This window comes from Dendropsophus ebraccatus, chromosome 11 (assembly GCF_027789765.1).
Source record: "Dendropsophus ebraccatus isolate aDenEbr1 chromosome 11, aDenEbr1.pat, whole genome shotgun sequence".
In the NCBI taxonomy this organism is placed as follows: domain Eukaryota; kingdom Metazoa; phylum Chordata; class Amphibia; order Anura; family Hylidae; genus Dendropsophus; species Dendropsophus ebraccatus.
Genome location: NC_091464.1, coordinates 58,792,732 through 58,919,663, shown reverse-complemented (window position 1 = coordinate 58,919,663; position 126,932 = coordinate 58,792,732). Strand labels below are relative to the sequence as shown.

The following is a 126,932-nucleotide window of genomic DNA, read 5'->3' as shown; positions in this document are numbered from 1 at the left end:
GATTTTCTGAATTGTGCTGGTTGAAAAACAACAGAGTAAACATACAGTCACAGCTTAATATGTCTATCAATCACATGACTACCTTCTCTCTGTGAGCGCTCAGATGGACTACATGTTTTCTGAAAGGGAGTGCTGTGTTTCCCATGACAACTAAAAAAAAAATAATGAATGTAAATTGCAAATTTGCTTTATATCACATCTACTGTTGATTTAGATTTTGAAAGTTATACCGAATCACTCGGAAATTAGTTTTGCAAAGTTCGTGAACATTTGTGAATCGCATAGAAACAAATTTTGATTAACCCTTTGAGGACCAGGCCCAAAATGACCCAGTGGACCGCGCAAATTTTGATCTTAGTGTTTTCGTTTTTCCCTCCTCCCCTTCTAAGAGCTCTAGCACTTTCAGTTTTCTATCTACAAGCCATGTAAGTGCTTGTTTTTTACAGGAATAGTTGTACTTTGTAATGGCGTCTTTCATTTTACCATAACATGTATGACGGAATCCCAAATATATTATTTATGAAGATATAAATAGGTGAAATCGTAAAAAAGAATGCAATATGGTAACGTTTGGGGGGTTCCTGTGTCTACGTAATACACTATATGGTAAAAGCGACATGATACAATTATTCTATAGGTCAGTCCGAACACAACCATATGCAGGTTACACAGATTCTCTAATGTTATATATTTTTTTTAAATGAAATCCTTTTTTTTTGGCAATTAAATATTAATAAAATGGCCCTATTGTGATGCTTATAACAGTTTTATTTTTTCACCTATGAGGCTGTATGGGGTGTCATTTTTTCCGCCATGATCTCTAGTTTTTATTAATACCATATTTGTGAAGATCGGACGTTTTGATCACTTTTTATTCATTTTTTTAAATATATAATGTAACATTAAATCGGTAATCCGCGCACTTTTTCCCCTCTTTTCGTCTATGCCGTTCTCCGTTGGCAATGATGCTTGTAATATTTTAATAGATTGGACAATTACGCACGCTACGGTATATAATATGTTTATTTGTTTATTTTTATATGTTTTATTTACATAATGGGAAAGGGGGGTGATTTCAACTTTTATTGGGGGAGGGGTTTTGGGGTTGTGTGTTAGTGTTTTTAACTTTTTTTACACATTTGAAGTCCCTTTGGGGGACTTGTACATACATTAGTTTGATTTTACACCATAGGCATAGCATTGATCAGTGTTATCGGCGATCTGCTCATTGAGCCTGCCTGTGTAGGCTCAGTGCAGCAGATCGCCGATCGGACCGCACGGAGGAAGGTGAGAGACCTTCGGCGGTCCGTTTTAACGATCAGGACCCCCGCAGTCACACTGCGGGGGTCCCGATCGGTAAGTGACAAGGGACTCCCTCGGTGGCGTTTAAGGAGTTAATGACACGCGGCAGCGCGATTGCTGCAGCGTGTCATTACCGGTGAGGTCCCGGCTGCTGATTGCAGCCGGCCCCTACCTCCTATGAAGCGCGCTCCGCTCCGGAGCGCGCTTCATAGCGGGAGAACCACCCAGGACGCATAGTTACGCCCTAGGTCGTCTGGGGACAGACTTCCATGGCGTAACTATATGCCCTGGGTCGTCTAAGGGTTAAAACAGGCAAACTATAGTAGCTATAATTGGTGGGACTATTAAAAAGTTATTTTTTTTAACAGCTGTTGCTGTGACATAGTTAAAATTTCCACCATGAACAGTAGTGGACATTGGGAGGATCAGCGGAGTAATACCAATGTACTCCCAGGACAGCAGTGGACATTGGTAAATGAGCACCCGATGAGGTATTAAGATGGACACTGTGTTCACTGTGACTTCGTATAATGCACACCCAGCACCCAGTGACTTGGTATAATAGACACCCAACATTCAGTGACTTTGTATAATACACACCCAACATACAGTGACTTTGTATAATACACACCCAACATACAGTGACTTTGTATAATACACACCCAACATACAGTGACTTTTTTATAATGCACACCCAGTGACTTGGTATAATGAACAACAATCACCCAGTTACTTGATATACTGGACAATGGCCTCACTGCTCCCACAGAAAACCACCCACTATCCACCCTCCTTTCCTCTCTGTCCCTATCTCTGTGTATTTCTCTCCCTGCTCTTACTGCCTGCTGCAACCTGCTCTCCACTAAACACAGCCGACTGGCCGCCTCCAGGAAGCCAATTACCCTATATAGGGGGGTTGCTGACATCACAGGGGAGCTTCCAGATGATTGGACGGGCACAATGGATTATAGATAATCCCTTGCTCCCGCCAAAAGCCGGTTCTGTAAGCTAACGTTCGATTGGCATGTTTAGCAAATCTGGCGAATTTGCAAATCACTACAAAGCGAATTTAGTGCCTGATGCGCTGCGAATCAGAATTCATCAGATTAGATTTGCTCATCTCTACAACTGAACTCTCAGCAAAGCTCAGTTCTGATTGGATTTTTTTTTTGTGCTTGGCTTAGTTGAGTGTTCAGCAGAAGGCCTGAAGACTTAGCTGTCAGGAAGATGGCTGTCAGATTAAGCACATATCAGAATAAGGCTATGTTCACACTATGTAAGTACCATAGTAATCATGGCGCTTGTTGCCGATTTGCATAATCTGGGTCTGTAGCATGGAGAAAGTGTTACTTTACCTGTGGCTTTCAAAGAAGGTCTTTTCACTTTATAAAGCATTCTCCTGGACAAATAATTTTCTACCTCTAGCTGACAATCACATAACCATTACTAAGGGTGTAAACACATTTATGGGCTACTTTTACAATGACACATTCTGTTCCTTTGTCCACGAGGTCTGGCATGGTCAGGACCCCTGCATGAAAATTTGAATAATCTGATTAACATAAAGTTATTTATACAGTAGATAAATTCCCATATTGGCCAGTGTCTGCCTTTTGGGGTGCCAACCTCCCTAGTAGGGTGGCCCCAACAATGCCTAATGGAACTTTTCTGTTGTCTTGATTGGCATTAACCATTTTGGTTCCACAACACTGTACAGTATTCTTTATCCATACTAATTCATTATATGCAATATAGATAATAAAAAACATATATTTGCACAATACTATCTAGCATAGTAACGCCCTCCAGTAGAGAGTTGTCAAAATACTGTTATGTTTTACCTACCTGTTTGTTATGATAGATAGATAGATAGATAGATAGATAGCACACAAGCAAGAGATGAAAAAAGTGCTATTTATTAGGGGGGGGGGGGGGGGGAGTGCAAAAACAAATGCAACATTTTGATTTTCTCACAAAATCATTATCAAGCACAATCGGAGACTCCTGAGTGCATATGTATAGGACTGGCACATTAGCATAAAAATCCAGCATCAACAGAAGTGCATAAAGATGAATATAAAGTGCACAAAATCCATCATTATCATCAGATATCTAAGTGCATACAAATTATGTAAAGTGCAATATACACAGAAAAAGGTGCCTGGTGCAATAAATCAATTCATAAAATCCAAGACATCAATCCATACATATGTAGTGTCCCAGCACAAGTGTGTCACTAACTTTTTATTGCACCTGGGTAAAGTAACTAGGTTCAGGCTCTCACAGTGGGACATGGCCAGAGGTGTTCTGTGTTTTCCCCACTAGGTGCCACTACTGTGTTTTTGTATGCCGTGTTCTGTGCACAGCTGAAGGAAACACTTGTTAAATAGAGATGAGAGAACCTTGAGCATGCTCGAGTCGATCCGAACCCGATCATTCGGCATTTGATTAGCGGTGGCTGCTGAACTTGGATAAAGCCCTAAGGCTATGGGGAAATCATGGATATAGTCATTGGCTGTATCCATGTTTTCCAGACAACCTTAGAGCTTTATCCAAGTTCAGCAGCCCCAGCTAATCAAATACCGAACGTTAGGGTTCGGATCGACTCGAACCCGGTTCGCTCATCTCTATTGTTAAACTGTTTATGTCACATGTTTGTTTTCCTCCTGTTACAGTTGCAGATCTGTTTTCCCTCTTTTTTTATCCTATCCTCACGCTTCTTTCTGTTGCACACACAGCCCCACCAGTCACAGGCTAGCTAAGTAAATCCTATAAAAGGGGGGCAGTTCCTGGTGGGAGGGGGTTCTGTATTCAGTTCTGTAAGAGAGACACACAGACAGAGTATTTCAAGTCAGCATGTAGTCCCCCCTAGCATGCTGTGCTAGACCTCTTAAGAAGTACAATTACAATTAGGAGTACAATTACACTATCCCCCTCCAATTATAACCCATGTGCTACCTCAAGAGTGACCCACTGTACCCCTAATATCCACCTTGCTTCCTATCACCGAGTTACTTAGCCATGTACACACATTTACCCCAGCCCAAGCATTCTTATTCTATGTACCAATGGTGTTACAACAGACAATACTTTCATTCCAGTCTTTGTGCATTGTTCATATAATGCTCTGTATGTTTCTTGTACCTCAGTACAGTCATCAGGGGAAGTGAAGTCAAGAGCTAATAGAAGGCTGATAGAAGTATTTATTACATATACAGTGAAACGGATATGGAATTATACAATTATTTTCATTGAGATTCTCCAATATAGCATCTCTTAGATTAGAAAATGTCCAAATAATTTACATACACTGATCAGCCTATAGTTCCCAGGGTCATTTCTTTACCCCTTTTTTGAATATTGACACCAGATTTGCTATGTGCCAGTCCCGGGGACTTAAATGGGTAATTTTAACATTATTAAAGAAGATGTAAAAATAAATGTATATGGCTATACCTATTGCTGATGCAACTATTGTTCTCAGCTTTGTGCTACAGGTTTTTAGAGGTTTTTAAAGCCTTAATAAAGATTGATCACATTTATTATTTCATCAGGGCTCATGAGGTTTTGTAGTTTTTTTTCTTTCTTAAAAGTTAAGTTTCTATTCTGGCTCGGTACTTCATCATTCCTGGCATTGCTTTCCTTTCTACTTCAGGAACATTTGTTAATATACTGTACACTTACTACTTCCTCGTACCACAGCCTCTGTGATAGCTAAACACTGGGGCTGGAATTTCCACTGTTCTTGTGACCTTAGGGCTATGTTCACACATAGGTATAAACTGGTATAAAGCAGAAATGTCTTAGTTGCCCCTAGCAACCAATCAGATTCCACCTTTCTTTCCTCACAGATTCTTTGAAAAATTAAAGATGGAATCTGATTGGTTGCTAGGGGCAACTAAGACAATTCTGCTTTACACCAGTTTGATAAATCTCCCCCATACTATTTTAGTCAGTATTTGCAGCCAGAACCAGGAGTGTAAAAACTATAATGGAAAGATTAGCAAAGTTTGGCCTTGAGGAAAACATTTCCAGGTTTTTTCAAAATATACCTCCTGGCGGAAGTCACTCTTCTTCATTGATGAATTTTTATAGTCGACCCCCGTTATCTTTGTCCGGGGGCAGTGTTGGGGGCGTGTCATAGTGATGTAGCAACTGGACACGTAGGGAGAGACGTAGTTAGGCCCGTGATGGGTGTACTTCTCAGTAAAATGAGGGCTGTGATTAGACCTGGAGGACATGACAAGAAGGACATGTTACACGCAAGGAGAGATGGGAGATTGAACCCAGAACTGGGGCGATATGGAGAGGGTGATACTGGGCAATACAGAGTGAGAAAACTGGGCAGCATGGGCCGCACAACTGCTCCCTGTAATGGTCTGTACACCCTCAAATGTTTTGGAAGTTCTTGTTTTTTTTATCAAATGCTTGATAACACCTTTAAGAGGGAAGGAAGGAAAGAAGATTGGCAAGCAGCTCGGTGATAAGGCATCAACTGTTGGTGCAATTATAAGAGATTGGAAGAAACACAAGATGACCGCCACTTCTCCTTGGTCTGGGTCTCTATGCAAGATCTCGTCATGTGGATAGTTGTGAAAAAGGACATGGTCAATGTGTGGTGTACACCCCCGGTGTGGAGGTACGGCCAGTCACTTGCCAGATGGATAAGGGTGACGCCAGTTTCATGGTGGTTGGCCGAGATATAGCCTTGCCCGGTGGTATTGTGTTGTGACGCCAGTGTCGGTTGAGCACACAAGTATGGTGGCACACCTGCTTTTATTTTAATGGGCCGGCTATACCTTATTCTCCTTGGGTCAGTGACCTGCCGGGCTGTTGCGGGATCCCTTGGGTACTTATCACGGTGGTCCAGAGTGGAGTATGGACCCACCCGGACTATTGCCACTGCCACACACAGAAAGGGGAGATGACCCCAGGAGTGTGTGTGCTGTGTCAGTGCTTGTTTACTCTGAAGATACTTGAGAGAGGCAACAGATAATACAGCTTTGCCTTGATACAATACTTTACATTTGATAAGTTACTTAATACTTCAAAGTTCAGATCTGCACTGAGAATAGGACGAATGGTTCAGTCATGCTGACTGATTTGCGTGATGAAAAGTAGAAGGGGAGATCAGAAGAGTAGAGAGGAGAATGTTGAGAGAGTCCCAACCCAAGTAGTACTGTGCTCTGCCGGAACTTCAGAGGTAGAAAAAGAAAAAAACTTGAGAGTAGAGAGAATACTTGTGACTGTTTTGACTCTTTTGTCTTTGCACCACCTATTGTCTACCAGTGTCGGGGACCCATCTTAGAGGGTAACACAAGCCCCAGACCTTGTTACCTGGGATGAGCGGAATGCTGAGGATTCCCTGCTAACACCCGCGCTGCGGGATAGAGTTCAGAGGCTTTTAGCAAGTTTGCTCTATCTAGATTAGTTCCTGACTTCTTTGTGGATACTGTCCTGCACTGTGTCTCTCCTTGTCCACGGCGTGGGTTAGGGGGACCCCTGACTTGTCCTCTCTAGTGGAAGCTTAACACCGCATAATGTGTAGTGAGTTGCTTGAGAAGAAACTGTAGGGAGCATTCTGGCTTGTTTCCTTCCTCTACAGAGCCCAAAGGCAAAAGACCCTACACTTCCTCTACCCATGTGACTTCCTTCCTACAGCGCATATAAGGTGTGCTGTAAGTGGGTGAGGAGTGTATGTCTTAGAAGTAAAAAGAGATAGGATAGGAGAGGAGAAGAAAGAACTCTCATTGGCATGCAGATCTCTGTGGTACACAAACAAACAATAACCCTTTGAGTACTAAAGCTGTGCAATAGCTAGGTATACAAACTTGCAACAACGACATCTTGTGGTAAAACTCTGGTACTATTACATTACCACTTAACCTTAAAAGTACAGGCTTTTACGAAGGGTGTAACCAATAGCAACACCCGTGGTGGGACACCACAGATGATCCAAGGAGAGCTGAGACTACAGTCTCAAAAGTTTCTGTCAGTAACACAGTACGCCGTCATTAAAATACTGCAGGGCACATAAGGTCCCCCTGCTGACACCAGCACATGTCCAGGCCCCTTTGAGGTTCCCCAATGACCATCTGGATGATCCAGAGGAGGCATGGGAGAAGGTCATGTGATCAGATGAAACCATAATAGAACTTTTTGGTATAATCTTCGCTCACCATGTTTGGAGGAAGAAGAAAGATGAGTACAACTCCAACAACACAGTCCCAACTGTAAAGCATGGGGTTGGAAACATCATGAGGGTGCTTTTCTGCAAATGGGACAGGACGAGATTCTAGTTGCAGCCCTCATCCTATGGAGCATATGTTCTACTGACCATATGGTCAACCACGTTTTTGTGTAAGCTAAAAAAAAAGGATATGCTTTAATCCATTTTTTGATCTGCTTTTTTTTTTATAATGGAAGTCAGTGCAAAAATGGATCAAAATGTATGCACACAAATGCATTTGTTTTTGTTTTTTGCATAAAACGAATTGCAAAAATGTAGTGTGAACCCAGCCTTAGGTTACTGTGACCCAGTTGCAGGAAGCAGGGTAAGGCCTTATTCACACATCCCGCAAAGTTGCCCCCTAAATACAGAACCCAGACCAGAGCCAAATCTAGAGTCCAGGCCCCCTTTAACATATACAGATCTCACACTAGGCTTCCCAAATAAATACAGAAGCCATCCCTGACCTTAAACCATACAGAGACCCCCCAAAGATAGATACAGACTGTAGGTGGGGGTTCCAGTGGTCAGACCTCCCTCATGGAGCTGGGGGCTTGTCTGTCCTGATAAAACTTTGATATGGGGATTTCATAAGTCAGGACACATATGTTACATAGTGGGGGTGGGGGGGGGGGGGGTGTAACAATGTCAGTGTGTGTAATGGTGTGAATTAGTCAGGCCATGGTTCTGGCAGTGAGGAGGTTAAGGAAGATGCAGTTAGTTTCAGTTTCATTTCTTATGAAGTGAAAACTGAGGATGGAGAGGAGTATATAAGGGGAAACCTACTGGTCTGTTCTCCAGTCTCCTCCAGACACTGAGCTCCTCACACTGGTAAGTGCTGAAACCTCCTCTACTACACACCCAGGACATCCTATACAGGGGGCAGATATCCTGATACTGTATGTATATGTATTACTATCTCCTGCTTAAGCTTTATTGCATTTATATAATGGCTATGTAATCCTCTGTGGACTCCAGGCTGATACATTTTACCTGCTCTGATACATTGTAACAAACTATCAGGAAAGGAGAGAGATTTTGAGGAAACGATGTATTTGCTTCTCAGGGAATGGTCTGGACTGGTTGCAATTGTAAAAAAAGTGCTGCCCTAGCCCTGTATCTCCGCTCTCAACAGGTGCGATAGGTGCATGGTTATAATGGACATCTATAGGACAATGCCCCACTAGTAGAGATGAGCGAACCGGGTTCGGGTTCGAGTCGATCCGAACCCAAACAATTGGCATTTGATTAGCTGGGGCTGCTGAACTTGGATAAAGCTCTAAGGTTTTCTGGAAAACATGGATACAGCCAGTGACTATATCCATGTTTTCCACATAGCCTTAGGGCTTTATCCAAGTTCAGTAGCCACCGCTAATCAAATGCCAAAAGTTCGGATTCGGATCGACTCGAGCATGTTCGAGGTTCGCTCATCTCTACCCACTAGCTATTGCGATTTAGAGCAGAGATGAAGGGGCACAGTGCTTCTGCCCCTTCATTCTAATGATCAGGGGGTCTCAGCATCAGAACTCCCACCGGACTCACTAAGAAACTTCAAAGGTTTGTCCAAATAATAGGCTCACTTTAAAGGGAATCTGTCAGATGCAATTCAGGTCCTGAACTGATGACTGTGTTAGAGAGATGTTAGGTCAAGGGGACACATTGTACCTTTCAATGCTGATCACCTGTCCACATGTCCAAGCACTGGGACCCCTCTGATCATGGATTCTGCCACTCCACTTTACTTGTCTGCTAACCCAACAAAGCTAACCATGTCCAGTGCTCGTCTGTCTTTGTCACAGCTGAGTTGAGGGGCAAGGGTATGTTTACACAGAAAGATTTATCTGACATATATGTGAAGCCAAAGGCAGGAAGAGAGTATAAGCAGAGAACAGATCATAAAGGAAAGACTGAGATTTCTCCTCTTTTCAAATCCATTCCTGGCCTTGGCTTGAAAAATCTGTCAGATAAATCTCTCTGTGTAAACACACCATTAGACCAGATCTATGATAAACAAGTAATATCATTCTAAAAACCTATTGATATACCATTAACGCTTTTGCACATTGATGGTCTAGAAAAAGATAGGACATCACTTCCATATGTTGGTGTGTGGGTTGCTGAGGGACAGGAGGCAAAGCTGACAATGTATAGAAGGTCTTCTATTTCTCATAGATGTTTACTTTGGTTGCTTGGATGGCAACAGATCCAAACTATAATAAAATACATGAAAAGAGATGGACACAATATAAAATAAATACATAAGTGAAAACAATAAAACAATAAATATATATGGGATAAATGTATACAAAAACATACTAAATACAGATATAAAAGAAATACATGAAATGAAGTGATACCAGAAAGCCGTTATGGCAGGGATCCAAGCTGGTGAAGGACAGGTTGTGCTGTTGTTCTCGGAGGCAGTTAACAATGACTGATCACAATAGTCCTACCATGTAACCTGACCCACAGTAAACATTCTTACATCATGTCCTTATTCCACCTGATACACATGAATTACACTACTGACATCTATAATAAGCTCCTGTTTTGTACATTAGGGTTGTGAGCCCTGGGTGTTTTTTTGTTGTGTGTTTTATACACCTGTCTATGGGTTGTGTCTAGACTTGCAGCACAACCCCAGTCAAGTGCAATAACAAACACATCTTAGGCCTCATGCACACATACTGTATATACTGGGGTCCTGGGTTCAATTCCCACCAGGGACAACATCTTCTCTCTTTGTTTGTGTGTGTGGGGGGGTCCTTCCGCTACCCCAAAAAAGCATACATATAGGTGAATTGTGAGCCCTAATGGGGACAGGGACCATTGACAAATCTATCTACTTTGGAATCAGTTGGCGCTATACAAATAAAAGCATTATTATTATGTATCATTATGATGCTGGGAGCTCTGAAACTGTTTCAATGTTTGTGTTACCTAAATCTAACCTGCTGATACCTCATCATAGTGCAGGGGGCTGAGGACGAAGGTACATTTCTCAACCCCAACCGCATCCCCCCCCGCGATGCGATCGTAGAGGGGCGATCCTTGCTTCTCACCTGGGCTGCGGTCTGCGCCAATAGTTTTCGGCTGCAGCAGACGAAAGCAATCAAATGCCAATCTCATGGATCCATGGATCATGGATCTCTCAGTGAGAGATCAGTATACTTATACTAGAAGTCTCCCAGGGGGAATAACCCCAACCCCAGGGGGGCTTCTAGTATAAGTGTAAAAAAAAAAAAGTGTTATTATTAATAAAAAAAAAACTCACCTAATAAAAGTTTGAATCACCCCCTTTTCCCATGTTGTAAATAAAAATAAATAAATAAACAACATGTTTGCTATCGCCGCGTGCGTAATCGCCCAACATATTAATTAATCACATTCCTGATCTCGCACGGTAAACGGCGTCAGCGCAAAAAAAAAACAAAGTGCAAAATTGCACATTTTTGGTCGCATCAAATCCAGAAAAAATTGTAATAAAAAGCGATCAATAAATCGCATATGCGAAATCAAGGTACCGATAGAAAGAAAACATTATGGTGCAAAAAATGACACCTCACACAGCCCCATAGACCAAAGGATAAAAGCGTTATAAGCCTGGGAATGGAGCGATTTTAAGAAACATATATTTGTTAACAATGGTTTGAATTTTTTACAGGCCATCACATAATATAAAAGTTATACATGTTATATATCATTGTAATCGTAACTACTTGAGAAACATATATAACATGTCAGTTTTAAAAACGGCGTAAAAAAAAAAAAAAAAAAATAGAAAAAATGTGTTTGTTTTTTTTAATTTCACCACACATTGAATTTTTTTCTGGTTTTGCAGTGACTTAATGAAAAAATTCAGCCTGTCATTGCAAAGTACAATTAGTGGCGCAAAAAAAAAAAAAAGGGCTCATGTGGGTTTCTAGGTGAAAAAATGCAAGTGCTATGGCCTTTTAAGCACAAAGAGCAAAAAACGCCAAAATTAAAATTGGCCCGATCCTCTAAGGGTTAATAGGAGTAAATTACAAATCTCTGGCACTTTGTCGAACCAGTTTATTTGAAAGGATTTTTCTTCTTCGCTGGAGTACCCCAGAAACAGTGCCAAGGATGAAAGTAAAAAACTAACCTTCCTCCTCAGGGCCCTGTGCCCTATAGGGGCATATCAGTAGATTAGATTCCCTTCAAAAATTAATCTGTCAACTGTACTTGCTTACAAAGATAGCTGTTAGAGCAAGAATGGGAACCTTCGGCCCTCCAGCTGTTGCAAAACTACAATTCCCATAATTCCTGGCATCATGGGAATTGTAGTTTTGCAACAGCTGGAGGCAGGGCCAGAATCAGCACAGGGCTTTCCCAGGCAAGTGCTGGTGCCTACAGCGCCTCTAGAATTCCAGAGCTCTTTTGTTCCGCCCACTTACTGTAGTCCAGGGTGAGCACTGAACATCAGACAACTCAGGAGAAAGGAGCAGGATCTGCACAGAGAGAAAGGGTGAAGGACCTGATCACATGACTGCAGGTCCTCAACCTAACAGTGTGGAAGGTATCCTGACAGAGAGGAAGAGGGAAAAGACTGAGCTGTGTGTGTGTCTTTTTGTGTCAGTCATACAGTCAGTAATGTGTGTCAGTCAGCCAGTGAGTAATGTGTGTCTGTCAGTCATTCATTCATTCAGTAATGTGTGTCTGTTAGTCAACAATGTGTGTCAGTCAGTCAGTAATGTGTTCTTGTCAATGTGTGTCAGTCAGTAATCTCTGTCAGTCAGTTCCCAGCGACCATGTCTGATAAAAAAAAACTACTATTACAGGGTATAACATTCAGCATCCAGGAGAGAAAAATCCCATTAAAATCTTGAATTTATTCAGACAATAAAATCCATTGTGTTTGTCAAGGGTACCAAAACAAGTTATTAGAAAGAAAAAAAGGTCACGGCAATGACACATTATGAATGTTCTTATTCATAGCACAAGATTATGTAGAAGATTATATAGGAACAGGTTAGACCAGGTTACTCACCCCTGTGATGTTGGCATATACTGTACATCACTAAGCCCAACCCCCATGATAGAAAAACACACAAGGATACATGATAGGCAAAATAAATTATTTGTAGTAAAATAGTAGAAAGATCAGCAGCATGTTCATGTGGAGGTTGCATATGACCACTATGGGCGTCCTGCTGCTATCATGTGGAGGTTGTATGCTGCATGACTACTAGGGGCACCCTGCTGCTATCATGTGGAAGTTGTATGCTGCATGACTACTAGGGGCACCCGGCTGCTATCATGTGGAGGTGGTTGTATGCTGCATGACTACTAGGGGCACCCTGCTGCTATCATGTGGAAGTTGTATGCTGCATGACTACTAGGGGCACCCTGCTGCTATCATGTGGAGGTTGTATGCTGCATGACTACTAGGGGCACCCTGCTGCTATCATGTGGAAGTTGTATGCTGCCTGACTACTAGGGGCACCCTGCTGCTATCATGTGGAAGTTGTATGCTGCATAACTACTAGGGGCACCCTGCTGCTATCATGTGGAGGTGGTTGTATGCTGCCTGACTACTAGGGGCACCCTGCTGCTATCATGTGGAGGTTGTATGCTACATGACTACTAGGGGCACCCTGCTGCTATCATGTGGAGGTTGTATGCTGCATGACTACTAGGGGCACCCTGCTGCTATCATGTGGAGGTTGTATGCTGCATGACTACTAGGGGCACCCTGCTGCTATCATGTGGAGGTTGTATGCTACATGACTACTAGGGGCACCCTGCTGCTATCATGTGGAGGTGGTTGTATGCTGCATGACTACTAGGGGCACCCTGCTGCTATCATGTGGAGGTGGTTGTATGCTACATGACTACTAGGGGCACCCTGCTGCTATCATGTGGAGGTTGTATGCTGCATGACTACTAGGGGCACCCTGCTGCTATCATGTGGAGGTGGTTGTATGCTGCCTGACTACTAGGGGCACCCTGCTGCTATCATGTGGAGGTTGTATGCTACATGACTACTAGGGGCACCCTGCTGCTATCATGTGGAGGTTGTATGCTGCATGACTACTAGGGACACCCTGCTGCTATCATTGTGAGGGTTGTAGCTGACTACTTGCGGTCACAGAGTTTGACTGCGGTCTCAGTCTCAGATAAAGTGTTTTCCCATAAATCTTTTCGGTACAGCACAGACCTGGTGTAAATATTGCATAACAAATGTTAGCAATCTGAGCTGGTGCCAGTATTCTCTTTGAACCAAAGATTGTTTTTTTATTCTTTGTCCAATAAGGTTGTCTTTATGTTTGCTTTTAGGTGCCAAAATGCAGACTAGTGGTCAAGCGCCTACATTTTCCTTTAGTGTCGCTCCGGCTATTCAAACACCAGCACTTACATCCTCTGGCCCAACACCAGCTTTTCAGCTCCCCAATGGATTCTCATTTTCACCACAGAAGTCAAACGGAGAGGTTCAGTCTTCTTCGGTCTCCACTACAGCAGCCACTTTCCAGCAATTTAGCGGCTCTACATTTCCCCCTCAGATATCAAATGCAGCCGCTCAGCCTTCGTCGGTCCCGACCACAACACCAGCGATTCAAACATTTTCACCGCAGAAATCAAAAGGCTTCCTTCAGCCGGCAACATTTTCCTTACCAGCTTTAGGCCAAATCACTCCAGCCCAGGTACCTACTACATCAGCGAACATGTTACCAGTGACCATCGGCACAACATCACAGCAGCTGACAGCTAATGGAGGTAGATGCCTTTACTGGTTGCCCCCATTTTATTACATTATTTGTATTGTACACTTTAATGAATTTTGACCTTTGCATGCTTTTCTAGGTTTTCCCGAGTCATTCGTCTTTCAAGGCGCATCGGTGAGTAAAGATCTGCTTCATTGTGTAAATTTCTAGGGAAAAATAAATGCATAGTGTCACTCATATCACGGCGGTTGTGCTAAAATTATAGATGCATGCCACCCAAGGGTCTCAGATTCAATTGTATTCAAACGCATTTCAGTCTTCAAGGCATGAATAAGATTTGATCTATGGGGGAGATTTATCAACAGGGGATTTTTCTAGATGTGGTCTATTTCTGCTTTGGCATGAATAGACTGGTCTATTTAAAGTGCAATTTACTATCAGGGATAAGCCTGGTCTATTTTCTGTGGTGCTGATTTGTTTGACTCAGAATTGTCTCAGAAATGTCTCTAAATCGTCTCATTGGCCCTGGTTTGCCTCCTAGGTAATGAGCATTTTCTTCTCCCTTTCTTTTCCAGATACCGGCATGCAGAGGATTACGTCGGATTCGATTGGACTACGTCGATGACCAGCGGACTTTACTGTGCAATAAAATGGTCAATGAGGGGTGTGGGGTGTTTTTATTTGAATAAAAAAAATTTCTAGGTGTGTTGTGTTTTCTCTCATTACTTTACAGACTTAGTAGTGGAAGCTGACTGATAGACAGAATCCATTACTCGGGACTTAGTGTTAGCATAAAATGGCTAACACTAACCCCCCTATTATTACCCCAGTACCCAATGCCACCAGGGTTACTGGGAAGAGCTGGGTGCCAGTGGTCCCGGAGCCTCAAAATTGGCGCTCCTGGACTGGGCGGCATCAGGCTGGTAATATTAAGGCTGGGGAGGGCCTAAACCAATGGCTCTTCCCACCCTGGTGTTACCAGGCTGCTGTTGCTTGGTTTTTAACCCGTCTGGTTATGGAAAAGGGCGGAATCCTATGCGTTTCTTCCTTTAATTAAATAAATAATAATAAAAAATAAAAAAAACACATAGGGTCCCACCTATTTTCATAACCAGCCGGGTTAAAAACCAAGCAACAGCAGCCTGGTAACACCAGGGTGGGAAGAGCCATTGGTTTAGGCCCTCCCCAGCCTTAATATTACCAGCCTGCTGCCGCCGAGTCCAGGAGCGCCAATTTTGATGCTCAGGGACCACTGGCACCCAGCTCTTCCCAGTACCCCTGGTGGCATTGGGTACTGGGGTAATAATGGGGGGGTTAGTGTTAGCCATTTTATACCGGCTAACACTAGGCCCTGACTTAGTAATGGATTCCGTCTATCAGACAGCTTCCACTACTAAGTCTATAAAGTAATAAAAGAAAACACAACACACCTAGAAAAAATTTTTTTATTCAAATAAAAACACCCCCACATCCCTCGTTGACCATTTTATTGAACATTAAGCTTCGCCGATCATTGACGTAGTCCAAACGAATCCGACATAATCCTCTGCATGCTGGTATCTGGAGAAAAAAAGAAAAAACACAAGCAAAAACAAACAGCAAGTAAGGGGTTAACCCCCTGGGAGCCAGACTGTAACTCCCATGCCCATGCTGGAGGTCACCCAACTTTCCCAGCATCCTGTAAGGGTTAACCTTACAGGATGCTGGGAAAACTGGGTGACCTCCAGCATGGGCATGGGAGTTACAGTCTGGCTCCCAAGGGCCAGACTTTAACTTCTGTGCCAGGATTTTAAATTTACCGCCCAGAAGCAGACTGCTTTCTGCTTTTGAGTGTGAAACCCTGTAGGCAGGGAATCCAGGCTTAATTAAGCACCCCTCCTTACTGTACAGCCCCAGGCGGTTAGTAGTGATGCTGCTGCATCACTACTTAACCCTTTACACTCCGTTGCACTGCACCCGACCCACAGAGCATACCGGCTCCACATTATAGGTGGTGAAATAGACCACCTCTAGTGTGGAGTGAGTTTGCGACACATGTATGACTATTTTAGATAGTCGTACATGATAAATCATGCCTACTTTCAGCGTAAGCTGAAGTAGGCACGATCAGTCTAAGTCAGTGAAATGTCGCAAAATTTTGCGCAGCTATGCGGGTGAGCAAAATTTTGCAACATTTTCACGTCTGGAAAACTGTCTAAAACATTGATAAATCTCCCCCTATACGTATAAAAATATAAAAGAAATCTCATGTGTCTCAAACTCAAAGAGTTCATATCCATGGCTGAAAGTTTGAAATGCGTTGGAGTTTCATTTGTAATTTTATGCATTGTTTTTACATGAACACATATAGATTGAGCTTTAACTACTACTGGAGAACTACTCCACGCTTGCACCTTGTGTTGAACTGGGAGTCATCCTGGCCTGATGTCACATGTGCTCCAGGACCCAACCAGGCAGGGGTGCTTCTGCCACAAGGCAACTTGAAGTAACTGCCTCTGATGGTGCCACGTGCTGATGAAAGCAGACAGGGCCGGCCTTAGCATTAGAGCCCACCCGACCACCAGGTGCTGTGTAAGGCCTTTAATTGTGAGCGATCAGAGTCAAATGATGTGGTGCTGTTAATTACATCCTTATGCCTCCGGCCATAGGGGGGCGCCCCTGCCTTCAGCGCTGCTTGCAGAGCGGGAGGACTACAGCACTAGAGGGTGAGTAAGGGTTTTTTTTAAGTCACAGAGGGAGGGGTGTCCTCTTTATTTACCAGAAGAGATTACCTATAAGGGGATGCCTTAATTGTGGATACTATCTATTGGGGGACAGCTAACTACCAGGGGGATTACCTACATAATGGGAGTTGCCTACTGGGGAATTACCTACAGGAGGACTGTCTACAATAGGGGATGCCTACTGGTGGATTACTTACTTGAGTGATATCATATATGGGGGCAGGGAACTGCCAGGGGGAGTGCCTGCATAGGAGGAGGGGCTACCTACTAGGGGATTACCTATGGGAGGAATACCTACATCAAGGGGGCTACCTACAGGACACTTACTTTTTTGGAGGATATTATTTACTGGAGGGGGGGTAACTGCCAAAAGGACTATCTACAGGAGCATGCCTACATGGGGAGGCTACCTACAGGGGGATTAACTACATTGGGCATACGCATTACTGTGTGTGTGTGTGGGGGGGGGTAACTACTAAGGGGAAGCTACCTACTGGAGGCCTACATGCACAGAGGCCTAAGAATCACCTAAGAATCAACAATTTGATAGATCCAGACCAGCATGGCTTTACTGCGGGCTAATCATGCCAGACTAATCTCACTGATTTATTTGACATTGTCACAAAAGTGCTCGAAGAAGGGTGTGCCGTGGATATTGCCTAGGTAAGAATAGGGACATAGGAGAAGGTTTGGTAGGTAAGAATAGTGACATAGGAGAAGGTTTGGTATGTAAGAATAGTGACATAGGAGAAGGTTTGGTATATAAGAATAGTGACAAAGGAGAAGGTTTGGTAGGTAAAGAAAGTGACAAACTGTAGGAGAAGGTTTGGTAGGTAAGGATAGTGACATAGGAAAAGGTCTGGTAGGTAAGGATAGTGACAAAGGAGAAGGTTTGGTAGGTAAGGATAGTAATATAGGAGAAGGTTTGGTAGGTAAAGTTAGTGACGTAGGAGAAGGTTTGGTAGGTAAGGTAAGTGACGTAGGAGAAGGTTTGGTAGGTAAGGTTAGTGACATAGGAGAAGGTTTTGTAGGTAAGGATAGTGACATAGGAGAAGGTTTGGTAGGTAAGGATAGTGACATAGGAGAAGATCTGGTAGGTAAGATTAGTGACAGGAGGAAGATTGTTAGGTAAGGTAAGTGACATAGGAGAAGGTTTGGTAGGTAAGGATAGTGACATAGGAGAAGGTTTAGTAGGTAAAGTTAGTGACATAAGAGAAGGTTTGGTAAGTAAGGTTAGTGACATAGGAGAAGGTTTGGTAGGTAAGGATAGTGACATAGGAGAAGGTTTAGTAGGTAAGAATAGGGACATTGGTGAAGGTTTGATAGGTAAGGTTAGTGACATAGGAGAAGGTTTGGTAGGTAAGGATAGTGACATAGGAGAAGATCTGGTAGGTAAGGTTAGTGACAGGAGGAGGATTTTTAGGTAAGTTAAGTGACATAGGATAAGGTTTGGTAGGTAAGGATAGTGACATAGGAGAAGGTTTGGTAGGTAAGGATAGTGACATAGGAGAAGGTTTGGTAGATCAGGTTAGTAACATATGAGAAGGTTTGGTATGTAAGGATAGTGACATAGGAGAAGGTTCGGTAGGTAAGGATAGTGACATAGGAGAAGGTTTGGTAGGTAAGGATAGTAATATAGGAGAAGGTTTGGTAGGTAAGGATAGTGACATAGGAAAAGGTCTGGTAGGTAAGGATAGTGACAAAGGAGAAGGTTTGGTAGGTAAGGATAGTGACAAAGGAGAAGGTTTGGTAGGTAAGGATAGTAATATAGGAGAAGGTTTGGTAGGTAAAGTTAGTGACGTAGGAGAAGGTTTGGTAGGTAAGGTTAGTGACGTAGGAGAAGGTTTGGTAGGTAAGGTTAGTGACATAGGAGAAGGTTTTGTAGGTAAGGATAGTGACATAGGAGAAGGTTTGGTAGGTAAGGATAGTGACATAGGAGAAGATCTGGTAGGTAAGATTAGTGACAGGAGGAAGATTGTTAGGTAAGGTAAGTGACATAGGAGAAGGTTTGGTAGGTAAGGATAGTGACATAAGAGAAGGTTTGGTAAGTAAGGTTAGTGACATAGGAGAAGGTTTGGTAGGTAAGGATAGTGACATAGGAGAAGGTTTGGTAGGTAAGGATAGTGACATAGGAGAAGGTTTGGTAGGTAAGGTTAGTGACACAGGAGAAGGTTTGGTAGGTAAGGATAGTGACATAGGAGAAGGTTTGGTAGGTAAGGTTAGTGACACAGGAGAAGGTTTGGTAGGTAAGGTTAGTGACATAGGAGAAGGTTTGGTAGGTAAAGTTAGTGACATAAGAGAAGATTTGGTAAGTAAGGTTAGTGACATAGGAGAAGGTTTGGTAGGTAAGGATAGTGACATAGGAGAAGGTTTAGTAGGTAAGAATAGGGACATTGGTGAAGGTTTGATAGGTAAGGTTAGTGACATAGGAGAAGGTTTGGTAGGTAAGGATAGTGACATAGGAGAAGATCTGGTAGGTAAGGTTAGTGACAGGAGGAGGATTTTTAGGTAAGTTAAGTGACATAGGATAAGGTTTGGTAGGTAAGGATAGTGACATAGGAGAAGGTTTGGTAGGTAAGGATAGTGACATAGGAGAAGGTTTGGTAGATAAAGATACTGATATAGGAGAAGGTTTGGTAGATAAGGTTAGTGACATAGGAGAATGTTAAGGTTACACTTTGATGTTGATCTGACTCTATGGAGCCAGATCCTCCCAGGATGGATGGTTCCCAATTGATGGCTAGAGCTGTAACCTGCAGTATTACCAACTCGTCACTTATAAGTCAGACACATAAGACAATGTATAAGGATTATAAGCCTGGATAATGGCCACGTTTTATTATGGTAATCACCTTTTATAGTCAGAATTTGGGGCGGTACTACTCTCAACACAGGACACATACATGTCACACTCTCATAGGTCAAAACCATAGATGGTCAGCTGCTTCCTGTTCTGCGCAGTCAAGGTGGTATAACGTGTGAAAAGGTTACAACAATGCATTCTTTGCACTGATAATAAAGGATGATTCCCAGAGCCCAAATGTAACAAACAGTCCGGTTTGTTCAGAGAATGTCCTTAACCCTTTAAGGACATGGCCCATTTTCGTTTTTACGTTTTCGGTTTTTCCTCCTTGTGTTTAAAAGGTCATAGCACTTGCATTTTTCCACCTAGAAACCCACATGACCCCTTATTTCTTGCGTCACTAATTGTACTTTGCAATGACAGGCTGAATTTTTGCATAAAGTACACTGCGAAACCAGAAAAAAATTCAAAGTGTGGTGAAATTGAAAAAAAAAACGCATTTCTTTTATTTGGGGGAAATGTGTTTTTACGCCATTCGCCCTGGGGTAAAACTGACTTGTTATGCATGTTCCTCAAGTTGTTACGATTAAAACGATATATAACATGTATAACTTATATTGTATCTGATGGCCTGTAAAAAATTCAAACCGTTGTTAACCAATATACATTCCTTAAAATCGCTCCATTCCCAGGCTTATAGCGCTTTTATCCTTTGGTCTATGGGGCTGTGCGAGGTGTCATTTTTTGCGCCATGATGTGATCTTTCTATCGGTACCTTGATTGCGCATATACGACTTTTTGATCGCTTTTTATTACATTTTTTCTGGATTTGATGCGACCAAAAATGCGCAATTTTGCACTTTGGGATTTTTTTGCGCTGACGCCGTTTACCGTACGAGATCAGGAATGTGATTAATTAATAGTTCGGGCGATTACGCACGCGACGATACCAAACATGTTTATTTATTTATTTATTTGTTTACTTTTATTTAAAACCTGGGGAAAGGGGGGTGATTCAGACTTTTATTAGGGGAGGGGGCTTTTTACTATTAACAACACTTTTTTTTTTTTTTTTACACATATACTAGAAGCCCCCCTAGGGGACTTCTAGTATATACACTTGGATCTCTCATTGAGATCTCTGCAGCATAGATATGCTGCAGAGATCCATGAGATCGGCACTCGTTTGCTTTCGGCTGCTGCAGCCGGAAACAAACGAGTGCCGAGCCGAGGACGGCGCCATCTTGGACGCGTCCCCGGCCGGCATCAGTAACGGAGATCGCTCCTCCGGGACAAGGTCCCGGAGGAGCGATCTCCCCCACTAGACACCAGGGAAACGTTGCCTCCGGTAATCGGAGGCAGCTGTCAACTTTGACAGCTGCATCCGATTAGCTAATTAGCGGGCACGGCGATCGGACCGTGCCCGCTAATAGCGGCGGTCCCGGGCTACACGCGGCCCCCGGGATCGCGGCACTTCAAAGCGGGGCCGCCGCGCGGCCCCGCTTTGAAGTGCTAATGAGGACATAGGACGTACCGGTACGTCCTATGTCCTTAAGAGGTTAAGGGTACAAACCCACTTGACGTATTTGCTGCGTGAATGAGTCTTAAAAATAAGCAGGCAAAACGCAGGTTGGCTTTATTCAATTGTTCTGCGTTAAAATACGCAATTGCGTATTTTTGAAGCGTGAAGCTTGTTGTTAGCAAAGCATCAGTTGTTAACAACCTGTGCGAAAAACGCATGTAGCTTCATGCATTAAAAATACGCAATTGCGTATTTTATTGCAGAACAATCGTATAAAGCCAACCTGCGTTTTGCCTGCTTATTTTTAAGACTGATTCACGCAGCAAATACGTCAAGTGGGTTTGTACCCTGAAACTGATTAGGAGTCTCTGAGTGAAATGAGAAAATTCCTTATTGTCTCCATGTATCAGAAGTCTCAAGGTAAAGGAATTTCCCAGACATTAGAATCATAAAATTAACCCTATCAGGGACTCTGTACTTTTATGTGCTGATGCTTCTAATTCAAAGGCCTGTATATATATTAAAAAAAAAAAATATATATATATATATATATATATATATATATATACTAAAAAATGTACCCGGCGCTGCCCGGGTATAAAGTGTCAGTGTGTTAATTAGATTTGTTCTAAGGTGCCCAGGAGGCCAAGCTAAAGGTATTGTTTCATCTGAGTTAATCAGTGGAATTAGTGTATACCTGTAGTGCATAGTTGGAGGGGTTCTGTATACCCACAATGTATAGTTTTTAGGGGTCTCGCATATCTGTAGTGCATAGTTGGGGGGTCTGTATACCTATAGTGTATAGTTGGGGGGGGTCCTGTATACCTGTAGTGTGTATTTGGGGGGGGGGGGCTGTATACCTGTAGTGTATAGTTGGTTAAGGTCCTGTATACCTGTACTGTATAGTTTGGGGGTCCTGTATACCTGTAGTATATAGTTGGTGCTGTATACCTGTAATGTATAGTTTGTGGAGGTCTTGTATACCTGTAGTTTATAGTTTGAGGGTCCTGGATACCTGTAGTGTATAATTGGTGGAGGTCTTGTATACCTGTAGTATATAGTTCGGGGGTCCTGTATACCTGTAGTAAATAGTTTGAGGGTCCTGTATAACTATAGTATAGAGTTGGTGGAGGTCATGTATACCTGTAGTGTATAGTTTGGGGTCCTATATACCTGTAGTATATAGCTGGTGGAGTTCCTGTATACCTGTAGTATATTTGGGGTCCTGTATACTTGTAGTATAGAGTTGGTGAAGGTGCTGTATACCTGTATTATAGAGTTGGTGTAGGTCCTGTATACCTGTAGTGTATAGTTTTGAGGTCCTGTATACCTGTAGTGTATAGTTTGGGGTCCTATATACCTGTAGTATATAGTTGGTGGGGTCCTGTATACCTGTAGTATATAGTTGGTGGAGGTCCTGTATACCTGTAGTATATAGTTTTGGGGTCCTGTATACCTGTAGTGTAAAGTTTGGGGTCCTGTATACCTGTAGTATATAGTTTTGTGGAGGTCCTGTGCACCTGTAGTGTATAGTTTTGGGGTCCTGTATACCTGTAGTGTCCTGTATACCTGCAGGGTTGTATTTACCCGTATGGCAGTGTTATTCAGTCACAGTGTGTCGGTATTGGTCATGTCTGGTATGGCGGTGTTATCCAGTCACAGTATGGCGGTATTGGTCAGGTCTGGTGTGGCGGTGTTATCCAGTCATGGTATGGTGGTATTGGTCAGGTCTGGTGTGGCGGTGTTACCCAGTCACAGTTTGCCGGTATTGGTCAGGTCTGGTATGGCAGTGTTATCCAGTCACAGTATGGCGGTATTGGTCAGGTCTGGTATGACAGTGTTATCCAGCACAGTATGGTGGTATTGGTCAGGTCTGGTAATGGCAGTGTTATCCAGTCACAGTATGGTGTTATTGGTTAGGTCTGGTATGACAGTGTTATCCAGCATAGTATAGCGGTATTGATCAGGTCTGGTGTGGCGGTGTTATCCATTCACAGTATGGCGGTATTGGTCAGGTCTTATATGACAGTGTTATCCAGTCACAGTATGGCGGTATTGGTCAGGTCTTGTATGACAGTGTTATCCAGTCACAGTATGGTGGTATTGGTCAGGTCTGGTATGGCAGTGTTATCCAGTCACAGTATGGTGGTATTGGTCAGGTCTGGTATAGCGGTGTTATCCAGTCACAGTATGGCGGTATTGGTCAGGTCTGGTGTGGCAGTGTTATCCAGTCACAGTATGGCAGTATTGGTCAGGTCTGGTATGGCAGTGTTATCCAGTCACAGTATGGCGGTATTGGTCAGGTCTGGTATGGAGGTGTTATCCAGTCACAGTATGGCGGTATTGGTCAGGTCTGGTCTGGCAGTGTTACCCAGTCACAGTTTGGAATACCTGTTGTGCCCTGTATATACATGTACTGTATAGTTGGAGTAGGGGGTCCTGTATATACCTGTACTGTATAGATGGAGTAGGGGGTCCTGTATATATGTACTGTATAGATGGAGTAGGGGGTCCTGTATATACATGTACTGTATAGATGGAGTAGGGGGTCCTGTATATACATGTACTGTATAGATGGAGTAGGGGTCCTGTATATACATGTACTGTATAGATGGAGTAGGGGATCCTGTATATACATGTACTGTATAGATGGAGTAGGGGGTCCTGTATATACATGTACTGTATAGATGGAGTAGGGGGTCCTGTATATACATGCCCTGTATAGATGGAGTAGGGGGTCCTGTATATACATGTACTGTATAGATGGAGTAGGGGGTCCTGTATATACATGTACTGTATGGATGGAGTAGGGGGTCCTGTATATACATGTACTGTATAGATGGAGTAGGGGGTCCTGTATATACATGTACTGTATGGATGGAGTAGGGGTAGGGATCTACCAGTTATTACTGTGGATGTTGTGAGGCAGCTTCCCTAGCAACCATTGCTCCCTGTGAAAATGAAAGCAGTAATCCTATTGGTTGCTAAGGCTCCAACTGCCGTGTCTGCTGCAGCTAATTATATCACCTGTGTGTGCAGTGAGGAGATTTTCCCATTCATCTCTATGGGGTGCCGCTCTCCCCCCTCCCCCTCCCCCTCCCCTCCTGTACATCTGGCGGGGAAAGGACCTTCGCAATAACCTTCCCGGGCACCCAATGTATCTGTGTGCCAAATTTGGGGTCAAGCGGTTCAGGCGTTTGGAAGTCTATAGAGGACAGACAGACAGACAGACTTTGATTTTTATTATATACTAGAAAATGTACCCGGCGCTGCCCGGGTATAAATTGTCAGTGTGTTAATTAGATTTGTTCTAAGGTGCCCAGGAGGCCAAGCTAAAGGTATTGTTTTATCTGAGTTAATCAGTGGAATTAGTGTATACCTGTAGTGCATAGTTGGAGGGGTTCTTTATACCCACAATGTATAGTTTTTAGGGGTCTCGCATATCTGTAGTGCATAGTTGGGGGGGCTGTATACCTATAGTGTATAGTTGAGGGAGGTCCTGTATACCTGCAGTGTACAGTTGGTGAAGGTCCTGTATACCTGTACTGTATAGTTCGGGGGTCCTGTATACCTGTAGTATATAGTTGGTGCTGTATACCTGTAATGTATAGTTGGTGGAGGTCTTGTATACCTGTAGTTTATAGTTTGAGGGTCCTGGATACCTGTAGTGTATAATTGGTGGAGGTCTTGTATACCTGTAGTATATAGTTCGGGGGTCCTGTATACCTGTAGTAAATAGTTTGAGGGTCCTGTATAACTATAGTATAGAGTTGGTGGAGGTCCTGTATACCTGTAGTGTATAGTTTGGGGTCCTATATACCTGTAGTATATAGCTGGTGGAGTTCCTGTATACCTGTAGTATATTTGGGGTCCTGTATACTTTTAGTATAGAGTTGGTGAAGGTGCTGTATACCTGTATTATAGAGTTGGTGTAGGTCCTGTATACCTGTAGTGTATGGTTTTGAGGTCCTGTATACCTGTAGTGTATAGTTTGGGGTCCTATATACCTGTAGTATATAGTTGGTGGAGTTCCTGTATACCTGTAGTGTATAGTTTTGGGGTCCTGTATACCTGTAGTGTATAGTTTGGGGTCCTGTATACCTGTAGTATATAGTTGGTGGAGGTCCTGTATACCTGAAGTATATAGTTGGTGGAGGTCCTGTATACCTGTAGTATATAGTTTTGGGGTCCTGTATACCTGTAGTGTATAGTTTGGGGTCCTGTATACCTGTAGTATATAGTTTTGTGGAGGTCCTGTATACCTGTAGTATATAGTTTTGGGGTCCTGTATACCTGTAGTGTCCTGTATACCTGCAGGGTTGTATTTACCCGTATGGCAGTGTTATTCAGTCACAGTGTGTCGGTATTGGTCAGGTCTGGTGTGGCGGTGTTATCCAGTCACAGTATGGCGGTATTGGTCAGGTCTGGTGTGGCGGTGTTATCCAGTCACGGTATGGTGGTATTGGTGAGGTCTGGTATAGCGGTGTTATCCAGTCACAGTATGGCAGTATTGGTCAGGTCTGATATGATGGTGTTATCCAGTCACAGTATGGTGGTATTGGTCAGGACTGGTGTGGCGGTGTTACCCAGTCACAGTTTGCCGGTATTGGTCAGGTCTGGTATGGCAGTGTTATCCAGTCACAGTATGGCGGTATTGGTCAGGTCTGGTATGACAGTGTTATCCAGCACAGTATGGCGGTATTGGTCAGGTCTGGTATGGCAGTGTTATCCAGTGACAGTATGGCGGTATTGGTCAGGTCTGGTATGGCAGTGTTATCCAGTCACAGTATGGCGGTATTGGTCAGGTCTGGTATGACAGTGTTATCCAGCACAGTATAGCGGTATTGGTCAGGTCTGGTGTGGCGGTGTTATCCATTCACAGTATGGCGGTATTGGTCAGGTCTTATATGACAGTGTTATCCAGTCACAGTATGGCGGTATTGGTCAGGTCTGGTATGACAGTGTTATCCAGTCACAGTATGGCGGTATTGGTCAGGTCTGGTGTGGCAGTGTTATCCAGTCACAGTATGGCGGTATTGGTCAGGTCTGGTGTGGCACTGTTATCCAGTCACAGTATGGCGGTATTGGTCAGGTCTGGTGTGGCGGTGTTACCCAGTCACAGTATGGCGGTATTGGTCAGGTCTGGTATGGAGGTGTTATCCAGTCACAGTATGGCGGTATTGGTCAGGTCTGGTATGGAGTTGTTATCCAGTCACAGTATGGCAGTATTGGTCTGGTATGGCAGTGTTATCAAGTCACAGTATGGCGGTATTGGTCAGGTCTGGTATGACAGTGTTATCCAGCACAGTATGGCGGTATTGGTCAGGTCTGGTGTAGCAGTGTTACCCAGTCACAGTTTGGTATACCTGTTGTGCCCTGTATATACATGTACTGTATGGATGGAGTAGGGGGCCCTGTATATACATGTACTGTATGGATGGAGTAGGGGGGTCCTGTATATACATGTACTGTATAGATGGAGTAGGGGGTCCTGTATATACATGTACTGTATAGAAGGAGTAGGGGGTCCTGTATATACATGTACTGTATAGATGGAGTAGGGGGTCCTGTATATACATGTACTGTATAGATGGAGTAGGGGGCCCTGTATATACATGTACTGTATAGATGGAGTAGGGGGTCCTGTATATACATGTACTGTATAGATGGAGTAGGGGGTCCTGTATATACATGTACTGTATAGATGGAGTAGGGGACCCTGTATATACATGTACTGTATAGATGGAGTAGGGGGTCCTGTATACATGTACTGTATAGATGGAGTAGGGGGTCCTGTATATACATGTACTGTATAGATGGAGTAGGGGGTCCTGTATATACATGTACTGTATAGATGGGTAGGGGGTCCTGTATATACATGTACTGTATAGTTGGAGTAGGGGCCCTGTATATACATGTACTGTATAGATGGAGTAGGGGGTCCTGTATACATGTACTGTATAGATGGAGTAGGGGGTCCTGTATATACATGTACTGTATAGATGGAGTAGGGGGCCCTGTATATACATGTACTGTATAGATGGAGTAGGGGGTCCTGTATATACATGTACTGTATAGATGGAGTAGGGGGTCCTGTATATACATGTACTGTATAGATGGAGTAGGGGGTCCTGTATATACATATACTGTATAGATGGAGTAGGGGCTCCTCTATATACATGTACTGTATAGATGGAGTAGGGGGTCCTGTATATACATGTACTGTATAGATGGAGTAGGGGGCCCTGTATATACATGTCCTGTATAGATGGAGTAGGGGGTCCTGTATATACATGTACTGTATAGATGGAGTAGGGGGCCCTGTATATACATGTCCTGTATAGATGGAGTAGGGGGTCCTGTATATACATGTACTGTATAGATGGAGTAGGGGGCCCTGTATATACATGTACTGTATAGATGGAGTAGGGGGCCCTGTATATACATGTACTGTATAGATGGAGTAGGGGGTCCTGTATATACATGTACTGTATAGATGGAGCAGGGGGTCCTGTATATACATGTACTGTATAGATGGAGTAGGGGGTCTACCAGTTATTACTGTGGATGTTGTGAGGCAGCTTCCCTAGCAACCATTGCTCCCTGTGAAAATGAAAGCAGTAATCCTATTGGTTGCTAAGGCTCCAACTGCCGTGTCTGCTGCAGCTAATTATATCACCTGTGTGTGCAGTGAGGAGATTTTCCAATTCATCTCTATGGGGCGCCTCTTTTTCCCCTCCCCCTCCCCTCCTGTACATCTGGCGGGGACGGGACCTTCGCAATAACCTTCCCGGGCACCCAATGTATCTGTGTGCCAAATTTGGGGTCAAACGGTTCAGGCGTTTGGAAGTCTATAGAGGACAGACAGACAGAAGGACAGACAGACAGACAGACAGACTTTGATTTTTATGATATAGATTATATATAGTCATACAGGTACAGTGTAAAGAGGTAAAATCACACCCCCTAGCCTTATATTAGGTAAGGATAGTGACATAGGAGAATGTTTGGTAGGTAAGGATAGTGACATAGGAGAAGGTTTGGTAGGTAAGGATAGTGATATAGGAGAAGGTTTGGTAGGTAAGGTCAGTGACATAGTAGAATATTTGGTAGGTAAGGATAGTGACATAGGAGAAGGTTTGGTAGGTAAGGATAGTGATATAGGAGAAGGTTTGGTAGGTAAGGTCAGTGACATAGTAGAATATTTGGTAGGTAAGGTTAGTGATATAGGAGAAGGTTTGGTAGGTAAGGATAGTGATATAGGAGAAGGATTGGTAGGTAAGGTCAGTGACATAGTAGAATATTTGGTAGGTAAGGTTAGTGATATAGGAGAAGGATTGGTAGGTAATGTTAGTGACATAGGAGAAGGTTTGGTAGGTAAGGATAGTGACATAGAAGGAGGTTTGGTAGGTAAGGTTAGTGACATAGGAGAAGGTTTGGTAGGTAAGGTTAGTGACATAGGAGAAGGTTTGGTGGGTAAGGATAGTGACATAGGAGAAGGTTTGGTAGGTAAGGATAGTGATATAGGAGAAGGTTTGGTAGGTAAGGTTAGTGATATAGGAGAAGGTTTGGTAGGTAAGGTTAGTGATATAGGAGAAGGTTTGGTAGGTAAGGATAGTGATATAGGAGAAGGTTTGGTAGGTAAGGTTAGTGATATAGGAGAAGGTTTGGTAGGTAAGGTTAGTGATATAGGAGAAGGGTTGGTAGGTAAGGATAGTGACACAGGAGAAGGTTAGGGGTAGGTAAGGATAGAGACATAGGAGAAGGTTTGGTAGGTAAGGATAGTGATATAGGAGAAGGTTTGGTAGGTAAGGTTTGTCTTTTTCCTGATGACACAGTGTGCAATAGGGTTGATATTCCTTGAGGTGTCAGTAATATTTAGCTTTTCAAAACAATGGAAACCACAGCTCAGTGTTTGCAAAGACTGTATTAGCAAAGACTTCTGAAGAAAAGAATTTAGGGCTAGTGATTTCTTAAAGCCTTAAAATGAGTCACTGTGCAAGCAGGGAAAGCTTATCTTATGCTGGGCTGTATAGCTAGAGGTATAACCAGTAGGAAGAGTAGATCCCACTGTATAGAGCTCTAGTGACATCACATAAGGAGAGACCTATAGATCTAAATCTGTATGAAGGAAATCTGAAGGAAAGAAGGGAACATGATGGAAACCTTTAAGTATATTAAAGGACTAAATAAGGTGCAGGAGGGAAGTGTTTTTTATAATTAGCCCCTGAAAATACCCCTAAGGGGAAATTGTTTGTACCCCCCAAACCTATGTCTGAGAGTCTTGGAAGAGACTCATTGCTCTGTTCTAGCCAGACACCCTGTCATTGCTGGCATAAAATACTTGCTTCCTCAGAGCCTTTGTGGTCTAGAGATGTCCAGGAGTTTGTTAAAGCTTGTGAGGTCTGTCCCATGTCTCAGGTTCCCTGGAGACTCCCTGAGGGTCGTCTTCATCCTCTCCCCTTACCTGAAAGACCATGGGCTCCTATATCCATGGATTTTATTACTGATCTACCTGTCTCCAAGGAGAAGACCACTATTTGGGTAGTGGTGGACAGATTTTCTAAAATGTGTCATTTGGTCCCTTAAAAAAACTACTGAGCGCACTCCTGGTATTCTCCAGATTACATTTTTGTATCTTTGCTGCCCTCCTGTTGTTACCTTGGCTTGCTGACCACTCCTTTTCTGTTTGTCTGTTTTGTCCATGTTAATGTTGCCACAGTCAGCAACTGTTGCCGGCAGCTGCCTAGGGCTGATACAGCAAGTAGGTAGGGCAGGTGAGCAAGGACAGGTACAGGGTCTACTGTCTTTGTCTGCCCATTTCCCTCTATGAATCGTCTGTTGCAACTGATTCCTGACAGTAGTCTGACAATAGGGGGCATTTTTACTATGGGGTGTACAGCAGCAAGGCATTAGTACTATATAGGGGTAAAGAGGACATTATTACCATATAGGGGTACAGAGGAAATTATTACTATATAGGGGTACAGAGGACATTATTACTATATAGGGGTACAGAGGACATTATTACCATATAGGGGTACAGAGGACATTTTTACTATATATGTAGGGGCACAGCAGGAGCATTATTACTAAATTGGAGTATAGGGGACAGAGAGAGGCACAGTAAATGTGTTATTAGTGAGGACACTATTATCGTATTGTGCACTAATGGGGTGCCATACTCTGCAGGGACGAGTTGCATTAGGCAAAAGTCTTAATGGCGGTCTGAGTCAGAAGGAGAAGAAAAAAGAAAGAGAACGACTCCGTTCAAAGAAGACAACATCTGTGAGTCACTGGATGTACAGTAACTATAATTCGGGCTGCAGAGCTCCTGTATAATACTAGTATCTACCACCTTAAAGTGGCCCTGTCGTTATAACTTTCAAAATCTAAACCAAAAGTAGATGTGATATAAAGCAAGTTTGCAATATACATTCATTACGGCACTTCCTGTTTTCTGACTTTTTTTTTTCTGAAAGAGTTAGAAAACAGGAAGCCAAGTGTTCCCAGGTCATTCGAGCGCTCACAGAGAAGGCAGTCATGTGACTGATGGACACATTGAGCCGTGACTCTCTGTACTGGCTGGAATTCCTGTGTTTAGTCTTTTTTTTTTTTCAACCAACACAAGTCAGAAAAACTGCCTTCAAGAGACTGGCCCTGGATTCCTTGTAAGTTCAGCTTTGTTTAACAGCATGATGTCAAAAATGAATGTATATTGCAAACTTGCAATTTAACATCTACTGTTTTACTGTTACTTATTTAGATTTTGAAAGTTATAACAACAGGCTCACTTTAAGGGCACTGTTCAGGGGAAATATTGGTTAGACTGGAAAAACTTGTTAAAGGGGTTGGCCACTTTATAGTAAAATAGGTCAGTACAAAGTATTAGTACATGTACTCACTGTATATACTGACAGCAGCTCTCTGTGTACCTCATAGAGCTAATATCAGACTCCCCTTCACCAGACTGGGATGCCCTGCTCTGTTTTGTTTCAGTCCATAAAATGGCCGACATGGAGGAGCATGTGACCATGCCCTGTCCCCTGTGTCCTCCATAGACATATACAGGCTCAGTGGTGGACACTGGGGGGGCGGGGCCTGGTCACATGCTTCTCTATGTCAGCAATCTTATGGACCCAAACACCACAGGTCAGGGCAGCCCAGCCTGGAGGAACCGAGTCTAATTTTAGCTTTATGAGGTACACAGGGAGCTGCTGTCAGTATATACAGTGAGCACACTTACTAATACTGTACAATGAGCTATTTTACTATAAAGGGGCCAACCCCTTTAAGGAGGGTAATGAAACCTTCTTCAGATATATTAGTGAAAGGAAGAAGAAGAAAAACTGCAGCAGTACTAAAATGAATTATGGGGGCAATACATTTATTGATGGAGATAAAGCGGTCGCTGACCATTTGAATCGCTACTTCTGCTCAGGATTTTAAGAAGGAGGCCTTCACAAATAACAGTATAGTTAGACACAGCATTGGCTCCAGTTGTATAGGTTCCGCCCCGGTGTTCTCAGAGGCCGATGTTTCAGAGAAACTTACCCGTTTAAAGTGACATAGGAGAAGGTTTGGTAGGTAAGGATAGTGACATAGGAGAAGGTTTGGTAGGTAAGGTTAGTGACATAGGAGAAGGTTTGGTAGGTAAGGATAGTGACATAGGAGAAGGTTTGGTAGGTAAGGATAGTGACATAGGAGAAGGTTTGGTAGGTAAGGTTAGTGACATAGGAGAAGGTTTGGTAGGTAAGGTTAGTGACATAGGAGAAGGTTTGGTAGGTAAGGATAGTGACATAGGAGAAGGTTTGGTAGGTAAGGATAGTGACATAGGAGAAGGTTTGGTGGGTAAGAATAGTGACATAGGAGAAGGTTTGGTAGGTAAGGATAGTGATAAGAGAAGGTTTGGTAGGTAAGGTTAGTGACATAGGAGAAGGTTTGGTAGGTATGGATAGTGATAAGAGAAGGTTTGGTAGGTATGGTTTGTCTATTTGCTGATGACACAAAAGTGTGCAGTAGGGTTGATATTCCTGGAGGTGTCAGTAATATGGAAAATGATTTAGCTTTGCTAGATATGTGGTCAAAACAATGGAAACTACTGTTCATTGTTTCAAAATGTAAAATAATGCAATTGGGGAGGAGAAATCCTCTGTCCAAATATCATATAGGCAGTTCTGTATTAGCAAAGACTTCAGAAGAGAAGGATTTAGGGGTAGTGTTTTTTGATACCAGTGCAGCTAGGTGGTAAGTAAAGTTATTCATATGCTGGGCTGTATAGCTAGAGGTATAACCAGTGACATCACATACTGTGTACTGTACTGAATACTGTGTCCAGTTCTGGAGATAATATTGATATCATTAAAATAGAACGGGTCCAAAGACAAGTCTGGGTGGATGGCCTGAAGTATATTAGGAAAGACCTAGGGATCGAAATCTGTTTAGTCTGAAGCAGAGAAGGGAAGGGGGGGCATGATTAAAACGTATATATATATATATATATATATATATATATTAAAGGACAAAAAAGGTTTTATTTAATTAAAAAAAAAACTGAACACAAGAACAAGAGGACACAGTCAGAGTTTAATTGGGGGAAAGATCAGAAGCAACACAAGAAAATGTTACTTTACTGAAACAGTAGTAGATTCTTGGAAGAAACTTCCAGCAGATGTGGTTGGTAAATCTACAATAACTGAATGTAAACCTGAATGGGATAAACATACTGTATATCTATCCTAAGATAATAAGGGAAATACTTAGAAGGGCAGACTAGATGGACCCGGTGGTCCTGCTGACAATCTTTTATCTTTCTATACTGGTGTTTTTGGTAAATACAGTGCTTGTAGACCTGGTGTGGAGGGATTATTTAGGCCTTGTATAGTGCAGTTAGTGCAGTTAATGCTATGTTACTATGTTAGCTTTTAAACTGATGTGCTGATGTTATGATACAGACTAGGGATGGTCCGAAGAGGCCAAGGTTCGGGTTCGTACGAACCCGAACTCTCGGCAATAATTCACGCTGTCTGTCCGTTCCGTGGAGAGGGTGGATACAGCGGGAGGACCGTCTGGAATACTGGGATACAGCCATAGCCATAGGCTGTATCCCAGTTTTCCAGGCGGTCCTCCCGCTGTATCCGCCCGCTGCACGGAGCGGGCAGACAGCAGGAATCTGATGACGAGTGTTCGGCTTCATACGAACCCGAACCTCGGCAGGTTCAGACCCTCCTTAATACAGACTAACCTGTATAAAATTATTATACTGAAACAATTAAGGTTAAAAACAAGAGAGTAGGTGTAGGTGACAGTACTGAAATAGGTGTGGAGATACAGCTGCTCGCGGGGCAGTTGAGTTGCTGAGGCCACTGGCTTTGGGGCCTGTATCTCATTAATTAGACCTAGATCCACACATAATACCCAGAATACAGCAGGTGTCATATAGTGGCCTTCAGTCCCGTGTGTAGTGGCAGCTATCAACACTGAGCACTGTGGAATGTGCAAATTTTCACAGGTTTTCGTGATTGGGCAGAAAATTCATTGTTTCAAATAAGAATGTAGCACTTATACATTTCACAGCTTAATCTAATGTGATTTCATTTTCATTTTAAGTTAAAGGTCCAACCAGACAACGTCCTAGGACAACAATATGATTACAAAATCCGTCCGTGTATTGACCTTATTGACTCTCTGAGATCACTCGGGGTGGAGAAGGATCTGGCTTTACCAGTGATCGCTGTCATTGGGGATCAAAGTTCTGGGAAAAGTTCTGTTCTGGAGGCTCTGTCTGGAGTCAATCTTCCCCGAGGCAGCGGTGAGAGCCTAGTCACTGTCTGTCTTACGTCTGTCTTTGATGTGAATCATGTATCAGCTACAGTCAGTACCATCTCTGCCAATCATGGTTTACCTACCTAAAGGGACTGGACAACCCTTGCACATACCTGGGTCGCCCACCTGGACTTCTAGTGGACTCTTGTTAATGTTGAAATGTCTCTGATGGGACAACTCTCAAAATGTACCTTGGTTGCCAGTATTGCACTATGCCAGAGTTAAGGGCCTATTCCACGGGAGCAATAATCGGCCAAATCGGCCCCATTTGACCTGATTCGGCCGATTATCTCTCGGTGGAATAGAGAGAATGATCAGCCGATGATCGTGTCATCGGCTGATCGTTTATTTAGGGCCAGACCTAAAATCATCGGTCCCCCACCGCGCATCGCTACGGTGGAATAGCGGTGTGCAGCGGGCGACCGACGATTTGAGAAGCGCAGCATACATTACCTGACAGGACGTCTCCTCCGCTCCGTCTTCCTCCCCGGGTCCCGCGCGCTCTAGCTTCAGAATGGCCTGTCAGCTGTCAGAGCGCTCAGCCAATCACAGGCCGGGACCGCCGCGGCCTGTGATTGGCTGAGTGGCCTGTCAGCTGACTAGCTTCAGAATGACCTGTCAGCTGACAGGCCACTCAGCCAATCACAGGCCGCGGTGGTCCCAGTCTGTGATTGGCTGAGCGCTCTTACAGCTCACAGGCCATTCTGAAGCTAGAGCGCGTGGGACCCGGGGAGGAAGACGGACCGGAGGAGAAGTCCTGCCAGGTAATGTATGGTGCAAGGGCTGCAAGGACATCGGTAACAGTGTCCCGGCAGGCCTTGCTCAACGATCATCGGGGCCGTGGAATAGGCCCAGTAAACGAGCGCCGATCTAGCAGATCGGCGCTCATTTACATTGTTGATCGGGACCTGTTTGGCCCATAGAGCTACAGTTCAATGGCAGTACCTCCAAGTAAAGAGAAGGATAGGTACAACTCTGTCCCAGGCTGCCACCTTCCCTAGATATTACAGTTAATAGAACAAAATACATACCAACGGCTTTGAGAAAGTCATATTGGGATCGACTAGTCAACTATCTGCTTCTAAAGAGTCTAAGACCCAGGAGACACTTTCACATCTTGGTCTTCTTGATAAGTCTAGAGGAGTCTTTGAGAATTAGGACACTCCAAGGAGCCTCTTGTGTAGTCTAATATGGCCTAACTATGATTTTGGCGTTAATTGTTTAGCTGCTTTAGTGCAGTTTTGGTGCAGTTTTTACCTGTCTGCACTCTCCTGTTGTCCTTTTCTGTGTCCCCATGCCTTCGGTCCACTCAGCCAATTACTGACTCTTGTCAGGGAGAGTGACAGCCTGCTTAGTCAATCACTGGCCGCAGAGCTGTCCTGTCTCAGTGAGTAATTGGCTGAGCAGGCTGGAGGCATGGGGACAGTGCAGACTAGTAAGCATATGATTTTTTTAAACAAATAATTAAACAAAGCATGCAAACATTCAATTAGTCAGCTAAGCAAACTTCAAAGAGAATCCAGCTTCACTTATCCCTTATTAGTTGTATCGATTAACTGAGGTCAACTTTTTGCTTCTAAGAAGTCTAAAGGCCCTATTACACAAAACGATTATCGTCCGTATTTACGGCTGATAATCGTTTTGTGTAATAGAAGACAACGATTATCCAACAGTGGCAACAGTGGCGACAGTAGATCGCTGCTATCAGTAGACCAAGTGGTGACAGTAGACCGCTGTTATCTGCTATGGGCTGCCAGGACGATCTAGGGGTCAGCCGGGCAGCCTCCCGCAGCTCCCCGTGGCCCCCCTGCACTCACCCGCTCTCTGCCAACGCATGTAATAGCGCCGGCAGTGAACGGAGAACGGAAAACAAGCGAACGCTGAAACCGTCGCCCCGTGTAATAGGGGCTTAAGGGTCTAAGGAACTCTTCTTATCCCGCCTGAAACTGTTTGCTCCTGCCCCGCTCTCTGGCCGCCTGTGCCTCCTCCAAGAATGATTGACATCTGGCTCATGTGCTGGATATCAACATAGTTGAAGATGAGTCAGCTGTCAATCATCCTCTGACAAGGTGGGTGCAGCCTGCAGACAGCAGTGGCCAGAGAGCAGAGCGGGCACAGTGTCACAGATGGTTTTTTTCCCAAACACACAGGATCACAGAGCCACGCTAACAATACCTACAGGATGACCACTTAATAGATAAATGGATCTGTGCTGTCAATTTTAAGAATTGGTACATTTCAAGGAGCCTTTTATTGGACATTCCAATTCCAGATATTGTTAACTTACAGGGTAACTTTAATTTTGGAAAAAGGACAATATGGATGGGGTTTATGCCGGACAACCCTTTCACTTCCCCCACACCAATGTTTAGGTTCACAAATAACTGTTCTATTACAATGCCCCTAGACCATAAGACTTGAGGAAAGATCTAGCAACAATGCACCCACCACACAATTGCCTATTTCAGCTGTGGGACACAGTAGTGATATGAGAAACACTTTTTATGTAGGCTTTCTGCCAGATACAGTTGTGTTCAATACATGTCACAGAGAACATTTTTATCTATATGTTTTACAGGTATTGTGACAAGATGCCCTTTGGTACTCAGGCTGAAAAAATCCAAGATAGGTTCTCCATGGAAAGGAAAAATAAGTTATCGAGATCAAGAAGTTCTACTAAAAACTCCAGGAGATGTGGAGAAGGGAGTTCGGCAAGGTAACTACAGACCGATGGCAGCCACAAAGTACTGCATGCATCTCTAGATCTCACAGACATTAAACACGACTGTAGAAGGAGCAGGGGTGGTACCTCCAGTAGACGTGGAACCTATTACAGAGCTTCAGGTTACCCCTTTGATAAAGAATTCCATATTAGCACTGAAGACTGAACCCTAAATCCCCAATCCTCTTTCTCCCAATAATAAGCTGGTTAGCAAGTTCTTTATGTACTGTCATGGCTGCCATTTTGGTTGTTAATCAGCATCTATTACAGGCTTCTTAAGGAGAAATGATTTGCAAGCTGTACCCATATTCTACAAAGATGTTATTTTCTTCTAGCGCAAGACCATATGGCCGGAGTTGGAAATAGAGTCAGTGAAGAGCTTATCACACTCGAAGTGGAATCTCCAAATGTCCCGGACTTGACACTTCTCGATCTTCCTGGAATAACACGAGTTGCTTTAGCCAACCAACCGAAAGATATTGGAGAACAGGTACGCCTAATATCCTCTATTCATATATGTCCAAAAAGACCACATATCCAATTCTGGGCTTGACGGTGGTAAAAAAAAGAGATGTAACCTGATAATATAGTCCATTGCTGTAGACATGGTATAGCGTAAACATCCCGTGAAAGGGTTAAAGCAAATCTGTTACTAGACTATGCCGTCCTATTTAAAAGGATAGTTCCATGTGGATAAGTTTGCCCTATCCAAAGTATCCACAGAATAGGGCATAACTAAGAGACCTTAGCAGTCAGACCCCTTGTGATCTTGAATATGGGGACCTTGAAATCCCCATTGAATGGAGCTGTGGGTTACACATGTGTGCTGCTGCTCTCTTCATGCTCTCAGGAGCCGCCATAGGAACATGAATGCAGTTTTTTGTTACCTGTAGGGAATGAATAAAGTGGCCCTTCTCTCGTATTTCAGGGTTCTCATTCTCGATATAGCAGGGGACCCTAGCAGTCGCCCCCATCCGCACCCCACACCCAATCTCTGTTATGTCTTATCTTGTGGATGCTGTGGATAGGGCAAGACTTGTCCAGATGGGAATACCCCTTTAAGAGTGGAATATTAAATATGCAGTTCTGTAGCCAAAAAGGCTAATAGGAATTGTACAAGAATGCAGTATACGTTTGCTGTCTTCATAAGGGTAGAACTCCCTCACCTCTTCTGTTACTCTCACCATTGACTGATGCAAAGTGTTGCGAATGACAGAACGAGGAGGGCTCCCCTCCCTGCTAGTCACCCTTGTGGCCACAAGAGGATGTTGCTCCCGGGGTGGGGGTAGGGGGTGCTGCCAAGGGATGCTATTGGCTTGGGGGGGGGGATCTGGAGCTAAAAGAAAAAGAGGATTACTTATAAGGGGACACCTAAATTGTAGGATACTATCTACTGGGGTGGGTGTCTACTTCAGAATTCCTACAGGGAGGATGCCTGCATGTGGAGGGGGTCCCTACTAAGGGGGATTAACTACATGGTAGATAAGCTTAACCGAGGAGCTAGCTCCACGGGGGACACTACCTACCTGCTGGGACTAAATACTGTGGGGGGGGGGGGGAGAAAGTTGCTCTGTGAGGAATACTATGTACTGGGGGCCTACCTTCACAGGGAGGACTAGCTACTGTATGGATGCACAGAGGGGACCTAACTACTATAAGGGAGCACAGAGGGGATCTGACTACAATATGTGAGCACAGAGAGGGGGCCTAGCTACTATATGGGAGCAGAGGGGGGACCCAACAACTTCTTAAAGGCACAGAGGGGGAATAAATACTAAATGAGGGCACAGAGGGGGCATAATTACTATATAAGAGCCCAGAGGGGGTCTAACCACTATGTGGGGGCACAGAGAGGATCTACTTGCTGGAGCAAGGAACCTAAAATGTTCTTCTGGCTGAATTGTCTATATGAGTCTGTGTATATACAAACCCCCTGGAGGGGGGGGGGGGCTTTCTGCATTTTACCTCAGGTAGCAAAGTGGCTTGATTCACCCTTAGTATGGCCCTATGCCACCTTTTGTTGTAGTGCCCCAAGGTCACACGCAAGGCACGCTTACAGATTATGGAGGAACTAGTTGCGGCTAAGATCCAATTGATGAGAAAAGAGAAGACGTCAGCTGTGAGTTACTAGATATTAGGGTCCATTTACACAGAAAGATTATCTGACAGATTATCTGCCAAAGATTTGAAGCCAAAGCCAGGAATGGATTTGAAAAGAGGAGAAATCTCAGTCTTTCCTTTATGACCTGATCTCTGTTTATAGTCTGTTTCTGGCTTTGGCTTCAAATCTTTGGCAGATAATCTTTCTGTGTAACTGGACCCTAAGTCACTGCCATCATTTATACAGTTTGCACAGAATGTGTAATGCTGGTATCTACCAATGGTGTGGTAACCAGAAGTTGCTAGGTGTATCTTGCAAGGACAGGTGTTGGTGTACCGACTAAGTGCTATATGCCCTCCCCAGGTCCCAAACATGCACTCTTTAAGGGTTGTAAGAGACAGTACATAGTTACTTGCAAACCAAGTTAGAATACAGCAGCTTGTGCTCGAATATGATTAAAGGGGTTGTCCAGCAAAAATCTTTTTCTTTCAAATTATCTGGTTTCAGAAAGTTATATAGATTTGTAATTTACTTCCTATCTTCCCATACTGATCAGCTGCTGAATGTCCTGCAGGAAATATTTTGTATCATTCTGACACAGTGCTCTCTGCTGTCATCTCTGTCAAAGACAGGAACTGTCCAGAGCAGGAGAGGTTTTCTGGTTCAATATTTTTATTAGGTTTTTAAGAACAAATTAGAAAGTCTATAAGCACTGACTTTAGTGTCAACAGTATAGTTAACATGTCTAGAAACAACAGTAATAACATTCGGTATATTATATAGATATAAAATTGAGGTTTTCTATAGAGATTTGCTACTGCTCTGGACAGTTCCTTTCTCGGTCAGAGATGACAGCAGAGAACACTGTGTCAGAGTGAAAAGAAAATATTTCCTGCTGGACATACAGCAGCTGATAAGTATGGGAAGACTTGTGGTTTTTAAATGGAAGTTATACTCAGTGGCATCTTGTGGCCAAACAGTAGGACTACATCAGAAAATGTAATACAGGATACATCAGTGTGTGTGTGTGTGTGTGTGTGTGTGTGGGGGGGTGTATGGGGCAGTGTGGGCATGGGGGGAGGGGGCATTTCAGGTTTCACATCAAGCAGCAGAAACCCTAGAATCGGCCCTGCAAACAAAGAAAAGCAAACAACGTCTGTAGGCCTATGGAGTTAGCAGATGCTATGGAATTAGCAGATATAACTTACCTGAGGTTGAAGGACTGAGAATGCTGATATGCAGTCTATCACTCATGTGGCTGAGGCTACCTCTGAACATGTCTCTATAGATGTACTCACCAGACTCTTGTGTTATAAACAAACATGGGTTTGTAGCAGTCTACATTGTGCCCAATATTTTATTCGGTGAGCTTGACCTATACATGTTTCTCCTATCCATTATAAACAAAAATAACAATAATAATTTCTAAATTATAAATGTTACAGATCAAGAAGATGATCAGGAAGTACATACAAAAACAGGAGACCATCAATTTGGCTGTGGTTCCCAGTAATGTGGACATTGCCACCACTGAAGCTCTAGAAATGGCTCGAGAGGTGGATCCCAGTGGAGAGAGGACACTAGGTAAGTTGTAGAGTTAAGGCGTTAAAAACTTGTAGAGTTAAGGCGTTAAAAACTAATCTTAAAAGCGGAACAGTTTCTATTTGCGAAACAGCTACCTTCCATGGTTGTTTTCAAGATGGTCCATCTTGATTCAACCCTATTGGCTTTCCTTGCATGATTGTGGCAAACTTACTGTATATAGTGGACAATCGTACAAAGTTTATCATACATAAAAGGAACATTACTGCAGGTACTATCCTGTGGATTCAGAGGTTTTCCTATGTGTGGCCACTTGAAAAGGGTTCTCCACTTTGGAAAATACTATCTTGTTCTTTGACAATTAGCTCATCATAAAGTCTTCTCCTGTTGTAATATGTAGGGATACCTTGCAATAAGTGTTCCATTTGCCTACAGCACCCCCACAGGGGAAATGAAGTATTACACAGTGCTTATTCACACTAATAGGCTGTCTGTGTATACTGGAGAGGATAGTCCTCCAGAAAGAGAGACACTCTTTGTAACCACTGTCAACTCTGGCCAAGAAATGGGGATGCCGACCAGCGGGACCCCCATTATTAACTAACAGTATATAAAAATGTTTTTTCTAAACTAGACAACCCCTTTAAGTGTTGCTTTTGAGGCCTTATATAGATGTAAATCACCATTTACAACTATGATACCATAATTGTCATCCCGCTTCACGCCTGATATTAATTGATATTGATATAGATGGTGATTTGACTCCCCATCTTCACCATTACTCTCCTGTACATGACTATCAAATAATGATTATTAAATCTAATTTCCTCCACAGGGATCCTGACTAAGCCGGATTTAGTTGACAAGGGATCTGAACTAGACGTTGTAAGCGTTGTCCGAAATCTGGTGTACAACCTTAAAAAAGGCTTCATGATTGTCAAGTGTCGTGGGCAGAGTGAGATCCAGAACAACATCCCCCTGGAGACAGCCCTTGTAAATGAGAAAGCTTTCTTCCAGAACCATGACCATTTCGGGTAATACGCAATGATACCATCTTCACAAAACTGAATGCCATAATGATAGATGAAGACTGAGGCTTTGTTAGGGGCCCTTACAGAGATGGAACAATAGCAGCATTGCAGCATTGCAGTTCCTAGTGCCATTCTTACGGATGCCTAAACTGCACCAGTATGTGCTGTGGCGCAGGTTACTGGGACTGGTATTGAACTAGCTGGCGGGCTCTGGTGTTTTGAGGGCTACTTGTCATGTTGGCCAGGAGTGGTAACACCCTCCCCCGTACACCCGGCAACTGGACCTTGGTTAGGACTAATGTGAGGTGCGGAGTGTATGTGCAAGTGTGCTGATAGAGATTACAGAGTCCCACTTTAAACAATGTTCTACTTTACTTAGAAAAGGTATCGGTAGTGCAAGAGTAGTAACAAACAGTGCTCAAAAAAACAACTAACAGCAAATAGCAACTGATAGAAGTTGATAGATGAGTTGATAGAAGAAGATAACAGTACCAGGCGTCAGGGACTGGATAGGAGGGCCCCTTGCCTAATTAGTGAGTACTCTGCCGGGATGTGGTGAAGCTAAATAGTATCTTGAGAAAGTCCTCATACTCAGGTATAGATGAATCTCAACTATTTCATCTAACCTCCTTCTATCCCTCAGTGTCACGTTTCAGTCCTAATGGGGGAGTACGAGTCCCAGGTCTTTAGTCACTGGATGGAGCTAGCTAATAGTATCCTTCTTACTCAGCCAACATAAGTCTGTAGAGTGGCTAACTTACACTGTGCTCTAGTGTGGTACAGCCTTAGTGGTTCTCTTGTTTCTTTAGTGGTTGACTGTCCAGGTTGAGTCACTAGCTCTGGTACAGGTCTGCTCTCCTCCTTATCTGGAACTAGACTGGAGGACAGGTATAGCACATCCTGCCTGGCCTGTAGCCAGGCACTAGCTAACTAAACTAAAGGAAGTGCATACTATAGAGGGAAGGGGTGTGTGTAGCTAAACCAGTGTTGTCTGCAGCTGTGCTGTGAAAGAGTCTGACTAGTGTTTGGAGTAAGATACAGCAGCTCACTGTCCTAACTGTGACATTGAATAGATACACTTTTGCCTAGTTGTCAGAAAGAAGAAAAACACATAGTGGGATACTACATATGTGGTGAGGGGTCTTATGGACCTCCTAGCTATGGGGCCCAGTCTCCTACTGCAGACAAAGCGGTGGGGGACAGGCTCCGCTGCAGCCGGTTGCCTCTCAGCCAGAGACAGGTCTGATCTGTTAAGGGAAATAAATCACAGGAGTTAATGTAATGGAAGACAGAATAGATTCAAAGGAGAGCCCAATATTTATACAAACCATTTAACACAGATCATGCTTTTTTTTTTTAGGGTTCTCCTGGAAGAGGGACGCGCCACTATTTCCTTACTGGCAGAAAAACTCACCACCGAGCTTGTGGAACATATTTCTGTAAGTTATCTTTCGAGAATTAGCCATAGATGGCTAGTAGATGTGCACACCCTTAGGCCCCTTGCTTATGAGGATAACCATGGTCTGTCAATTCCTTGTGACCAGCAGCAGCTGCTTTGAGAAAGATGCCAGCGCTCTGGAGAAGGATGTGCAGCTCCATATGGGGCCTGGGGTACATAAATGCAGTGAACTCTGACTCCTGGTGGGTAAAGCCAGAAACAGGCCATTGAACATATATTATATTTTATTATATTTTGAATTAGTTATGACATTTTGTACCTATTTAGATTACAGAAAATGGTATTATATGGGTGTTTTCCTGCCTAATACCATTGCAGATTAGTGCATAAACCCCTTCATTCATTCAAATGGTCAGGAATATTGAGTAAAAACTCAAGACCAGTGGTGCCCAACCTGTGGCCCTTCAGCTGTTGCAAAACTACAACTTTCAGCATGTATAGTATATTTGCATTTGTAGGTTTGCAATAGTTGGAGAGCCACAGGTTGGGGATTGCTGCTCTGGAGAACAGGGAATATTAGATATAAACCGATAAACACCCTTGGATCACTAGGGATTTTAAATATCAAGGACTTGAGACTATTTCAAAATCCCCAGTCTTTCAGTACTTATCAGCTGCTGTATGTCCTGCAGGAAATGGTGTAGTCTGACACAGTGCACTCTGCTGCCACCTCTGTCCATGTCAGGAATTGTCCAGAGCAGGAGAGGTTTTTTATGGAGATTTGCTACTGCTCAGGACAGTTCCTGTTATGAACAGAGGTGGCAGCTGAGAGCACTGTGTAAGACTGAAACGAATACACCACCTCATGCAGGACATACAGCAGCTGATAAGTACTGGAATACTTGAGATTTGTTAATAGAAATAAATAACAAATTTCTGGCACTTTCTGGCACTCGTTGATTTAAAAGATTTTTTTTTTTTGCTGGAGTACCCCTTTAAAGTGATAATTTCACCCCCTTTCTGGATGAGGACTTCTCTACACAGCTGTAAAGCCTACATTCTGCAGTTTTCATAGCTTAGATTTCTTGGTGCTTGGTCCAGTAAAGATGCCTTTTATTGTTGGTGGATTGTGCCACCTGGGCGGGGCTTCATGGGCGCAGCGCCACTTTGCCCCTGCCCCATCGGCTCCATGCCCCGCCTCTATGACGTCATCAGTGTATAGGCCTAGGGGGTGGGGCCTACACCTTTTAGGTTAGCCCATTTCAATGGCAAATGAGGGGGCGGAGCCGAGACATTGATGACTTCTTGGAGGGGCATACAGAGCCAATGTTGGTGGGCTAAGAGGAGCTGCCCCTGTGAAGCCCCACCCAGGTGGCACAATCCACCAACAATAAAAAGCATCTTTTACTTGACCAAGCACCAAGAAATCTATTAGGTATGGAAGGCAGAATTCAGGCTTTACAGCTGTGTAGAGAAGTCCTCATACAGAAAGGAGGTAAAGTGTCACTTTAAGGCCATTTCTGGTCCGATCCTGAAAGGGTTAAACACCACAGACCTCTAACGATGTTAGATAAATAACCTAGAAACACTATAAAACACCAGGGATATCCGCTATTGGAGTCCATGGATAGTACTCTTACCCTGTAGCTACAAGACTACGGTCTTAGGGGTTAGTAATAGAATTCCTAGTAATTTTTCTATTTACAAATGTGGGCTGCACAGAAGTACATACAGAAAATTGGATATTTGTATTATATTTATGTATTTCTTTGTGTGTTTTAGAAAACTATACCTACCCTGGAGAGACAAATCACAACCAAACTTCATGACGCCGAGAAGCATTTGAAGATGATCGGTGCAGGCGTCCCGGAGGAGGAGTCAGAGAAGCTATTATTTCTCATAGACGTAAGAACGTGTATACAGACTAGAATGTAGCATACGGCTGCCCAATAATTCCATATATTATATATTCCACCCCTCATTGGAGATTTACAGTTTGCATCATTTGACTTAATTTATATTGTCTGGACAGAGAGTCAGACATTTTGTCGATGGAATCACTGAGGTCACACAAGGAGAAGAAGAAGTCTCAAGCATGGATTTTAAACTTTTTACTAACATCCGAAAAAAATTCTATGCCTGGGAATCGGCCCTGAAGAAATCGGCGGATAAATGTAGGTGTAAATCACACATGCAGAACAAGGCAACATACTGTATCTAAACATGCTGCAGGCAGTGATAACTGTTGAGAGTGCATTTTAATACTAGATGCTTATGTGGTCACTTATCCTGGGGGGATATGGATCCAAGAGGTGGTTTGAGGGTCTCAACCAAATATTCTGCCTTGGGAGCCCCACCAACTTGTAAGGCCTCTCTTCAGATCAACTGACTGCTCTCATTTCTGGCTCATAGAGGGTGTCCTGAGTGGCTGACCCCCTTTTATATGCATGCCAAAATGGATAGCCACTGGCAAGCATTCAGACACATTGGATTGATACATGATCATTTACTTTTCAGTCCCAAAGGAATTAAGAGCTGACATAAATCATTATGAGAACCAACATCGTGGTCGGGAACTCACAGGATTTGTCAACTACAAAACATTTGAGAAAATAGCAAGGAATCATATCCAGACATTTGAGGAGCCGGCCATTAACAAGCTAAATGAGATCACAGGTAGGAATGAACCATGGACATGGGGGGGATTGTCAAATACTTTCTGGATATTGGGTCAAACAAATAATTTGAAGATATTATGTCAGGTTTATAAAGTATCATAGCAACAGGTAGTGCTGTGACCTTATCTTCGTCTTTTGTCTTGGGAAAGTTAAGGCCATAATGCTTGGGGTAAGCGAGTGCCGTTCTGCTAGCTTGGCAATCTCTAATCAAGCCTACTACATGGCTCAACAGGACTTTACTAAAACTTTTTGTGCAAATGCACTCTTTACAGCACAAGATAAAGTTAGACTTTTAGAGTGGATGAGTATTTGGTCACTGTCCCTTTAAGATTCACCTTACGAACAGGTAAACTGAAGGGAAAGTCTCTAAAGCATTTGGTATACATTTTGCTAGTGGGAACACAGGATACGGGTGGGATACACATAGTCCTATCTGCTGATGAGCTTCTTCACAGATTGGCTTTACATGTAGCCATCAAGCACTAACTCCAACCATAGGCCTCAGAAGAGATGTGTAGGCGTGTAGGCAAAGGGGCCCTTTTCCAGCATTTTTCTCTCCTTAAAGTAGAAGACTGGTAGAAATTTATCCTCATGGTTTGGACTGGAACAAGGCAGTGAGTTACTTGTAGCAGACTTGACTTGCACTGGGTTCAGAGGCATTGAGGAGGCTGGAACTTCTCTTTCTCTTTACCCTTTCTGATCCTAGAAGGAACACTTTCAAATTAAAGGGAATGTGACATCAGAAAATGACTTATTGCTTAAATTATGTTTTTATGTTAAACATATTTTAAAAAATTATTTGTGATCTTATTTTCTAAATTTCCATTTTTCTATCTATATTATAAAATAATCCTGATATCTTGCAGTTTTCTTTCTCACAATGGGTTTGAAATTAAGCTTCTGTTTTGTCTGTGGTGATGAGAGGAGGCTGCTGTAAATTGATCTGTACAGCATTGCAGTGACATGTGACAAAAGTAGATAGAGCAGACAATAGCAGCTCCCTGTGGAACGCCCTCTTCAAAGGTCACAGAGCATGCAGTAATTTTTTACATTCATCTCAAAGGGTAAGACTCTGTTGTCATTGATGTCCAAGAGTCTTGCTGTAAAGCATATCCCTAAATGGCAAGATAGAAACAGATTAGAAAAAAGAAGGCCTTTAGTATCTGCCTTTTATCAGTAAAAGAAAATGTAGGTGACACATTCCATTTAAAGTGACTCTGTACCCACAATCTCACCCCCCCCCCAAACTTCTTGTACCCTCAGATAGCTGCTTTTAATCCAAGATCTGTCCTGTTGTCCATTTGGCAGGTGATGCAGTTATTGTCCTAAAAACAACTTTTAAACTTGTTCAGTGCAGTGTTCAGATAGCTGATGAATAGGAAAAATTGGCCACACCAATTTGACACAGGGCTGCATATTTTAAAAGTTGTTTTTTAGGACAATAACTGCATCACCTGCCAAACGGATCCCAGGACAGATCTTGAATTAAAAGCAGCTATCCAAAGGTACAAGCGGTTTGAGGGGGGGGGGGGGCGCGGGGGGGGGGGGGGGGGCAGATTGTCGGTACAGTCGCTTTAACCAACTAACTGGTCTATCCAGGAGCTGGTGGCCATGTGACATTTAGGGTTTTGACTTCTCCCACAGCTGTTCTAGAGAATTCTAAGCAAGCCTAGCTGTGAAAAAAGCATCACGTGACAAAGGCATCATTAATCATACAAGGCATATGCAAACATTAACCCTTACACTACAGTGCAATGTTTTGAACTTACAGTCTACTATACAGGTTAGCAAAAGTGTTGGTTCTTTACAGCCACGTGACAACTGTTGATGGTTGTAGCTGAAATAATAAGGCTAGGACACTACACACTTCTGTGAAAACAGTGCTGTGTGTTGGATGTTAATCCACAGGAAGGCAACTCTAGTGAGGCAGATGCCACTTACTCCAAATATGGGAATCAGAAGAAGTCCCTGGATCAACATTAAACCTCCAAAAACATGGGCCCCCTTGTGCTCTGGCAGCTCACCTTAGACTTGACAGGTGGCAAAGATAACAAGTACTAAAATAAACCCTAAACTTTACTACATAGATTTTGTTAAGATATAAGATATTGACTGTGCAAATCTTCCTTTTGTAGAACTCGTCAGATCAAAGTTCAATTATACGGCAATGGAGCACTTCACCCATTACCCGAATCTTTACAGATGTGCAAAGGTAGGATTAGTAGGGGAAGTCTTAAATGTAAGGAAACAGTTTTGCAGATGCCTGTTAGGCCATGTTACCAATATGGTAGCATCATCTTGTATTAAACTTCAGTTTTCGAATGGAAAGGTTATTTTCTGCTTAGAGGTCAGTCTAGTAAATGAGATGGGCAATACTAGTAATGTTACCAACTTATCTCCACCCACCCACTCCTTCCTGAAGCCACACATGAGAAGAGAAACCACAGGCCCTGTATGTTGTTACCCATCTACATAGAGTTCCTGCTAAATATAATGGTCTTTTAACTTACATTTCTCAAGGTGAAGCTAGAAGAGATTTGCAGTGAACAACAAAAGGAGGCTGAAAAAGCTGTCCGTACACAGTTTAAGATGGAACAGATCATATACTGCCAGGACACGATGTATGGTGGATCCCTAAAGGACATACGGGAGGAAAAAACTGGGCAGACTTCAACTAGTGGAAGTCTTTTTAAACAAACACCAACACAGATACAGATGTCTGTTGAGGAGATGTCCCAACACGTTCAGGCCTATTTCGAGGTGAGTCTTTTATGACATGATCAGAAAAACATCAATAAACAATATAGGGGAAAAATCAGAACCAAAAATTGTTCAAATTGTTGTGGTGCTTCCCTACTGTAATGCAATCTTTATGACCTGCCAAAAGGGGGGAGAGAGTGATTTAAGAAAATTGATTCAATGTAATTTTTTCCTCATAAACTGAGATTAAAAGTTATCAATAACTTTGCTTAAATAGCTTAAAGCACTACGATACATGGTAAGCTGCTTAAAGGGTTTATCTGGTTAGGAATACATGAATAAATAATCCCCCTCTTGGAGACATCTATTCTATACTTACTATTACCTTTTCAGTCTCCTTCCCCCATTTCTTAGCCTGCTGCTTTTTGCTCAAGACACAGAAAACTTTGAGCCGTTCACTCCAAATCTGCTCTTAATATAACTACTATAATACGGCTCCTATATACAAGAATATAACTACTATAACATAATCAATGGATTAGTAGATTGGATATAAGTAGACTATTCGCGTCATTAACATTCAACCTCTTTTCTGTCCTAGAACACGACTGCTCGGTTATCGAACCAGATCCCCCTGATCGTTCTACACTACATGCTCCATGAGTTTGCTGACAAGCTGCAGGCCCAAATGCTGCTACTGCTCCAGGAGAAAGAACGCCTCAATATGTTACTAATGGAGAAAGAGGACCTGAAGAGGGAGCGGCAGAATTTAAAGGAACAGATCAAACGTCTCCGCGCAGCCCATCAGAGATTAGCCAGATTTCCCAGCTATTAATTATCCTTTATAGCTCAAAAATATTTATCTGTAGTTAGTAGCAGCAATAACATTAATGAGGTGTCCCAGAATCCCTTCCCTCTTCTTCTAACCATTGGCTATGGGTGTATTTTTTACAGTTGCCAATAATGGTGCCACCTACAGGTCACACCTTAAAAGGGGTTACTCAAACAAAGGTCTTTCTTTTGGAAAAACTTCCTCTTCTTTCCATGGACTGTGTGGGGTATTATAGTCCATTTCTAATTAAGTGAGCTGCAATACTAGATACACCCTACAGTCAAGAATGGTGCTCTAACTAGACAAAAAAAAACCATGGACAACCACCTTAAGGCTATATTCACATACTGTTGAAATTGAGTGGTCTCCATTTAATGGCAAATAATTGGTGCTATTTTAAAACAACGGCCATTATTTGCTGTTAATGGCCATCCACTCAGTTTCAACAGTGTGTGAACATAGCCTTTCTGTTTTTTCAATCCACTTCTGGTTTTAGTTGCAAAATACTGAGCAAAATGACTGTGTGGTCCATTTACACAGAGCGATAATTTGCCCAATCGATTGTTTAATTATTTTGAAGCAACGATTTGATTTTTAGAACGATCTGCGTTTAGACGAAGAGATAAACTGTTAGAAAAAATCGTTATTGCAATCGTTTTGAGAACACTTAAGCCCATCTCACACACAGGGTGAATCTGTTTAGACAAAGCGATCTGCGAATTTTCAGCAAACAACCAGTGATGCTTTGAGAACATTTTGAAAGACCACGATGAACGTTTTCTCGTACATTGTGTTTACACAAGACGATTATCGCTCAAATGTGTGACTTTAAATATTTATCTGCTTCTAAAGCAAAGTTTTGTAGGGCTCTTCTTACCCGGAGCCCTTTACAGTCTTCCCCTTTTCCCTCCCCTGAGGGACAGCTAGTCGTGGGGGGGTCTGGTTAGTGGAACACTAGCATAGAAAGATATATCACTTTTATAGAGTAGGTGTTTATATGTATTTATTGTGAAGAAATTATATTAATAAAAGTTCCCTTAGCCTTGTCTTATGCTTATACCTCACAAGTGATAATTGAGAGTGCAACCTTTCCCCTGTGGCGGCCACTGCAGGAGGAGTTTGGCTAAAAACAGTATTGTCACTTTAAAAAAATTACATGATATACAGACAATCAAATTTTTGATCGGTCAGCGTCTGGGAGTTCAAACCCCAACTAATCAATAGATATAGAAAGGAAAAGTGTGTGGCTGAATCACACACCTGCTGCTGCTTAAAGGGGTTTTTGAGCTAAAATAGACACATGAGCTATCCACAGGATATGTAACCAGTTATTGATTGTCGGGGTGCCAACACCCAACCCTGACTATGTGACCGTGAACAGTCTTAAATATAGAAATATGTTTTCACTAGTTAAAACCACATATCCAATAACCACAATGTATGGTGTTAAAATTAAGGATGGTCCGAACCTGCCGAAATTCGGGTTCGTATGAACCCGAACGCTCAACATCAGATTCCCGCTGTCTGCCCACTCCGTGCAGCGGGTGGATACAGCGGGAGGACCGCCTGGAAAACTGAGATACAGCCTTTGGCTATGACTGTATCCCAGTTTTCCAGACGGTCCTCCCGCTGTATCCACCCTCTCCACGGAGGTGGAAGACAGCGGGAATCATTGCCGAGAGTTCGGGTCCGTACGAACCCGAACCTCGGCAAGTTCGGACCAACCCTAGTTAAAATGCATTTGTTTTCATGGTAATATTCACAAAAGAGATGCAGCTTAGGGGCCTGGCCCAAATGGTGCAATTCAATTAAACAAAGGTTTTTAGGGTACAGCCATGCATGCTGTGTGCACTATGGTTTTCCAGTTGATTATGCACGTAACCATCAAGCTTGCACTCGATTGTACCCTTATCATGTGCAGTGATACTAAGCAGCCGCACGCCTCTCATCAGTATTTCCCACCTGTTCATCCTGACCCATAAAACATAGTGGCTTCTCTTCACCTTGCTGGGAACTAGGTTTTATAACCTGCCTGTGTCAGTAAGTATGGCTTTTTCTGTACACTTTAAGTCCCATCCCATGTTCTGTGATTTAAAACTCTAATGGCCCGTTCACACTATGGATTTTGCGCGGTAATCCATCCAGCTATGTCTTTGAAAGGGAGGGACATGTCAATTCTTAGAGCGGAGGCCCTAACTCCCAGCATGCTCCAATTTTCTCCAATTTGTTTTCTGCAAGACTCTGACATAGAAGCAATCATGGTGCGTTTCTCTGGACATATGAAGCAAAGCTTGAAGTGCCTGGACCCGATGTGTGAACCACATTCTGATCCAAATGGCATTGCACACATTACTGACCCGCAATGGTTGTCTCCATCAGTGGCGGATTAAATGTACCCTGGGCCCTGGGCTGTCCGCCCAACCTGGGTCCCCACCCCCTCCCTCTGCTCCGTCCACAGCCGACCCCAACTAGACAAAAAAATACACTAATTTCTTTGTAGTAAAATATTAACTATTGTCATCCAAGCAATAAAATAAATAAAGAGCAAATATTACCACCATACATACTACCACCATACTGTTACAGACCAAACCCTGTATACTGGGACCAATACTGCCAATAACATCAGTATACAAGGGCCAAATAATACCTTCATACATATTACCATCACACTGTTACTGCCCAAGTCCAGTTAAGTAAGCTTGAGGGGGGGGGGGGACAGTATACAAGGGGCAAATATTACCGCCTCACCATGACAACAACCATCACACCATACTGTTACTGTCCAAATCCTGCATACTGAGTTGGGTCCTAGGTGCCTCATACACTGGATGCTTTGTGACATATAAGAATACATAGATCTGTGGGGGCTCAGTGTAGGGAAGTGACCCCAGAACAGCACTAATAGGGGATAGAACAAAAACATCTCCCCCTATCATATTATCACCATACTGTCACACTGATAGTAACTAAATCCAGACAATCAAGAACAATATTACTAATAATACCTGTATATAAGAAAAAATATCACCTCATTGTGACCACCACATAGTGACTAAGGGGTCATTCACACGTCTGTAGAATTCCGTCCACACACAGTTGGTGTTCAGAGGACTGGACCTGGGAACTCCCAGCGCAAAGTTTGCGCTAGTGTACTGTACTGTGAACCTGGGGCTGTGTCAGTACACTAGCGCAAACCATACACTGACCCATTTAGACCCCAATGGTACACAGGCTCTGCACACTATATAACTGATTACAGTGCAGTAACTAAAGACTCACAGGTGATGTCTTCTCTGACTGCCGTCCCTCGCACTTTGCTTTCTTCTGGCAGAGCCATCATGAAGACTTCTCCAGCTACAGCTTGTCTGCAGGGAGGCTGGGGGTGACTTGGGTAGGAGAGGCAGCTGGGGGTGACTTGAGTGAGAGGGGCAGCTAGTGGTGACAGGGGCAGCTGGGGATGATAGGAGCAGGAGGAGCAACTGGGGGTGATAGGGGCAAAGGGGGAGCAGCTGAGGGTGACAGGGCAGGGGGAGAAGCTGAGGGTCACAGGGGGAGCAGCTGAGGGTCACAGGGTAGCAGCTGAAGGGTCACAGGGGGAGCAGCTGGGGGTGACACGGACAGGGGGAGCAGCTGGGGGTGGCAATGACAGGGGGAGCAGCTGGGGGTGGCAATGACAGGGGGAGCAGCTGGAGGTGACACTGACAGGGGAGCAGCTGGGGGTCACAGGGACAGGGGGAGCAGCTGGGGGTGGCAATGACAGGGGGAGCAGCTGGGGGTGGCAATGACGGGGAGCAGCTGGGGGTGACACTGACAGGGGAGCAGCTGGGGGTCACAGGGCAGGGGGAACAGCTGGGGGTCACAGGGCAGGGGGAACAGCTGGGGGTCACAGGGCAGGGGGAACAGCTGGGGGTCACAGGGACAGGGGGAACAGCTGGGGGTCACAGGGACAGGGGGAACAGCTGGGGGTCACAGGGCAGGGGGAACAGCTGGGGGTCACAGGGCAGGGGGAACAGCTGGGGGGTCACAGGGCAGGGGGAACAGCTGGGGGTCACAGGGCAGGGGGAACAGCTGGGGGGTCACAGGGGCAGGAGGTGGCATGGGGAGGGAGGAGCATCTGGGGTCACAGGGGCCAGGGGAGCAGCGCCAGTGCATCTACTCCGGGACACTGCGCTGTAGGGTGAGGAGGCCACAGGGACAGTCTGATTGGGTGATGGTCCGGATCCGACGTCCCGCGCGCGAGCGCATGAGTGACGTCGGCACGTCACTTATGCGTTCTGCGCGCTGGTGCAGAGAGCAGCCTCTTGTGGCCGGAGGCTTAATGCCGCCTCCGGCCACAAGAATGATTGACACAGCGGGGAGCCTATGACTCCTGCTCCTGGCTGTGTCAGTCACAGTGCTTGCTGGAACTGTATGCGCTCATAGGTAGCGCGAGCGCATACAGTTTCAATCAGAGACGGGGAGCAGGGGAGCGACTCAACACTGATGCTGTCATCTGACTGGGTAAGTGAGGGCCCAGTGAGATGACAGCGCGCCGCAGCAGCACATCACTCAGGGGCCCCTTTGGCCCCGAAAGTGCTGTGCTGCAATCACCATCACCATTTAATAATGTGGGGGGCGGCGGCGGCATGGGCCCCCCCGGAGCCTCGGGCCCCGGGCGGCCGCCCAAACCGCCCACATTATAATCCGCCACTGGTCTCCATGAATACCTGAACTTCTGACAGCAAATGGATTGCTTGCTGTGCCGGGTCCATACTTCGTGACAAGTACATGTTTAGGCCATGTTACACAACGTATGCGTTGTATAAATCACGGCTCCGTCCGCACGCTCCATTGTGTGCAGCGGGGAATTCATCAGAAATTAAAGAGGTATTCCCCCCAAGAGCTAAAAAAATGAAATGCTCCCAAATCTAGCCAGTCTTACTCACCAAGTCCCCCTGAGTATTTTGAGCCGTCTCCCATCTTTCTAGCTGCTGTCGTTCTCAAGTTACAAGTTTTTCTAAAAGCCGATCTATATCCAAGATAGGAAACTATATTTCCCATCATGCAATGCTTATGCCTGATGATGGTGAAGTAGCAGAGCTGAGACAATTAAGGAGATGATGACAGTGTAGCAGATCTGAGTTGGGGGATGACGGTGTAGCAGAGCTGAGTTGGCGGTGACGGCGTAGCAGAGCTGAGTTGGCGTGACGGCGTAACAGAGCTGGGTTGGCGGTGACGGCGTAGCAGAGCTGAGTTGGCGGTGACGGCGTAGCAGAGCTGAGTTGGGGGGACGGCGTAGCAGAGCTGAGTTGGAGGTGACGGCGTAGCAGAGCTGAGTTGGGGGGTGACGGCGTAGCGGAGCTGAGTTGGCGGTGATGGCGTAGCAGAGCTGAGTTGGGGGTGATGGCGGGGGGGCGGAGCTAGCCGCGGGCGATTGCGGGGGGCGGATCTAGCCGCGGGCGATTGCGGGGGGCAGAGCTAGCCGCGGGCGATTGCGGGGGGGGGGCGTAGCTAGTCGCGGGCGATTGCGGGGGGCGGAGCTAGCCGTGGGCTATTGCGGGGGGCCGGAGCTAGCCGTGGGCTATTGAGGGGGCGGAGCTAGCCACGGCGATTGTGGGGGCGGAGCTAGCGCTGGTGATCGCCGGGGGATGGGGGGGCGGAGATTGCCGAGGGGGGGGTGCTGCGGGATGCCACTGCCTTCAGGAGGCTGGACCTGGATTTCTGGTAAGTTCAGCTTTGTTTTACAGCATGATAACAACAAACAAAATAATCAATATCAATGTATATTGCAAACTTGCAAACAGTGACACTTTAACCTTGGATGTGCCTATTGAGGGTACATAGATGGCCACCACAACTGGTCCCTGGTCTCTGAGATGAGTTACCAGAGCCACTGCCATCAGTTTAAGCCATCATGTAGGTTGCCTGTGGTGTTGGTGTTGGGGGGGGGGCAATTATGGCCAAGGAGCTTTAAATTAACCCTTTGACTTGATATAATAAAAACCAATATAAGCAATGAAGATTGACATTTTCACCTGTTTGTACTCAATATCTGTTAGTCTTATGGTGATATTTCATATACCACAAATATCATGTTCACTTCTAGCCCAAGACTACTTAGCTGGTGCTGGAAATGGAGTGAGTGAAGAGCTCATCACACTGGAAGTGGAGTCTCCAAATGTCCCGGACCTGACACTGCTCGATCTCCCCGGAACAACACGAGTTGCTTTACCCAACCAACCGAAAGATATTGGGACAACAGGTTACAGGACATCCTATGTTCATGATTCATGAAGAAAATGGCTCTTGCAGAGAACCATCTCTATATGACCATTTGGGGCAGGGATGGGGAACCTTGGGCCCTCCAGCTGCTAAAGCTTTGGCTGTCCAGGCATGATGGGAATTGTTATGTTTTTCTTGACGATGTGACACTTTAAAATGATAAAATTATTTTTCCACAGATCAAGAAGATGATCAAGAAGTACATACAAAGGCAGGAGACCATCAATTTGGCTGTGGTTCCCAGTAATGTGGACTCTAGAAATGGCTCGAGAGGTGGATCCCAGTGGAGACAGGACACTAGGTAAGTTGTAGAGATATTACCATTTGAGTACTCAGCTAGTACTAAGGAAAATCGTAAGTAAAACTGCAAACGGTGTAGTCCTTTATTGATGCTGAAGGATCCTGCTCAGGGCTGGCATAAGCACCCAGCTTACCTGGGCAAGTTCCGGGGCCCACAGCATCTCTAGGGGCCCTTTCTTTCATCACTGAGACTGGCTGGAGGTCAGAAACATTCACCTCTCTGCCCGGCCAGCCAGTGTCTCCTCCGTCCTGTAGATCAGCCTGATCTGCACTCTCTGCATCTTTCTGCCCTGGCCCAGACCTGATTAGTGGAGGCCAGAGCAGCAGAGCAGCTCAGCTCCCGGGCCAGGTGATGGGTGAGTGTATAAAAGGGGATGGGGGGGCATGTGATTCTCTAATTGCTTCAAAACTACAACTCCAATCATGTACTGCTGACAGAACATGATGGGAGTTATAGTTTGATAATAACTGAAGAGTCACTTTATTGGGTGATTTATAGTGATTTATAGGACTGTATATTTAGTGTGGTGTTCTCTGACATATAACTTTCCAATTGCAGAAAAACTATAACTCTCACCATGTACTGCTAGCAGGACATGTAGTTTGATAACAACGGAAGGGTTACTTGTTGAGAAACAGTGGCTTGTGGGACAGTTTATTAGTGCAGTGTTCTCTAACATGTGACTTTCCAGTTGCTGAAAAACTACAATTCCCACCATGCATTGCTGGCAGGGCATAATGTGAGTTAAAGTTTGGCAACAGCTGAAAAGCCACTCAATGGGAAACAAAGTTTACTAGTGAAGTGTTCTCCAACATGTGACTCACTCTCCGGTTGCTGCAGTACTACAACTTCCATCATCCACTACTTGCAGGACATCATGGGAGTTGTAGTTTGGCAACAGCTGTCGAACCACTGTATCTAGGGCACACTGTATCTAGGGGGCAGTGGCACAGTTTATCGGGGGGGGGGGGGGGGGGAGTTGGCACAGTTTATTGTAGGGGGCAGTGGCCCCTACAGATGAGGGGCACAGAGGAGGCCTAACTACTGACATGCGCAGTAAGAGGGGGCAAAGCTAAATTTAGCGATAAAGAGAGGGGGCACAACTACAGAAAGGACACAACTTTAGGGGCATCAAGAGGGTCCTGTTAACTGTAACTGTTTTATAGAGGAAGGTGCTGAAGTGCCTAAGATGTTTGTCTGGCAGAGGGGGCATCTATAAGGGGGCTACACAGAGGGGGACCACGTGATTTGCTCCACAAAGGGGCCCACTGAGGCTCTGTCGCCCAAGGGGGGTGGCGTCCCGGAGGTCATATATGGTAACAGACCGCCAGGTATCTAATGTGCTAGATCCTTATACTTGGTGTGGTAGTAAAGGCAGACTATATAAGAGACTATGGGGAGGTTTGGCTACTATATGTGACTATGGGGGGAGGGCTGGCTACTATAAAAGAGACTATTAGGGAGGGCTGGCTACTATATGAGACTATTGGGGAGGGCTGGCTACTATATGAGACTATTGGGGAGGGCTGGCTACTATAAAAGAGACTATTGGGGAGGGCTGGCTACTATATGAGACTATTGGGGAGGGCTGGCTACTATATGAGACTATTGGGGAGGGCTGGCTACTATAAAAGAGACTATTGGGAAAGGCTGGCTACTATATGAGACTATTGGGGAGGGCTGGCTACTATATGAGACTATAGGGGAGGGCTGGCTACTATATGAGACTATTGGGGAGGGCTGGCTACTATATGGGACATTTGGGAGGCTGGCTACTATTTGAGGGCTGGCTTGGGTTTAATTATGTCATAGCGATTTATCATGTCATGTCATTTATCATAGTGCACGGGGCTGGAAGACGCACAGCACTGACAGTGCCAGGAACAACGCATGCTGCTATGATAGTGCCAGCACTGCGGCATTCGCGCTTCAATAATTATTATGGTTGGCCCCCAACTTTTTCCAATTTTTTATTTTGGCCCACTGTGTATTTGAGTTTGACACCCCTGATATGGATGATGATTTCAGATTCCTCCCATTTTTCAGTTCTGTAAATCAGTACAGAGGAGACATATTGAATTTTCAAATTATATTTCTTTTGCAGGGATCCTGACTAAGCCGGATTTAGTCGACAAAGGATCGGAACCACAAGTTGTAAGTGTTGCCCGAAATCTGGTGTACAGCCTTAAAAAAAAAAGGTTTCATGATTGTCAAGTGTCGCTGGCAGAGTGAGATCCAGAACAACCTACCCTTGGAGATGGCTCTTCTAAAGGAGAAAGCTTTCTTTGAGCACCATGAACATTTTGGGTAACATGCAATGATAAATAAGGGATACCCAGGTGTCCAGGCTTTGTTAGGGGCCCTTACAGAGGAGTTACAATAGGGTGTGCTAAAGTGTAGATAGATTCATACCTAGAGCCTATGGAAGCCTCAGAGACTCTGTCATATAAGAAGACATTAGTATTATAGGGGGTACATGGTAAATTTTTATATTGGGACTGAGTGGTTTTGAAGGGGTTATCAATGATTTAAAAGATTATATAGATACTCCCAAAAACAGTGCCAGTCTTCCGGTTGTATGTGGTATCACAGGCTAGATCGGAAGATGGGGTGGAGGGAAGGGTCTTTGGGTTGGATCCTGGTATGCCCATAAAAAATTTTTAATACCCTGTGTTTTTAACGTAATTTAAATACAACTGGGTAAAAAAGGATATATGTTTTGCTGTAGGACCCCTTTAATGCAGATCATATATTTTTAGGGTACTTCTGGAAGAGGGACGAGCCACAATTTCACTATTGAGCTTGTGGAACATATTTCTGTAAGTCAACCATCTAAAATAAGATATAGATATTAAATCGATAGATAGCCCTCCTTCGGGGGATGCAATGAGGCTGTCAGTAGCTGCATGACGGCCGGTGCAACTAGTATGTGATAACTCCTTATATTTGCTAGAGCACCAAGGATATCAGATACACCCTGGAGCATCAGGGATGTTAGGTATGTTCTCATACACACCCTAGAACACCAGAGATATTAGATATGTGCCAATGCACACCATAGAGCACCAGGCATATTGGATACACCTTAAAACACAGGGATATTAGACATGTGCCAATATACACCACAGAGCTTCAGGAATATTGGATACACCTTAGAGCACCAGGGATCTTAGATATGTTCCCATATACACCCTAGAGCACAAGAGATATTCGATATGTGCCTATGTAAACCCTAGAGCACCAGGGATGCTAACTCCATCACTACTCTAGACTACAAGGTTTGGGGTTAGTGATAGTGTATACGGGATGTTGGACATGATAGTTATCACCGTAAGAGGGGGTATTTTTTATTATATTCACTTTTTTTGTATGTTTTAGAGAACTATACCTTTCCTGGAGGGCCAAATTAAAGCCAAACTTCATGATGCAGAGAAGAAAGTAAAGATGATCGGTGCAGGTGTCCCAGAGACAGAGAAGCTATTATTTCTCATTTCTGCATAAAAAACACCAGAATTCTGTATGTGAATTAATCAAGCCACACTGCCCCATGTACCGCGTGCAGGTATCTGATACACATGGGTCCCTACACTAAGTCCAAACTGTGCCAGTCAGCGACCACCACCCCTGCAGGCGTGCACAGTCAGGGAAGGGAGGCCATGGAACAGCCCTGCAACCCCCAAGCCACAGGACCAGACCCAAAAATGCCACACCAAAACCCAGCCAGCACCACCGGCGGAGGAAGCTGCCCCCAAACAGCACAAGTCTGGATAAGGTATTGCACTCACCATAGCTATCAAAAATAGAATGGGACAGACAGGAGGGATTAAAACCATGAGCACTCAGGTGTCTCCTGCTAATTGCGGTCATGTGGGTCTCACCAGGAGGAGTGCAAAACACGGAGAAAAGAGAGAAACAAAATACGGTTCAGGGAAGAAAAAGAGTGTTGCACCTCACACCTATGGCTGATACTAGTACCTCTCGGCTGCATAAAAAACATCAGAATTCTGTATGTGAATTGATCAAGCCACACTGCCCCATGTACCGCGTGCAGGTATCTGATACACATGGGTCCCTACACTAAGTCCACACTGTGCCAGTCCCTCCTGTCTGTCCCATTCTATCTTTGATAGCTATGGTGAGTGCAATACCTTATCCAGACTTGTGCTGTTTGGGGGCAGCTTCCTCCGCCGGTACGAGAGGTACTAGTATCAGCCATAGGTGTGAGGTGCAGCACTCTTTTTCTTCCCTGAACCGTATTTTGTTTCTCTCTTTTCTCCGTGTTTTGCACTCCTCCTGGTGAGACCCACATGACCGCAATTAGCAGGAGACACCTGAGTGCTCATGGTCTGTCCCATTCTATCTTTGATAGCTATGGTGAGTACAATACCTTATCCAGACTTGTGCTGTTTGGGGGCAGCTTCCTCCGCCGGTGGTGCTGGCTGGGTTTTGGTGTGGCATTTTTGGGTCTGGTCCTGTGGCATGGGGGTTGCAGGGCCGTTCCATGGCCTCCCTTCCCTGACTGTGCACGCCTGCGGGGGTGGTGGTCGCTGACTGGCACAGTGTGGACTTAGTGTAGGGACCCATGTGTATCAGATACCTGCACGCGGTACATGGGGCAGTGTGGCTTGATCAATTTACATACAGAATTCTGGTGTTTTTTATGCAGCCGAGAGGTACTAGTATCAGCCATAGGTGTGAGGTGCAGCACTCTTTTTCTTCCCTGAACCATAACTACTATAATACTGCTCCCTATATACAAGAATATAACTATTATAATACTGCCCCCTATATACAAGAATATAACTATTATAATACTGCCCCCTATATACAAAAATATAACTACTATAATACTGCTCCTATATACAAGAATATAACTATTATAATACTGCCCCCTATATACAAGAATATAACTATTATAATACTGCCTCCTATATACAAGAATAGAACTACTATAATGCAATATGTGTGAGGTGCAGCACTCTTTTTCTTCTCTGAACCATAACTACTATAATACTGCTCCTATATACAAGAATATAGGGGGAGACTTATCAAAAATGATGTAAAGTGAAACTGGCTCAGTTGCCCCTAGCAACCAATCCCCTTTCATTTTTCAAAGAGTCTGTGAGGAATGAAAGGTGGAAGCTGATTGGTTGCTAGGGGAAACTGAGCCAGTTTCACTTTACACCATGTTTGATAAATCTTCCCCATAGCTACTATAATACTGCCTCCTATATACAAGAATATAACTACTATAATACTGCCCCTATATACAAGAATATAACTACTATAATACTGCTCCTGTATACAAGAATATAACTACTATAATACTGCTTCCTATGTACAAGAATATAACTACTATAATACTGCCCCTATATACAAGAATATAGCTATTATAATACTGCTCCTATATACAAGAATACAGCTATTATTAAGCACAAGCAAATAGATGTGTTGGCACTATCAGTAACCCGTAATTTGTATGGAGCTGTTTGTGTATTCAGGTTAAGTGACTTTGTGAGATGAGGAGCGTTGTAGTCTTTGTTGACTGAGTAATCTCAGTGACATTCATGCATCACAGTGGTGCTCAGCGTAAATGAGAAAGCAATTCATTTAATCAGCACAAGCCATTGAGGAAGTAAAGACCAGCGGCACTCACCGGGTTGATGCAGTGATGATGATTTATTGGTAAGATGTCATCTTGCAGATAAGCTCAGGGCAGGGGGAGACAGGTCCAGAGGTGCTATGCACCGTGGCGACGGCCGTTTCGCGGGCTAACTTTCCCGCTTCGTCTAGCCTCTACAAGATGTGGGGATCTGAGAAACAAATGGAATAGTTATTGCACTTATAAATCAGTGCTACTGACAGTAATGAACGGTTTATGTTCTTATAGGGTTCGCAGAGCCGATACAATTACACATTGCGTAAGGCTCATTGAAAGAAGGTGGTGATATGCATATGCTAGCCTTTGAGGCTGCTATCTCAAATTGAGCTGTCACACTCCGTGGATTTACGGGTGTGGGCAGAGTAACAGAGATCTACGGCTCCCTGGGGCTGCCGGATCGCTGTGTAGTCTATCTCTCTGCGGGGGACGTGTCTCCCGTGACGAGCGCTGTCTGGCTGAAAGAAACATGCATCACTACCATGTTTACAGGAAGGCTACGAGTTCATTTCTTTCGTTTAGTCCAAGTCCTCCCAGGGCATCGGTGCGTGCAATCCATTTAGCTTCTTTCCTCAGAAGGAGTTTGTGTCTGTCCGTGCCCGGGATCCAGGAATTCACCCTTTCAATGCCGGCAAAGGATAGGGTGTTGGAGTCGCTATTGTGAGCAGTCCTGATGTGCTCTATCAAGCGATGGCAGCCTTGTCCTGTTCTTATGGACCTTAAGTGCTCCTGAAACCTTTTGAAGAAACTTCTGATGGTGGATCCTATGTAAAATCTTCTGCAGGGGCAGAAGATGACATAAATGAGGTAGTCACTTCTGCAGCATATTGGTTGGCGTATTTCTACGTCGTATGCTCCTATTTTTGTGTGGTTTCCTTGCTCCATGAAATCACAGTAATTGCAGCGCCCACATTTTTTGTTTCCTGGGGGATTTAATTGTTGCAACCAGTTGTTCTTTTTTTGGGGGGTATCTTTAAAATTGCTGGATACTAGCACATTTTTGAGGGTTCTGCTTCTTCTGAAGGAGATTAGTGGCTTTCTTGCTGCAATGTCTCCAATTGTGTTGTCATTCTCCAAGATGTGCCAGTTATCCTTTATTGCTTGCCGGATGGCATTTGCTGCTGGATTGTACCTAAAAGTAAAAATGAACCTTTGTTCTGAGTCCTTTTTCTTCTTTTTTTTGAAGAGTTCGTGTCTTGGGATTTTTCTTACTCTGCTGAGAGCGTCGTTTATTGTTTGTAGGGGGTATCCTCTCTGCAGAAGGTTTGACTTCAGTTCTGCTGCTTGGACTTCAAAATCCGCTTCTGTGGTATTTACCTTTTTAGCCTAATAAATTGTCCATACGGTATAGCAGTTTTTACATGGGTAGGATGGAAGCTGTTATAATGTAAGTAGCTGTTTGTAGCTGTGGGTTTTCTGTACCCTTTGGTGGTGACCCCTGTGTCTGTCTTCAGCACAGTGACATCAAGGAATTCAACAGACTGTTCACTGTAGTTACTTGTGAAGAGCATGTTAAATTCATTAGTGTTGTTGAGATAAGCAACAAATGCTTCGAACTCTTCTTTTGTGCCTTCCCATGCTATAAAAATGTCATCCACAAATCTGGTGTATTTCTTGATTTTTAAGATAAAAGGGTTGCTTGCATTATAGACGTATTTTTCTTCAAATGCAGCTAAGTACAGATTAGCAAATGTACAAGCTACTGGTGTCCCCATCGCAGTACCTGACCTTTGTGTATACCATTGATCATTAAAGCTGAAGCAATTATTCATGAGAATGAGCTCTAGGGCCTCGGCTATAAAATTCACGTAGTCTTCATTTTTTTCTGCTGCTCTTGCAAACGAGCTAATGACTTCGATGCCCTTTTTCTGGGGAATTTTGGTGTACAGGCTCTCCACATCTATTGTTGCCAGATTCCATGTTTCCTGCCAATCGTCGTCTTCAAGGATTTTGAGAAACTCTGTTGTGTCCTTACAGTAGGAGGGTATGGAGCTTAAGATTGGTCTTAGTAGCCAGTCTATATATTTAGATAAAGCTTCGGTTGGGCTACCGATCCCCGACACTATTGGTCTGCCAGGTGGTGCTACCAGAGACTTGTGTGTCTTTGGTAGAAAGTACCATCTTGGTCTCTTGGGGTTGTCACTCAGTAGTCTTTCAGCCGTTTTTTTGCTTATTATATTTTTCTCCATATTTCTCCTCAGGAAGGATTGTACTTTACCTTGTATTTTGATTGTGGGGTCAGATGGTAATTTTTCATAAATTTCTTTGTTGTGGAGTTGTCTTTCAGCCTCTTTTTTATAGTATTCTTTTGTCATAATGACTACGTTGCCACCCTTGTCCGCTTTTTTTATGACTATGTCACTGCGGGATTTTAGCCATCTTAGTGCTCTTTGTTCCTTTTGTGTCAGGTTGTGGTCAGGGCGGGGGTGAACCAGTGCTTTCATATCCCTCTGTACTGCGTTGTAAAAAATGTCTAAGTTGCTCCCTTTTTGGATTTGAGGGTTAAATCTGGATTTTCTACCTCCTTGGAAGTCCATGATCTGTGGGGTAGTATTGGTTGTGGGGTTTTCGTCACTCAGTTCTGCCAGCATGATTATACTCTCTCTTTCTTCTTCAGTTAAGTCTGTTGCCGTGCTGAAACCTAGGGGTCCCACCTGGGTAGGTATTTCTCCTTCTTTTTTGGGTTTCTTGGATAGGTTTTTCATGTGTTTGTTTTGTTTGAAAAATTTGCTTAAGTTTATTTTTCTGATGCCTTTATACAGGTCAATTTCGAAATCTGCTGTATCAAATTTGTCAGGTATGCAGTAGTTGAGTCCTTTTTCTAAGAGGTCCAGGCAGTCTTTGTTCAGAGTGATGTCTGTTAGGTTAATCACGGAGTGTTTGTTTGTCTTAGGTTCTGTTATTTGTCCTTCCAGGAAACGGTTTTCCTCTTTTCCCCTGTTCTGGTTGTTCTTTTTGGTTTTGCCCCTTCCTCTTCGAATTTTTCTCCCTCTAAAGGGGCTGGTGCGTTTTTTGGTGCGTGCTTAGTTTGTCCTGCGGTTTCTGTGGCGTCTTTTCCGATGTTTTCTCTAGGTTTGTTGAGGTCCTCTGAGGAGCTTGAGTCAGTGTCCGTGGTCCAGTAATCTTTATTTTTCTTCGGTTTTTGTGGATTTCTTCCTTTGTAGTTTCTAATGAATTTTTTCTTTTCTTGCCAGGTAAATATTTTCTCTTCTTCGTAGTCTTTCCTGTCTCGTATGAATTTGTCCTTCTTTCTTTCTTTGATTTCAGTTTGTAGTGGAACTAGTTTCCTTTCAAGCTTCTTACAGAACAGTTGGTTTTGTTGCTCGGTCTGTCTTGTTCTTAATTCAATTTTTGCCTTACACAATTCTGTTGTTACTTTTTCGTACTCTGCTTCGTTTCTTTTTAATGTCAGTAGCATGAATTTAAATGAGCTCTCTTCTTGTACCTTTGCCCACTCTGCCAGAAAACATTTGTCTGCCTGGAATTGTGAAGCTTCTTTGTATACCCTCAGTCCTCTAGGGACTCTTTTTGAGTTTTTGTATGAGTTTAATGATTTTACAGTCCAGAACAGTCTAATTTCTTTTTCTGCCAGCTGGGTTATTTTGTACTCAAGGCTCTTAGTGCTAATTAATTGTATATCTTCTTTGAGATCACACTGTTCAAAGAAATCCTCCACATCTTCTCTCCCTGCTCCTAAAGCAAGTTCTGCAACATCTCTTATCAACACTTCCTCTTCCATATCACACACGGACATTTCAATTATTATGGGTTTCTTTGATGTGCTCAAACACCAGTAAAGACAAAACAATAAGCACAAGCAAATAGATGTGTTGGCACTATCAGTAACCCGTAATTTGTATGGAGCTGTTTGTGTATTCAGGTTAAGTGACTTTGTGAGATGAGGAGCGTTGTAGTCTTTGTTGACTGAGTAATCTCAGTGACATTCATGCATCACAGTGGTGCTCAGCGTAAATGAGAAAGCAATTCATTTAATCAGCACAAGCCATTGAGGAAGTAAAGACCAGCGGCACTCACCGGGTTGATGCAGTGATGATGATTTATTGGTAAGATGTCATCTTGCAGATAAGCTCAGGGCAGGGGGAGACAGGTCCAGAGGTGCTATGCACCGTGGCGACGGCCGTTTCGCGGGCTAACTTTCCCGCTTCGTCTAGCCGAAGCGGCAAAGTTAGCCCGCGAAACGGCCGTCGCCACGGTGCATAGCACCTCTGGACCTGTCTCCCCCTGCCCTGAGCTTATCTGCAAGATGACATCTTACCAATAAATCATCATCACTGCATCAACCCGGTGAGTGCCGCTGGTCTTTACTTCCTCAATGGCTTGTGCTGATACAGCTATTATTATACTGCTACTATATACAAGAATATAAAACTACCATAATACTGCTCCTATATACAAGAATATAACTACTATAAAACTGCTCCTATGTACAAGAATATAACTACTGTAATACTGCCCCTATTTACAAGAATATAGCTACTATAATATAGCAGTAGAGTGCAGTCGGCACTGTCAGCAATGCTAGCAATAAAGGACGTATAGTGAAGGACCCAACCTGATATGCTTGTACTTGTGGTGCTCCCAGACTAAAGCGTAAGAGTAAGCAATGTGATAACGGAAGAAGAGAGAGACTGGGGCACTCACCGATATTCCAAGCAAAAGTCTTTAATCCGATAAATCCATGGTGGAGGGAGGACAGATGGAATGGCGGGCGCCTATACCCCGGGGTATAGGCGCCTGCCATTCCATCTGTCCTCCCTCCACCATGGATTTATCGGATTAAAGACTTTTGCTTGGAATATCGGTGAGTGCCCCAGTCTCTCTCTTCTTCCGTTATCACATAGCTACTATAATACTGCTCCTATATACAAGAATATAGCTACTATAATACTGCCTCCTATGTACAAGAATATAACTATTATAATAGAGCTGAAGAGTGCAGTCGGCACTGCCGGCAACACTAGCAATAAAGGACGTATGATAGAGCGGACCGGCCTGAAGTGCTTGTACTAGTGGTGCTCCCAGACAAAAGGCAAACAGAAGTATGCTATGCAATGGCGAGAGAAAATAGAAACTGGGGCACTCACCGATGCTTCCAAGCTGATAACTTTAATACCGATATTTACAAGTCCATGGTGGAGGGAGGACAGATGGAGTAGCGGGCGCCTATACCCCGGAACGACGTTTCACGTATAACTATTATAATACTGCTCCTATGTACAAGAATATAACTACTATAATACTGCCTCCTATATACAAGAATAAATACACTATAAGGCTATGTTCACACTACGTAAAACTACGGCCGTAGTTTTGCGATGTGTGACATAGCTTTATGTTGAATGGGATCCATTCACATCGTATACGCTCCGGCCGGGAGTCCATGCGGCGCTGGAACAAAACTGACATGTCCTGACCTGTCAGTTCACACAGTGAAGCAAGCGGCTCCGGACGCTTGCTTCACTGTGTGCTATGGGGAGCTCTGATGCGGGCGTGCGCTGGATCATCTGGCCAGTACTTAAGTACCGGTCTGTTACGTAGTGTGAACATAGCCTAATACTGGTATGAGGAGACTTCTCCCTCAATTAACATTCAGCTTGCTATGTTTCTTTCGGTCCTAGAACACGACTGCTCAGTTATCGAACCAGATCCTTCTACACTACATGCTTCAGGAGTTTGCTGACAAGCTGCAGGCCCAAATGCTGCTACTGCTCCAGGAGAAAGAGAGCCTCAATGTGTTACTAATGGAGAAGGAGGACTTGGCCAGAGAGCGGCAGAATTTAAAGGAACAGATCAAACGTCTTCATGCAGCCCAACAGAGACTGGCTAGATTTCCATGCTAGTAATTATTCATAGATACAAATTGTTAGAGGTACTAGAACCATCCGTGATGTGCTCTTCTGGACCTTAGGTGGTGATTTAAGTTTTTTGTTACCATTCCACAATAATTCCCAATAAAGAGGAATATAAACAAGAGGAGCTGCAGTGTAACGCACAGGGAAGAGCAGTCAGGAAGGGCTTCCCATTAGGTCATTACAGCTCTAGTCTAGTTTAGTGCCAGAGTCTGTATTAATAACAAGTGATTTATACCTCTAGAGAGGGAACACCTTAGTAAGTTTGAGGTCAGTTCCATCCCTTCTCAACCCTGAGAGAGGAAATCTTGTTTCTCTGTGGTGAGAGTCTAAGCTTAGCTATAGGTACGAACCCGAACTCTCGGTAATGATTCCCGCTGTCGGCCAGCTCCGTGCAGGGGGCGGATCCAACGGGAGGACCGCCTGGAAAACTGGGATACAGCCATAGCCATAGGCTGTATCCCAGTTTTCCAGGCGGTCCTCCCGCTGTATCCACCCGCTGCACGGAGCGGGCAGACAGCGGGAATCTGATGCCGAGCGTTCGGGTTCATACAAACCCGAACCTCGGAGGGTTCGGACCATCCCTACTTAGCTAGCAAAGCCTGAGGATTTCAGAAGTGGTCTTGCTCCCCTTGAGCAGGCCTCAAGACTAGAGGTGAGTAATCCATGTTTTCCAGGCAGCCCTAGGACTGCATCCATCTTTTCCAGCCATTGGGAGTCAACGTATGCATGGAGCAAGAGCAGCTGCAATGTATTCAGAATTGCCCATGTCTTCTAGAAGGAATGATGATGAGAAGTAGAGTCTTCTAACCATTCTGTGTAGGTTATACAAAGTGCTGACTGCATTCTGTGCCAAAGATTTGAAGCCAAAGGCAGAAACAGACTATGAACAGAGAACAGGTCATAAAAAAAATACGGTCATGGAGAGAAAGGAGCTGCTGCACCTCTCTTGGCTACATTTAAAAACCAACGCCAGGATGTTGGTATATAATTTGATCAGTACAGTGGGGTTGCAGGGCTATTCTATGGCCTCCCTTGCCTGCTTGCGTTTGGTTTGCGGGGTTGGTGGTCGCTGACCGGCACAGTGTCGTTTAGCATAGGGACTCGTGTATCAGAGACCTGCACGTGGTACATCAGCCAATATGGTTTGATCAATTTATATACTCACTTCTGACGTTGGTTTTTAATGTAGCTGATAGGCTTTTGTATCAACCATGGGTGCGATGTGCAGCCATTTCTGTCTTCGAGACTTGTACAGGTCATAAAGAAAGCCTGAGATTTCTCTTCTTTTCAAATCTATTCCTGGCTTTGGCTTCAAATCTTTTTTTATAACGATCAGCGTTTAGACGGTACAATATATCGTACGGAAAAATCGTTTTGCGATTGCGCGCCCGCTGCGGATGAGCGGGACGGCGGGCGGCACGCAGCCGGACTATCGTGCGACGACTGTTTACACGGAACGATCAGCGAATTTTTTGCGAACGACGAAAGACTATTTAAGAACATGTTAAAAGATCAAAATGAACGATTTATCGATCGTTCGCTGCGTTTACACACAGTTATCGCGAAAATTCGCCCGATAATCGTTCCGTGTAAACGTAGCATTAACCATAGTGGCCCCATCTTACACCACAGTGCTGGCTCTGGCTGCTCTGGTCAACTACCACCAAAGTGTTGGCACCGTGATTTACTGCTGTCATGGTGGACCAATATAAGAGACATTTAATATAAGAGACAAGAGATTTATCAAACATGGTGTAAAGTGAAACTGGCCCAGTTGCCCCTAGCAACTAATCAGATTCCACCTTTCATTCCTCACAGACTCTTTGAAAAATGAAAGGTGGAATCTGATTGGTTGCTAGGGGCAACTGAGCCAGTTTCACTATAGACCATGTTTGATTAAATCTCCCCCACAGTCTTTATTCATTTTAAACCTAACACCTGTTTTTTCCTTTTGGACCTCAACAACAAGGTATCTCAACATCCATCAGGTCTTACATATATGACAGGGAGCCTGGAGGGAACCAAGATCATCTCCTGCAGTGCAGCCCCCCAAACAGCAAGACCAGACCAAAGAACACAAAACCTTTGAGCCCAGCTACAGATGCCGGATGCTTTTAGCCCACATTTAATCTCAGTAAACAGACCACTAACTTCTAACTAGATTTGCATTTCCAGGGAAATACATAGTGCTTGAAAAGAGCGCCCCTTTAACAGAGACTTCCCATTCAGAGAAACTTTAACCCTTAATACCCTCCCTTTAAGAGCAACTTTGGTGCCAACGCTTTAAGTGACCTATATACTGTCTGTTTAAGATCAGCTTAAGTACTGTCCCTTTAAAAGAGACTTAGGTACCATCCTTTGAAAATAAGCTTGTACTGTAAGTACTGACCCTTTAAGAGCGACTTGGGTACCGTCCCTTTAAGAGCGGCTTGGGTACTGCTACTTATAATGGTAAATATCATTGGTCGGTTACCATGACAATCTAACTCATGTCAGTGAAACAAAATCATTAAGGACCTTACATCTTCTGTTGGCCAATAGTGGACATGTGACTGTGTGGATGTTGTGAGGCATTGACTGACAAGAACTTAGAATTTCTATTGGCTGCTATATTTCAGCTATTTGAATATGTGCTGTAATTGGCTGTCAGCGTTTACAGTGTGGCCATTATTTCCAATGTGCCATTATTTTCTATGGGAAATTAGGGGCTTCTAAACTTAATTTTCTTAAAAACGACAAATCCAATCAAAACCAAAAATAGATAGCACACCTGTCACCGCAGAGGGCTTTAAAACACAGTTTGAACGGAGTCTGTGCGCAAAGCAGTTCGGGCTGTATTAATCGCAGAAGAATGGCTGGAAGAGGAAGAAACGGAAGAAGAATACGGATTACAATATAGTGCTTTTTCAAGCACTATGATAAAAGCACAACGTGTGCAGAGGGTCAGTCTTTTTTTTCTGTGGTATATATACAGTATAAGTCTGTCTTGCTATGTATCTGTGACTCTGAAACTGCTGCCTGTGCTCTTAATATTATACTCTCATAGTGGTTGCTGCTGTGCACAACCCGACCAAGTGAGCCTTAATTTTTTTTTTTCTTTTATAAATCCGACACATATGCCATGGACTGTAGACTCCAAATAATAAAGAGGAGGGGGGGGGGGGGAGTAATAACACAGGAATGGTACAGGAACTTTTTTTTTTATTTACACACAAAAATTAGTTATTCATCATTTGTCATTAATATGTACAACGTGTTATTCCTTAGAAATGCAGATATAAAAGAGGATACATTTGGCAGAGGTTTATTATACATTATTACAATCAACCAAGAGAAGGTCCTATACACGACAACCAATACTTTAGATACCTCTACTTTTTCCCCACTCCTTTTTAGGGTGTGGACTTCTGCTAACAGTTTTATTGCATCTAATACCTCCTACCGTTTTGTGTATACAGCTCCCATGCCGACCTTTGTGTCTCCCTGATTACAGACCACAAATAAAGTTGTATGAAGTCTGATCCTGCGGTCAGTTTTATAGCCTTCTACTGTCTACAGGCATAGAACACGACTGCAGGATTGTACTATACACTAAAAAGGAGGAAGTTTCTTGAAATGTTTGCATACAGTAAAACTCTACTTCACTAGAGTTCTCTACCACTAGGTGGAGCTGTACAGCACTGAAGTAACCAAGCATCAATGACAGTTTTGGTCAAGTTCCTGTTTTCCTGTAATAGCACACCATGTGGTCAGGCAGGGTATTACAGGTAGCATTTTTCTGCTTATTTTAAGGCAGATCCGTATTATTGCCTTTATACATTCAGATGAAAAAAAAATTCTAGACATAATGCAGATATAATTTATTTTCCCTGAGGAGCAACATAATGTCTTATAATGTCAGTGCACAGATTTTCATGAGACAGAAGCCATGTAAACAATTTCTATGGAAACTACAATGTATTTTTTTTCTTAAAGTGACTGTACCACCAGACCCAGGCAGAAGCACTGGAGGCGGGCTGACCCACCCTTAGTGAGAAGAAACCCCAGCCCCTCCATCACGTGACTCCATTAGAATCAATGGAACCCTATCATAGAGGGGCTAGGGTTTCCTTCCACTAAGGGTGGGTCGGCCCACCTCCAGTGCTTCTGCCTGGGCCTGGTGGTACACTCCCTTTAAAAAACAGCACCTCCCTTGTCCATGGGTGGTATAGGGAATTACATGAATTCGCTTTTTACGTTTGTAATAGGAGACACACTCCATGGATAGGTGTGGAGCTACTTACAGGGAAAGAAAATCTTACAAAAGTTCTTTTATTATACTCTGCATTAACCAGTGCAACTTTTTTTATTTGAAGAGAACTCATCACTATAACAGACCTAATCAAGTAATATTGGTGGCGACTATATCAGACCCCTTACATGAACTATAAAAGTACACAACAGGAGCATAAAATAAGGCATTTTCTGCTTGGATAGAGTCACTTGATGAATCACCATAGGCTAAAAGATTAGAAAAACATGTTTTCTATTGTTAATAGAGATGAGCGAACCGGGTTCGGGTTCGAGTTGATCCGAACCCGAACGTTCGGTATTTGATTAGCTGGGGCTGCTGAACTTGGATAAAGCTCTAAGGTTGTCTGGAAAACATGGATACAGCCAATGACTATATCCATGTTTTCCACATAGCCTTAGGGCTTTATCCAAGTTCAGCAGCCACCACTAATCAAATGCCGAAAGTTCGGGTTCGGATGGACTCGAGCATGCTCCAGGTTCACTCATCTCTAATTATTAACAGTTCCTCACATGTCCACAGGTTTAATGCGGTATTACATTTCCCTACTATTTACTTTAATGGAGCGGCAATACCAGACATAACCTGTGGACTGATGTGGTGCTGTTTCTAGAAGAAAGCAGCAGTGTTTTCCCAAGACTGCACAGTATGAGCATATGAAATAGCAGGTACACACATGGTAACATGTTCATAAGTGAATACAATGTGCAATATAGTGTCCATCCCAGGCATTAGGGTATCATCACACTGATGCTGTAATGAAGAGTTCTGTCATAGCAATGGGTTCACCTAAAGAAAATGCTAAATATGCCCATCCACTCACAGTGATTGGCAACCTTCTCTGGACACACACTAATTTAGGTGAAGCTGTCAATCACTGAGTGGGCGGGGCAGGACTCTCACAGTCTGGTATAGGAGTCCAGTTAGGATTGACTTTGCTTGTTATATCACAGCTCATCTCTCTCCTCCTCTCAGATAGCAGCATAAGTTACCTAACAGGGTTACTTTAAAGCAGCACTCCAGGGAAATTATCCCTCACCATTGGGTATTATGCAGGAGTGATTTATGGCTCCATACAGTACAAGTTCTAAGCTGTAATGCAGCTATAGGAGTCTATGGGTCTATACTGTTCCTATATATCCACCTATTTCTTATGGAGCTTTTCCTGTTGAATTAATATACAATTGGATAAAAAATAATTGTGGCATGATCTATTGAATGTTACTTATTGCTCTATATCATATGGCGGCACAAAGAATATATGGCACTAAAGCACTTGGGTGTGTGACTGAGCCCCTGTGCTGTATGTATATAGGTATGAAATGCGCCGTCACCCATCTGTCCAGCAGTCAGGCACAACAGACCATGAAATGACAATAACAAAGTAAACATGAGAAACACGCAAGAAAAGCACAAATATATACAAAGGGGGGGGGGGGGGCGAGTTATGGTACAAATATCATTGACTGAAAATCCTGAATACAGAAGAGGAGTATAATGTCTCTGTTCAGGCTCTGGGTGTGGAGACTCCATAATCAATAGATACAGCCAGGAGAAGCACTCAGCTTGTTATGCTCTCAGTCTAACTCTATTGAAGGGTAGCTTTGTCGCTCAGTGGTTAGCACTGTAGTCTTACAGCGCTGGTGTCTTGGGTTCACATCCCACCAAGGATAACATTTGCAAGGAGTTTGTATGTTCTTCCCATGCCAAAACATATAGTTGTATGGTCCCCTCTCTGTAGTTAGGTACCTATTTAGTAGTTAGGCACTCTCTTTGCCACCAAATAGTAGTTAAGTCCCTCATATAGTAGTCAGGCCTTACCATATAGATTGTGAGCTCTAACAGGAAGTGATGCGCTTAGCCCTCTAAACACTCAGGCCTCGAGCAATTAAACCTTTTACATTTTAAAAGTTTTCTTTTTTAAAGTGACAGTGCCTATTTAAATGTGTTTACCAATTCTTAAAAATGTATGCTATACTCCCAGAATAGGACTATTATGGGGTCTGGCTCCCAGCTCCACCATTGATCAGTTGTGTACAAGGGCTGTAGAGTAGCCTCTGGTTAGCTGACCGCAGGCATGATGGGAGTAAGAACCCCCCCCCCCCCCCCCCCCAGTGATCATATACTGATGACATATCCCAAGCATAGACAAGATAACCCCTTTAACACAGCACTAGTCATTCTGGCTGTGGTCTATATCTGGGATCTACGCTGAACCTGTACACACAAAATAATTGTTTAATCAAAACTTTTAGAAAAGTTTTGGGGCAATAAAAAAAAAAAAAAAGTTTAAAAAAACTTTACATATCCTTTAATGGACGAACTTTTACAAACTTATATTCTTATTAGGTTTTGGCTACATGGGTCATGTGCAAAAAAGTGTAAGGATTCCTGCAATGACAGTACAGCCTCTGCGGTAGTAGACAACGTTGTAACCCATAGTACATTATGGTGTTCCCAGGATTTGGCATAAGGCTAAATCTATAGATTAGCAAATTTTATCTTTTTATGACCCAGTTTAATAATATAAAAAAGTCCTTAGACATCACCTGATATTACATATAGTCAGTGCACCAGCCAAAGTTTTGTCACATAATTACAACAACCGCAATTCCCGAATGGCACATGGAGTAAAACCATTGAGGATTATGGAAATGTACAGCTATATACAACCAGACAGAAGATAGATATACAGGGAGCACTATATAGCGCTGACGTATCTATGCACATCCGTCATCCTGTTGTGCAGTGAAGGCTCTTATACCCGTAACAATTATAGAAAAGTCCTGAGGGCCGTCACACTGTGGCAATATAGTATAAAATAGATACAATCATGGGGTTCTTGGGGTATCGCACCACACCGTCATGTGTAAGTCTGCAAGGGAAGGATAAGGGATAGTGTTAGGGGATCGGTTTCAAATCACGACAAACACATAAGTCATGTTTCTTGCATTTGGTATACATTGGGAAAAATAAATAGTTTCTAGTAGACTGCATCTGGTCCATTAAAGTCATTGGGTAGACTAAGGGTACATTGAGGTAAATTCCAGAATATCAGCTGTGCACCCCAAAAAATATTTTTATAGGACCTAAATCGGCACCAGTGTGTAGATTCTCTTGGCGTCGTCCATTTTTTGAACCGCTACCTGTACCGATTTCTCTATATGCAAATAGGGACACTCAGTGCACTGGAGGGACACTTAGTGCACTGATTTTAAAAGGGGGCGCGTCACTCAGAGGAGGACATATCTGTGCACATGGGGGCGCTGGTCTCACCCTCAAGCGCACCGAGCGACCCTATTGGTGTCAATGGCGGAAAAAGGGTTTGTATAAGTGATAGTATTGTAGCTCAGCCCTATTCACGTTCGCAGACACAACCCTCCAATGGCTGCTCATAGAAGAGTAGTAGGCTTTGTTGAAAATGGAAATGTTAGTAAAAGACAATTTACACAAAAAGAGCAGTAACCATTTTAGCAACAATGCATGCAATGAAACAGAAATTAAATTCTACTCCACCTGCATCTGTTTGTAGATCCACTCTAAGAACACTGTGACATTCCCATAGACTCCAGGCTTGTTACGTTGGGCACATCCAGACCCCCAGCTCGTGTCTCCAACAAGCCACCATAAACTGTTAGTAGAAGTGACTAGAGGACCCCCACTGTCACCCTGGGGAGACACAAAAGAAACAATTAGGTGCATGACAATGCTCTGCAGTGTGGGAATACATAATAGGGGGAAAGAGAGCCCAGTGCATCAGTAATCCCTTCTCTCCCCACATGCCATCTATAGCAGTGTACACTTTGGTTGCAGCCTCTCCCCATTGAAAGATATAGCTTTACAGAAGAGCTGTATTAACTGTATGTGAGTAAACATTTAAGAAGAACTATTAGAAAAGTACTTATTTTAGATGCTTCAGGGCAGTAAAAACAATGGGTTGCAAAAGTATACACACCCTTTTTACAGACCAGTATGTATTAGTGGCTCAGTAGTCATAACATGAACTGTACATAGTTTGTGCTGCTCAGGTCATCAAAAAGATCTTACCTGACAAGTATCAACTCCTCCAGCCAGGAAGCCAGCGCATATCATGGTAGACGTGATGGCTCCATTGTAAACAGAAGGACCATTGCAAGTCGTAGAGCTGATCAAAGGAATGGGAGCTGCCATCAGGACACTCGATGTTGTCCCTGTGGGGGTAGATACATGAAAATTACCTCCACCCTTCCAATACTGCATGCCCCAGCAGAAGTCAGTTCCAATCCAACATGGTGCCCTCTGCTGCCCCCTCTGTCCAGAGCGGGAGCAAATCTCTCCTTCTCTGGACAATTCTTTAAATTGACAGAGGGGGCAGCAGAGAGTACTGTGCCAGGCTGGGAAGAGCTGCACAACCTTGAAACCCCCTTTAAGCCAACTTAATTTTACTTACCTCCTTGTTTTGTGTAACCCCATCCTGAGATCCAACAGGACTGAGTACTTGTCCATGGCATTCCAGTATTGGGCAAACATACAGGCCTGATGGTAGTTGCTGCAGGGAAAAAAGGGGTTTATATACCGTATTATATTTAAACATAAAAGATAATTTTAATCAAAACTATTTTTGAGGTTCCTTGTTTTATTTTTTTTCACACAGCACCACCCCTGTGCGCATATTATTTCTATTATTGCAGCTTAGCTCCAGTACAGTGAATGGGTCTAAGCTGCAATACCACACACAACCTGTGGCACTATTGTTTTTTTTTGTTGTTGTTTTTTTTTAGAGCGAGCAGCTGTGTTTTTCTAATCACAGATGTCTACGTCACTAAGATTTTTTGTTCCTGCAGTACTTCTAAAAAAAAAAAAAAAAAGTTTAGCATTCCATATTATCTGTTTTGTGTGGTTTGCATAGCAACAGACTACACAAAAAAACCCTGTGTAGTCTAATCCTGCATTCATATTTTCTCTTTTTATGTAACCTACCAAATGTATGCTAGCATAGGAATAAATCTGCAGGATCTGACTACGCAAGGTTTCTTTGTAGTCTGTTCCTATGGAGACACAGAGGTCTGCATAAGGGCTAAAGACATAGTAGATGGTGTATGTATATTGTCATTCCATTGTGATCCTGTTTTTAGTTCTTGCTTTTCCCAATGGTTCTCCCAGTACAAAAACATTCTTAAAAGAGGTCATAGGTAAGGGTTGAGGAGGAGCAAATTTAGTATGAAATTTTTTTGTTAAGACTTTATTAAAATTAGGTTGCCCGGGACTGTTTTCGGGTACCAGGGCTATGGGGCAGATCATATCAGCTCCTTACCAGTAAATGTTATACTGTTCTTTAGCTTCATGAGGGCAATGTCATTGTCCTTTGTTTCAGTGTTATAATTCGGGTGAGCAATGACTCTCTCCACAGAATACATCAGACCGAATGACTTATCGATGGATCCTGCGCTGACCGTCCAAATCGAGGCAGACGCGTAATTCCTGAGAAGAAAATAGTAACGCCATTATTTATAGCAGAATAAAATATCTTAAAGGGGGTTATCCAGGGTTGGAAAAACATGGTTACCAGGGATGGTCCGAACCCGAGCCCTCCGCAATGATTACCGCTGTCTGCCTGCTCCGTGCAGCGGGCGGATCCAGCGGGAGGAACGCCTGGAAAACTGGGATACAGCCATAGCCATAGGCTATATCCCAGTTTTCCAGGCGTTCTTCCTGCTGTATCCGCCCGTTGCACGGAGCGGGCAGACAGCGGGAATCCGATGCCGAGCGTTCAGGTTCAGCCGAACCCGAACCTTGGCGGGTTCGGACCATCCCTAATGGTTACTTTATTCCAGAAACAGCGCCAGACCTGTCATCAGGTTGTATGTGGAATTACAACTCAGCTCAATTCACTTCACTGGAACTAAGGGCCAATACCACACCCAAACTCAAGAGTGGCACTGTTTCTGGAATAGAGTGGCCATGTTTTTCTAGTCCTGGATTACTGCTTTAAAGTGATCAACACATATAACATTGAGCATCTGGAAACTTTTACCTATTAGACCAGTTGCTGTTGACTGATCTTATGGTTCACTTATTAACACCTGCATATCCATCGACGCCTGTCTGATCATTCAACACATGAAGTATAACGTATAATCATTAACAGGATAATACCATTGGCTGATCATCTGAGTATCTGGTAGTGAGAAAGGCTGGAGCTTGTAATACAGGGGTTATTCAGAATTAGAAAAACAGCGCCACCCCGTCTTCAGGATATGTGTGGTATTACACTTCAATAGACCTGAGCTGTAAAGCCCACACCCAAACTGAGGATAAGACCGATACTATTTTTGGAAGAAGGAGGACGTGTTTTTTTCCAATCCCTTTAAGGGAATACTTAATATAAACATTAATTTCAGTATTTCTTCCCTTAACACCTCCCTTTCATTTGCTCCTAGTCTATATATATATATATATATATATATATATATATATATATATATATATATATATATATATATATATAAAAAAATCTTCAGCCATTTTCATCATTCATCCTTCTACAGATGTGTCTGTCTGTAAGGCAACCGGCTGTAGCAGAAGTTCTCCCCCAATGGTTTGTCTCTAATAGAATAGAAAAGTCCCATGTATACATCCTCCCGTACCTTGTATATATGTAAACCCACAACTGATATACGGACTTACCCCTCCACACAATGTGCTGCTGTGACTATCCAGTCTGGAGTGATAATAGACCCGCCGCAGACGTGCGATTGCCTGATCTGCAGACTCACTTGCCACGGCCAATCTCCACTTCTAGCTGCTGTTCCGCCAACTATTCTGCTAGATGTTCCCGATTTGGTTGACAGGCCACAATCTGTAGAAGAAGGAAAACTAACAATTCATAACAGGCAGTCAAGGAGTTTGGTTACTTAATGTGATCTTCATTGCTAACTTGTGGACTGTCATGTTGTTGGCTCAACCTGTGACACACAGCATATAAGAAAGGGGAAGACAGGAGACTGTGCCAAACTAGTGGCCCTCCAGCTGTTGCAAAACTACAATTCCTATCATGCCTGGACAGCTAAAGCTAAGGCTGTCCAGCCATGATAGGAATTGTGGTTTTGCAACAGCTGGAGGTCCACAGGTTTGACACTGGTAATAGAAGACATAGTCAATGTAGGGTACACATCACAGACTGACTTACTTATGCATCTCAGTGAGATCACCTTTCCAGATGGACAATAATCCCTGCAAAGCAAAAACATGATGTATTTGACACAAACCCTAATAGAATTTCAGTGTATATTATATATATATATATATATATATATATATATATATATATATATATATATATATATATATATAATATATTACATATACTGCCACTGTTTTGTGTATAAGCAGACCTATGCGTTGCGGGAAAATAGAACATTGAGAAGAGGACAAAGTAACACAAAACTGCATGATTAGGCTGGCTGTATACACAAAGCGGTGGGAGATTTTAAGAACATAGGAAAAATGATTTAGTGTCCCAGGATCAAGATTTATGGATTGTGATCTATGAATGAATGGATAGGAGATAGAGAGATAGATAGGAGTAGATACCATACCTTGTTCTAATACTCCTATATAACTTGGTAAAGGACACGCTGGTATTAATACTGGCGAACGCTTTTAAATCTGATGTCACGGCCTCCAGGAAGAAATTGTAATAACTGGACCTGAGGGAAAAAGAGAAAAAAGCATATATAATACATTATTATTTCTCTCGGCAGCAGTAACAGGACAGGGATTTTGTATTGGACCTATACAGGGCACAGAGTTTAGTTACTATTATAATGGTTGTTGGCATATTCACTGCTATGGGACCCATGAAGAGAAGACGGCCAGACTGAACTCCTGCATCCTCATGCATCATGGAATATTGCTGCAGTCACCACTAGGGGGAGCTCAGTGCATAAGGAAATAGGTCTGTAGTATATTTATGTACAGCATACCAATAGGGTTGCAGGTGTTTTTCCAAGAGCCGGATGGGACTAGAACTATTAGGACCCCCAAATGACAAGACGCAGTAACCCCACTTACGTCTTGTAGCCCATGGCTTGGCAGACTTTGGGTCCGTACATCGATTGCCAGTCATCATAGCACATATTCAGCCATGCAGACTTTGACGGCGAATAGGCTTGTAATATAAAATTTGGGCCATAGAGCCGCACTGGAAGAAAGAAGGAAGAAAGACTTCTTTAGTGGATACAAATATTAAAAAGTTAACAGGAGATAAATCCACCATTAGAGAAACGTACATTTTCACCATAAATGCAATGGCTGCCAATTAGTTTTCTCTAGAACAAGTAAATCCATAGAAACATAGAAGATTGTCTGCCCTTTTAGCATTTTCTTTCTTATTATCTTAGGATAGATATGTCTATCCCAGGCGTGTTTAAATTCTGTTATTGTGGATTTACCAACCACCTCTGCTGGAAGTTTGTTCCAGGTACCTAGTACTCTTTCAGTAAAATAATTTTTTTCTCACATTGCTTCTGATCTTTCCCCCAACTAACCTCTCACTGTGTCCTCTTGTTCTTGAGCTGTTTTTTTTACTAAAAACACTCCCCTCTTAAACCTTATTTAGTCCTTTAACATACTTAAAGGTTTCCATCATGTCCCCCTTTCCCTTCTTTCCTCCAGACTATACAGATTCAAATCCTTAAAGGACAACTCCGGCGAAAAATTTTTTTGGCTTATTTAACACACATTACAAAGTTATATAACTTTGTAATGTGGTTAAATACCCGGTCTGGCCCCCTTCCCCCACTTTCCGACCCCCGACCCCCCACCCCGGAAGTTAAAGAATATATACATTACCTATTACGGTCGTCACGGTCCTCTTCTCTGGTGTCGGGTGATGTCAGAGCTGGGGGCGGTCCGGGTCTTCTTCCTCCTCGGCGTCTTCATTGAGAGTGAATGGGAGAGAAAAGGCTGCTGATGCACATGCGCACCAGCAGCCTTTTCATTGGCTGGAGCGCATCACATGGCTTCCAGCTTGCTCAGCCCTGATTGGCTGAGCTTGCTGGAAGCCATGTGATGCGCTCCAGCCAATGAAAAGGCTGCCGGTGCGCAAGCGCGCTGGCAGCCTTTTCTCTCTCATGGACCCGGAAGAAGGAGACATCGCTGGACGGCGGACGCAGGTGACGGTGAGGCGGACGGCGGCCGAATGGAGTGGCGATCGTCACCGGAGGGATGGTGAGTATGGTGTCTGTGTGTGTCTGTGTTTTTTTTTTTTTGGGGGGTCCCGCCGGAGTTGTCCTTTAAGTCTTTCCTGATATGGTTTATTCCTCACACCCTCCACCATTTTTGTAGCCCGTCTTTGGACCCGTTCTATTTTATCAATGTCCTTTTTTAGGTGAGGTCTCCAGAACTGGACACTATTTCAGATGTGGCCTCACTAGAGCTCTATACAGCTGGATCACAATCTCCCTCTTCCTACTGGTTATACCTCCAGCTATACACCCCAGCATACGATTTGCTTTCCCCACCGCCTGGTTGCACGCTTTCCAAGTGCTCCGAGTCTGGGATGACTTTTCTATTTGGAAAGCAGATCTAGTTTTCTAGACAAAACTATTTGACAGCCATTGCTCGAGCTTCAGGTTTTACTGTAAATTCACTCATTTCTATCCATCATAATACAGTATCCATATAATACTACCATATAGTGCACACATCACACCGCTATATAGCTACAACAAAATGCTGGGGTAATCCCATCTCAGCTTTTTATCCCTGATCCACAGGAAAGGACATAGCGCCTCCCTGAGCCGAGCATTCGCCCCCCATTCTGCTATAAGGTTGCTACCCATCTGACTAGTCTATGAAAAGTACAGTCAGCCATATAGTGAGATCCTGATATCTAAGTAACAGGAGGAAATCAGGGGCTCAATATTTTTGGACTAGGCAAAGGTCTTCCGGGTTATCCAGACTTAGAAAAACATGGCAGTTATCTATCAGAAACACTCAGTCCTCAGTTTAGGTGTGCAGCTCAGTTCCATTAAAGTGAATGGAGGTGAATTGTAATACCACACACAAGAGAGACTGAGCTTTTTCTTATCTGGGAAAACACCTTTAAAGGAGTTCTCCAGCAATTTTTTTTTCTTCTTTCAAATAAACAGGTGTCAGAAAGTTATACAGATTTGTATATTTCTTCTATTTAAAAATCTCTAATATTCTAATACCTATCAGCTGCTGTATGTCCTGCAGGATGTGGTGGACTCTTTCCATTCTGACACAGTGCTCTCTGCTGCCATCTCTGTTCATGTCAGGAACTGTCCAGAGCAGTAGCAAGTCCCCTTTGAGAAACTTCTCCTGTTCTGGACAGTGGAGGCAGCAAAGAGCATTGTGTCAGACTGGAAAGAATCCACCACTTGCTGCAGGACATAAAGCAGCTGATAAGTACTTGAAGACTGGGGATTTTTAAATAGAAACAATTCCAAAAACAGCGCCACCCCCATGTCCTCAGGTTGTGTGTGGTATTACAGCTCATTCCCATTGTAGTCAATAGAGCCAAGTTGTAATACCACACACACAACCTGAGGACATAAGTGAATGTAAATTTTAAAGAAAGCAGGTGAGTTTTTCTAATCTTGGAAAATGCCTTTAAGCTACAGTATGTCCTCACTTTCTGTAGTAACCCAGTGTATGATGCCAGTTTACGTGTTACATACCACAATACGCCTCGTCTTCTCCATTGGGGCAGTCCTCTGTGCCGTCACACCACTGAGAAGCTCGCACACAGCTCGACGAGGTGCCACATCTCATTTCACATTGAGTAGTTACTAAATTGAAATTAAAAAGAGGTAAAGTTATAGGGATTCTCAGTAAGTTATGACAGATCTATGCTATTTTATAACTTTTATTTGTTTCCAAACCATAATATAAAACGAATGTCAGAATACGGTGTAACATTCTGTGTCCAATCATTTAAAAAAAAAAAAAACTTTATTTATTGTAATCAGAGCCCTCTGTTACTGACACAGACCTAGAGCCGAACAGGTATACATGATTGCTCATACGATATAGTCATAAATGATTGCTTACAAAAATACCAGCAGAGAACTGCAGCGATGATGACGGCCGCGGCCGTGAAGAGGATGGAGATGATTATACATGTAATCTTCTGCCTACCTTAAAGGCAAAAACAAAGAAACATCTTTCAATGCAAAATTGATGAAACTCAATTGCTATATATAGGAGCAGTATTATAGTAGTTATATTCTTGTATATAGGAGGCAGTATTACAGTAGTTATATTCTTGTATATAGGAGCAGTATTACAGTAGTTATATTCTTGTATATAGGAGCAGTATTGTAGTAGTTATATTCTTGTATATAGGAGGCAGTATTATAGTAGTTATATTCTTGTATATAGGAGGCAGTATTATAGTAGTTATATTCTTGTATATAGGAGCAGTATTATAGTAGTTATATTCTTGTATATAGGAGCAGTATTATAGTAGTTATATTCTTGTATATAGGAGCAGTATTATAGTAGTTATATTCTTGTATATAGGAGCAGTATTATAGTAGTTATATTCTTGTATATAGGAGCAGTATTATAGTAGTTATATTCTTGTATATAGGAGCAGTATTATAGTAGTTATATTCTTGTATATAGGAGACAGTACTATACTAGTTATATTCTTGTACATAGGAGCAGTATTATAGTAGTTATATTCTTGTATATAGGGGCAGTATTATAGTAGTTATATTCTTGTATATAAGAGCAGTATTATAGTAGTTATATTCTTGTATATAAGAGCAGTATTATAGTAGTTATGTATGCGGGAGAAATTCAAGCACTCACCGTTGTTATCTTCCAAGTCTTTATTACGTAGAGATCATAGCAGGGAGGGGATGGTGGATCAGTGAAGGTGCAGGCGCATCACCTGGGATAGCTATTTCGGGACTCCTCCCTTCCTCTGATCCACCATCCCCTCCCTGCTATGATCTCTACGTAATAAAGACTTGGAAGATAACAACGGTGAGTGCTTGAATTTCTCCCGCATACTGCACTGTATTTACCTTTTCTGCTGAGCACCCCGTTGTTTCCATGCAAGACACATCTACGCTCTGCCCTGTCCAGTAGGGGTTAACGTTGTAGCAGTGCAGACTAGCTCTATCTACCTTCACATTATAGTAGTTATATTCTTGTATATAGGGGCAGTATTATAGTAGTTATATTCTTGTATATAGGAGCAGTATTATAGTAGTTATATTCTTGTATATAGGAGCAGTATTATAGTAGTTATATTCTTGTATATAGGGAGCAATATTATAGTAGTTATATTCTTGGATACATGAGCAGTAATATAGTAGTTATATTATTGTATAGAATGAGTGTTAATTTTTCTTTAGCAGTATTATAGTAGTTTTAGGCTTTCCTATATGACCTTATTTTAAGAATCACATAAATAAGAAAACATTTATGTTTACCATTTGTATACTTACTTATTGAAAACCATGATTTGGAGTTTGCATATTGATCCGCTGCCACAGTCTGATGTGAAGCCACCTGAGGTAAGTACTGCGGCACTGGGGATACATATGGTGGGGGAATAGGATACGGTTGATATACATTGGGTGGAACTTGGTTTTCATAGATGTTGCTGTATTCTGGTTGGTACCCATTATTGTCATAGTAGGGTGGTGGGTCATTCTGTGAGAAACATAGAATATTTTATTTAATTTTTGAGTCTTGGTGAAGGCTACAGTTGTACCCTCGGCCCTTGATCTAAAAGGGCAGAATCAAGTCTATTTCCTCTTATAGCCAATGACCTTACTAGACTGTGGGAATCATTTTTAATATCTTTTATAGATCTCAATAGGAACCATGCAAAGATTTAGATATGTAATTGGTGGAAGTCAGACTACCAGCAATCCTGGCCCATCAGCTGAATGAAGGGTCTAGTACTGCAGTTAAGTCTCTTTCAAGGATTGCCGTACCAGACACAGCCACAGATGGTATGGAGCATTGCTTCCTTATTATTCTATACCCAGTAGCTGCACCACCCATGTGGTTGTTGCTGGTACTGCAGCTATGTCCCATTTCCAGTAAGATGTAGTTCTAGTTCTTTATTAAGCAGATCAGTAGTCAATCAGCTATTACAACTTTACCTAAGTGTAGATTTAACTATTGCCCTGATATTTTTGGGTTAGATTGACTATATGTAGAACCCTCTGGCTGTATGCCTTGGTGGCTTTATGCCTTCCTGTTAATTTAAACCTCAGTCTTGCGTTTGCTGACGCTTTGATTTGCTCGCCCTTCATTCCAGCAGATTACTCATTAATCATAAAATAAACTAAAAAGAGTAAATAGTTACATTATCACCATGAGGATTAGGGCTTTATGCCCTTTGCCTTGCTGAAGGTGCACAGCCTATATAAAGTGACTACTTAAACGGATGTTCATTAAATATAGGATTAACACTATGCATTGTGCAATATCTGCATCATTACAGTATCATTTCCTGCTGGGTATCAGTTTCTCAACTTTCTAAATTTTGCTTAGTTTAATGAGAGTCGTTATTATCTTTTTCTAGCAGATGAAAATCTGTCTTGATAAATGTACTAAGACTGACTTATCCCTAGGTTTTCCTACAGTGTCATATGTTTCATCCCAGCTCAGCTGCATCCATACATCCCCTCCATGCCGCTGCGTTATGCGATTCCCAGTGTGATAACTTGTAAATTACATGATAAATGTGTATAGGGAATGTTAGTCTTTCCTATGTCACTGACTTCCGGGCAACTTTCAGGCCCCTCCATGCTCAGTTCAACCCCCTTGTTCCTCAGTATGTTCACCATGCATAGACTGCTGCTGAAAATAGAACGTCTGCCCTGTCTACTGATCAGCTGCAGGGTCATTTCATGATCTTGGGTTTCCTAAACCAGACCCCCCCCCCCCCCCCCTTAAGAACTAATATACTGTTTCTGACGGGCGGCTTCTTTAATTTTTGTTGTTTAGTGGAAAATCGTTGTATAACTTGTAAAGTAATAGATATGACATACCGGATACATGTCTGAAATGTGATGAGGAGAAGAAACTACAGCATCCGATGTCTTCACTTCATGTGCCCTGAAAGAGAACGTTCATTGATATTAGACAAGTCATTGGGGGTCGGAGAGGTCACTGCACATGGTAGGTGGTGGTCCTGTAAACATTTTCTATAGGGGCTTCAAGGTATACCTCTAATGTTAGTACTCCCTATGCACCATAGAATGTAATGCCTCCTTATATACTGATGTTAAGACTTAGGAAGGACCTTCAGGTGTCTATAAATACAATAAAAGACAACATAAAAGGTGAACTGGTCACATGACCCAATGACACTTTGTAGTATATTCCACAAAACGGAGCAGAGATCTTAAGGACATGATCTCAAAAACATGGACTACTTGTTTTTGAAAAGAATGGAAGATCGGCATGCACGCTTCCACTCCATCCCTTTATCTTCATCAAAGAAGCTCTTGTACCAGCTGATGGACCTGCTACATGGGCCAACAGTTACTCAATAGAGCTGATCTAGGGGTTGGATTTTAACCAATCTGATCCTACAGAGAATGATTTTTTTATAAGAAAAAAGAAAAAAAAATCCCTTTTTTTGTTTGCAAAAATGGGGCCTAGAAGGTGAAAGTACCCTCTTTCACTCTTAAAGGGGATATCCGGAGAGTAGGACAGGTCCTACCTGTTGCGTGTTGCAGGCAGTGATCGGTAGCTGCCGGATGTTACCAATGTCGCTGTGACATCAGGCAGCTATTGGACATTGAGTGCCAGGGTGGTTTCACCCGCGCGCAGTGCTTGCAACATACTCCCACCCCCCTCTTGTCTGCCTAAGTATCAGCACGGATGAGCAGATGGAGGAACTAGAGCGCTGGAGAGCAGAAACGGTGGAAGCTTTCCAGCTTTCCGGATATCCCCTTAAGCTAACCATAAGTAAAGCTCTTAATATGCAAGTATAGTATAGCTCTTTCCCCCAGGAAGCATTGCCTGGCCTATAAGACTCGCTACATCAGCTGGTAGTTTCCACAAGGAGAAACATTACCAGGAGGAGGCACATAGCTACCACCATGGGCATTGCATAGGAATACCCCCTGGAGCTTTGGTAACACAACTATTTTATTAAGTGGTTTCATATTTAGTTGCAAAGAATTATTTGTCTATGGATGGTGGAATCATAAAGATAATCCTTGCCTAACAAAAAGTTCTTCTCATACAGATATATAGGTCAATAATAAAAGGCGGCTCACCACATAAAAATGTTCAATAAATTACCAATTACCCAAATGACATATGAGGTGGAGGAGTCGTAACCTGTCAATGGGTAACAAATATTGACCCAAGCATTTCCCCTGAGTGAGATGATTTATGCCAGATCTGTTTCCTTACTGTCTCCATATGACAAGGTTTTGTTTTTTTTACTTAAACTGACAAATTGAAAATAAAGTGTATAAATAATATAACAAGGCTAAAAAGAAAATATCTTTCAAGAACAAAGTACACAGACCTCACTGCCTCCTAACATACCAGTATTATAAATATCCACTGGAGATATTACATGAGATAAAGTAGAACAAGAACATGTCCATTTATGTTTCACATTCACATTAACTTTAGAAAGTTAGAGATGAGCGAACCTCGAGCATGCTCAAGTCTATCCAAACCTGATCGTTTGGCATTTGATTAGCGGTGGCTGCTGAAGTTGGATAAAGCCCTAAGGCTATGTGGAAAACATGGATGTAGTCATTGGCTGTATCCATGTTTTCCAGACAACCTTAGAGCTTTATCCAACTTTAGCAGCCACCGCTAATCAAATGCCGAACGTTCGGGTTCGAATGGACTTGAGCATACTCGAGGTTCGCTCATCTCTAGAAATAATCTTAAAAAAAAAAAAAAGAATTAAACTAGTTCTGAATTTCTTAAAATTTCAGCGCTTCCAACATTCTGTAGAATTAATTTTTCAAAATATTTGTTGTTACTACTAGCCTGTGATCCGTACTAAAAATCTAATCCTATGCAGACCTATGTGTCTCCATGGTAACAGACTACAAACACATTATGTGTAGTCTGATCCCTTTAATCTACCTCCTTCTTTCTAACATACTCAGTGGGGGAGATTTATCAAACTGGTGTAAAGTAGAAAAAAAAAATCCCTATAAAGTAAATGCCAAATACCATATAGACGGAAAAGAGATTAACATCCTTGACATACTGAATGGATATTGTCACAATTTGCTGACACAGACATATGTATAACAAAGGGGAATAACTCACCGCTTGGCAGGGAAAACAAACAAACGCCTACATGGGACAAAGCAAACATAAAACCAACAACTTGCCTGCAGCAAATGTATTGCTCTCATAAAATGAAAAGCAGATGCAAATTTCTTCTCACCCGCATATAATTTCATATTTGGTTAACACCTAGGAAATTTCAGAAGACTAATGTGGAGTCATATTATCCTAATGGTGACACAGTGATTCCCAGTCTTACGAACAGGAAACACTGTGCTGTCCGGTTATGTGATTCCATAACGCATACAAATGAATGGGGTCACATTGTGACCCAGAAGTGCCTGTGAAGAAAAACCCATTATGGGTGGTCAGCTATGGCCAACCCCCACTTACTTGTATAAGTGGTAAAGTTGCGCAATCAGGCAGTGCCATAGGGTACCTGTCACAATGAATACCTGTGCAGAGCGGCATGCTGTCAATACAAGAATATTGCACTGCAATGGATACATCCCACGGCAGCAGAATACCATGCATGAGTCCTATCATTTGGAATAGGGGTTGTGATGGAATCAATTCCAACATGCACCCTTTAAAGGGATTATCTTGGTTAGGAAATGCTAGGGATTTCCAGGAGATATATCCAGCACTTGTCCTGGTTAAAACCCATTCTAGGAAGGTTGTTACACATTTCAAACCAAAGCTGTGGTTCTTAATGGTGTCATGAAACCCCGAAAGAAACTTTAAAGGGGTTATCCAACGCTACAAAAACATGGCCACTTTCCCCCTACTGTTGTCTGCAGATTGGGTGGGGTTTTGAAACTCAGTTCCATTGAAGTAAATGGAGCTTAATTGCAAACCACACCTGAATTGGAGACAACAGTAGGGGGAAAAGTGGCCATGTTTTTGTAGCGCTGTATAACCCCTTTTAGGGGTTCATTCCCATCTCAAGTTGTTTCTTATTTATTTTTTTATTCAATATTTTATTGGTTTTCGGCATTGTGGCAAAAATAAATATATCGTACAGTATCTCATGCATTACATCATAAGAGGATGTTAATTACCTAACAACAGAAGATAAAAGAAAAATATTACATTTCTGTAGTGTAAAAGTCAGACATAAAATGTCCCAATAAGAGTCCCTACCATCTCAAGCTGTTATCCACTCACTTGAAAATGTTTGGTTTCCTCATAAGGAACAAATGGAGTTCTGTATATTCCAAGGACAATTTTGTCCCCATTTCCGAACTGCGTGAGTCTCAAGCTGTACGATTCCTACCGATCAGCTTGCTATCCCATATCCAGGTTATGGGTAAAGCATACCAAATCAAATTGAGATGGGAACACCCCTTTGAGGCTAGGAGTGGCCATGCAACGTATGGGGCCAAAAATTACTATTTCATATTTATTGTAATATGGTGTATCGCAGCCAATGGAAATAAGTGTGGCCGAATTACAACACACAAGTTGCTACTCAATAGTTACCAGAAAACCAGCAAGAGATTAGGCAACTGTTGTAAGTCGCAACATGACCACAATCACTTTCATTAGTTGCAGCGCAAGTGCCTCAACACCACCTGCAGACCATGAAACCCTCGCCAAAAGTCTTCATCTGTGGGTCACATGCGCACATGAGCTGGCAGTTACCAAATGACAAAAATACGGTTCCATAATGAAAACAAGTAATTAACTTGATAATTGGGGAACCAGGCAAACAAGAAACCTTTGTAAAACAATTGTGTAGAACTAGATTAAAAGCACATAATTTAACCGGACTACTTGTATCGATAAGTCTTCTGCCCATTGATATCTTTATCATTTAGAGGTTTCGGCAAATTGCTAGCCATTTCTGCTACATTTCTGTGTAGTTAATACCCAGAGCTCAGCACGTAAATGTAAATTCCCAGTGAAGTTAAATGTTTTACTGCAGGATATCAGGTATATAAAGTCTTCAATATACACAATGCATATCTAGACTGGAATTTCACAGTAACTATGCTTGGAAATCTCAGATTCTTGCCACACCCTGCAGGAACGCTGTGGTTTTCCAGAAGTAGAACACATTCAGCAGAGATTTTACACATGGAAATTCTGTGCTCAGAATATGTATGCCATGCATGGCCATACCTTTATGCCAGCCTGGGGGGGGGGGGGGGGGGGGGGGGGTCATAGCATTAATGCTACCACTAATGTTAGTCAATGCAGCAATTCCCAAGGCTATAAAAATAAATGAAGCCTGAAGAAGTGATTCTGGCATCTGAGCCTGATGCAGATATTATGTCTACACCCCTAAGGGTGCGTTTACACAGGCAGATTTATCTGACAGATTTTGGAAGCCAAAACCAGGAATGGATTTGAAAAAAGGAGAAATCTCAGTCTTTCCTTTATGACGCGTTCCCTGTTTATGGTCTGTTCCTGGCTTTGGCTTCAAGAATCTGTCAGATAAATCTGCCTGTGTAAACGCACCATAAGTCCCTGTGCATGAGCCCAAAGTACTAAGGACAAGTGAATGTGTCTGGATCCTAGACTCACAGACCAAGACATATACAGTAGCAGCAATTTATCGATCACCAAATGGTTTTCCTCTATTTGCAGCAGTTTTATCAGCAGCTGCTAGAACCATAAACGTCACCTTACAGCTCTAACAATATAGAAAACCCATTTGTCACATAAATCAATTGATCTCCTTGGACCAGAAAAGGTTAATACTCCAGCTATGTGGTCAGAAGTCATAGTGATTGCATTAATATCTCACGACTTATAGTCTCCCTAGTATGGAATGATTTGCTTATCGTATATGTTAAGTGAAGACAAATATAAAGACAAGGACTGCATAGCCTTGACCAGGCCTCCATGCCTAGTAATATAAAATGAATACATACGTTTGCAATATACTGTAAATAAATATACATATTTATTTATATATTTATTACTTTTTTTATTTACAGTATATATAATTGCAAAAGCATGGATTCGTTTTAATTAAGCTATTGAACAATGAAAATAACTTTTTTTAGAACGAAACTTTGTTTTATGAATTAAATATTAACTATTGCAGAAATCGGCATTATTGCAGAGGATCGCTAATCCCGGTAATACCGTGCCCTGTAATACTGCTTCCCCAGATGCATTCCAGAGGTATTTGCATCCCTTTCTAAAGATGTCTTGGACAAGGATTTTTCTCCCATAGACTATAGTAGGATTTGATATTCGATCCTAGTCGAATATCGGGAGCTATTCGAATCGAATATTTCACTATTCGCTCATCTCTATCAGCATTATTTATTTTATTTTTTTTCCGGACACGTGAAGATTTCACACATGCTTTCTCATCCTACGACCTCATTTCTATCTACAGGTATATTGACCTGATCTAACAATGTAGTGACCAGATACGGGTCCCTAAGTCTTTATTGCACCTAAGTATGGTAACTCCCTCAGGTTCACACAGGTGGGGTCTAGTATCCACGTCAGTTAGTGTTTTTCCAACTAGGTGTGACTAAAACACTTACTGTTTTTATGCACAGCTGAAAGAGACTAAGGGTTATCTGTTTATATGTCACATGTTCTTCTTTGTCCATTCACAGGTGCAAGTGCTTTCCCTCATTTTTCTATCCTATCCTCTGCCTTCTCTCCCACCAATCACAGGAAGGTTTAAACAGACCCCTGGAGGAAGGAGTTCCTGGTGGGAGGTGTGTAGTGAGTAGTTAGTTGGCTCTAGACAGTGTGTGAGGTAGCAGTCAGGGACACAAGGGACACAAGCAAGCAAGCCACAGATTCATCTTATGAGAAACACAGCCACAATGCAATGCTAGAAAGTACCAAGAGGAGACAAGCCACACAAAGATCATCTTGTCCATGCCAGGAACCTCTCTGAAATGCGCAGGGAAGTTACCTCAGCAGTCACAGGAACTGACCCCAGTGGAACAAAGTTACTATAGAAAGTCAAGGTATTCCACTGCACAGTGCAGAATGACTGAAGTCTCGGGAGTCTGCTTAGCCCAGATAACTAGCCTGAGTCTTGTACTACCCTGACAGGATGAGTAGCAGTCAGGCACAAGTCTAAACGTGAGTACAAGTGTTCTATCTCTCTATCCTCTCAAGCTTCAAACTGTTCCAGGCAGAGTACATGTCTATTTGGACAAGGCCCTTCAAGAACCCTCTCTCCTCTACTCTAATATCACCTTATCTCTACCTTAACTGCAAGCACCTGAGTAACTTTCAGGATTGTTTTCCTTGTGTTGCACTGAACTGTATTTCTTCTAAAGTACTACTGTATTGCACTATGTTCCTGCAAGTAAACTGTTCTAAGTGTTGGACTCTGGCCTATTCTTGTGCACCCGCACTTATACACATTTACACCATTTTTTCGTGTCGGCGGGGAACCAAAGTGTCCGGGGTGGGTCCTATACCACTCCAGGCTACTGTGTCAAGTGCCCAAGTGACCCTAGACCCACTCAGCTACTACACCATCATGCTAGCTAACTCAAGCAATGAAACCAACACCAGTTGCCCAATCGCTGCAACATCTTTATAAAAACTTTTGTTATGACTGCTGGGAATCCAATATACACAGTTATTACACACATGGAAAACTGGCCTAAGGCCTTAAGGTTTATTCCCACGTTCTGTGTTTCACGAACATTGAAGGCCTAAAGTGGAATCCCCTCAACCAACTCCACCCGCATGGCAGCATCTCCAATATGATGCGGAGAGCGGGGAAACTGTATGAATAAGCACATTTTGTAGCATGCACCATGTTTTTATAGAGTGACTCCTGATGTATTATGGCTTACTGACAGGACGACAATTAAAGCTTATGTTAGCGTAGATAACACGGCCACATTTACGTCACGCAGAAAAATATTTCACATTGTGTTCTAGAGATAACTGAACAAACTATACAAAGTCACAGAGGAAACACTTCCTATACTTCAGGCCCCATTCACATTTTGTTTTAGGGCTTCATTTCCAGTATGCAAACAAAACTGCCCAGGGTGGCGAGGCTGCTGCCGGAACAGCATGCCCAGGAAGAGAATCAGCAGAGGTGGCCGGGATTAGAGAAGAAGCAGAGATCACCTATAGAAGTGAATGGGAGTTAGGGAAACAACAAGCTATTCACTTGTATTAGAGTCATGGGCATAGTAGAACACAGTGAGCTTGGTTGTCTTTCCTAATCAGGAGGCACGGCTGGTGGCCACCTCACCATAGGGGCCTGGGGTTGTAAGGATATGTCTTAAATGTCAAAATGGAAATAATCCTCTAACTTGTGGAGCTGCCAACTGTCCAGCTGTAGAACCAACTGGTTTATTTCTATCAGGACTTTAGGTGAGCAAACTTACAGTAAATTCGGGTTTGCTCAATCCCGAACAATTTGACTCATCGTGGCCGGAGATGGATGGAGCCCTAGGGAGTCTTGGAAAACAGGGATACAACCTATGGCCTATGGCTGTATCCATGCTTTTTAGGACTCCCTATTCTCCAGCCAAGGGAAATCAAATGCTGATAATTCTGGTTCAGACGAACCAGAACTTATTGTAAGGTTGCTAATCTCTAATGAGGACACTTAGTAGTTGCAGTTACACAGGGTGGAGACCGTAGACCTGAGGGTACGTTCTCAAATGGACGTTCATCACATTAACACAATGAAGGATGGCTAAACTGCAATGATATGATCAATTATTGCAAGTAATTCAATGAAAATGCTATGTTAAAGCATGTGTGAACATAGCCTAGCTTAAAGGGTACTGTCACCATGATTTATCCTACAAAATCTGGATCTGCTCATTTTTGGAACGGTCTACAGAAGTAATCGTAATCAATATTAAAGGGGTTATCCAGCGCTACAAAAACATGGACACTTCAGAGACAACAACTGAGCAGCAAAACCCCGCCCAAGCTGGAGACAAAAGTGGGGCTGTCTCTGGAAGAAAGTGGACATGTTTTTGTAGCGCTGGATAACCACTTTAATATGGCATATCGACGGGACCCCCCCTCTCCTTGCCATATGAGAGGCAAAGGGGATGATCTTTGATCAGTTTAAATTCCTCCAATAAGGTGATGGAGATGAAATTTTATATCAATACATAAGGGTCCATTTACACAGAAAGATTATCTGACAGATTATCTGCCAAAGATTTGAAGCCAAAGCCAGGAATGGATTTGAAAAGAGGAAAAATGGGATAGATGTTAACTACAGAGTTCCCCTGCTGCATGGGAGGGAGCTGGGGGACGGGGATGATTGCACTACATATACTTCTGCATAGACTTCTACTTCTATACTGCGCCCCCTGCTGGTTTGCTTATGGGGGGCCCATGCAAATTTTTTGCACAGGGGCCCTATGCAGTCTGCGTGTGGAGGATTATCCTCTCTTCAGGTGTATATATGAGATGTAATGAATTGTCTTGTTAGATATTCCATACACATAATCCTTACATATACCGTAGTATGGAGGGACTCAAATCCCATGTCAGCTCATTACATGGCTGGATACTGAATGATGACTGGATACCAGACCAAATATAACCAGCCAAGGATCTGTCTGTACACAACATAATGATCTCCTCTGGGGTCAGAGTGATGTGTAAGGAAACCTGTGACAGGTGAGATAAACTAATGAGTCTGCCCGATTCTATAGTAGCAAAAGAGACGCTGCTCAGATACAGGAGGATGTGAAGGTTACAGCACCCAGTCCAAGCCTGCAAATGCCAACCTCAGATCTATTGGGAGCAGTATTATAGTAGTTATATTCTTGTATATAGGGGAAGTACTATAGTAGTTATATTCTTGTATATAGGGAGCAGTATTATAGTAGTTATATTCTTGTATATAGGAGACAGTATTATAGTAGTTATATTCTTGTATATAGGGAGCAGTACTATAGTAGTTATATTCTTGTACATAGGGAGCAGTATTATAGTAGTTATATTCTTGTATATAGGAGCAGTAATATTGTAGTTATATTCTTGTATATAGGGAGCAGTACTATAGTAGTTATATTCTTGTATATAGGGAGCAGTACTATAGTAGTTATATTCTTGTATATAGAAGCAGTATTATAGTAGTTATATTCTTGTATATAGAAGCAGTATTACAGTAGTTATATTCTTGTACATAGGAGCAGTATTATAGTAGTTATATTCTTGTATATAAGAGGCAGTAATATAGTAGTTATATTCTTGTATATAGGAAAATCAAGATCATAAATGCATATTTCTATGATTTGAAGCTTGGTGTCATACACAGATGTATTATGTACCCTCAGCAATCTATGGGAACTATAGTATTAAAAACCCACATATCACAGTACCTTCATCAGTCAAACCCTGACATAACGGGTTTATGAGCCAATCAGATCCGCTTTTTTCAGAACATTACACCCATGTGCACTTAGAGCACTAAGTAGATCTAACGTTTACTAAAAACTAAAATTATTGTAAAAAGACAATAAACATGGTAAAACCCTGTTCCTGGGAAATTCCCAGGACTTTCCCCTCTACAGAGGACAGAAGAAGAACAGGGTAAAGCAGATATCTGTTTATCAGCAAAGCATAGAGTGGTATTTAAGGCATCTATGCGCATACCAGAGAAAGGAGGCGCCGTTTAAAACATATTTTATTTTGTTAACAGCTTTAAAGGAGAAGTCTGGTGAAAAATTTTATTAAAGTATTGTATTGCCCCCCAAAAGTTACACAAATCACCAATATACACTTATTACGGGAAATGCTTATAAAATGCTTATAAAGTGGCTGCTGGAGAGGATGATGGTAGGGGGACACTGAGAGACACAGGGCACTGGAGGGACACTGAGCATCCCCCTGCCATCATCCTCTCCAGCAGCCACAGCCAGCACAGCTCTGGGAGTCGGGTCGTGACATCACCATGTTATCCAGGAAGTGAAGCCTTGATGTAGTAATAAGTGCAGGGAAAAGAGCACTTTATAAGCATTTCCTGTAATAAGTGTATATTGGGGATTTGTATAACTTTTTCGGGGCAATACAATACTTTAATAAAAAATTTTCACCGGACTTCTCCTTTAAGTACATGTAAACATTTGATAAAAGATGGCAAATAAATCTTGATTTAAAAAAAGAAAACCTCGTGCAGTTATGTGGATACAACCCCTATGTAAATCCTCGTGTCTTCATGGGAACAGACTACAAAAGAAACCTGTATGTAGTGTGATCCTGTAATCATGTAAGACTTCATGTCCCCTCTACTATTGTCTGTAGGTTAGCCAAAAATTGTTCTTGTCACTTAAAGTGGTTATTCAAGCTTAGAAAAACAGGGCCACTTTCTTTCAGCAGCAGTGCCACTATTGTCTTCAGTTGGGGAGTGGTGTTGCAGCTCAGTTATGCTGAAACTGGTAGAGCAGAATTGTAATAACACACACAACCTGAGGTCAGGAGCGGTCCTGTTTTTTTCTCTGATCCTGGATAACGCATTAGGGCCTCTTAAAACAGAAAGCGCAGTGACCATAAGCAGTGCTGCTGGAAGAGCTTCTGTCAATGGCAAGATCTGTGGGAGAAGACTAAGAACCGGAATAGGTAAGTATTATATATTGAAGAAGGGACTATGCTGGCAGTTAAAGGGCTTCTCCAGGATGAAAAGTAAACTTATCTGTTTTCTTCCAAAAACAGCTCCACTCTCAGGTTGTGTGCGGAATTACATTTTAGTTATATTTAATTCAATGTAACTACATTGCAATACCAGACACAAACTGAGGACAAGAGTGGTACTGTTTTCAGAAGAAAACATTGGTTCTTTCTAATCCTGGAACACTCCTTTAAGGAGCATCTAGAGGTATTACTTTGTATTTAAAGTTATGTGGCTGCATTGTAATTACAGGGTGTGTACAAAAGTGAGTAGACTGTATATGGGGTAGAGGGCATAAGGCTAAAACATGTGGGTATGTGTCTGTGTCTACATGGGGTAATTGCAGTTTGGGCCTGTGACTGGCATTTTAGTACATATGTGGGACACATGGCTGGAACTTATAGAGTTTGTAAATTTACAGGCATCTATCTTTACAGAATAGGTATCAATCATGGTATATAATGGGGCATGTGGTTTGTGCGATATTTGGAGTTCTGTAGCTATTACTGTATGTGGAAGAATATAGCTTTATCTATATAATGTGCTGTGGCTGTTACTTAGTTCTTATCTGCAGATAGCTTTGTTAGGGGGCCCCAGAGCACCTTGGCTAGTGGAGAAGGATACCAAGTATGGGGCCATCTTCTTCATATAGGTTGGGCCTGTCCCTATGGGACAATTCTATAACACTATACAATCTCTTTATCTCAAGCAAACCCTGTCTCTCATACAGATGTTACACCCAAGTTAAAGGGGTTGGCCACTTTATAGTAAAATTGCTCAGTGTACAGTATTAGTATATACAGTGAGTACACTTACTGACAGCAGCTCCCTGTGTACCTCATAGAACTAAAATTATACTCCAATCCTTCAGGCTGTGCTGTCCTGATCTGTGGTGAGTCTGTGCATAAAATGGCCAATATGGAGGAGCATATGGACTGAGCCTGTATATTCCTATGGAGGACATTGGGGGTCAGGGCATGGTCACATGCTCCTCCATGTTGGCCATCTTATGGACAGACTCACCACAGAGCAGGACAGCACAGAATGGAGCAGGGGGTATAATTTTAGCTCTACGAGGTACACAGGGGGCTGCTGTCAGTAAGTGCTGTGCATACTAATACTGTATACTGAGCAATTTTACAATAAAGAGGCCAATCCCATAAAATTTTCTTGCTACTTGTAACGCCTGGAGTAGTGGATCCACTGGACCGACACCAGCGATGGCACTAACCTCACCAGGGGGCGGAGTCTAAGGGGCCGCTGGTTTTCACCAGAGCCCGCCGCAAGGCGGGATGGACTTGCTGCGGCAGGCGACCCCCAGGTCGCTACCCCTGGCTTGGTTGCAGGTGTCGGCAGGCGAGGCGTGGCAGGAGATGGCACAGGCAATGGTCTGCAGGTGAGAGCGCACGTGACAGGCTGAACACGGGAACAGATGGAGTGACAGGGGAACAGGAACCAGGAACAGGGACTAGGGACCAGGTAACGGATAGGACTCAGGAACAGGGACTTGGGACCAGGTAGCGGAATAGGACACAGGAACAACAGGGGGCTGGGCCAACGCTATGGGAAGCATGTAGAGGCTCCAACACAGGGGACAGGGCATGCTGGGATTTATAGGGGAGTGATTGGGTGCAACTACCAATTAGGAGCGCACTGCCCCTTTAAATCTGAGACAGCCGGCGCGCGCGCGCCCTAGGAGGCGGGGACGCGTGCGCCGGCCGGCACAGCGAGAGACAGGAGCGTGGAGAGGTGAGGCGCCCCCCGGGGCCGAAGTAATAGCAGCGCCGGGTCCCTGACTATGGACACCGGCTGCTGCACGGGGCAGGAGGCGGTGGCGGCCGCGGCCCGGAACGCGGGACGCCGCCGCGGCCGTGACCGTACCCCCCCCTTTGGCCTCCCCCACTTTCTTGCCTGCAGATGGCACAGGAAGCCACAAAGTCTTTGACATCTTGGAACAGACTGGACCACCAGTAGTGGCGGGAGATCCGTTGGCCGGTCTTACGGACTCCAGAGTGCCCGGCCTCCAATGAGGAATGTCCCCACTTCAAAATACCTCTTCGAAGCGCAGGGTGAACATGGGTCTTTCCGGGGGGTACTTTCCGAAGAGTAGAGGTGACGACTGGTACTAGACGATCAGGAGATATAACGTGGCAAGGGGATGTGGGTTTGTGGAAGAGATCCTTCTGAAAGTTCTCCCGGTGGTAATAGGACATAGAGTGCTTGGTGCGGTGCTGAGGTGACTTGAGACACTGGCTGGAACAGTCCTGACCCCAACTGAGAATCTCCCCGGTTCTCCAGTCCAGCTTAGGGGCATGTAATTGCAGCCAAGGGAGTCCCAGGAGAACGGTGGGGGTAGAATGGGGCAGGACGTAGAAGGATATCTTTTCTTGATGTAAAGGACCCACCTGGAGGACTAAAGGTGCGGTCTGGTAGTACACACGGTCGGTAAGAATTTCGCCCGTGACCGAGGAGATAGTCAGGGGCCTGGCTAGGCGGGTCACGGGTAGCTGCCATCTTTGGACCAATGTAGCTGCAATGAAACTGCCTGCAGACCCAGAATCGAGAAAGGCAGTAGTCTGGTGATTTTGTCCTGAGGGAGTCCAGATGGAAACTGGCATAGACAGACTTGGAAGGGTGGCATTCACACCTAGGGACACCTGTCCCACCGGACCTAGGTGCGAGCATTTTCCGGACGTTTGAGGACGTAGGGGACATCTCAGCCGAAAGTGACCAGAACCACCGCAATAGAGACAGAGATTCAACTCCAGACGACGGATTCTTTCATCAGGCGTCAGGTGAGCCCGTTCCACCTCCATAGGAATATCAGGAGAGGGCTGGGACATCGGAAAGTCAGGATTCTGGAAAACCGGCGCCAGCTGGGGATGGCGACGGGAACGGCTTAGTAGATGTTCATGCCGAACCTCCTCCTCCCTCTCCGAAAAACGAGTATCAACTCTGGCGGCCAGTAGGATGAGTTCATTCAGGGAGGTAGGTAGGTCTCGGGCGGAAAGCACGTCTTTCACTTGACTGGATAGGCCCTTCTTGAAGGTGGCTATTAGAGCGGCTTCATTCCAGTCCAATTCAGCCGCCAGGGTACGGAACTGGATGGCGTAGTCACCAACAGAGGAGCTCCCTTGAGAGAGGTTGAGGAGAGCAGTCTCGGCTGAAGAAGCACGGGCAGGTTCCTCAAAGACAGAGCGAAACTCGAATAGGAAGGCCCGGAGATTGGCAGCAACAGGATCATCACAGTCCCACAGTGGCGTGGCCCTTGCCAGGGCTCTACCCTCCAATAGGCTGATGATGAAAGCCACTTTAGAGCGCTCGGTGGAAAACTGACTACTTAAAAGTTCAATATGCATGGTGCACGGTGTCAGGAATCCTCTGCACAACTTAGAGTCACCAGAGTATTTGCTTGGGAGAGCAAGTCAGAGTGTAGAAACAGCGTCAGGAGGTGGTGTGCGCTGTAAGGCGGCAGTGAGTTGCTGGATCTGCTGCGACTGTTTCTGGATTTGTTGCGCCTGTTGAGCGACCACTCTGGCGACGTCACGGAGATCAGGCACCTCGCCGGGATCCATGGTTGGAGCCTACTGTAACGCCTGGAGTAGTGGATCCACTGGACCGACACCAGTGATGGCACTAACCTCACCAGGGGGCGGAGTCTAAGGGGCCGCTGGTTTTCACCAGAGCCCGCCGCAAGGCGGGATGGACTTGCTGCGGCAGGCGACCCCCAGGTCGCTACCCCTGGCTTGGTTGCAGGTGTCGGCAGGCGAGGCGTGGCAGGAGATGGCACAGGCAATGGTCTGCAGGTGAGAGCGCACGTGACAGGCTGAACACGGGAACAGATGGAGTGACAGGGGAACAGGAACCAGGAACAGGGACTAGGGACCAGGTAACGGATAGGACTCAGGAACAGGGACTTGGGACCAGGTAGCGGAATAGGACACAGGAACAACAGGGGGCTGGGCCAACGCTATGGGAAGCATGTAGAGGCTCCAACACAGGGGACAGGGCATGCTGGGATTTATAGGGGAGTGATTGGGTGCAACTACCAATTAGGAGCGCACTGCCCCTTTAATAAATCTGAGACAGCCGGCACGCGCGCGCCCTAGGAGGCGGGGACGCGCGCGCCGGCCGGCACAGCGAGAGACAGGAGCGTGGAGAGGTGAGGCGCCCCTTGGGGCCGAAGTAATAGCAGCGCCGGGTCCCTGACTATGGACACCGGCTGCTGCACGGGGCAGGAGGCGGTCGCGGCGGCGGCCCGGAACGCGGGACACCGCCGCGGCCGTGACACTACTATTGTATGGCAGACTTTTTACATAAAAAGTTTGTAGCCTAATCCTAAAAGTCTTTGAGGTGTTTTCCCACCACATAGAGGACAGGTATGAGGTTACATTATACAATAGTCAACAGGTCAGGTTACCTGTGGGACATTGCTTATGTATACAGAACAAGCAGACAACATGGAAACCAGCTTTGCTTTGGCTTAAAACAGAATGTTACTTGGATGTTCCTTTACAGAGGCGAGTGATAAATGCTGGACGGGTGTATGGATGACCTCTGGGACTGTCCCTAATCGTGGTCGAGCATGTGCACTGCCGCTTCATTCAAAGTTTAGGGCCAGTTCACACAGAGTGAAACTGGCAGAATTGTCCACCGCGGAATCCCGCCAGCCTCCGTGTCATACTGGCAGTCTATGGGACATGTCTATTCTTCCGAGCGGAAAGGGACAGAGAGAGTAGGCACGCAAGCCTCCCATGGACTGCCAGTATGACATGGAGGCTGGCCGGATTCTGCCACGGAATTCTGCCAGTTTTACTCCGTGTGATCTCAGCCTTATGCTGGAAATATCTGGATAGCAGTGTCCCATGGACGTGGGCATACAAATTGAGCTATCCACAATATGGCATCTATACCCAGGGTTCTTTACAGTAAAAGCAGACAAACTGTGGAATGCTTTACCCTAAGCTATAGTACAGGCTGAGACTATGAGACCAGTGCCATAAGGGAGAGGCTGTAACTAGAAACTATTGGCACTAAAAGTCACGAATAACATAATAATAGTGATACCTGACTGGCCCATGGGGTCAAGAATGACTCTCCCCGTGAGACACAATTGACTAACATTGGCCTGGTTGGTGGGCTGTTGTTTCAGAGTTGCGTGAGAATGGTGGAACCTGATGGACAAGTGTGGTTTCCTACGTATCTATGCGTCTAAGGAAAAACAAACAATCAGGGCTCAGTTCACACCTTGTTCAGGCTTTACGATCCATGAGAATAATTGAAGGGCTCCATCGGATATATGTCAGTTACAGTTACTCCACGTTTGCATTTCCTGCATTATAAGTTCCCATTCATATACATGTGTACTTGACCATTTGTACATGACAAAATGTTTGTCAAAAGAACGAGGGTTACAGTCACCTTTATGATAATATGTCATACCTATACAATAGTCGTCCCTAGTCAATAATTCTGATGTCATAAATATCACTAGATCAGGACAGAAAAAGGTTTTATTTAAAAATCATGCCAATGCCAGCAATTAAAATTATAATAAGAAAAAGTCAAATTAAGAAATTAGTAGGACCCAATTCAGATCTTACAGTCAGAATGTTCCATCAAGTAAAAGCCTGTAACGTTTCATACATTGCCAATTGACTTGCCTATATATTCACATGTGTATACATTGTATTGACCATGACTTTCATAAAGCCAACCATTTGCCACAAGGACTGGGCTTCCTGCTTCAGAGTTGTCCCTATATAATTAACAGTTCTCATGTTAGGCCACGTTCATACTGCAATTTTGCAAGCGTTTGATGTACAGTATACATTTTCTACTATTTAGGGGTGCAAACATATACATTAATTGATGTTGCTGTATACCATGCTTCACCATGTCTCCAACGATATTTATATGTTATTTTGCATTGTACTGTATACTTTTTTATACGCTTTTATATAACACAGAATGAAATGGAAGGAAAGAAAACAGTGAAACAAACGCAAAACAGTGTTTATATTGATTTCCATAGATAGATAGATAGATAGATACGCACACATATGCTGCCACATGTACAACAGGTGAATTGTTGCCTTTATATAATAAAACATTCTGATGTCACCACAGAAAAAAACCCTTAGGGTCTGTTCACACCAGCAAAAGACTTTTTTGCTGATATCACAAATCTCCACAGTTCTTTGCTGAAGCTCTCACTGAAGTCAACTTCACGGCCATAAATTTAAAGTAGTTGTCCAGAATTAGAAAAAAAACATGTCTCTTTTCTTCCAGAAACAGCACCTCTCCTGTCCTCAGTTTGGGTGAGGTTTTTTTTGCAGTTCAGTTACACTGAAGTGAATGGCGCCAAGTTGTAATACCATACACAACCTGAGGAAAGGAGAGGTGCTGTAGATCTAGAAGAAATCAGCTATGCTTGTCTAATCCTGGATAGCCCCTTTAATACATGAGAGTACTAAGCAACATTTTATTATTAAGTTCAGTAGAACTCAATGGTAAAAAAAACAAAAAACGGTGGCAATTGGCAATTTTTTTTTTTTTGGAGCCTAAGTTGAAAGACTACACCACCCGGAAGTACCAAATTATCTTCATACTAATATTTAAAAAAAAAAAAAAAACTAGGACTTCATTTACACCATTTTAAGATACTATGCTCCTTGGGACTGGTCGACACGTTCCAACAAATGTACATCTGTACATTAACAGACCTCTGCAAATATGATATGTTCCCATTGGTGTACATTGTATTGTAACTAGAGATGAGCGAACCTGGAGCATGCTCGAGTCGATCCGAACCCAAACTTTCGGCATTTGATTAGCGGTGGCTGCTGAAGTTGGATAAAGCCCTAAGGCTATGTGGAAAACATGGATATAGTCATTGGCTGTATCCGAGTTTTCAAGACAACCTTAGAGCTTTATCCAAGTTCAGCAGCCCCCGCTAATCAAATACCGAATGTTCGGGTTCAGATGGACTTGAGCCCGAACCCGGTTCACTCATCTCTAATTGTAACGTAAAGTAGAATGCATTCTTCCATACATCCCATCCCAAATAAATTATTAATAAAGCAGATATCTGGCGATTCCTGACTGAAACATTCCACCGGTTACATGCATCTATAACTGACTCCTATGATCACATATTATACGTTCACTTCTCAATATATTGAACTGCTTGGATGACTGCGTTTCCCAATACAGTCTGCTTTTCATAAGGCCAAATGTATGCAGAACGGAAACTGTGCTGAAATGCTGACAAATATTCTGATGACATAATGGTCATGTTATAAAGACAGGAAAAAACTCAAATTAAAAATCACCAGTCACTCAAAATTATTATAAAAATTATGTATAATAGTGATCATATATAAAAGTACAAAAAACAAAAAAATCATATTATAAAATCCAAACCTAACAGAGTGAAGTATATTATAATCCTTGTCAGGAAACCTTATAGTACAGTCAGTAGATAAGTGGACTAGTCGGATTTCCTACCTGGCCGCTGCTGTATCTCGCAGTCACCACTAGCTCCTGTATGTTACTGCTGATCAGTATGGGGAATGAGTTACCTATTGACACAGGTGTAGAAAACCCCTCCTCCCCAAACATGCCGAGGTTACACCTCCTACCCAGGATTCCTGGGCTTAACCCATTCAGGGCTGGAGTTTCTTGTAAGGATGTAACATGTAGCTCACAGCTGAGCCTTCCAGCCCTGGGGAGATTGCAAAATAAACCGCCTCCTATTACGGTTGCTCAGGTGAAGACTTGGAAACACGGGCCCTGGGCTAATTCCATTGTGTGCGACTCATCTCCAAGGCGGGTGACGTGACATGGCACTTACACGAAAGATTGCCATTCGGCTCCATCTACTCTATGGTTTTTAGAGGGCTATCAGGTATTCTCAACAAAGAGAATAGGATACACACATGGCTAAGGGAGCAAATTCAACATATAAGTCAGTAAATTTGTAATTTGTATGGTGAACCATAAGATGGTTATAGCACTTTAAACATTTTGAATGTTTTTGAACTTTTTTGAAAATCATATGCATTATAATGACTTTTATTATCTGTTGGACCTGGACTCAATGAACTGGTGGATTCTCAGTAGATGATCTAGTCAGGAAGGTTATGATTCATTTCTCTTATATTGTCAACTTAAAGGGGTACTCCAGCGGGGGGGCACTCTTTCGCTGGGACCGGGGACGAGGTGGCTGAGGGAAGACGTCCAGTCATCTCCCCAGTTCCAGCGGCGGGTCCCGCATCGTGACGCTCCGGTGCTCGGTTCCCGGTCGCTTCCTGGTGTCTGACGCGGGCCCGAGACGTGACGTCTCAGGTCCGCTCAGCCATTCAGTGAAGGAGGCGGGATCCGTTTCAAGTTGCGTCTCGGGCCCGAATCAGACACCAGGACCGGGCACCGGAGCGCCGCGATGCGGGACCCGCCGCTGGAACAGGGAGGTGGGTGGACGTCTTTTTCCCTCAGCCACCTCGTCCCTGGTCCTAACGAAAAAGTGCCCCCCCAGCTGGAGTACCACTTTAACGGGAACCAATCAGCCCAATTGGGCTGATATGGTTCCCAGGAGTGCTGTATAAAGCTCTTGCAGCAGCCACGGCACGTAGCGGCTGCAGCAGGAGCTTTATACTGGAGAAAAAAGAGTTTTATTCCCCGGGCGCGTGACAGACACGGACGGGGAAGTAGTCATCTGGGCAGCTCCCCACCCTTATCTAGTTACAGCGCTCTGCCTGTCAGCGCGCTTGGAGGTAATGATTGACAGGTAGAGAGGTCCATACCTCATTGTGGAGCGCGCTGAAAGGCAGAGCGCTGTAGACACGGGCAGGGAGCCGCCCAGATGACTACTTCCCCGCCCGTGTCTGTCACACAGCCGGAGAATAAAACTCTTTTCTTTTTTTTTTTTTTTCCCCGGTATAAAGCTCCTGCTGCAGCCGCGGCCTGTACATGCCATGGCTGCTGCGGGAGCTTTATACAGTGCTCCTGGGAACCATATCAGCCCGATTGGCCTTAGGGCTGCATCCAACTTCTTTAGCCACCGGTAAACAAATACCAAGCGTTCAGGTTCGGACAGAACCGAACATACTTAACATTCCTGCCTCTTTTTTTATGTAAGAACTGCAAGTAAATTCCAGAACGTGTGAACACACCCAAAGGGAGTTTCTTTTAAAAACAATGATACACCTGTCCACTATCACAGCTTAGCTTCACAGAAGTCAATAGGGCTGAGATACGATACAATACAACAAGGATGTATAGTGCTGTTTTGGGAAGAAAGCTGCCATGTTTTTTTCTATTCTACCCATTATACACATCAACTTTTCAGAGTCAAAAGTCATTGCTCCGGCCTACCTATTAACATACAATTACTGCTTTCCAATGGTTCTATGAATGTCTATGTGTGTGTGTGGGGGGGGGGGGGGGGGGGTGCAGTTGCAGATCCCTATAGTAAACTTTAGTGTATGTAGAGAAGAGGCAGCTAGAAAGGAAAGAATAATGGTCTCGATCACTGGTAAAGAGGGTCTTTTCATGCCACATCAGTGATATTCATTTACTTATTATGACAAGGAGACTGGCGAAATTCCGCCAGTTTTGCTCCGTCTGAACGGAGCCTTACCATAGGGAATAAGTGTCTGATCAGTGGCGTTCTGACTACTGGGAACCCCACCAATCATAGGACTCTCTATGGGACTTGTAAAGATAGCCAAGTGGTGTACTGTTTTCTGTGAATAGGAAAAATTTTTGATTTTGGAATTATCCAGTTAAAGGGTACCCGTTACTAGAAAAAAAAACTTTTGATAAATCACAGAGTCGGGAGAGAACGCGCAGAATGCATCTGAACAAATCTGATGCATTGGACCCTGACCAATCAAAGTTTGACCCTGACCAATGTCCAAAGTCTTTCTAATGACAGGTACTTTTTAAAGGTTTTGTCCTGAGAATCTTTTTTTTTTTTTTACATATAGAAGGGCTCAGAGTTTCAGTAAAACATGAAAAACGTTGGGGGCAGGGGAATGGTGACAGTTAAGGACATTTTTTTTTATGGTTTACTTCCCCTCTAAGAACCTCTTAAATGTTCTTTATTTTTCTCTGGAAAACCCCTTTAAAGAGTGGTAAGGAGCCAACAACAAGGAGCAGGGCTGTAGAGCTGGTAAGCCAAGCTTAAGACTCAGAATGTTCCTGTTTTTCCAAATTTAAAAGCCAAAACCAGTGGGATACAACCCCATCAGCCCAAAATCTATGGCTGACTAAACAATGGCCACGTATAGTGTAATTTTTCACAAACAGTAATTCATATTTCAGGGGAGAAGAAATAGGGCTGGGATGGTGCAAAGCTGAAAGGTAGGCGCCAAGAAGGGAGGACGACATATTAGCGACCCATTTAAGCCTTGAGTTTTGTCATTTTATTCCATTGTTGCATAGTTGTCCTTTAGAAGAAGTAGTCAGCAGAATAGCTCCACCCTGTTGTCAGACATGTGTCCTCTGTGTTGTTGCCACCTGAGCCCCCACAATGCACTGTTGTGTGGTAACAGGACACCAGTAGAATTCTGTACCCGATTACATTCTTGTATAGTGTATTTTGGGTGCAGGTGCCCTTTCTGTTGTATTTGTACTAGTTAATTTCTGCTTTGACAGAACTGTAGGACAATGGAAGCAGGTTTGCGATGACATTTACATCTACGTCATTTAGTCTTTACAGTATGTAAATAACAGCAAAAATGATCACCATCAAGTTCATCGGAAAGAAGGAGCAACAAAATGATGTCCCTCATTCACCGGTGACCTGCTAAACAGGTCTTTCAGCTTTCGCTAAATGCAGGACAGGTCAGTAGGTTACGGAATGACGATCTTGTTTAGTCACAACCTACTTAACTACAAGGTTATAAAGGACGAACTGAGGTCTGTGGATGGTAAATGATTATTTTTAAAGTGGTTGGCCACTTTATAGTTAAATTGCTTAGTGTACAGTATTAGTAACTGTACTCACTGTATATACTGACAGCAGCTCCCTGTGTACACAATAGAGATAAAATCAGACTCCTCTCCTCCAGGCTGTGCTGTCCTGCTCTGTGGTGGGCCTGTCCATAAAATGGCTGACATGGAGGAGCATGTGATAATGCCCCACCCCAAGTGTCCACCATAGGCATATACAGGCTCAGTGGTGGACACTGGGGATGGGGCATGGTCACATGCTCCTCCATGTTGGCCATCTTATGGACAGACTTACCACAAAGCAGGGCGGCCCAGCCTGGAGGGGGGGGGGGGGGAGACAGATTTTAGCTCTATTGGGTACACAGGATACTGCTGTCAGTATATACAGTGAGTACACCTACTAATACTGTACACTGAGCAATTTTACTATAAAGTGGTCAATCCCTTTAAGTTGTTCTCCACTTTAAACAATGTCTTTTTTTCTTGGAAGTGGCTTCCAATGATGCACTGATCACATGGCATCCCATTGTTGATATCCACAGAAATCATCTATGATCTGTGGTAGAATCCGGAAGCAAGTGATGAATTTCCCTGCAGCACCTCCGCAGGAGACATGTAGCATTACACTTTTCCAATGGTAAGCAATACAATGAAGGCTTCTGATTCCGGGAGAACTTCCTGTATATTATACATTGGAGAAAAATTTACTGACAAATACTAGTCATCGTATGTCATCACTCGCTTGCATTTTATAAATGGACAATCCCCTGGCTATTTTGTTTTTTTTCTAGCCACATTGTAGCCTTTACATTTATTTCTGAGGCATACTACATTTTATCCCCTTCTGTCACTAGAATCTCCAGTTTAGCTGTTATTTGCATCAGTTGCACAAGAGAGTTCTCTAAAGCTCTGGATTTCTTACATGTAGCTCTATAGCTAGAGTAGTATTTCTGAAAACTCTCTACATTGGAGGACCTGGACTTAAGGTTCTCTACAATAATTGTTGCGTCTTACCCAGCCTTACCCAGTAATCTGTCTATCCTGTCCACAATATGTTGGACCTGAGGACATGGAAGTCCACTTTTTATTTAGCAGCAGGCTTAGAAGCAATGGTCATTCGCCTCATAATCGGCCCATGAAAGGGCTTATTCCCGTGTCCCATATTCTTTGGATGGGAAAATCCTCTAATTGAGTCTTTCCCCATCATACTGGGAGTGGGAAAAGTGTTTAAATCTTTGCGCCACTGCTATTAACCAGCTGCAACTCCACTACAGGGCTTCCCCATCCATAGCATCTGTAGAATACTGGTCGTAGGAATAAGCCCTTAAAGTGTCAGCGATCAGCTGAGGATCAGTAAGATGCCTGCTCATCGGCTGATCACATCTTTTGTGTAGCCCTATAAATCTTTCTTGCAGGGACTTTACAAGGCCATTTAAATACATTGCTATCGCCACATATCTCCTGTGTACACAAACGTGCAGGAGATAAAAGATGATTTGTAGGTGCCAATTATCGGCTGAATGAGCATTTGTGCCGCATAAATGGGCCCTTAGATGAGACTTTAGGGGCCAACAAGTAAAGGTCTACTGTAGAATCCTACACCCTCATTGTGCCAAGAGCCCATCACTTTACTGTGTTATACAGCAGAAGCACCTAGGGCAAGGACAGAAGCATGGTTCATCAATGTTCCTGATCCATTCGGATTAGGGATGGTCCGAACTGAGTTCGGTTTGGGTTTGTACAAACATGAACTCTCGGCAATGATTCCCGCTGTCTGCCCTCTCCGTGGAGAGGGTGGATACAGCGGGAGGACCGAGTTCGGTTTGGGTTTGTACAAACATGAACTCTCGGCAATGATTCCCGCTGTCTGCCCTCTCCGTGGAGAGGGTGAATACAGCGGGAGGACCGAGTTCGGTTTGGGTTTGTACAAACATGAACTCTTGGCAATGATTCCCGCTGTCTGCCCTCTCCGTGGAGAGGGTGGATACAGCGGGAGGACCGAGTTCGGTTTGGGTTTGTACAAACATGAACTCTCGGCAATGATTCCCGCTGTCTGCCCTCTCCGTGGAGAGGGTGGATACAGCGGGAGGACCGCCTGGAAAACTGGGATACAGCCATAGCCATAGGCTGTATCCCAGTTTTCCAGGCGGTCCTCCAGCTGTATCCACCCGCTGCACGGAGCAGGCAGACAGCGGGAATCTGATGCCAAGTGTTCGGGTTCATACGAACCCGATCCTCGGCAGTTTCGGACCATCCCTAATTCAGATAGATACAAAGCTGCTTGTTGTTCTTGTAGAAGTGCTTCATAGCAAGGTTTGAGAAAAGTTGCACGCAAGTATAGTATAAATTCATCCTAACACCTCCAGAAACCAGTATCACCAGGCAGTGGTCTGGAGGGGTATACCCTGCCTCCACCCCATGAGCCTCTAGGCATTGTGAACCTACAATTGCTTCTTATCTGTGCTCCCTGCACTGTACAAGCTTTACTCTAGGAAGTACCATGCAGGAAAACATTGTCACTTGCCTTGCCAAGGATACAGTTTAATGTCATATGCAGGTATCCTTATTGTTCTATTCAACCCCCAACCTGAAGAAGCGATCAGTGCATTCAATGGTTTCTGACACCTCCAGTTTCTGCGTATATCCTAGTTGACTTTCCATTAAGAGATTAGTGTCAAAATCCAATTTAGTAATTGTTCAAATGAGTAAGTAAACTATAGTAATGACTGTAATAAGATCCCTTTCCTGCCTAAAGGGGAACGTACAGCGCATTTTATTATGCAGTAATTTATATTACCAGTACTGGCGGAATTCCAGGGAAAAATAGTGCTGAAAATCCTTGACAAATTATTCCACATATGATACCACCATATAAAGCAGCATTTAGTGGTGTGCATTACGTCCTCAGCACCCCTATAAACCTGGAGTTAGGGCTGTGGGTCAAGGTTATAACTTGAGGTTCCTGAGTGACAATGCAAAATCTGTGGGGTTGAATTGTGGACTCTACCCAACGCTTCGCAAAACTTGCATTGCAAATCTGCCTTTTGTGGCTTATATATCAGTTTAGAAAAATGATGCCGTTTGTACGTCCATCCTAATGGATCTCCACCTTTTTAAGAAGAGTTATTCTCAGGGGGTCCCCTGTATTGTTGGTCAAAAAACATAACTTTTTGTAATTGTGTCGAAACCTGTGTATGTTTGGTACCAGACGACACAGTCCATTGTTACTTATGTCCCACTGTGTGGAGAAGTCATGGGGGGCTTCACGCTTTGAGACAATGCAGACTTATATAGTAGCCCAAAGTATCACCTTATGAACTTGCAAATATCGTAATTTTGATTTTTTGTTCTTAATTTATAAAAAAAAAAAAAAACATAAAGACACAACAGAATAACAATGTGCTATCTGTTATTGACTGGCATAGTATGGCTAGCCTTGAGTGTATGTGGGCCCAAGGACAACACAGTGACAGTAGTGACCAGATTTCTGCAATATCGAGAGACAACCACCTAGATGGAAAAATGTAACCCATTGCAACTTCCTTTCTCACAACCCCCTTTTGAGGTCCTCAGATGACCCCAGGAATTAATGTCTCTAACTGGTCCAATGGTTGGTTTAAGAGGGAAATAATATCCAAAGGGATCATTGAAGTTAAAGGTTGTTTTCAACATAATTTGAAAATACAATATGCAGAAGACTGGAACCCCAACTTGGTCGGGCCAAAGAAAGTTGGCCAGACATGGATGGGGATGGCTAGGGATAAAGTATAAGGAAGCTGGTAACAGTAATGTAGGAAAGCCCAGGTACACAAGTGTTGTCAGATAAACTGTAGCTCAATAACAGAGATGTGGAATATGGAGTCAAAGTGTGAGTAACAATTTGTTGGCGCAAAACAAGCTAGGCTATGAAATACCACCCAATAACTAGTACATTGCCGCTAATGACCTAGCTGTTCTGTACATGATCAGCCTGGCATGCCCAACTCAGTCTCATTGCTGGCATGGAAAGGGCATCAACGTAGGATGAGCTGGGTATATGACCCCTATCTTAAGTAAATAGGATATTGGGGTTATGCATTCATTCCTTTTTTAGCTGTTTATTAGTTATATATTTTATGGGAGAAACCTAAGACAAGCACTGACTTCTGCATAAGAAATCCTCCATGTTTTTGAGAATCTTGAATGCAAAATTTTCTCTATCTGAAGAATCATGAGGATAGGAACAGTTTTATGGCTTTTATTGCATCAAAAGTAAATAAAAATGTCAATAGGAAATTACAATATGAAATCAAGTTAAAACTAATAGCTAAAAACCTTTTATTAAAGGGAATCAATCAGCACAAATGTTGTTTTGCAATTAAGCTCTATTCACTTCAATGGAAACGAGTTGCACAATCCCACCCAAACTGGAGACGAGCGGTGCTGTCTCTGGAAGAAAGTGGTCATGTTTTTCTAATGCTGGATAACCCCTATAAGAGAGCTGTGCTCAGTAATCGATAGACCAGTGTATGTTCTGAAATTCTCCAATAACTGGGAGGATTGGAGGTTGGTCTATGTTATTTCAGTTTTGTTATTCCAGAGAGTCAAAAGGTGGAACCTGTTTATCTACCGTCTGGTAAATGTGACACTTGTGGTATGTAAAATATTTGAAAGTATTCTAAGAGATGAACTGCAAATATCAGAGGATATGTGGACTACTCGTCTCTGGTTATCCTGCTGAAACTGCTGATTATAAGATCCTCTGCCCCTACTGGGGTGTAAAACTGGACAGGACAACAGGTTTATCCAGTACTCTGTCTATAGTGCCTTGGGCTGTCCTGTAGTGGTGGGGAAGAGCAGCTTTCTATCTATCTCACATCTATCTGTCTATCAGGAAGTATAGGGATTTTTTTTATTGGATATTGCCTGAAGGAAACCAATCAGCACAATAGATCTACAATACTATACTATACTATAGATCTACTGTGCAGTTACCATAAGCTACCAGCCATGCCTGCTTCACAGCGGGAAAAAGGTAGTTTTATTCCACTGTGCCAGGACGGGACAGGGACGGCAACTAGTAATATGGGCGGGCAGCCACCCATGACTAGTCACGGCTTTCTGCCAGCAGAGAACCATATCAGCACAATTGTGCTGATTAGTTCTCTTTAATTCTGGACATATTTCTATCCTGCAAAAAGCAGAGTACTGCCTGGTCGAGAGGCCTTTGATATAGATATGAGGGTGTAATGTCATGCAATGCTTCCTGGGAAAAAGGTATGCAAAGTAGGTCTTTTCCAGAAGAAATCATCTTGCTCTCTGGTGTTCTTGTGCCACCTATTACAAAATAGTACTTTACTGAAGGGGGGGGGACCTCACTAATATAAGAAGGAATCTAATATATGAGGGCACAGATGGTGGCTTTTCTACTCTGTGGGTGCATGAAGAGGACCTAGGTACTTTTCGAGGGCCTAAATTGGGTCTAAATACTAAATAAGGGAGCACAAAATGGAAACAGTTAGTGTTGATCAACACAGATGAGGACTTTGTATAGAGATTATGGTGCTGGAGCAAGAAAGCTAAAATATTTGTCTGGCAGATTCTGTGGAGATGAGCTGTGACCAAAAGAAGTCCTCATGATGGCCGTGCCAGATGGGGAAGATGACAAAAGAGGAAGAATCCAACTAGGGAAGGTGTCACTTGTGAGTCACTGGATGTACGATAACTGTGCTGTAATATGCTCACTGTATATAGGAATAAATAGTCTGCACATAGTGTTTTGTATATAGTATGATGGTAATATGAGGTTGTGGTAGAGCTGTATTATTTGTCCCCTGTATATTGTTGTTATTGGTAATATTGCCTTTGGTATAATGTGTTTTATTTAGTAAGAGTATAATGGTAACAAGTAGTTATGTGGTGGTAATATCTGCTAATGGTAAGGTGGGATTATTTGGCATTTATATAGAGTTGGATCAAGTTTTGTGAACAGTCCAGGGTCCATGGTACAGTTAATCGGCCACTGTCCCTAAGCAGTCACGTTACCCCCTCCATCCTTGTACTGTGCTCTTATACGATCACGTTATGACTGTTTTATTTAGACATACTATTATGTAAAGCTAACAAGCGGCAAAATATCTAAGGGGTAATATAACATACCAATGGAAAAAACGTAAACTACAACAATGGTGACCCCAGAAGAGTTCTGCCTCGTAAACACTGGTTCAACCATATAGATAAAAAGTTTAAAAAAGACTTAAAATTCATTAGCTGATTTTATCTGTAGAATTAGTGTGCGCCAATGGAGGTATCCCGTGTTATTCTGCTATGATTATGTGCTCTTAGGCTTGACTTTAAAAGTTACTAACTAATTTGAGAAGCTGTAATGTCTCCAGATTAGTGGTTAATTGAGGATCAGTTTACAATAATTAACACAAGTCGGTGTTAAAAACAGAAAAATAGGGGGAAAAAACAGCAAACTAAGTTGCGTCCAAGTATGTAAGAGGTAAGGCTGGATCCACATCATGTTCTCTAGAATGGAGCTGCCCAACCTCTGTCTGCTGCCATACAGGCCATGTGTAAGTAGCTTCTAGAGGAGAAAACCTCCATAAATTCTGATGGTGCCAAGATTTATTAAATCGGTTGTTTGTGGATATACAGAAGAGCCCCATTTACACAATGGAGCTATTATACAGTCATGTGCTTGAGGTCATACTGTACATACTGCACATAGTGGAAGAAATATTTTGGTTTAGGGCTGCTCTGCCCCATCAGCCATCATAAAATTCACCATGAATTCTTCATTGCATCATGGAGCACACTGGACTCTAATTCTCGTCATTGGTCGGATCGAACCAATTAGGCACTTGTGGTGGAAAAACTCATTTAAATGCAACAATGACCTTAACCCCTTCGTGTCCCATGACGGACCTCGTACGTCATGGCGGCGTGAGGGGAGTTCAGAGAGGATTCCTGCTGGGACCTCGCTCTGAGTGGTGCCGGGGAGCGCCTCTATTAGACGACGCAGGTTCCTTCTCCAGGCCGGCTAATTAAGCATTTAAATGCAGCTGTCAAACCTGACAGCTGTATTTAAGTGCTCTGCTTCCGGTGTCCCTGGTGTCTAGCGGGACGCATCTCCCCCTGAACTCTGAGAGATCAATACTGTGTATATAGAAGTCCCCCCCAACGGAACTTCTAGTTAAAGTAAAAAAAAAGTAAAAATGTTTTTTCATTTAATAAAAAATCCCCTCCCCCTAATAAAAGTCCAAATCACCCCCCTTTTCCCATTTTATAAATAAATAAATAAACAAACATATTTGGTATGGCCGCATGCATAATCACTAGAGATGAGCGAACCGGGTTCGAGTCCACCCGAACTTTCGGCATTTGATTAGCGGGGGCTGCTGAACTTGGATAAAGCTCTTAGGTTGTCTGGAAAACATGGATACAGCCAATGACTATATCCATGTTTTCCACATAGCCTTAGGGCTTTATCCAACTTCAACAGCGACCGCTAATCAAATGCCGAAAGTTCGGGTTCGGATGGACTCGAGCATGCTCCAGGTTCGCTCATCTCTAATAATCACCCAAGCGCTATGGCCTTTTAAACATAAAGTGGAAAAAGCAAAAGCGCTAAAACTAAAATTGGTTTTGACCTTAAGGGGTTAAACAACGAATAGCTGAAAAGTTGAATTGGAGGGTTATTGAATGCGTAAGTCATAGCCTGGATCTAATGGTCCCTTTACACGGAGCGATAATTTGCGCAATCAAACTATTAACAATTCTGTTTACGATCGTTTTAAGATCGCTTAAGCCTATCTCACACATAGGGTGAATCGTTAAAAGACTCTTTAGACCAAGCGATCTGTGAATTTTCAGCGAACTACCAATGACTATTTCAGAACATGTTGAAAGATCACGATGAACAATTTATCGCTCGTCGCTTGATTGTACGCTGTGTTTACACGAGCCGATAATTGCTCAAATGCGATAGTTATTGGGAAAATTTGAATGATAATCACTCCGTGTAAAGGGACCTTTAGTCCCATTGAGATACTGGGGAAAATGTCATCTATTCACCCCCACTTGTGTTGTCAAGTTATTGTGTTTACTATGACCTCCGACTGTTAGTTGTCTTTACAGATTTTGGTTGCTTGCATAGCCATTTGCTTTGCTAGCCCCGTTGAAGGGGTTATCTGGATTTGGAAAAACCGTCTTTCACTTGTGCTCAGTTTGGGTGTGGGTTTTGCCACTCAGTTCCATTGAAGTGAATGGAGCTGTATTGTAGCACTGCTCACAACCTGAGGACAGGGTTGGTGCTGTTTTTGCCTGCCAGAAAGTAGCTGAGCTTTTCTAACCCTTTCCAGTCCAAGAATAGTGCAATTTCACCAGTGTATAACATTGGGATTGTGGAACAGCATAGACTTTCTTGTGATTTTTATTTTTTAGTATGAAAGTTATTTACACTATTCTCTATTGTTTTGAGAGTTATGTTTTCTATTACATAATTAAAATCCAATTGCGCTGCCCCTCCAGTATTCCTTCTGTAAAATGTATAACAATAGTAAATAATGTATAACACATGTATAATAAATGTTAGCTGGATGTTGACCATAGGGTGTGTGCTTACATAGTGTGAATAAGAAGTGACGAGATCGAGTGACAAAGGAAGAATAAACACTCAACTATTACATGTATAATCCTGAGAACAAAATAGCATAAATGTCTAAAAAAGCGCTCTACATGACTGTAATATTATTAATAATACAAGAAGGTACAGGTAAGAAGCAATAACAGATCCTCCATACTACTCCACACAGGAAACATCCTCTATACTACACCACACAGGACACATCCTCTATACTACACCACACAGGACACATCCTCTATACTACACCACACAGGACACATCCTCTATACTACACCACACAGGACACATCCTCTATACTACACCACACAGGAAACATCCTCTATACTACACCACACAGGAAACATCCTCTATACTACACCACACAGGACACATCCTCTATACTACACCACACAGGACACGTCCTCTATACTACACCACACAGGACACGTCCTCTATACTACTCCACACAGGACACCTTCTCTACAAGGCCGTTTTAATACGTTGGTGGGCCCAGTGCACAGCCCTCAAGAGTGGGCCCCCCCCCTTCCCTTTCGGCACATTGTATAATGTACTGAATTTGCCCCCACACTGTATCAAGAGCCCCAATACATACAGTAGTTACCTTATTACACTATTTCCACCATACAGTGATTACATATTACATAAAAACTGCACTAAACAAAACAGAAAGATATCACCAATGATACCATTACATAATACCGCCACATCATGACCCCTAACACTACAACCCTATAACAGAGTGCAGTTACATCCAGTGACTCACCGGGGGCGTCTTCTCTGATCAGAGTCTGTCACCTTTTCTTTTTCTCTCCATCCAGCCTGGGTCACCTTGAAGTCTTCCCCTGGCTGTGAATCTTCTCTCCAGAATCTGCCAGACAAATATTTTAGGCTCCAACACATACAGTAGTTAGGTCCCTTGTACCCCTATACAGTAGTTACACCCCTCTGTACCCCTACATAGTTACACCCCTCTGTGCCTCCATAGTTTTAAGGTGTCCCTGTAGTATATAGCCCCTCATGTGCTCCTCCAGTTATATACAGCCCTCCTGTGCACTCCCCCATTAGTATATAGCCCCCCTGTGCACTCTCCCCAGTAGTATATAGCCCCCCTGTGCTCTCCACAATAGTATATAGCCCCCCTGTGCTCTCCAATAGTATATAGACCCCTATGCTCTCCCACAATAGTATATAGCCCCCCTGTGCTCTCCCCCAATAGTATATAGCCCCCCTCTGCTCCCCCCCAATAGTATATAGCCCCCTGTGCTCTCCCCAATAGTATATAGCCCCCCTGTGCTCTCCATAATGTATAGCCCCCCTGTGCTCTCCCCCATAGTATATAGACCCCTGTGCTCCCCAATAGTATATAGACCTCTGTGCTCCCCAATAGTATATAGCTCTCTGTGCTCCCCAATAGTATATAGCTCCCCTGTGCTCCCCAATAGTATATAGCCCCCTGTGCTCCCCAATAGTATATAGCCCCCTGTGCTTCCCCATAGTATATAGCCCCCTGTGCTTCCCCATAGTATATAGCCCCCTGTGCTCCCCCATAGTATATAGCCCCCTGTGCTCCCCAGTAGTTTATAGCCCCCTGTGCTCCCCAGTAGTATATAGCTCCCCTGTGCTCCCCAGTAGTATATAGCTCCCCTGTGCTCCCCAGTAGTATATAGCCCCCTGTGCTCCCCCATAGTATATAGCTCCCCTGTGCTCCCCCATAGTATATAGCTCCCCTGTGCTCCCCAGTAGTATATAGCCCCCTGTGCTCCCCCATAGTATATAGCCCCCTGTGCTCCCCCATAGTATATAGCCCCCTGTGCTCCCCCATAGTATATAGCCCCCTGTGCTCCCCCATTGTATATAGCTCCCTGTGCTCCCCAGTAGTATATAGCCCCCTGTGCTCCCCAGTAGTATATAGCCCCCTGTGCTCCCCCGTAGTATATAGCCCCCTGTGCGCCCCCATAGTATATAGCCCCCTGTGCTCCCCCATAGTATATAGCTCCCCTGTGCTCCCCAGTAGTATATAGCCCCCTGTGCTCCCCCATAGTATATAGCTCCCCTGTGCTCCCCCGTAGTGTATAGCCCCCTGTGCTCCCCCATAGTATATAGCCCCCTGTGCTCCCCCATAGTATATAGCTCCCCTGTGCTCCCCAGTAGTATATAGCCCCCTGTGCTCCCCCATAGTATATAGCTCCCCTGTGCTCCCCCATAGTATATAGTTCCCCTGTGCTCCCCAGTAGTATATAGCCCCCTGTGCTCCCCCATAGTATATAGCCCCCTGTCCTCCCCCATAGTATATAGCCCCCTGTGCCCCCCATAGTATATAGCCCCCTGTGCTCCCCAATAGTATATAGCCCCCTGTGCTCCCCAATAGTATATAGCTCCCCCTCCCATATAACATTGAAAAAAACAAACACTTACTCACCTAGGTCCAAGCGTTCCTCTTCTCTTCCCTCTTGTAGCCGCACTTCCTGCGGTCACAAGAGGCTGCACTCCCCTTACCCTCGCGCCGACGCTCCAGTGACGTCGGGCGCTAGAGGGAGAGTGCGGCCTCTTGTGACCGCAGGAAGTGCGGGCCCGGAAGTGCTCCTCCAATCAGCGTAGACCGGGAGGGTGGTGCGCTACCGGTCTCCGCTGATTGGAGGAGCACGTCTGGGCCCTACGGGCGGCCAGTAGGTGAGGCGGACAGCAGCAGCGGGGCGATCTGCAGGGGCACCATAGTTTGGGGAACTTTCCTTGCGGCACACCCGACCATGTGTCGCGGCACACTAGTTGAAAATCACTGCTCTATACTACACCACACAAGACACATCTTCTATACTACACACAGGACATATCCTCTATACTACACCACACAGGACACATCTTCTATACTACACCACACAGGACACATCTTCTATACTACACCACACAGGACACATCCTCTATACTACACCACACAGGACACATCCTCTATACTACACCACACAGGACACATCCTCTATACTACACCACACAGGACACATCCTCTATACTACACCACACAGGACACATCCTCTATACTACACCACACAGGACACATCCTCTATACTACACCACACAGGAAACATCCTCTATACTACACCACACAGGACACATCCTCTATACTACACCACACAGGACACATCCTCTATACTACACCACACAGGACACATCCTCTATACTACACCACACAGGACACATCCTCTATACTACACCACACAGGACACATCCTCTATACTACACCACACAGGACACATCCTCTATACTACACCACACCACACAGGACACATCCTCTATACTACTACACACAAGATAAGCGTTATCAAAAGAAAAGGCAAAACTCCCAGGTCAGAAGAAGTCTTGAGGATGGAAACGTCATCGACCACAGCCCGACCACATTCAAAGTGATGGTCACTATTTCACAAGAAGGAAAGTATATAAATATGTTTTTGTCCAGACCAGGATTTCATTTGTAATCTGGACTGGGGAAAAAACACCTTAGGGCCATGTTCACATTTTGTAAAACACCAGTCGTTCTGTGAACCGACTGGGTCACAGAACAGCCAGTGTTTGAGAAGATCATCATTTCTTAATTTCTTCTGAATTCGGATGCGGCCGCACAAGTGTACGCCCGCATCCGAATCACCCGCTGCACACAATGCAATGTGCGGCCAGAGCCACACGCTCCATTGTGTAAATGGACAGGTTCTCTGCGGTCGCTATTCAACGAATCCCTACTGATCCCGGCCGGAGCTTATACTATGTGTATAGACTCCGGTTGTAAAGTATTAAATCATGGCCGTGTTGCAAATCAGCAACAACAGCTGTGATTAATACTTATGTTGTGTGAACATGGACTAGAACTGTAGGCTTCTCCGTGTGTTATAAAACGTGATGACAATACCAGGCCTTCTCGCTTTTTGTTGTTTCATTTTCATTACAAATCAATTTTTATTCTCTTTATTCACTTCACTTTTTGAGTAAGGCATTTAAAGGGATTTTCAGGGATAAAACATACTGATGAACTATGTCATCAGTCACTGATCAGCAGGTTTCTGACACCCGTCCCCATTTGCTGGGTAGGACAGACATCAAACTGCTGATGGCTGGGGGCGCTCGATGTTGCCATCCCACCGATCAATGACTGATGATCTAGGGTTAAAAAACAATAAAATATGGTGCAAATCCAAAAAAGCTTATAATAGACTTGTCAATCTTGTCTTGCACCTGTACCTATTAGGTTACAAGGACAGGCGAAGGACCCTCTTTAAAGCTGATGATACACAATAGATTGTGGCTCCACAACTTTCCCCTAATGACAGATGAGAAGGGATTTATGGCCCTTGGCCGGCATGACTGACAGGCAGAGAGGCTTCTACATCAGACGCTGTTGGAACAATCACACCTAGCTATAGTTTGATCTCCACCCCTATGCATTCTTATAAAATAAATTGCACACTCCACATGTGGATTAAATGTCTGATTTGGGTGTTTACAGCTATCACGTACAGAGCACAGACAGAGTAGGATGCCTATTACATACAGGCTCCATTGTGCTTACAGGTTCCCTTTAAAGCGACTCTGTACCCACAATCTGACCCCCCCAAACCATTTGTTCCTTCTGATAGCTGCTTTTAATCAAAGATCTGTCATGGGGTCCGTTTGGCAGGTAATACAGTTATTGTCATAAAAAATTACTTTTAAAATTGCAGCCCAGTGCCCTATGGGCGTATCTGTGCCCTAACTTTGCACCACCCCTCCGTCCCTCCTCCCCACTCTCTTCATCATTAGGAATGCCACAGGAACATTTTATCCATACTGAACATTGCACAGGTCCTTAACGATCCAGCCCATGTGGCGGGCTAAACAGGTGGGGAATAGGAGGCAATCTGCCTGGAGCATTCCTAATGATGAGGAGGGTGGGGAGGAGGGACAGAGAGGGTGTGCCAGCCTAATGCATACACCATCCAGGCCACGCCCATAGGGCACGGGGCTGCCAGTTTAAAAGTAAATTTTTGTGCACAATGACTCAGGGCCGTTTTAATACATTGGTGGGCCCAGTGCACAGGCCTCAAGAGTGCCCCTCCCCCCCCCCCAACCCAGCATTATCAGAATCGGAGCTCCACACACAGTATAATCCCCTGAAAATGTCCCCACACTGTATTAAGAGCCCCAATACATATGGTAGTTACCTCATAACGATATCACCAATCAGGGGCGTAGCTAAAGGCTGATGGGCCCTGGTGCAAAATTTTAGCTTGGGCCCCCCCATACCCATCAGATGAGCGCAGTCAGAGAACAAAAAAAGGTCTATCAGATGACTCTAAGGTGACACCCTCTAATGTGCTACCGTGTCTTAATAATCTGTCACTGCCTCCCCCTCATGTACCGTACCACTGCCTCCCCCTCATGTACCGTACCACTGCCTCCCCCTCATGTACCGTACCACTGCCTCCCCCTCATGTACCGTACCACTGCCTCCCCCTCATGTACCGTACCACTGCCTCCCCCTCATGTACCGTACCACTGCCTCCCCCTCATGTACTGTACCACTGCCTCCCCCTCATGTACCGTACCACTGCCTCCCCCTCATGTACCGTACCACTGCCTCCCCCTCATGTACCGTACCACTGCCTCCCCCTCATGTACCGTACCACTGCCTCCCCCCCCTGTACCGTACCACTGCCTCCCCCTCATGTACCGTACCACTGCCTCCCCCTCATGTACCGTACCACTGCCTCCCCCTCATGTACCGTACCACTGCCTCCCCCTCATGTACCGTACCACTGCCTCCCCCTCATGTACCGTACCACTGCCTCCCCCTCATGTACCGTACCACTGCCTCCCCCTCATGTACTGTACCACTGCCTCCCCCTCATGTACCGTACCACTGCCTCCCCCTCATGTACCGTACCACTGCCTCCCCCTCATGTACCGTACCACTGCCTCCCCCTCATGTACCGTACCACTGCCTCCCCCTCATGTACCGTACCACTGCCTCCACCTCATGTACTGTACCACTGCCTCCCCCTCATGTACTGTACCACTGCCTCCCCCTCATGTACTGTACCACCGCCCCTCCACCTCATGTACTGTACCACTGCCTCCCCCTCATGTACTGTACCACTGCCTCCCCCTCATGTACTGTACCACTGCCTCCCCCTCATGTACTGTACCACTGCCTCCCCCTCATGTACTGTACCACCGCCCCTCCACCTCATGTACCGTACCACTGCCTCCCCCTCATGTACCGTACCACTGCCTCCCCCTCATGTACCGTACCACTGCCTCCCCCTCATGTACTGTACCACTGCCTCCCCCTCATGTACTGTACCACTGCCTCCCCCTCATGTACTGTACCACCGCCCCTCCACCTCATGTACTGTACCACTGCCTCCCCCTCATGTACTGTACCACTGCCTCCCCCTCATGTACTGTACCACTGCCTCCCCCTCATGTACTGTACCACTGCCTCCCCCTCATGTACTGTACCACTGCCTCCCCCTCATGTACTGTACCACTGCCCCTCCACCTCATGTACTGTACCACTGCCTCCCCCTCATGTACTGTACCACTGCCTCCCCCTCATGTACTGTACCACTGCCCCTCCACCTCATGTACTGTACCACTGCCTCCCCCTCATGTACTGTACCACTGCCTCCCCCTCATGTACTGTACCACTGCCCCTCCACCTCATGTACTGTACCACTGCCTCCCCCTCATGTACTGTACCACTGCCTCCCCCTCATGTACTGTACCACTGCCCCTCCACCTCATGTACTGTACCACTGCCTCCCCCTCATGTACTGTACCACTGCCTCCCCCTCATGTACTGTACCACTGTCCCCTATAGTTAATGGACTGTACTGTGACATTCTGTAATCATTGTGTACCAATCTTTGACTCTCTAGCTGAAAACTACAACTACACTACAGGTATACTGGACCCCCCTACATACATCATATACACACATACTGTACATGCACACACACACTGTACATGCATACACATACATCATATACACACATACTGTACATGCATACACATACATCATATACACACACTGTACATGCATACACATACATCATATACACACATACTGTACATGCATACACCTACATCATATACACACACTGTACATGCATACACATACATCATATACACACATACTGTACATGCATACACATACATCATATACACACACTGTACATGCATACACATACATCATATACACACATACTGTACATGTATACACACACATACGACGCAGCTTCAGAGAACATCTATTCCTCCAAGTTCAGTCTCTGACATCTCAGGCGTTATTCACAGAGGTGAGATGATCCATGATACATGTGCAATGTTTCAAGGGAAAACACTCTTTTTGTCAAGGCTTTAAACATTGCACATGTATCATGGATCATCTCACCTCTGTGATCAACGCCTGAGATGTCAGAGACTGAACTTGGAGGAATAGATGTTCTCTGAAGCCGCGGTGTATGGACTGGGTGATATACATGGATGTTATTACTAATGTACATCTGTATGTGCTGCTGGAATTTGCTAATAATGAAAATTTGCCCATTTGAAAAGAAGTATTGTATGTGTTTCTTTATGGACGAATACGTGATTGTGAAAACTGTGGAGCGGCTGTAGTGAAACACACCCAACGCCCAGGTACAACATAGGATCCTGTTCACACTGTTATATAGTCTACACATATACATACTGCACATGTATCACCTACACACATACTGTACATGCATATACATATACATGCATCATATACACACCCATACTGCACATGCATCATATACACACATACTGTAAATCCTTTACACATACAATACACATTACATACAGAAACACACTTTATACATATACACTTGCACACTGCACATTTACATCCACAGTTCTCATACACAGACATGCAGGTGTGCGCATGCATGCACGCACGCACGCACGCACGCACGCACACACACACACACACACACACACACTTATTATGAGGAAACACCACTTCTAGTGATTGGTTAGGGTCTGAACATTTTAACATTTTCAGATATGAATAGTGACTTTTGCACAGTATGTCCATAGTCAGAGACAGTATTGAAGTAATGGGTGTTGGACCCTACCATGGTGATACTGGATTTTTAGGTTCAGCAAAAATGCAATTTGCAACATGACTATAGCCAAGATAGGAGATTCATTAAGGAACTTAGAAAAAAGAAAAAGATTCCTGATTGGCCAAGTCAAAGTCCTGATAAAAATCCATGCATGTGAGAACCCTGCAGACAATCCACAACTCTCAACAGAGGCTCATAAAAAAACCCACCTTGCTGGAGGATGTTTTGCCAGGAAGTGCAATACTAAATACTGGAAGCACAGACAGGCAGCCATACACACAGCACAGAAACACTTACTTATTATAAGGAAAATCCACTTTTCAGCAGCTCCTGGCCTCCCTCCTCCTCCCTCCTCTTCCCCCTGGTGCCGGACCATGCTCTCCCGTCCCTCCCCCTCCTCCCTGCACGACTTCAGAGGAGAGCAGGAAGCAGGTGATTGGGAGGAATCAGGGACCCCACACTGCAGCGTTAGGCAGCAGTAAGCTTAGTGCAGTTCTGCACTGAGAGGCAGGAAGTGGCGAGGGAGCCCAGCGGGCCCCCTGTAGCTAGGGGCCCGGTCGCCATGGCGACCATGGCGACCCCTATAGCTACGCCACTGTCACCAATGATACCATTATATAATACCGCCACACCATGACCACTATCACTACAGCCCTATAACAGTTACATCCATTTACTCACAGGGGGCGTCTTCTCTGATCAGAGTCTTTCACCTTTTCTTTCACTCCATCCAGCATGAGCCACCTTGAAGTCTTCCCCCGGCTGTGAATCTTCTCTCCAGAATCTGCCAGAGAAACATTTTAGGTTCCAACACATACAATAGTAAGGTCCCCTGTACCCCTATACAGTAGTTACCCCCCTATGTACCCCTATATAGTAGTTACACCCCTCTGTGCTCCCCCACAGCTGTGTGCTGTCCCCAGTATTAAAGACAGCTGTGTGCTGCCCCCAGTACTATAGACCACTAGGTGCTGCTCCCAGTAGTATATAGACCCCTTGTGTGCTGCCCCCAGTACTATAGACCACTAGGTGCTGCCCCCAGTAGTATATAGCCCCCTCTGTGCTCCCCCAGTTATACCCCCCCGTGCATCCCCCAGTAGTATATATACCCCCCGTGCAGCCCCCAGTAGTATATATATCCCCTGTGCTCCCCCAGTAGTATATACTCCCCCTGTGCACCCACAGTAGTATGTATATCCCCTGTGCTCCCCCAGTAGTATATAGTCCCCCTGTGCATTCCCCAGTAGTATACATACCCCCCTGTTTACCCTCCAGTAGTATATATATCCCCTGTGCTCCCCCCAGTAGTATATATATCCCCTGTGCTCCCCCCAGTACGCTTTCCCAGTTATATATAACCCCTGTGCACCCCCAGTGCGCTCCCCCTGTTTATATATACCCCCTGTGTGCCCCCCCCAGTTATATATGCGCCCTATCCCCCCCCTGTGGCACCCCTAGTAGTATAGACCCCCGCTGTGTGCTGCCCCCCGTTATATAGCCCCCCTTTGTGCTTACCCCTCCCATATAGCAAATTAAAAAAAAACAAAAAAAAAACACTTTATACTCAACTGGGTCTGCGCGTTCCTCTTCTCATCACTTCACCCTTGTGGCTGCAGGCAGTGCTGCGGCCTCTTGTGACCACAGGCAAAGCACTGCCTGCGGCCACAAGGATGACCGACAGGGAGGGAGCCAATGGCTCCCGCCCTGTTAGTGCCGCTGCTGCTGCCTGTACCTAGCAGGCGGGGGGGCCCTGCAGGGGGCGCCATGGATAGGTAACTTACCCATCCCGATGGCGCCCCCCCGGCAGGCTGGTGACCGGAGCCCTGTGCAACCCCATTGGTCGAACAGAGCAAAAGTCGGCCCTGCGCAGGGTTGGCCCCTTTGACCAGTGGGCCCGCTGCACGTGCACCATGTGCCCTCTGGTTAAAGCGGCCCTGCAATAACTGCATCACCTGCCAAACGGATTAAAAGCAGCTATCCGAAGGTACAAGCGGCTTGGGGGGGTCAGATTGTGGGTATAGAGTCGCTTTAAGGCAGTCCTTGTCTCTACCCTCAAGAAGGCATCATGCTTCTATCTTCAGTATCTTCAGATACTTTCTAGATTGCAGTCCCCAGGATAATGCTCAGTCTATGAACAATAGCCAGTAGTCAAGGAAGTACCAGGAGGCAAAGCAGAGACAAGGGCATACACTGCTACACCTGAATGTACAATCACATCGAGAACAATGAAATAAGAATCCAGAAAAGAGTAAGGGGTCAAAGCCAAAACCTTCCAGAAATAAAGCAGGTAGTAGAGCCAGGTACTAAGACACTCGGGCAAAGACAACCAATACCATGGAAAGGCAACACAGCCAGCATATGGCAAGGTAACACCAATCGTCAGACTTTAAGCAAACAAGGTCAAACAACAGTTTGAATCCTATAGGGTGCTGTTGTTGTCGTCTTTATGCTACGTGCAGAATATGTGTCTCTTCCTGTAAAGCATACATGTATAGTACATGGGATGTTTTTCTGTAATACAATGTGTTTCATGTCCTAAAGATTGGGGATTTGTCTGCTCTTGGCAGATTTACAGGATTTATAGAAGAACTCTTATCTGGTCATGTGACCGTGACTCAGGCCATCCTGCAGTAAGACTTTATGGTATTTGTTTCACATGAGTCATTGATCTTCCTAGAAGACAAAGCTAGAAATTGCTCCTGGACTCACCCGACTTGTCAATAGGTGGCCTTTCCTAAATGAAGCAATATACCTGTTCAATAGGAAGAACGCTCTTCCTGGTTTGTCGGAATCTCTGTGATACTTTTGTTTACAAATGATCATTCTCCAAATATGTAACAGACTGATGAGGATAGACTTGTCACGAGATGGCGGAAATATTTTTTATTAAAAACATTACACAA

At 43.9% G+C, this 126,932-nt stretch overlaps 3 protein-coding genes across 8 annotated transcripts; 2 read left to right on the top strand and 1 right to left on the bottom strand.

Moving 5' to 3' along the window:
- The first annotated feature begins 8,294 nt into the window (after positions 1-8,294).
- LOC138767914 (interferon-induced GTP-binding protein Mx2-like) lies at positions 8,295-50,141 on the top strand. 4 transcript variants are annotated; one of them, XM_069945792.1, is made up of 16 exons: positions 8,295-8,362; positions 13,832-14,269; positions 14,357-14,391; positions 30,458-30,553; positions 33,875-34,076; positions 36,669-36,806; positions 37,148-37,302; positions 40,359-40,497; positions 41,291-41,489; positions 42,847-42,925; positions 44,668-44,790; positions 44,918-45,059; positions 45,403-45,561; positions 47,699-47,775; positions 48,084-48,323; positions 48,865-50,141. In XM_069945792.1, exons 2-16 carry the CDS (start codon positions 13,840-13,842, stop codon positions 49,096-49,098), a joined length of 2,448 nt encoding a protein of 815 aa, XP_069801893.1. In that variant the 5' UTR covers positions 8,295-8,362; positions 13,832-13,839; the 3' UTR covers positions 49,099-50,141. The 4 variants fall into 4 exon arrangements, with proteins under 4 accessions (XP_069801893.1, XP_069801895.1, XP_069801894.1 ...); XM_069945793.1 differs by having other exon boundaries at positions 8,360-8,430; XM_069945794.1 differs by lacking the exon at positions 30,458-30,553.
- On the bottom strand, positions 45,014-103,898 carry TMPRSS2 (transmembrane serine protease 2). Of its 3 annotated transcripts, none has more exons than XM_069945796.1 (15): positions 103,837-103,898; positions 85,511-85,577; positions 83,951-84,158; positions 82,542-82,628; positions 82,169-82,279; positions 79,536-79,665; positions 79,061-79,171; positions 78,652-78,695; positions 78,150-78,321; positions 76,777-76,943; positions 75,913-76,011; positions 75,531-75,673; positions 75,000-75,152; positions 61,317-61,473; positions 45,014-46,678 (listed from the first exon to the last, which is right to left on the bottom strand). In XM_069945796.1, exons 2-14 carry the CDS (start codon positions 85,517-85,519, stop codon positions 61,450-61,452), a joined length of 1,458 nt encoding a protein of 485 aa, XP_069801897.1. In that variant the 5' UTR covers positions 85,520-85,577; positions 103,837-103,898; the 3' UTR covers positions 45,014-46,678; positions 61,317-61,449. The 3 variants fall into 3 exon arrangements, with proteins under 3 accessions (XP_069801897.1, XP_069801898.1, XP_069801899.1); XM_069945797.1 differs by having other exon boundaries at positions 45,014-46,265; XM_069945798.1 differs by lacking the exons at positions 45,014-46,678; positions 61,317-61,473 and adding an exon at positions 73,585-74,358.
- On the top strand, positions 55,225-67,237 carry LOC138767917 (interferon-induced GTP-binding protein Mx3-like). Its single transcript, XM_069945799.1, has 4 exons — positions 55,225-55,339; positions 55,539-55,660; positions 57,765-57,814; positions 66,959-67,237. Exons 2-4 carry the CDS (start codon positions 55,606-55,608, stop codon positions 67,178-67,180), a joined length of 327 nt encoding a protein of 108 aa, XP_069801900.1. The 5' UTR covers positions 55,225-55,339; positions 55,539-55,605; the 3' UTR covers positions 67,181-67,237.
- Positions 103,899-126,932: the final 23,034 nt, after the last annotated feature.

Bases quoted from the DNA above. Each gene is read 5' to 3' on its own strand.
- LOC138767914 (XM_069945792.1), top strand. From the start codon at position 13,840: ATGCAGACTAGTGGTCAAGCGCCTACATTTTCCTTTAGTGTCGCTCCG. The intron at 40,498-41,290 runs GTAAGTTGTAGA...TTTCCTCCACAG, and splicing joins CAGTGGAGAGAGGACACTAG to GGATCCTGACTAAGCCGGAT. The intron at 48,324-48,864 runs GTGAGTCTTTTA...TTTCTGTCCTAG, and splicing joins ACGTTCAGGCCTATTTCGAG to AACACGACTGCTCGGTTATC.
- LOC138767917 (XM_069945799.1), top strand. From the start codon at position 55,606: ATGTGGACTCTAGAAATGGCTCGAGAGGTGGATCCCAGTGGAGACAGG. The intron at 55,661-57,764 runs GTAAGTTGTAGA...TTTCTTTTGCAG, and splicing joins CAGTGGAGACAGGACACTAG to GGATCCTGACTAAGCCGGAT. The intron at 57,815-66,958 runs GTAAGTGTTGCC...TTTCGGTCCTAG, and splicing joins AAGGATCGGAACCACAAGTT to AACACGACTGCTCAGTTATC.
- TMPRSS2 (XM_069945796.1), bottom strand. The intron at 75,674-75,912 runs GTAAGTAAAATT...CTACCCCCACAG, and splicing joins GGGTTACACAAAACAAGGAG to GGACAACATCGAGTGTCCTG. The intron at 61,474-74,999 runs GTGGAGTAGAAT...TTTGTTTCTCAG, and splicing joins GGATCTACAAACAGATGCAG to ATCCCCACATCTTGTAGAGG.